Raw genomic sequence first — 118,840 nt, forward strand, 5'->3', positions numbered from 1 at the left:
CCACATGGGACACTCTCTCATCAACTACCCAGTGGCATGCCTGTGAATGAAAGCTGGGCAGCACAGCTCCTTTTTTTTATTACATTTTGTATACGTCCTTCCTGTTCATTTCGCCTCCGTCTAGACGTGAAAATAACAAACTAGAAAAGAAGAGAGACCTAAAACTTCACTCTCTCTTTCCTGTCGCAAGAGCTTCTTCGAAAACCAAACTCTGTATACAGCCCGGCTGTTGAAAAACAAAAACGAATAGCCTTGTTTTTCTCGCCCGCGCCCTGATCTTATTTCAAGGCTAACCAAATAAAAATCAAGCAAAAAAAAACAAAAGGAGGCGAGGCGACAAAGCCGGCTTTGGCCACAAAGGAGGCGCCCTCACCCACAGGTTTTTTCAGTGTATGGACCTTCCCGAGAAAAAGTCGTTACAGCCGCTAATGCCGCGACCAGCCAGCACCCTCCTCCCCATCCTCCGCCAAGTTTTCTCTTTCCCTCTCCGTGGGAAGGCACGTCCTGTGCCTGCCCGGCGGTTTCCCAGCCGGCGTCCTGTTTTTTTTTTCTTCTTGTTTTTTCTTCGGCGCGCCTTTAAGGGCCCGGCCTGATCGAATTTCCGTTCGCAGTTAGCCCCCTCGAGCCGCGGGCGCCGTGTTGTTTCGTCAACTTTCGAGGATACCGCGAGATCGGAGCGACGCCGACGCACTGGCAGGCTTGCTGACTATAGCTGGGTTGTGGCGGCCGAACCTGCTCGAGTCGTCGCGAGGGCAACGACACGCGGCAGAAAGGCAGGCGTGTATATTTTTAGTGCTGGCGCCTCGACAAGGGGTCCCCGAGACGTGACAAGGAGAAATAAAAAAAAGAAAAATATTCCTGGGGTTGTGCCCGCCACTGGTGCTGTTTCAGTGACACAAAGGTTTTTGTCGCGACTACAACCGTTCAAGTCGAGCATGCCACAGGAATGTTCTGCAAGGACAGAGTTGCGTCGTCTGCTGTCACGACGACACCACTGCTCTTTGTGTCTAGGTCTTCTGCGTTCTTCACCTATTACGCTCGTACGTTCCAGCTCTGGTTGCCAAAGCGTGAAGCGACTTCTTGTGGCTGTTTGTCACTGAAGAAAACGATGCCGACGCGAAACTTCAAGCTCTGTAGTGTTCAAGTTCCATTTTCTGTGCACGTGATGGGAGCTAGCATGGGCCGCACATGCATCTATCTATACGAGTAGCACCGTAATTGGTGAGTTGAAGTGGTCATTTTTTCTCGATTTTTTTTGTCGTCAAAAGCATGCAGATACGACATCAGCGCGAACTCGAACGAACCGCGGATGATAAAAAAAGGGGCCGCCACCGTCTGGAAGACGTTGAAATAACGAGCGTTAGCTGTTTGGTTTACTAGACGAAGAAAGCGAAGAAGAACGCGCCGCTCGTGTCGAGAAACGGAATGTAATACCCTTTGAAACGTGGTGGATTGCCACCATGCTCGATTGCGCGTGCACACACGCCGCCTAGCGGTACGATTAAAGTGGCTTTAGGAACGATCGCCGCCTAGCGCCATCAGAGAAATTACGATGCACGTCTACCCATTGTCGAGTTGCACCCCCTCAAGATACGTCCAAAACGGAATTTGCTTCGTTTGGGGGGTCAACGTGGGCCAGAATTCGGCTTGAGGTGCGATATCGTAACGCTTCAATTAGTAATTGCATGCATACAATGTTTACCTATTATTTAATTCTGGTTTTATTTCTATGCCACAACCCATAGGGTTTTATTTGCCTACCAAATTCGGTATACAACTGTCACCGGACGGGTGCCCGTTGTTCTCGGAGTGTATATATATATATATATATATATATATATATATATATATATATATATATATATATATATATATATATATATATATATATATATATATATATATATATATATATATATATATATATATATATATATATATATATATATTGGAACGAATGTATCATTGGCAGCGAATCTCCGGACCCCGTACAATATCTGTTCCTGGTCCAAGTGGACTTATTTTTGGAAATGTGGCGGAGAGTTTGAAAGTTGCTTCACTCCCGCCACCGGTTGGCCCGGTATTGCACTACCTCCGGGATCGGCCTTGTCTTTAGCGCGTCTTTACTATCCTGTCTTTCTATCCCATCTTTGAACTCTCCTTCTATCTGCACGTTGTAGCGATTGTGGCTCGGCTTGAGACAGTGAGCAGGCCTGTGAACTTTCCTTTCTTCCTGGCAACAACAGACAGACAGACATGTATGGCGGTCCCGTAACGAGACAATTTTCCGACCCGTGTTAGGATATTTGTTGGTGAGGGGGAAAAGGATGAGAGGGCACAACCAATTTTAATGGTCGCCATCTTGAATTCGACAAATCGAAACTATGCCGAAATTTCGGCCCCTGACGTCATACTTACATATTCCACCTCTATCCGCCATATTAGACCGTGACGTAATCATTGGCACGCGGCAGGTGGTTGTTTCTACAATGCTACAATGTTCTACAATGTAGATGGCGCTACAAGTCCCAATGCGAGATGCGCTGTTTTCTAGTTGCAGCCACAGGGCGGTAGGAGACCTTACGAAATCTCGAAACGTGATGAGTAGTTATTGCCATAGATGGCGCTGTGATCAATGGTGGTAGCAGACCCCACGAAATCTTGAAGCATGATGAGTAAGAGCTAACGCTATTCAAACCTCGGTGGGTTTTGTGTGTCCCCTTCGCTGCTTATGGTGCCGAGTATGCACTGCGCGTTGTTTCAGTGATTGTTCGTAAACGCAGCCACCACCGGTGCGACAACTGGCTGGCTTTAGAGCGTACTCTTTTTTCATTGGCTTGCCATTGGCCCGCAAGTTTCCCACTCACGCGCTGATTGGCTGGCTAGATAAAGCGCACCCGTTTTCACTGTACCGGTTGCTGGCCGCTCAGTGTTGTGACAGCCTCGCTGGCGCACACGTTTCTTTCCGTTCGTGGTCGCATGGCCATCAACAAGAAAGTGGTTGCATCTGATTTGATGACGTCACATGGTTGTGACGTCATGTGCGTGCATCACGTAATATTGTGCCGTCCAGGAACCGTTGCATAATTTTCTGCTCTGGCCACACCCTCAGCATTTTGAAACCTACCTGAACCGCTACCGTCGTAAAATAATATATGAAGCCTCTCACATAAACGATGCAGAACTAAGCATGAAATTGATTGAAGCGTCTTTCATGAGGGCTCACTGTGGTTTATCGCCGCCGCCTTCATCTTTATCGCTGCGGTGTCTGAAAATAAAAAAAAATTAAAGAGGATTAAGACTGTACTTACGTGCTTAGAATGTGAAAGCGTGGTCTCATCTCCATTTCTGTTGCAGATTTATTAAAGATTCTGTCCTCTATAACGACACACCTTCTCATTAGTATACAGTCGTAAGGAAACGTATGCACTAATGTTCACCTTTATTCGCCAACAAGCAACGCGACTTTGTGGCCAATGGATTGCGTGCTCGCTTCGTAGTCTTGTGGGTCCTTGGTTCAGTTCGTCGCACCTTTGGGAAAAAATTTTATTTCTCTTTGCTGAAGACGTCACCGGGTCTCTGGGCGGCACTTTATCGTATGGTCTACTGCTGACGTTATGCGAGACCATGGCGACGTCATTGGGGCTTCCGGACCGCTGTTTCTCGACTACAATGCCGCGTTTCTTGCATTAAAATCGAGAGAAACAATCGTGCACAAGTAGCATGCAGGCGCGTTAAGCCTGAGCCTCCTTTTTCTACGCTTTCTTTTCTCCAGCCTCTGTTTTTACTGCCCCTCCTTTCATTTGATGTCCGACTGCACCACTCATCAATCGTGCTTTCTTTCTTTTTCCTTGTTTTATATCATTTACTTGCTAATTACCCTTTGTTCGCCACTCGATTAACACAGTCGATCGCAGCAGACGACGACTCGAAGACGCACCGCACAATATGGCTGCCGCTGCACATTTTTAGGCCTAGCTTGGCTTTGGGAGCCGGCCTGTATTTGGTATTTTCCGAGTTGATGCCGCTGCGCCTTAAAGAGCTCGTAAAAAGCGGAGCCGGTCTGCTCGATCCCAGGCCTCACCCGGCTGCTGCTGCGACCGGACGAGTGGCGGGAAAAAGGTAACGTGCTCGGCCTGCTAACCACCGCCGCTGGAAGTCCTTCTCGTCTGCTTTCTTCTGTCGTCTGCCCCACGGCTCATTGGCTCCGGTTATGGCTTTGGTTGGCTTCTAACGCTGTATATTACGCTACACCTGCGACCTCGTTTCTTACGACGCGGATTTCTTTTGTACTTGCACGGCTCCAGAGACGGCATGGGAAACAAAAGACGAAGAGTGTGCGAAAGAGATTTAAGGAGAAGAGAGAAAGCGAACAAAGATAAAGACCTGTTTGCGCACACAGGAATCTTTTCTTCTGTGGCCATTGTTTGTAACTGGATACAAAGAAATGTTCTTGTGAAGAAACACAAGAAGGGCAAGAAAATAATAGAAGACCTAACGTTTCAGGTTTGTATGAAACTCGAGGAAAGAGGGGTGTTTCGAGCGTGAAACTAGCGTTCAATACACTGTCTCGAGCCACGAAAGAGAGAAAGGCGGAAGAGAGAGGAAACTAAAGCGAGAGTAAACCATGAAATGAAATGAAGGACACGTACACTGCTGTCTTCTCGAGAGAAGAGGCGGCAAGACGTTTTGAATGCGCTGCCCTGCTTGATTTCGATTGAAATATATAGCACTGACTTTTTCCCGGCTGAAATTTCTCACAATAATATTGCCGCGAATATTTGCAATGTTTGTTCGTTTTTCAAATCTGCCGCCACACCACTTTATGCTTTGTTTGCGACGCAAGACGCGACTAGATTTATCTCGATTGATCACAGCCAGGCAGAGCTGATTCTACGTTGTTCCGGAATGTTCTAGTAACTTTGCACGCTTTATCTCGAAAGTTCGCTATCAGCTTTAAATTGAGCACGGCCGACAGCGGCGGGCATTCTGTTCAACGACCACCGAGCACGCTTGTCGCTTCGCCGCCGCCGAGTGATTCAGTCCATTTTGGGTGCAAGTCAGCCCAATAAACAGTTTTCTTTTAGAAGACCCTTTCGTCCGTCTTCATCGCTGCTTCGACTGCCGTCACCACTACGTGACAATATATAGTGATTAAGAAGCATGATATTAGCAGGTAATCAAAAATTTCACGGCTCACTCCAACGAAAAGTTGTTAGCGCCAAGGACGTTACGATGTTGTCCACGTCGCCATGTTCAGCGTTTACTGTGGTGTTCGCGGGTATCCGCAAGGAAGAAGCCATACTGAACTCCACCATAAAACAGTCTACGCATTTGAATAAACGGGGAAAGGTAATCTAAAGTTAAGTCAAGCTGTTCGCTGGCGGCAAATGGGGCGGTTTCGTCGGATACACGTATCTGTTGGAAGTGGGCCTGTTAGCGCTTAGCGGGAGGCATTGGCTATGATGCTCCATCATTGGCTACTTAGCCGGTCGAGAGAACGGTCATGTGATTACGGGTGAACGCGCGGCACACACAAGATGACCAAGGTACAGCGCGAGGCGTGTGCAGGGGGTGCAGCGCATGCGTGTGCAGGGCTTACTGAAGGACATTTTGGTTGAGCTCCCTAGGCTACAGCAACTTTTCACTGTAAAAGTGCTTCTCGTTACGACAAACACCAGGACTAACGAAAGACATAAAAAGTTATCAAGCGTTCATAATACCATGTTTATGCAGCACAGCCCTTTTGTGTAAAAAATTATGAAAAGTAATTTCTCTGTTTTGTTCTTTTTCGTTTTCCGTAATGTTTGACTCATTGCTTCTCTCTCTCTCTCTCACTGAAGTGAACGTGATGTGCGGCTATATAGTCGGGTACACAACTTACAGGGGCTTTGAAACACTGCGTCAAGTGATGCCGGCAATACTTTAGCTGACTTCTTTATGTCACACAGGTGCTGACTCAAAAAGAATTACAGGAATCGGCGCTTAGAAACGGGAGTTATTCAATGACCAAATTTCAAAATACAATCAAACCAAAAGTTGTCCTCGACTTGATTTTCGCGGTGGTTCCCATTCTCATTTCACTTTCCCAATGACGCCACTGGTTGGGACCAATCAAAACAGCCTATCTGAGCACGTCGCAGAAGTTTGCAAAACCATGGTTGCCTGTTCACTGCAACTCGTTCTTGACAAGGCAAGGCTGTCAGCGTCGTTTCCATGGTTACAACTATGACGTGGACGCCCAGCTGGCCCAGCGATGCTTCATCGTCACGTCGACGGCGCAGAAGGGAACATTGATCAATAGCCTTCCGAACTCGAGCGCGAGATATTGCGGCCGAGTGACGACCTGCGCGAGATACTATAACAGATAATTTTATCATAGCGCGTACCGCTGCTGCGTAAGGTGGCCCACCACTACGAACGCGTTGATTGGTCATGGCGAGCAAGGCGCGCGCGGTTTTGACGGGGCCGTGGCGCCATCTGGCGCCGCCGCCCGGTGATCCTTCACAAGCTGACGATGTGCGCTGGCCAATGTCAGCTTGTGAAGGATCACTGGGCGGCGGCGCCAGATGGCGCCACGGCCCCGTCAAAACCGCGCGCGCCTTGCTCGCCATGACCAATCAACGCGTTCGTAGTGGTGGGCCACCTTACGCAGCAGCGGTACGCGCTATGATAAAATTATCTGTTATAGTATCTCGCGCAGGTCGTCACTCGGCCGCAATATCTCGCGCTCGAGTTCGGAAGGCTATTGATCAATGTTCCCTTCTGCGCCGTCGACGTGACGATGTGCGCTGGCCAATGTGCCCCGCCGCGGTGGCTCAGTGGTTAGGGCGCTCGACTACTGATCCGGAGTTCCCGGGTTCGAACCCGACCGCGGCGGCTGCGTTTTTGTGGAGGAAAAACGGTAAGGCGCCCGTGTGCTGTGCGATGTCAGCGCACGTTAAAGATCCCCAGGTGGTCGAAATTATTCCGGAGCCCTCCACTACGGCACCTCTCTCTTCCTTTCTTCTTTCACTCCCGCCTTTATCCCTTCCCTTACGGCGCAATTCAGGTGTCCAACGATATATGAGACAGATACTGCGCCATTTCCTTTCCCCCCAAAACCAATTATGGCCAATGTGAAACGAATGGCTTTTTTTTTTCGTCCTTCCTTGGAACCGAAATGAAAGCTAGTAGAGTTCAACGGCTCGATCAGATCGATTCCGCTAAGCCGTTCTCAGATACATGAGAAGTTCACTATAATGAAAGTAGCCATAAGTGCTGTGTGCTAGGCCATAGATGTGTACCGAGAGGTGCAGTCCTTCGATGCAAAACAATAGCCAGAGCCACTCGTGGTGTTTTTTTTTTGTTTTACTTGATTTGTAATGCTTTTACGTAAGGCAAACGTGTTGGTTTCGTTGATCTAATATAAAACGCAGAAACATTAAAAAACGTATCTTCATTTATTAACACAATTTGCAGTATATTTACTGTTTGTCCAGTCATCAAATTCTTACCCAATGGTGTCATATCCACTGCTAAAAACCACTACTGTGTGGTGACACCCACCGTGGTGACACCATCAGCGCCATGAGTTCGTTTTTGAAGGTAAAAACCAGTATATGCGCCATAATATTAAAGCAGCGCTAAGCAACAAGGAGGAAGAAAGAAGGGAACACACACACAGGCGCTGTGTGTGTGTTCCCTTCTTTCTTCGTCCTTGTTGCTTAGCGCTGCTTTAATATTATGGAGCATTTCCAGCTCGCCAAATCTGCCGTTCTTCTACAGTATATGCGCGGTTCGACAGATGCTAATGGCGTCACTATAACCTAACTCTCTACGCAACCAACAGGCAGAAAGATGTTCTGAAATTGTGTTTACGGCCCATTTAAGTCTGCAGTGAAGCTCCGGCTCACATTCAGGACCGCCGCACAGAATTCATCCACGACGAAAAAGTAGCCCGCTGTTAAAAGTTTTCTTGTTACCTAAACCGGAAGCTAATCACAAGAAAAAATTATAAGCTCTATATCTTCGATACCTGGCTTGTTAATAAAGCCAAACACTAAAAATCTTATTTCATTTACCGTTGCGATAGGACGCCGCGGACCGTAGCCTCGTGTTAGCAACTGCTGTTTTTTTTTTTTTTAAGATGCTCGGCGTACGAAGGGACTACGCGAAATCAAGAAGAAAAACAGCATCCCGCTTGGCTCCCTGGCTGCGTTCCAATAGTCCCAAGTAGACGGCTACTTAGACGTCTAGCCGGACAGCCGCCATCTTGGGACGCGTTCCATTTCTCGGCGAAGCAGTCTCATGAGACTGCTTCGCCGAAGTCCACATCGATGCAGGCTAACTTGCTGTCTAAAGATGGCGGAGCTGATGTACGCGGATGAGCGAGTCGTACTCTTGCGGGCGTCGGAGTGTACACGGAGTATAGGAAAGGAAAAATGTGAGTCATTTCATTATGTTATTTGGCACGCAAACTAGTGGCTAATTAATCTTCGTGGACGTGCGATTCCTAGCAGTGAATCACGCAGGAGAAAATCGTGCAGTTGAGAGCTTTGCTGCAGCAGCGGACGCTGTAGGTCTGTTTACGTGATCCGGCATCTGACGATGCCGGATCTTAATTAGCACTGATTTTAGAGAATACTCGTCGCTGTCGTTGGTTTCCTCGACGGGCGTTAAGACGGCTGGCGTGACGGTTAACAAATGTGTTCTTCTGTTGCTGTATTAGTTGCATCAACTCTTTCGCCTGCATTCTTTATCTCTACACTCTCAGAATAAATACACCGGCATGTTGCGAATTGATTTTAGTATTTGCAGGATTAAAGATCGCTGCTGTATTTAGGTCTCTCGCTGTCTCCGAGTGCCACGTACGGCAGACAGCAGGTTTAATGTCACGTATGTGTTTTCCTGTTGCAGTGTATATTAGCCGTATCGCATTTCGCGCAAATTGATTACAGTCTTTCGTATTCTTTCTTATGTTTACAGGACCGTCTGGACGAGCACGTTCGAGGAGCATGTACAGCTTAGCATCAATAATAAAAGAATAATCTCATATCTCTTTAGCGTCGTCTTCGGGGAGCGGTCCCGTCTGCTACAAGTAGACTGACCGATAGGCACATCCACCAGTCCGGTTTACGCGCAAAGTCATTGCAGAAGAAATGTGTAAACTTGTTGAAAACACGTTTTTAATTATCGTTATTTCTCAGTTTCTGAAAAATAGTAGTACAATTGTTCATAAGCTTTAGTTACATTATTATGCCGCGAGGCGGCGTGAGCAGTAGACAAGTTCCAATACATGGACATGTAGACTGCTTCCTAGACGTCACACTAGACGTCTTGTTAGACGTCTAGAGTATTGGAACGCAGCCCCTATGGCTCCCTCTGATGATGATGATGATGATGATGATGATGATGGCCTCTGGCTCCCTCTTCAAGCGCATGTCCTCCTCATCCTCAGCGGCGTGTGGCTCGCGCCAGCACGTGCTGGAAGATTAGCCGCCCGACTGAGTAGCCTTTCTTCTCTAGATGCGTTGAGAACGCCAGAGATAGCAGCCCCTTGTTACAGCGTACTACAAGAAACAGTGCAGCGCGCAGAAAGGGATAGCCTAGTGGCACTTGACCTCGCCACTGGCGAACGAAGCGGCAGTGCTGGAATCGCCAACTTTTGAAAGTGTTTATATGCCTTGCCGATCTCGTCTGCAAACAGAATTGGCAACTGTTGCGTATGCGGTGCATAAAAAGACGAAATGTTTGTGTTCAATTACGCAGCCAGTGAATCGACAGTGATTTAGGCGAAAATGTCATAGCTCGCGATCATTCGAACGACGTGAGGACACCGTCAGCTTCCTGCGGCGTTGCGATCGATCTGTGGTCACGAACAGACCCCCGCCCGTTACACTGTCCATTTTAGTTCACTGCACGCTTGCGCTGCCCAAGCTTTGACAAAGTGATGCGGCGTAAAGACCCTGTTACGCCAAAAGCACACTTTGTATCCAACCTACAGCTTATAGCACACAAGTCGAACTAAGTAGGCATGGCAGGCAAGCGAAAGCCGAAGGAGCCACGAAGGCATTTCACATGTAGTAAGTGGATTTATTGAAATAATAATAATAAAAAGGAAGGATAAGATTTTTGCTAAACCCGGCATCTGCCATCGATACTGAAGCACCTGAGCTGGAGCAGCGGAAACAAAGGATAGCAGGCAGAATGGAGAAATGAAATGAAAGAGGTGAGGGGACAGGAAGAGAGGATAGGGAGAGAGGTAATATACACAAACTACTTACACAATAAGAAATGTGTCGAGGGTGTGCGCGTGATTAGTTCATGATGGAGCACTCCACGTGCATTTTCGGGACTTTTGTCAAAGTTGTCTGTGGTCCGCAACGACCTCACGGCCTTACTATCGGTTTGCCAATCGTAGATGCAAGAGGTACTTCCGACTGCCGACCATATTAACGCCAGCTCTTGCTCAACAAATTTGTATGCTAGGGTAGTTGGCAGAGCATACTGAATTTTGAAAGCGCAGGTAAAGGCAAAGAACAAGAGAACCATAGAGTTTCTTACTGTTAACTAGAGGGAAAGCCGGCGCCCGCGTATGGGAGTTTGCATGGAGCTTCCTCGAGACGACCTGAGCCACCATGGACGCTCTGAGCATCATGGGGCGGAGAGCTACCGACTGCAGAACCACAACTTTAGGCCAAAAATAATGAAAAAAACAAACGTTGTTTGATAATCCAGAATGTCCTAACATTCAATATCCTGTCTATAAATTGCAACAAACGAGCATAAAAGCAGTAAATGTTAACTTTGCCCAAAATAAGCGATGGCTTGCTCTCCTATTGGCCAAGTAATGCAGACAACAAAAGCCATTATTTTGTGCTTAACCGGCGGTTTTTTTTTTTAAAGAAATATGTTTTTGAAAAACATTTTCTTGCTTCAACACTTTAAGAGGTTTTTTAATGGCACTTTGGAAACCAAAAACCTTTTATTGAAGTATCGGGCCGTTGCATTTTCGCTACTATAGCTTTTGCACACTACGTTTGCGCCAAAGTCCTCTGTGCCGTGGACGGAACGGGACATCTCAGTAACGCCACTATGTGTTCCTGAAAAAAACCGACTGTCCCGCACCAAGTAGCTCATCGCACCATGATTCTTTGAGCGCCCATGGTGGCTCAGGTGCAGCGCCGCCAGCTTTCCCTCTAGTTAATAGTAAGAAACTCTATGAAGAGAACGGAACGAGATAGGCAATTGCCCCGCCCTGTTCTCTTGTCCTTTGTCTTTACCTGCGTTTTCAAAAATCAAATAGCTATCGCTCCGTTTGTCGTCACAATCCCGAAACCGTGCTGCCAATTTTTACGCGTACAAATTTTTTTTTTTAAATTACCGCTCATGCGCATGAATTTGCCTGGCGGAGAAACAAGTAATCTTGAATAAAAAGTTTTCAAATTCAATACGTAAGTTTACAAAATTTAAACTTATATAACTATTTATAAAAATTATTCTAAAAATTGCATAAAATGATGAATAAAATAAAATTTTTATGAATAAATATGTTTAATGTGAAGGTCTTGGTTTGCACCACAGCAGTAACGATATCGAGGCCAGCGAGGACCGGGACAAGATGGCTGGCGGATCTGCAGTTTGATGGAATTTTGTGGCCAAAACTTGGCGTATTTTCTTGCTCTCGGGCGTAGCCATCAGCCCGTTATTGAAAAAGTCAGGCTTTTACGTGCTTCTAGCGTACGTTCGTTTTACTTCTTGTGCCTGAATCGCCGGTACTGCCGTGGTAAGTCGCCGTTGCTACCTCAGACCGATCGTGTGTACAAACAGTCTAGCTGCAACTCTCCTAAGTTGATCGCAGCTTTTCCAAGAGGCACAAATTTACAGTAGCTTGCGGTAACTGTTCGTATGCATGTAGATTGGAGCGAAGTCTATTACTTGGCTTGAATCTATTTTGTTTCTGCAAAGTTTCTGACGTGGTACCGTGTCCGCGGAGATCGCGCACTATCGCGCAGAGACGTTTTAAACAGACTTTTAGGCTTGCACTGTGTTTCGGCGCCGTGTCTGCAACTTAGAGTTATCCTCGAGTTGTTTTCGATTATCCAAACGTGTACATTCATGCTTCGAGCGTTTCAATCGCTCGCTACTGCCGAATCAAGCCTCGTACACTTGTCACGTTGCCGTGTGATCGCATTGTTTTACCAAGCGAACGTTATCATGCGCGCTTTGTGTTCGTCGCTACAGTTCTTGGTTTTGCTAACGCCGAAGTTTTGCACTTTCTTCCAGCAGGAGTTGCCCTAGCACCTTGATCCAAGCATGCAGACCAAAGAAAATAAGAAAGGTGAGATTTCCCGATGGCCTGTTGCTATAAATCGGCAATAGGATCGTGTACGGGTTGGATTGATACTTGGTACTAGTGTTGCAGCGCGCACGTGGGTGGAACAAAGAGTGGGCACAGCACAAGCGCTGCTTTATCTTTGTATATGTGTTCACTGAAGTCATCATGAGCCCCTTTACTATATTGGTTAAAAGAAACATGCGAAATTTAACTTGGAACTGTTGCTCGTTTGCCCCGCCGCGGTGGCTCAGTGGTTAGGGCGCTCGACTACTGATCCGGAGTTCCCGGGTTCGAACCCGACCGCGGCGGCTGCGTTTTTATGGAGGAAAAACGCGCCCGTGTGCTGTGCGATGTCAGTGCACGTTAAAGATCTCCAGGTGGTCGAAATTATTCCGGAGCACTCCACTACGGCACTTCTTCTTCCTTTCTTCTTTCACTCCCTCCTTTATCCCTTCCCTTACGGCGCGGTTCAGGTGTCCAACGATATACGAGACAGATACTGCGCCATTTCCTTTCCCCCATAAACCAATAATTATTATTAACTGTTGCTCGTTAGGCCTTTGGTTTCCGATAACAATCTTTTTTATATCATGGGAGTTCCACATGTATGCAGAGTGCTTGAGGTAATATTTTGCTTTCGAACTTGAGTCGCAATACGTAGAACAGCTGCATTGAGAGTAAATGTCAAGGGTAAGGGGCAATTGCACTGCTAGGTTCTTGTTTACAGCACCCTCTTTTTTTCAGTGCTATGTTAATGTCTGCTCGTTTGGGGTACCACATCAAATACGAATCTTGAGAAGATACCTATACTGCAGTAAAAATTGTTCGACCACTGTTTTAACTTGGCTTATAATGCCCTTACATCAGACTTATTTCCGAAAATAAATGTAATACCCATGTTTAACCTTTATAATTACAATTTAAGTCAAGCTTTCAAGTGGGAGGTAAAAGAAAATTTAAAGTTCCTTCATGAATATTTAGTCTTACCATGAACACAACAATCTTGCACCACAACAGTGGAAGGTGGTCACTCCATGAACCAATTATTCTACACAAAAACTATCATACACACTATCAACACTTTTAAATACTTTTCAAAAATCAGGTCTTGATATATATACTTCTTGCAGCAATAGAATTACACTTGCAACTTAAAATGCTGATGCATTTTATATTTGTCAGATCCAGGTCATCTTATCCTTTTTTTCTTTGTCGTGGTCTTAGATTGCTCAAAATTTTGCCCGCATTTCGTGTAACTCACTTTGATGACGTAGAACTCCTCAGTTTCACCAAAGCCCCTACTCCAGTTCACAATAATACCACATGATTTTCTTTGCAGTCAAATCATTTCCTTGGTGTGGGTGAAGAATTTTTTTGAGCCATACTTGTTAAATGGCACTCATTACTTGGGTATTGATCCTAACTTTGCCATTTCTTTTTTTGTACAGTTTTTGCATGTCTGCATCATAATTGATGCTATATTCAGCCGGATTTTCGTTCTTTGTTGCTTTGAAACGCATGCTGTGCTATTTTACATCTAATTTTTCATTGCTCTGCTTTATTCGGTCGTGATTTAGTATTTTGTTGTGTTTCAAGCTACTGCTTGTTGGCATTGCTGGTATATTTCCAACGAAAAAACAATGTCATTGCTTTACATTTGACCTGAAATGCTGAGGGTTCAAAATCAGTGTGTTTAGGATTAGGCAGGTACTGTCTCATGCATTACACATCATCCATGTTACTATATTTTGCATTGCTAATAGGAAGACATAATTCCTATCATGAAAAAATGTTTACAGACTGAGAAAACTGGTTGAGCACTAGACAAGTTTTCTCTGTTGCTATTCTTGGTGTTCCACTCCAGCGGTTATGTCTCTAGTGCCGTCAGCATTTTAGATAAGGTAAAAGTTTTGGCATGGCATATTTCAGTGTAAAGCAGTGTTCAAGAGTTGATTGTTAATGTTTAAGATGAAATCCTTGTATTGAATATTGCATAGGATTGCTGTTGATATCAGGTGCTTGTTATCTAGAGATGAGGATTAGTGAGATTGTGTACAGTAATCTGCCTTCATTGAAAGCATGAACTTCCCTTGTCCCTTCAAGGTGATGTATGCCTTTCAGGGAACAGCAGTTTTGATCTAATCGCTGTTTTCCTGAACATTTAGAACTTTAATATATATCAGGTATGATATTGTGATGCTGCTTGTTTTGCAGAAGATCACTACCTGATCGTTACCAGTGCCTTTCAGCACATTCAGAAGCTGCCAAGTCCAGATAAGATATCATTGTTCCGGGTAACAAGGCAGTACGGCGTGTTGTCTTTATAGGGGACCGCAGCCTGCTTCCCATCGGAGTCTTCTGGGACATTGAGAACTGCCAGGTGCCGCGGGGAAAGTCGGCCACTTCTCTGGTGGGCCGCATCCGGCAGCTGTTCTTCTCGGGCCATGCGGAGGCCGAGTTCCTGTGCGTCTGTGACATCCGCAAGGAGCGGCCCGAGGTGGTGCATGAGCTCAACCTGGCCCAAGTCACGGTGGTCCACATCAATGCCACCAGCAAGAATGCGGCCGACGACAAGCTCAAGCAGTGCATGCGGCGGTACGTCGACATCCATGGAAGCCCCGCAACGCTCATGCTTATATCAGGTCTGTCTAGTTTCAAACTTTTTGATATTTTTTTTTACACAACACTTGCCTAGAATGCATGGTTAGAAACTTACTGGAATAGTTGCCACAGTAAGCCCTAGCAAGGTCTCTTATCAAAAATGCAAACTAAATTGAAGCAGTCACGCACAAAACGACAAACTTTCAGGTGATATAATGAACCTCATTTTAACGTAATTCGTGAAGTAACGGAATTTTTTTTTTTTTCATTTCCCAATGTCTGTCGCATTGAAAACCATATATTTTTTTCCGTGATTTAACGAAGTAATTTTATGACGCACTACCAATTTAACGAAGGCCTCGCGCATCACATGGGCATGCCAGGCACCTCCTTGACAAACGGATGGAAATGAAATGAAATTTGCTGCAGGCATGCTCCACTACCAGCCACTTGTGTAGTGCGGCGAAACTTGCCACTTGTCGTTGTCACGGGCACTGCTTGGTGCTAGGGGTTTAGTATGTCCGTTTTTCCGGCTCGGTTATTTTTGGTTGGGAAAGCCCTTAATGCTCGTTTGGACCTTTTTTCGCTTGATATGTCGCCAATTAGTCCTTTTAAACGACATCATCATAGCTGGGCGCTCACTGCCAGGCATTCGGGGGTTTGCGTGTTCGTATCATCCACTGCGGCTTGAGAAATTGTTCTCATCATCCCGAACCATAACATATTGTATATAAAGCACTGTGGCAAAATTTATGTTGTCGTGAAATTCAAATCATCTGTAATCATATCGTCGAGATTCTTCTTTATTTACATGGTGCCATCTACCAGGAGCGCTCTTAAAACCTATGCCTTTATTTGGACTGCTGAAATGTAGGAGCCTCGAGTTATCGAAATTCACGATTAGCTCTTATTAAAGAGGGAAGCTAAATAAAAGCAGTCGGGCAAAAACAACACATGTTCAGACTATTAATTGTGCAGAATTGGGTATAGTAGTATTTAGTGTCATTATTAATTATACAGAACACATGATTAGAAACGTGCACGAAGAGGTCCCATAGTAAATACTGCAATGGGATCTTTTATCAAAATACACAAATTTAATAAAGGTATTGTAGGAATCAAAAAGTGCTGGAAAAGATGAGGACACAAAGTCACTTGGTCCTTCCGAATCCTTGTCTTTTTGTGAACTCTTTTTATCCCTAGCCTAACCACTGCTGCATCTGAAGTAAAAGTAGTCGAGCAAGAAAAAGAGGAAATGTTCGAATTAATTGTGACATCAAGTAAGCAAAGTCCAGTACAAATTTCAGTGTATAGTATACGAAGGTCACAGCTTACAACTAGGAGAGGGGCATTCAGAGCAACCAGTGTGCCTATTTTATGTGGTTCATATAACATTTAGGTTTGTGCAAAACAGATTTCTGGTGGGAAAAAAAATGGGAAGCAATCAAACTGTGGCAGCCAGGGTAGCTGCGGTATCTCCTAACTTGAATGTAAATTAATGCAAACATGACATAAATATGTACAGTGTGGATACCAAATACAAATTGCCATGTATCAGGAAGTCAGTCAGTGGGCACAGTACTTCATCTCTCTGGCTATGTGAACACCTTTTATCAATATTGCTTCCACATACAGCATTTAAGGGAATACATCTGTGATTTTTTGCTTTCAATAAAAGTCTGAAGCACCTATTAGACAACGTGAACAGAATGTGAGAGCAACTCATTACACTTTGTGCGACCTTAGTCAGTCCCGCTGACTGTTCTCTGCTGTTGCATGTGAAAATAAAGGCACGAAAAGTTGCATTGGCGCCTGTTTTGCCGAAAGTGTAAATCTCTCTTCTTTTTTTGTGCCGGTCACATGCACAGGTGATGTGAACTTCTCGACAGAGCTGTCGGACTTCCGGCACCGCCAGCAAATCCGGGTGGTGCTGCTCCATGGAAGCTCGGCCCCCGAGGCACTGACCACCTGCGCACACGAGTGCTACAGCTTTTCCGAGGTGGCAGCGGGCGTGCCATTCCGCACCCCGCAGCCCAAGGTGAGATGAGAAACGACTGCATGTGTGACTGCCATTGTGCAAGGGCTCGAACATATGAATCTGATTGTGTGATTGCTTTGAAATTCCACTAAGATGATACAAAGGAAGCAACATGCACAAAGGAAGATGGTCACACACATGACTGGATGAGTGCAGACTACCTTGTTTGAAACGAGACTTGGTTGTTCATATTCTAAAGTTGAATTTCCTTGTCAGTCAAGCATATTGATGAGGAACTCACACATATTCCTTCCATTGTTTCTTGCCCAGTGAGTTAGGGATTGTAGGATTTCACATTTGATTGAGAGCGGATGATCCAAGTAGCATTCCAATTGGTTTTTGCTTTATTATTGTGTAAAATTTTGAAGCAGAAGCTTCACTACGCTAAGTAAAGCCAATTTCGCTGTGCGTTGCCAGTTGACCTTCAAGTGAGCCAGAAGTCAAGTGTGGCTATAGGCCTTACCATATGTGGTCTACTATGGTGTTGCACCACTTGAGTGAGCTTTGACCTTTCGATTCGCTGGCAGAAGGCGGTAGAATATGCAGCATTTATTTGGTGACCAACCTCTCGCGATGAACCATTAATTTGAACTGCCACCTACCAGGTGCAAGATTTTATTATTTGTGTTTGCTTCGGAACCAGTATTTGATATTCACACACATCTGGTAATTTTCGGTTCAACCTGAATGCCTGATGCGTGCAAGTGCATGATGGAGAAATGGTGAAATGGGGTTGGTGGCGCAGGGTCAGCCCCGGTGTTGCGAGCTGGTGGTGCAGGACCTTCCAATGGACAAGGAGTACAGCCTGGTGGACAAACGGCTCCGGCAGCTATCAGATAACTGCGGTGGCCGTGTGCTCTCCATCTCAGGCGCAAGGGCCGTCCTGCGCTTCCCCACCCCAGATGCTGCGCTGAGGCAAGTGTCTTTTGTGCCTCTATCCTCCTGCTTTGGCACCGGGTAACATGAGGCTTTGTAGCTCAAAGATGTTTGCTTCTATGCTGTGTTGTAATGCTCGTTATATAACCGGGCCATGTATCTTGAGAGTGATGTTGTCTTTCGGTGACTAATTGCACACACAGAGCAAGCAAACGCATGGATGGTGAAGACGTGTTTGGGTATACCATCTCCGTTGAACTCCACGATACACGGAGACGCCGGTCGCGGGGCCTCCGCGGAGGCTCGAAACGCAGTAGCAGCAGCAGCACCAGCAGGAGTCCAGAGTCTTCATCTGCAGAAGCAGACAGGTACCACCTTTTTTCGTCACATCGTCCTGAAAACGGGTAAGCTTGCCGCTAAAGTGAAGCTTTTGTTGAAGCACCATCTGGAGATAAAACGAGCTGCATATAATGGAGAAGCGGGAATATAATTCCAATACCACTCTATACTGCCCACAGGGTCTTAGAGGGTAACCGTATATATACTCGCGTAGTTGCGTTTTTCCTAAAATTAAGGCTTCAAAAATGGGGGTGTGCAAATTACGCTGATATTTCATGAACGCATCCTAAAAAACTTACAAAGGTTGTGACGTGGAATGCATAGGGTTTATTGCCACATACTATATGGTATATTGCCACGTATAATTTGAACCCACAACTCCCACCCGTTGTGGGACAAAAATAAGTTGACTCCAAATAGTATAAGCCGCACGCATACCCCCCCCCCCCCCCCCCCCCCTCCCCCCGCACACCCGCCCCAGACTGACTCGCAATGTGTGGTTTGATGGCATGACATCGTGTGTGCAGCCCAAATCAATAAATGTGGAACAATACAGTCGCAAAGCCAGCAGTCAGAGGCAAGTGGAGATACAAGGCAATAAAACAGACCCTCGCTTGCGGCCCGGAAGTAGCAAACTGAGCAGCCAACAGTTCAATAGCTTCGGATTCCGGCACGATGCTTGCTCCATAGGTTACTGGAAGTTTCTTCTCGCATCTGCTTGTACGGGAAAGTGACCGCCGGTGCAAGCAAGCCTGGTAAATGGCGTGCAGTTAACTTTTCTTTACCGGAAGCAATTTGCAAATGAATTCGTGACTTTTTTAACACCACTCACTCACATTGCAACAGTAAGTGGTGCAGCGGCCGCTCCGATCTCCCCAAGCCTGTCCTGCGCACACCCATGTGCATGCTGGTGTGCTTGCGCAGCAAGGAGCGCAAAATATGCGGGTGTAATGAATACGGGGTGTGCAAATTGCGCAAGTGAATACTGATGGTAATGGTAAATAAATTTGTTGCAAATTAAATAAGGCTAAAGTACTGCTTGCTATTTAATTCAGGTTTGGTTTCAGAATTAGACATTTGATATCTCCCAATTTTCTCCCCCTGGTTGTCTTCTTGAGTGCCACTAGCAGTCATATTCTCTGCTGTTTTAATGCGTAGTCAGTGTGAACCCTATAGCAGGTCATGTAGTAAGTGCAATACTGCTCTTGAATCAGTACCACAAACACATAACTATGGATTGTTTAACCACCATAATGTGCCCATATATGCTCCAGAGCCGCACTGGTACATACCACAGGGAGTGTAAAATATGCGAGTAAAAGCTTCTTTAAAAACTCGCGTGATAAATTAGGGGTGTGCAAATTACATGAGCAAATGGATTATTCTATTTGTTTTGAGGCAAATAATGCATCGTTGTTATTGCATACAGTTAACTGCAGTGGTGGCCAAGTGGTTGAGCATCTGCCTCGCATGCAGGAGGTGCGGGGTTCAGTCCCCAGTGCCGCCGGGTATCCACCGGTGATACAATGGGTACAAGCTTTCCCCTGGTCTGGTGCTCGGCTTTTTTAGGGTGAAATGCTTGGGAAATGGGTCTTTGACCCCACCTTGAGAAATGGAAAATACCTTGTGCCATGGTGCTGTTTGGCCGTAGATGTCCTTGCGCCATAAAAATCCATAATCATCATCAGCATACAGTTAAACAAAACATTTTCTTAATATTGAGGCATAACTGCATCGCAGGAAACACATTCAGTAGGAAGAAACACTCTCACATATGGACAAACGCAGCTGAGTGTTTCCTCCTGTTGTGAATGTGGCACTGTATTTGTGTCTCAGGAATGCAGCCAACTCACCCAAGAGCTTGTTTTTCTGTTCTCATTGCCAGTGGTTTTGAAATCGGCACATGGTGTCCAGAAGACCTGACAAACTCGATGCCTGGCTTGGAAGCCGAAGCCACTCCAGAAGCCAGGAAGTCGAGGAGCGTCGGCCGCGTGTCCCCCTTTTTTCGCTGCAGCAGCCAGGTAAGAGGCCTAGCTATGGTTATGGCCAAATGTCATTTTAACGCAGTAATGGTTGTAACAGAAGAACCTTTCTTTCTCTTGAAATAGAATGTAGTGTAATTGGATGTAACGAAGCAAGGGCTATAATGAAGCAGTTTCAGCACTCTCTATCTTCATTACCACAAGGTTTAAGTCCACATGATGTTCAGAATATGAAAGACCCCTATTGAGCCGTAAAAGATTTTCATTCATTTATTATGAAAGATGGTGCAGTTACAAAGTCTCAATCTTCGTGGCATTATGGCAGCTACATCTTATAGCAATGTTTGTGCAAACTCCAAATGCAAGAAAAGCTCGTTAATTCAACTTCCATTCATTTGGAAATCTGGATAATGTGAACTGTCAGCACGGTCCCAGCCAACGCCTATGTATGTGCATCTATGGCGTCGGACGCTCACTGATTTTGACGCTATGGGTCTCGCACTGGTTAATTCGAACAGGCTTCTAAAGAGAGGTCGTGTCCAGGTATGACTAGCAGTAGTCCTACTGAAACCTGAATTGCATGCTGCGGAGTTGCCCGTGCAGCTCTGACCTGCTTGACAAAAAGTGGATGGCCCCATATCCTTCAGTAGCCTGACTACTCAGTTCCGGTTTCACTGTTCTGAGCTTTGCGCCAGCACGTGGCAATGGCAGTCTTTGGCCGTGCATAGCAGCGCATCAGCCATCCAGCTGAGCCCAGCTAAGCTTGCCTGCACGCCATTTAGAACGCTGATTGGCACTGCTGCACATTTCTCTCGCTTCCTTCCTTGTGGTTCTTGCATTGATTGCGCCACAACTGCGCGCTCGTCACATGCCATTAGCTGTTTGCACAGCGAGGCCTGCTTGCACTCGATGCAGCCGCTTGTGAGAGGGCTCCACCACTATCTCACCTCACCATGGTGGGTGCCGGGGAGGCTCACCATTTTGCAGCAGTTTTGCTTCGATCCCGGCCATGGTGGCCGAATTTCGATGGAGGCGAAACTCTAGAGGCCCGTGCACTGTGTGATATCAGCGCACGTTAAAGAACCCCACGTGGTCGAAATTTTCAGAGCCCTTCACTACGGCGTCCCTCATAGCCTGAGTTGCTTTGGGATGTTAAACCCTATAAACCAAACCATCAAACACTTTTTCCAGTTCATTGAAGTTCGAATTAACGAGCTTTTACTGTACTTTTGCCGAAAACGTTGGAGTAGCCAACTTGCAGTAACCAGTCACGAGGTGTTGGGGAAGGGGTATTTGAGGTAGTCTGTAGGGTGTGTCACGCACATGTGACGTAGAGTCATGGCTCACTATGCTTCTTGCAATCAGCATCTGCCTGAAGGGCGAGAGTGGACGACGCCAACGACGACGCTGCGATTTTGCTGAACATGCTATATACAGCTCTGCCACTGTAAAAATGCTACTGCATCATATGGTAAATCAGTTTATGTTTTCGAATCAGTCCGGGTTTCTGTCCTTTGCATCCACAGCCAGAGGTCCCCACTACCCACCACGTCTCCGGTGAAGCGGCAGCCATGTCACTGCTGTCTTTGCGAACTTCAAGCGTCTCCCCAGGTCCCCGGTTGTGCACCTCAGCCAAGTCAAGCCACCTGCATGGGCGGGCCATGTCAGAGCATGGCGGCAGCAGCACTGGAGGCTTTGAGAGGCCGTGCATCCTTACCAGGCCACAGGGCTCGCCCGGAAATTTGTCCCCCAAAAGCCCTCAGGGGAAAAATTTAGCCACAAAAGCTGGGATACAGGACAGTCCGGCACAACTGGCAACTGGTCCTGTCGAAGTTCAGGTCACTAACCTCGACCGCGGCATAGAAACCCCCGAGCTCAAGAAGAAGCTGCTCGCCCTTTTCCAAGAGCACGTGACGGTAAGTATCATTAATTTCAGCATGTGGTTTAGGTGCGCAGACATCAACAGATGAAACTCTGTGATCCAAATTAGTATTCGTTATCATCATCCCTGGTTAAGTCCACTCGAGGGCAAAGTCCTCTCCGAGCGCTCTCTAATGATTCCTTTCCCGGCGAACTTCCTGCATCGGAATGTCAGTCAGCATGTCCTTTACCTTGAAATCCCCCTCCATTGTACTAACAAAGATAGTGGATTGTTTATCTGTTTACTGCTTTTCATGTTCTTGCTGGGTCCATTTTTCTTTGAGAGGCCGCACATCCGTACCAGGGCAAGGGAGGGGCTGAAAAACGCATCGGGAGAGAAAGCACTGTCACAGCTTTTATTTCAAAACTTACTATCAGCGAAAGTACCTCTGACGTGCATCACACAGCACCAAGTAGAACTTAATCTGCATACCCTATTTGCACGAATATAACGTGAGTTCTTTTTCCTTACGTCATCAGTTTTGGAGCACATCTCGCATAATGTTCAGAACCAAAGTATGAACATCACGCAATTTTTCTTTTTTTCGGGCCGATTCTCAAGAAAGCTACACTAGGCTTCACCACCATACTGGTGAGCTGCTAGGACAAGCAAACTTTTCTACGGCCTTGGGATCATGTGACGTGCAGGTTAAGGAGAGGTGAGTGGAAAGAAGGCAGCATGCCCCGATGAGAGAGAGAAGGCACCAAATGTGTCGATTAGAGTTGAGAAAGGAAAGAAGGGCAAGCAGGCACAATACTGGGCAGCACAAAACACAAGCAGTGGCGGCACAGCATTGACAACGACCATTGCTGCATAGGAGACTATGCATTAAGGCTTCGGAGGATACTCTGCACTGTATGATGTCATGTCTATCAACATATTTGTTGCTTCCGTATTTTCGTGTGTCATCTTCATTTTTTCGAAGCCCTCATCTGTACTTGGCTTGAACGTGCTTAGATTTCATTATAATTGTCTTTTTTTTTTTCATTTTCGTGAGGTCCTGCCACGGTGGCTTAGTGGTTGTGGCGCTCAGCTGCTGACCCGAACGACGTGGGTTCGATCCCGGCTGCGGCGGTTGCATTTCAATCGAGGCGAAATGTTAGCAACCCACGTACTGCGCGACGTCAGTGCACGTTAAAGGACCCCAGGTGGTCGAAATTATCCAGAGCCCTTCACTATGGCGTTTTGCAAAGCCTGAGTCGCTTTGGGGTGTCAAACCTCTTAAAACCACAAAAATGATTTTCATGACATTTTAAACTCCCCTCTTGCCTTTTATTCGTGGTCGCACATAAGTACTGTACTTTGGTATCACACTTTGTTTTTGTGAACATATGTGCATTGTATACAATCAGACAACGTAGTGTTTTGTGGTAAGCCCAAAGTGCAAGAGCAGACAAGGGGCAGCAGAAGTGCATGTCCCGTTGTACCATCCCCTGTCTTTTACGCTTTGACATTTCCAAAATGCTATGCTAACTGGCCCAAGAGCCAGAACCTTGCCGAGGGGGAAGGTAGTTACGCTTTAACTGGTCTTGCTGTCATTATACTCTGTTTATGGGCTGTAACCCCGCCCTTGTTTCCTTTCGTTTCCTCCTCCTTCTCCAGGTTTTGCACGCGTCGCTGCTTCTACAGCCAGACGGTAGTTTGCAGGCGTCTGTCAGTGTCCCCAGTGTGGCCGACGCCCGGAGAGCGGTTGAGTGCCTGCACCAGCACCGCTTGGGCCTGCATTGCCTGCACCTGAGCTTCAATGAAGATGAGCTGCTGTCATCTTCGCAGCAGCAGGTCACTTTTATTGCTGCATTAACAGTATCACTGGCAGTTAACTGCGTTAACTCTTTCGGCAAGAACACTTGTTCGTGTAAGCCTCCCCCCCCCCTAGCAGATCAGAGTGGAGGATCAAAGCACCTTCCCGGCATGGTCCAGAAAGTGCCTGCTCTGGAGCACCCATATATAAAAATGCATCTCCTACCTATGAGCCTCCACCCTACAGCTTCACCCCCACCCCCACCCTCCACAAGTCCGCAGTGAAACCAAATTTAGAAACACGATGGGAAGCTGATCAGTGTAAAAGCGAAATGTACTGAAGATGATCACTTCAGTGTTAACCTACTCCGATTAAGGAGTTCTGTCATGGTTTCTTCTCGTAAGAAGGTTGCAGTGAATACGTGAGCCTAGCTAGCCATAGGATTCCTCTATCCTGCACCGTCACGCCTGTTGGGGAATAAGCGATCGTCACACCAGGAAAAATTTGTTGCTCTGTTTTAGTCGGTACAAATGTGATAACTTTTAAATCACACTCGACTGTATAGCCAGTACTGCAGATTTGTCTCATCACATCGTATGATTGCTTGTGCATTTTTTTGAAAACATTTTTCAACAAATTTGGCATTGGATTTGTCAGGAAATATGGGGATATAAGAGATAGCTACGGGAAAAAGTGTACAGCTCAGCCCCACTACAGCGAAAGCTGCGAGAACAAAGTATAGTAGCACCTTACTGTTGCGTTTATAAAAAACAATTCTGGAAAAAAAACCATAATATCCGGGGATCCAACACGTTAAAGATTTTGAAAAATTTTAACCGGTGAATGAGGTACAGAGGCATTTTATTGGAAATTTCCATAAAAATGTTGACTGGCATTTCTTGGTGCAAGGTTTAAACAGTACCTTTTCTATTCCTCAGGGAATTCAGTCCATAGTGGCACTGTTCTTAGCATGGACTTCACCACACATCCAGTCTTTCGATGGCAAGGGAAAAAGTAGCCAGGATTTGTTCCTCGTTGACTGCTTTTAGGACATGATGGTCTTAGTTGCCTATGTGCCGTAAAACTCATCACGCCAACACACCACTATCATCGTTGGCAGCCGTAGCAGCGGCCAGCTGTCGCAGCGTTCTTGTTCTTCGTTCTACAGCCCCCATACTGGCCCTTCGGTATGCATACTACATCTCCCTAACACTTTCGAAGTAAGGTTAGGTAGGCGACCGGTTTAATCCTGCTGCACAGTTTTGTTCTGCGGCACAGCCTCAAGGCCTCTCTCCGTGCCCTTTTGTTGTATGCAGACAACAGAGCCAGTGTACTGTGCACTGCATTACAACTCAGCATCGGCCTCCGTGGTGTCATCGTCCACGTCTGCGCTGTCACCATCCAGTCCATGGGCACTGTGGGTAGCCATGCCCGCCCCACTGCCCGAGGTGTCCCTAGGCCGCACGGAATGGATCGCTCGGCTCGGAAACCTGCTGGACTCGCACATGGGATCACTGCCTCTCGACAGGTGACACAAGCACTGGAGGATACAGCGCAGTGTTTTTTGCTAGCATGAAGTGCATGCAGGCAAGAGGGAAGCACTGCGCTGAAGAGGCAGAGAGTGAGGGTTCCAGCAGCTGTGGTGTGGTACAGAACAGAGATTGAGCTTTCACTGCTGCAACACAGTGTAGTAGGAGAGGATGAGGCACAGTGAGGTAATGCAAGAGAGCACTGCACTCATGGTGCAGTGTTGGAAGGGGAAGGGTTAGTGTTGTGTAGGACAGCTACCACTGCATTCTCACGTTGCACATTGTTCACTTCAAGGTTGCAGTACAAAGTGTTTTATTTATTTACACTAAAACTCTCAGGTTAGCATAGTATGAGACAAACTGCTCATCGCTGTGTTTCGCATCTGGTGCGATCAGAGAGCTCTGCCAGTGTGGAAGACCATCACAGAGATCCGAGATCTCCACAAAGGTCATAACCAGCAATATAGGTATAGTGTATGTTGCTGCGTAGACGTCAGCACCTGTACCCACACCCCACGCTGGCCGTTCCCCGAAAAAATGTTCACCCTAAATAAAAATCCGCGCACCCCCCTCTCCCCCCTTTGCGGGATGGCATGAAGGTGTATGCACGAAGATCAATAAGACGCTAGAACAGCGCCTGGATTCCGTAAGTTTGCTTTCGTAACTTTGTCCGGGAAACCAACTGCAAATCAATAAATCAATTATCACACCACATACAGGATATGCACCCGGCCAGTTCTTTAATAGTACAGCGTGAGCGTCGACCAAACTGCTTGTCAGCGCCCTATCACGGCGCGGAGCGGCGAAGCCAGCAAGAATAGCCACATGCGTACAAGTTTTCCGACACAACAATTGTCGTCTATGGGCAAACTTGTGCACACGCGGTTATTCTCGCTGCCTTTGCCGCTCCACGCCGTGATAAGGAGCTGACAAGCAGTTTGAAACTTGCCATATAGTTGTGATATCCCATCACAGGACGCGACCGAACAACCAAACACAAGCCGTCAGAGCCACCAAGAAAGTGTAGCCGGCAGTCGAGTCACTTGCATCAGCCAAACAAACAGCAGTGTCGGCTCTTCTATCAGCTGCCGATCCTCCCTGGAAGCGCTGCCGGCTGTTCCAAGTGGCGGTGCCGCTGGTGCCGCCGCGATTGTAACAGTGGCCCCTGACACCACCATGAACACCCAGTGCACAAAAGATTCAAAAAGCCTTCAGAACAAACATGCGGAATAGCCGAATGCTACTGGGTAGCGCCCGCGTGCGTGCGTGAGCGCAGCACGATGCGTAAAATATGCGAGTAAAATTTTTTTTTATAAACCCGGGTGATAAGTTAAGGGTGCGCAAATTACGCGAGGGCGCAAATTACGCGCGTATATACGGTATGTTGTAGTCGTTAAGCCGCTGCTTACTCGTTACATCAGCGCTGTACTGGTTACGCACCGTGTGCCGGCACGCACTGCTCGCGACACGTACCACGCAACTGGTGATTCCGGCATCGGCGCTCGAGCGTGCAGTCAAGGGTCACACGTTCATATCATCCGTAGTGTGATTGTTCATGAATCAGAATTTCTGCCCATTTTCACAATGCACTCTGGCCTGGGCATTTTAATAATTTGTATCATTCATCCCAAAATTCATATCAACCAGGAATAACCTCAAGAGTTTACTGCAGTGGTATGAGGACTCGCCACGATCTATCATAGTGACACATTTTGCATAATTGGAATAGATTGGGAAATGAAAGACAGTGGACTCAGAATTGGAATAGAGTCGGAACTGGAATAGATAGTCCAGAGAAAGAAGATTGCCAACACATTTCCCCGCCACAAATCCAGCTAATTGCGTCAAAATTGTCTCTTCCTTTGGAGTCCACTCTGTTAGCCCAACAGACCATTGGATGTTCTAATGATATCTACTAATGAAGTTACCAATTATCTGCCCTACCTTGGCTTGACATGTGTCTTGTAATCTGTGCAGCTTCCAAGCATGCTACGAGGCTGAGTTTGGGCCACTACCAGTGGCAGCCCTCTCAGAGCCGTGGAAAGAAGGCAGTGTACCCCTGGAACACCTGGTGCTGTCTACACCGGGAGTGAGTGTCGTGACCACCGTGCAGGGCTACAAGCGAGCTGTGCGAAAGCCAGCTGAGAGCTTGCAGACACCAAAGCCAAAAGGTCAGCTCAGCAAGGCTGCTCCTTTTGAGATGGAGTGCTCGTTTCTTTTACTGTTGTGATTATTTATTTATTTATTTGAAATACTGCCACTCTCTTGTTGAGACCTTAGCAGGTGGGCATCATGTTGTCACACAGTAGACTCCTGTTAAGATGGATTGTTGGATAAGGTGAACAGCTTAAAAACATTCGGTTGGTTTTTGATGGACTCGATTTAAAAAAGAGAGACGAATGGCACAGTTAGGAGTCCGTAACGGAAATGTTCAGTGTTAGCTCATGCAGGGCAAGGGAGGGATTTCAGAAAGCGAGGTTTAGTTTAAGGGGACGGAAGAAAAGGAGGTGGATCGTTTGTGTGTGTGTTGCTCTTGACTAATTCTTTCGAGATAGAGAACTCTCGAGGCATGGTGAGGCAGTCCCTGCAGGGGTGGCTCTGTTCATCTGCCAGCCACCTACACCGTCGAACCGGGATAAGACCTGTTAACAGCTAACGCTGTAAAATGTGCTTAAGGTGACCCACTTCACGCGTGGCTTTTGCATTGACTGTGAACCACAGCAACTTCGCACATGGAACTTATGGTTAGCAAGAAAGAAAAATACAAAATTTAATACTTTCCTGCAACAAGACATGCACCCGGTTAAAAAACTTCTCTGTGTGTTTGCGCAGAAGTTCGGGGAAGCGTCCTTGAGGGGGCTCTTTTTTGCATGTGAGGAAGGGCAGATATTTGACATTGCCAGATCTCTAGGCGCAGGGTGCACCTGCTTGTTTACTTGGCAGTTCAGCAGTTCTTAAAGCTAAGTGATATTGCAGCACGTGTTTTTGTAGCGCAGAGATCTGACATGGCCAGATATTGGTGCCATGTGCATGTTGCCTGCTGCTGAACAGTGATATATTCTGTTTGTGGGATTTTTCCCTTTTTCAAGGAATTCGAGGAGTGAAATTTGGTTAAAAGGGAATTTTTTACAGAGTTTCAAGGTATTTAAGACCAGAAGTCTTGTCACTTTTTCTAAATTGGTGGAATTTTCAAGCCGGTTTGGGGGAAAAGGGCCCGAAATAGGGATTTTTTGGGAGGGATTTTTGCAGTTGCAATTTGGAATATAACTGCAGTGGAAAGAAAGATGCATGATGCACCTGCTCATGGTGTTGTAGTTTTAAGGAAGTGGTGAGATAAGACAGAAAAAGTTATTAAGAAGGCAGTTATACCATTTCACAGCCTGTATTTGACAGCTGGGCACCCTTGGAGCACCCGGAGTAGAGGGAACGCAAGAAACAAAAAATTAACTCGAGGTAGCTGCGAATTAGAAAAAGAGGTTGCAGGAAAAAGAAAAAAGCCAGTACAATGCTGTTCTCAAGTGAGACGACGTGAGCTTGTTTCATGGCCTGAGGCAGAAGCAGGACAGGGACAAGCAAAAGATGACGCAAATGTAGGGTTGGTCTGTCTGTTTATTTCTGGATACAAAGGCAGCCATGCTGTGTAAACAGCTCGAAGGTAGCAGTTTGTATGTGCTATCTTCTCCTCTTGACCACATCCTTGTTGCGTTACTTTTTTTGGAGTTGGACTCATTTCTGGCAGTACGGAAAGCTGAGCAAGCTGAGCAAAACAGCGCGGAAAAACACGAAGACGGAACAGCGCTCGTGTCGTCGTGTTTGTTCCGTCCTCGTGTTTTTCCGCGCTGTTTTATCATTTCTGGCATTATGACTGCTGTAGATACCTGCCATGCTATTGATAAATTTACTTATATATACTTTCAGTGCTTTAGGCACCTATCAGTAGATGTCACGCATTGTGAAGACCTGTATGTGTACCTACATGTAGGTTTTTATCAGTCAATCTATCATGAATCTTTATGTAGCATTCTTCTGTATAGGTACCTGTAGAATGCGTATTCCGTAAAGTACTATTGCTGACAACTGTGTATAGTTGTTTATGTACCATTTAAGAGGTTCAAACATCCCCAAGTTGTTCATGATCATGACCTCAGTTTGCAGCCGTCCGCAAAAATGACTTGTGACCTGTGAGTAGTGTCAGAGATGTATCATTTCTAATCCTCTCCAGGTGGCGTCAAAGGGTATCTCCGAGCCTTGGAGGAGCTGTCACGCGAGATTGTGGAGATGCTGTCGTGGCAGCCGCGGTGCAGCCTACCCCTGCACCGCTTCATTCCGGCCTACCACCGGCACTTCGGGCGCCAGTGCCGCCTGGCCGACTATGGCTTCTTAAAACTGCTCGACCTGCTGGCCGCCATTGGGCACGTTGTTGAGGTAGTTTTGGGCAGGGCCCATAGCTTGCCAGACTTGTGTTACTGGCTGCGCACCTTCTCCTTCCATTTTTAAGCTAGCGCATCACGCTGCGATGCCGAGTACCACTTCCACCTCTAAAAATTTGGTGCACATTTGGAACGCTGTTACGCCCAGTTTAATTTTAATGCAGCGAGTTTTGTCCGTATGAATCGGGCACATGATAACATGACGCCTGCTCATGCCTGGTGTGGACATTGGGAGAGGCCGTCGTTTCAAAGTGGATGTAGTCCGGCTAGTGAATATGATCATAGCCATAGACTTTGCGAATGCCACGTATACGAAGCATTGGCAACTCTTAATTGGTTGCGCCTTTTCTGTTCTTTCTCCTTTTTATTTAGTTTCAGTGCGCTAGCACTAGAGCCCCTACTTGTCGATTTTGCTGATGCTTGCTCAGTTCCTCTGCGATCTTGAGGAGTTGGGTGGCTTGGTGCCACCTCCCTGGTTGGCAAGTGGACCACCCAGGTCACATGACCTTGTGGCGTCATCACAATGTGCCCACTCTTTTGTGAGCAAACTGACCACGTGGCAGGCACCAGTGAAATTAACGATTGGTTGTGAGAGGTTGCTTGGGAAAAACAACTTTGGTTGCAAAAGCCCTATTGGTGGCAGCACCTGCCAGGGCAGTGGCACATCGCTTAACCGTGGCACCACTGCGCCAGGAGTGGTACGAGGACTCCCAGGAATCTGTGAACGTCAAGTGGAGAATGACCAATGCTAGGGAAACGAAATGCTAGCGCACCTAATTTCCATCTGCCCTAACCACACTAAATCGTCGCATCATTTTTTTTATTTCATCATCATTTCCTTTTAATAATCTTTTTATAATTTAAGCTTCTGTCATTGGAGACACCACTTTTTAATCTATGGATCCACTGATATAACATTTCTTTTATTTATTTTTTTATGGATTGTTGGTTTTCAATGATTTTTTTATGTATTGACGTGTTTCAGGTGAACCCCTTACCTTTATTATGGTCCCTTGTAGCTAAACTACCCTACAATAATGCCTCACTGGTGGTGTAAGTACACCTAATAAAAAGCTTTTGCTGTACCGCATTCCTTCTTCCCGTGCTGCTGTGATTAGAAGAAATTCTGGGGATGCTAACCTTAAGAGTGTAATGCGACACCATTGCCAGCTATGCGGCATGCCACGTAAAGCCCCTAAGCTCTGTCGCATTGAAGGAGCGTTCCTCAGTGGCCGACAGAGGCAGCGCACCCGGCTCACCACCCAAGGGGCAGCAGTTTGAGTCCTCAACTCGATCATTTTTCTTTTCACCGCAATTGCTTTTCTTTCTTCAGAGGCACTACGTGGTTTTGGTGGGATGTCGTTAATACCCTGTAGGCCACTGAGGAATCGCGTAGTGACATCATCACTGTTACACTTTGTGATCACTGTGGGCTGTTTGAATTACCCATGCTAGGTCATGTGGTTATGATGTCACGATCCTGGGGCTCTTTGCCAAATGTCTGTTGATTTAATAAATCCAATATGCATTTTATTGTCACCCTCTCGTCCTCTGCAGATCCTGGGCTATGGCCACACCCGTGTCCTGACGCTGACGCACGAGGCGCAGATGAAGCGGTTTGCTGCGGATGTCCGGTGCCTGTTTAAGCAGAAGGATGGCCCCAAGAGCCTGCTGCTGTCAAGCCTTCTCCACCATTTCCGGGAGATCCACAGGAAGCCACTGGAGGTGGCAGACTATGGAGCGTGTAGCTTGGACGACCTGCTCGAGGCACTGCCTAAATCTGTGCTTGTGGTGAGCCACATTTCTGGCAGGGCTTGTTCGTCCTTCTTTATTTGCTCCGCAGCATCACTGTTGCTTTTTGCTTGGAAAAAAAAAAAAGCTTCTTGTCTTTCACTCTGATTCAGATTGCCCAAAAGCTTGTTAAAGGGGCCAGCTGAGCTTCTGAAAATGAGCATGAGAGCTTCTGACCGACTCTATACACACGTGTCGGTAGATGAGAAACTCAAGACTATCTGTAAATTGTGAACTTATAAATTTGGGCAGGCTTAACATCATGAAGCAACACGTGGCTATGAGGGACGCTGTTAGTTGAGGGCGTCATATTATTTTAGACCACCTGGGGTGCTTTAACATGCGTTGTTGTCGCACAGCACATGGGTGTCTTATGCGTCTCGCCTGCATCGAAACTGTCGTTGGAAAAAGTCGCACGGGGGAATTAAGTGGGAGTTACAAGACGAACAAAAATTGCGATGAGAGAGATGAAATTATTGGTCGTCATTGTGCCACTTGAGTTTAATAAATGAACTGCTACAACATCCTCATTTATGAGGTAAGGGTCATTGGCAGAATTTCAGGCTGTTGTGGATGAGTGTACCAATGAATACTCACATACTGAATGCACATTGAATGCACCTACCTTTTTGTTTGTCAAAATAGAAAACTTGCTGATATGCTGCCGTCGTAACATAGCTCCCTCCCCCCTCAACAGTAAGTGCTCTGTTTGTAAATATGATGTTGTGAAAGGCTATTTTATTCGGTGTTTTCATGTAACGCATATTTGAATACACCTAGCATTCACACAATATCTTTTTTTTGGGGGGGGGGGGCAAGGCACCTTTGTTGAGATGAGCTTCTGATAAGACCATTACATCTCATGGCCCCTTCAAATTCGTCTTAATGGGAGTCTGCTATATTTATTTTTTTGCAAGATTTCGTGCATACACTACAAATCACTGAGAAGGAATGATGATTTTTTTGTAGCGATAGCTACATTACGGTAGCATTTCGATCCTTCAGCGTGGCGGCGCAGCCACCCTCTGGCTGCGCCGTCACGCTGTCACGTGATTGGTCACGTGACCAGCCATGTGGTGCAGATCAGCTCCGCCAGCGAAACCGAGCTGCCACAGCTGTGCACATGCGCCGTGTCAAGTGGGATGAAGATGAAGAAGGAACGCCGGAGCGGTGAAAGACTGACTTTGAAATTCAACTGAGCAAGTTCCACTCGGCCAGCTGTAGCTATCGTGTCACTCCAGGTTTAACCAGAGCTAAACCACCGCCAATTTTTTGTTTCATGGTCATGGTTTTTAACGAGATCATGGCGATTGAAATGCTGTAAACATTTCTGACTTCATTTGCAGGTGGAGCAGAGAGATGGCAACACGGTGCTCACGGTTCCAGAGAGGGGTAAGGCACAGAGCATCCATCACGTGTGTTGTGTCGGCAGTGCCTGCAAGAGTGAAATGTTTCATAGCACTTCTCTGCGAAACAGGGTGTAAGGATAGGCTTTTGCAATTCCTGGCTGCGTTTTCCCTCCGAGCAAAGTGTAAGCTAGCCAGGGGTGACCGACGGTCAGAAGGAGAGATCAGGTTGGCAGGTTTGCTAGGATAAGATGGCCACAGCTGATAATGATGACAATGAAATCTGCATAAAGTGCAACGCAAACAAGCGCAGCCAATGGCCTCCACATCCCTTATCTTCTGTGGGATATTCCACATCTGTTCCTGATCTTGCCCACCATCCTCAGTTACAGTCTTCGTAACAGATAACACTCTCAGCTGTGAGAACGCCCTTATTTGGCTATCGATTTGTGGTATAACTCATTTTTAAGTGCTGGAGCTACACCTGAGCAGTAAGGCTCATTATAGTGGACAGCTCCAATCCACTTGCCTTTCTTTAACATGCAGTAAAATCTGAGCTTATGGGTGTTTGTGCATTTTTGTTTTTTTACTGCCAAATCACTCACGCTGCAGCCAGGAATTTGATCGAAAACAAAAAATGTCATGACCATCATCATTAGCATATGATGGAATGATTAGAGCAGGATGGAAGGCATTTCTGAGCATTTTCTTTCTAAACCAACACTGCGTGCTTAGTAAGTTGCCAAATTACAAGTGTCCCCAATGCCATGGCCATCACCAACAACAAGGTTTTTACTGATCTGAGTGGCTTTACTATAGAGGAGTTCTATTGCACTATATTTCCCCAGATGATTACTGGCTGAAGCGATGCCGTTTTCCTGCTGTTGCTGGATTTGAGTCTATGCCAAGGACATATGTCACTTCAGCCAGTGACCATATGCGGGAAATACAAATATAGATTGGTGCCATTTGCATAATCATTGTGCCATACCAACCCAGGACGTGATATTCTTATGTCTTTCGTCTCACTTTTCTGAAAAACAAAAAAACAGTCCCAACGGCAGAGGAGGCAGAGAAGTTGCGCCAGTTTGCCAAGGAACTCGTGCTGCTCCTCGGTTCTACCAGCAACAGTGGCCTGCCACTGTCCCAGTTAAGCCTTGCCTACCTGCAGCGCTTTGGACGCAAGCTCTGTGCCGCCAAGTACGGACCGTTCCGGAAGCTTCTGTCCTTGCTCCAGGCCATTCCCGACGTCGCTCAGGTGGGGAAAATATTGGAGCTCTCAAAGCTCGGAAGTGCGTATCAGTCAGTTCAGTTCAGTACCTTAAAATTAAACAGGACAAGTCCATCCAGTTCTCACTCGCGGTAAAAATGATTTTATGGCGCTCTCTGGGCATGTTGATGTGAATACAACTGGTGACAGTGGTACAGTACAAACTCAGTGCAGCACACCTTGATTGTGTCTAGAATTTTGGTCTGCTATAAAAGAAGTCTGATGAATCCAAGCACTGTTGCAACAGGCTTCAATTCATAACTCACCTTTAAGAAGCTAGGAAGGTTAAAATAGACTTTATGGCTGACTCTTTTTCTTACGTAAATGAGCTTCCATCGTTGGAGCAATCTGAGCTGAGCCAAGGTCAAGCGTATAAGGGGATCACCGTGTATCAATGTGAGCAGAAAGCTCTCACCATAGACCCGCATAATCTCCTCTTTTCCTCTGTTTTGCAGGTACATGGAGCTGGACACCGACGAATGGTGCGTCTGGCACCGGGCTACCAGTTGCTGACGCCAGCGGACAGCGGAGACCAGGTTTCGTCGCCAGCACAACCACCCCAGTCACCAGCGGTGCGTTTCACTCAGTGGTGTATGTTTAGTGAGCAGCGAGCCCAACATACGTTTGTTCAACGCTGGTTAATTTGTATTTTTTTTTTTTGTGACTTTCACCCTGTTTGAAGCACGAGCCCTTGCCGTTCTTTGGGGAAAACACAGCATTGCGTAAACTGTGTTTAGCGACAAGGGTGACAGAAAAAAAAGGAAGCAGCGCTGAATGAAACGGCAGCTGATTCTTTTTTAGTGTGTGCACCGTTTTATGGCCTGTCAACTCGAGTTGCACAAAAGAAGAAACTATCTGGAAAGACTACCAAAATCACTAACAATAGAAATAACTACAGGGCCACGGTGTGAAAAACTTCACCCACACAGTTGCTAGTATGTGCATTAGTGTTGTCCTTCCCTTTTCTGTCGTCCTTGCCCCTTAGTACAGCATGCTTCATGTCTTGCCAGCAACTAGCCCAGTAGTTCACACTGATGAAGACAAGTGTTATTTCACTTTATTCACCTATTGGGTCATATGAGTAGGAAGAGTTCGCAGTCTTTTCAGCCTCAGGGAACCCCAGTGGCTTTCAAGAGGCGCTGAGCGGTTCTGTGCGAAAAGGGGAATGATAGGAATAAAGGGAAGGTGGGAGGCGATGACGGCGTAATAATACAGTGTGATCACCACGTGCACATGCACCACTGACAGGTGACGGAGAAGGGTAAAAAAAGAAAAAAGCACCAGTGGCATGCTGGCGGACTTCGTTAGGTAGCAGAGATGGGGAGGGGTTGCCGAGGACAGTAGAAATGTTGCTGTCTTTCTCATGAGAGGCTTTGGTCTTGGATTAGACCCTACTCTTCTAGCGATGATGATTGTAAAATTTTGCAATATTGATTGTATTATGGCAGTTTAAGGTGCCAAAAGGATATCGAAAGGAATGGCAACATTGTCATGGTCTGCAGGGAGTCTTGAGGTGGTGTGGTACGGGGATCTAGGGAAAAGGAAATGCGATTGCGAAATTTGCTCGGATATGGCTGGCATTGGGCAGAGCTGATTGGAGAGCATTACTGGGAAAGAGGCCTTTGCCCTGCAGATGGTGTACTTGGGCTCAGTCTTCTCCTGATGATGATGGTGGTGCAGGGCAATCGAGAAGTGAAGGAGGGCACGGAAGAAGAGCAGCAGAGGATGCAGGAGGAGGAGTCCATGCTGGACTTGCTGTCGGAGCAGCCCGGCGGCAGCCTGGACTTGGGGCAGCTGTGGGACGCGTTCCATGCCCGCTTCAGCTCTTACCCGAGCATGCCACTGCTGCGCCATCTGGAAGCCAAGGGCTGCATCACCCTGGACCGCAAGGCCGGCCGCATGCGGCTGTCTCCACGACATGTGGTCGCAAGACAGCTATACCGCCTGCTTCGGTCACACAGGGATTTATCGCATGAGTCTCCTTGTGCTTTTATGCCACTGGCTCGGCTAGAAAAGGCCTATCGCGAAAGGTAAGAGCATTAGTTTGAGCTCTTGGTTTAGTCAGTTCATAAAACCTTTGGTTACAGCAGAATGTGATTTGTAAATTTCTTGTACCTGGATGCAACTCAAAATGGGCATCTGCTGCTTAGTTCTTGAGTGGTATTTGACTATAGTGCAGATGAAATGCTTGGTTTCTGCATTGCATGCTAAGAATTCTATGTCAGAAGCATGCCCGGTCTGTTTGTTTTTGCCTTCGTTCATTTCACACTGTTTCCCAGATAATGGTGCGCACTTTAAAAGCAGTTGCTGCTGTGCATTTTATGAGAGGCTAATTGGTCTGAGAATCGGTTTCAAGGATGCGGAGAGGGGGGGGGGGGGGGACTCTATATGCTTAAAGAAAGCTTGATTAACAGCTTGCTTCAAGTGAGTCCCATTTTTTTCATGGCATTATCTGCTTCTCGCTGCTTGAAGTTTCCTTGAACACTGTTTGTGCTCTGCACTTTTTTGTTTGTGTCTTGCTCAGAGTACTGTGCATTTATGTTATGGTTACCATATGGAGAGTATCTAGCTTTAGAAGGTAATGCTTTATACCAGGTGTCCCAGCTAACTTGAGCCAAGGGATAAAAAATAAATCATAGAGGCAGGCGAATGAAATCAGTTGCATATCAGTGACAGCCAACTTGCGCACCACAGGCATATTTTTGTTTCACAATTAATGAATAGTTTAATTAAGTTTAATTATCTAAATTAATAAATATTGACTTTACACAACAAATTGCATTTGAAGAGTTGTCGAGCACCTTCAGAAACCCCCATTCCACCAGTTATGATAAGGAAATCCTCTTGTGCGTCTTTTTTTCCCAGCTCCAAAGAAAGCCCGCGAAATACAAAATAAACCACGTGACTAACGCACTTGCGCGCCAAGATCATGCTTCTCTGTCTAGCGTGGTTTGAGCAAACGAAATCGCTGCAGCCTTGACTCGAGGGCCCCGCAGCTACGGCAGGCCGATATGATGGTGGTGGTTTCTCGTCTGCGTCAGCCAGTGGCACACATGGCGGTGCGGGTTGTCGCCGCCAACTTGTCGCTGCGGGGCCGTCGAGTCAAGGCTGCAGAGATTTCGTTTGCTGTAACCACGCTTGAGAGCAGCATGATCGTGGTGCGCAAGTGCGTTAGCCACGTGGTTTGTTTTGTATTTCACGGGTTTTCTTTGGAGTTGGGAAAAAAAGACGGTCGTGAGGATTTCCTTATCATATCTGGTGGAATGGGGGTTTCTGAAGGTGCTCGACAACTCTTCAAATGCAATTTGTTGTGTAAAGTCAATATTTATTAATTTAGATAATTAAACATAATTAAACTATTCATTAATTGTGAAACAAAAATATGCCTGTGGTGCGCAAGTTGGCTGTCACTGATATGCAACTGGTTTCATTCGCCTGCCTCTAATAATTTATTTTTTATCCTTTCGCTCAAGTTAGCTGGGACACACGGTATACACCTTATGTAATGTGCATTCGATTCCAAATATATTGAATTATTGTTTATATGGAACAGCTTAGACTGTCCCCTTGAAGATCTCATGAAAAAGTTTAGCACTATGAGTTCGACATCGATATATCGAACATGGGCATTTAGAATTATTGGCCGAACCACACTGGCGCCTAATATTTTTAATAGATACGTGCAATTCTCACATTATATATCGAACACGGTTGGCCATGAAACAGATATGTCGAACTGCCCAACGCCAAACTGTGCCCGCTCAGATGGCAGGCAGCAGGCTTTGCCTTACTACCTAAATGTACTGTTTCCATGCTCTCCTGGTCACAACACTCGAGTTTCCTGACGCATGATCTTTTCTCTTTCATTCACTGACACAGGCATGGAGCACCTCCAGGGATAGGTCATCTGGGTTTCGCTTCCCTAGAAGGGGTTCTCCTATCACTGCCGGAGTACTTTAATGTGTTTGGGTCCGAGGAGGGGGTGCGCGTTAGCCTCGCGGACACCGACACAAAGCAGGAGGTCGGCACCCTCAGTTCGCCCGCGCATCAAGCGGGGCAAGACAAGCTCACCACTGAAGAAGGAGATGAAGCCTCATCAGAACTGGCAACAACTGCCTCCTCTTCTCCAGTGATTAGCTTGGAGCGGGACGCAAGCGTGGCCGGCAGTTCGGAAAGCGGTTCCGAGCCAGAGCTTCTGCAGCTGTGCCTGGACGACCTGCTGGACAGACCGATTCCAAGTGGCATCCCATCTCCAGTCATCCAACCGGAAGTGTCGCCGGCTGCGGGCAGTGTAACTGCGGAAACAACCGACCTCATGCAGTTTGACCAGGCCGACTGCGGTGAGCTTCCTTTCTTGTGAAACGTTTTTGCTTCAAGTGTGCACTTTCCATGCCTTATGGAGCAAGCTTCACAAAAAGCCAACGCATTGCTCTCCTGAGACTTAATATTAAAATACACTGGCTGATACTCTGTTGCCATTTCAGAAACCCGGAAGGAGTGTACTGCACTCATATACATTGTTTTATTTATTTTTTTACTGTATTTACTGTATTCTATCTCCGCGCTTACCTTCGTGGGGGGTGTTCACAGTGCCACCTCATTCGCTATAGCCGGTTGGCGCGACCAGAGTTTTTCGTTATATCTGAGGTGAGTTGCCAAGGCCCTAATGCATTTCTTTTTTTTACAGCAGCACCGCACTTGTTCGTAATAAGCAAGCATTCGTTATATCTGTTGCCATTTTAAGTTGGCTCAATAGTATTTTCAACGAACATAAAGCAATTACAGTCGATGACCGAAAATTCGGACGCCTGATTTTTCGGACATGCTTGATTATTCAGACATTTTCGCGGCACCACGACATGGCTCATAGAGCCAATGTATAAGAGTGCCTGAAATTTCGGACGTACCGCAACTGGCTGCTCGATTTTTCGGACCTCGTTCGCACTCGCCGCCAATACCCAAGCCGCCATATAATGTGTACAGTGGAACCTCATTACTTCAAACTGCAGGAGACATTTAAAACTTGATCAAATAAAACGAAATTCAAGCTTAAAGGGGGGCCTCTTGCGATACTGAAATTCTGCGCGAGTCGGCACATTGCGCCCGCGTGGTTTCGAATTCACACAGTTCTTGAACGTGTTCCGCCGCACTAACTTTCTTAAAAGCAGTTAGAGTTCGTGGAACTCATCTATGCCGAGTCTTTCGTTTCGAATACGGAAAGAGGTAGCAGCGAATCGCGTGGGAGGCATACGGCTTCACGGAGACGGCGAGCACGGGAGGAAATGGTGGTGCATTTTAAAGCGAGGTTAGCGTACTCGCGGCAAAACGCACCACAACCCTGACTTTTTCTACCATAAAACCATAAATAACTGGCATTTCGAGGACGGGCAAGACTCCCCTCATTATACGCAAGCCACCGGAGAGAACATATCGCCGAATACGATGCCGATTTTGGCTCTAGTCGCTAGACCTAATGACAGAGGCCAACACCAATGGAGCGCTTGCTTCGGCCGTTTCTCGGTTCTTATTGTTTCGCCATCTTCGCGTTCTCGTTCTGGGCCCAATGTACTGCGGGCGCAATGCAGTTCCCACAGTGGCGTGTTCACTTTCCCGTTTAGACTTTGTCCCAACCCGTGTGTTCATCGGCGACATGCCGAGGGCAGCACAGCCAGGCCGAGCTCGTGAAAGCAGTCGCCGCCCGTTGTCTGTGCATGTGTCGCGCGGCGAAATTTATTCATTAGGAGCTTTAGAATGTGTGCAACACAACTGACCTCTTCCTCCAGCATAATGGCAATAAGTTTGTGATTTTTTCGGTGAAATTTGATTTTACGGACTGCCTGATTTTTTGGTCGTTTTCGCGGTCCTTAGAGGGTCCGAAAAATCGGTCGTCAACTGTAAAACAAATGCAATACAATATGTACTATCATGCTCAGTATGAAGTACACCTCACTAGTGCCCGCCCGGGCGCTCGTGCGATATGCGGGAGTACATGCACTGTGCAACACTCATCACAGATCGCATATTTCACTGTCCTTGTCTCTCTCTTCTCTCTTACCATGAGGTACCTATTGAGGCTGGAAACCTTTTATTCCCCATTTTCTTTCAGTTGCTGAGTCAAGCTTGGCCGACGTTTCAGCCAAGCCGTTTGACTCCATGACAACTTCAGCCGCTCCACGAGCCAGGAGAAGGATAGCAGCCTTCTTCCCCGTGCCAATGGGTCAGTGATCGCCAATGTCGCCATCAAGAGGGCCATCATACATTCGTCGAGATGACTGCGCCATTGCTTTCCGCTTTTAATCGGTGCAGATCTAAAAAAAAAAATTCCACCCTCTTAACTTGTCGCACCACCTTGCAAGAAGGTGTGTGCCTATGTGTAGTAGTGTTTTATCTTTTCTCTCTCTCTCGCGCGCTTTTTCTATTGCATGATCGTAACTCTGTCATATAGGGACCATGGCACAGTGGAAGACAGAGTTTATGTTGTTGGGTAATCCGGCCAAGTTCTGAAAGCCAATCGCGCGTGGCACGATTCGTCGTACGATTCGTCGTCACGTTGTGCGTCGCATTTGCCCTGTGCGTGGGCTACAGAGAGTTTGATCTCAAGTCATTTTGTGACGTTCTAAATCACGAGAGTTTTGCAAACGGCTCTTAGAATCTTGCTTTTGTTCTAAATGACGCAAGTTCGTACCTTCCAGAGTGATGTATGGTTTTAGCTCACGGGAGTGCAGTTACACTGCAGATTTTCTTTGCTGGTAAAGCCGACGTTAATGACAGCGTAAGCTCTGTGCCTGCGTGATCTTTGGATAGACGCAGGCATTAAAAGCTGAACCTCTTTCGTCATAGCCTTTCTTTAGATCACCTCAGCACCTGCAGTTCTGATTTTTTATTGTTTCTTTTTCGCACATGATTGTGATCATTAGTTTGGTGTACATACTGTACTGTACATGTGAAGCTCTTGATATGTGCAAGTGTGCAGCTTGTAAAGCATCTGGGTGCCATCATTAAGTTTCTGTGACAACACCATTCTTGTTCATTGTACGTGGGGATTGTCGAACTCTCTCTTTAAGGTGGCTTGGAATTTTAGGAATTCCGCAATGCCTTAAAGAGTTGTGAGTGAGAAAAATCTTTGAAAAGAAATGCACTGCCTCAGAGTAGCCTCTGTGGCAACGCATTTCTTTGCAGTGATTTCTCGTGTTTCTGTCAAAAGTTTCTTGTAATGTACGTCAGTGCTTGCCCTCAATAACAGTCTGAGGAAGAGCTTCATTTTGTAATTGAAGAAGCTTCACTATTCACTTGGCATGCGTTTCCATAGCAGTGTATCATGCGGAGTGTGCATTAGCAAATATGCAGCGAGGTATGCACAATACCTCGCTCCGAATTCAGCACGCGTTCTCGCTTCTTCATGGTATTTTCTCACCTTCAGGCTGAGTACATACAGTGGATATCCGAGAAATAGGTGAATATGTTGATAAAGGAAAACCTCAGGCAATGTCAAGTAGAGGGTGTTTGCTTTGCAGAGGAAGTTATTTTATGGTGTAACATGTGCATAAATATGCGGTTTTTGGTTTTAGCTGCGGGGTTTGTGTTTGGTGACTTGGTTAGATATGCTTCAACAAAAGTTGAAACAGTGGAAAAGACGAGGACGACACACAGAGAGTGCAGTCTTTCAACTTCATTACAAGTACGAGACTGCCAGGCCCTGTATTTTTAGTTTGGCCTTTCGTCGGAGGTTCTCCCTCATATACATACAGGAACTGACAGTTGGAATCCCACATGTGTCGTCATCGTTTTTCACTGTACCAGTTGTTGTTGAATTGCATCACGTAGCACACTGAAATAGTGTGGATTGCCAGTGCAGTGTCCACATGTGATGCGTCGGCATTGTATATTGACAACAATCGCACGTGCCTGCACTGTATCTCATTTTTAGCGTCGCGCTCGGATCGTACACTTGTAAAAATGACATGCGGACACATCTGTGTGCTGACTGTGTTTTTGTTGCATGGAGTAGCGTGTGAATGGCGTGCCTCTGCGGACTCTAAAAAAAAAGTGAAAAACAGCTCAGTGATGCAGACCATGTTGCTTTCAGCACCCATGTCATTCTCTTTTCCTTGTTGCATCTTTGGGCTGTTTTTTGCTCTTTTTTTAGTTGAACCAACTTGCCTGCCAAGAACCCATCTTATTGTAATTTTATTTTTTTAGTTCATCTTTCATTGTCATTGTATATAGTTTTTTTTCTCTGTCTCTCTATACGATGGCTTATGCATTCAGATGTTGTAAGGTTTAAATACTTGCAGTGTATATAGCTTTTGGCATGTGCATTGCAGGCAGTAGGGTGGCTTTAATTTTTGAAGAGCCTTCTTTGAAATGGAATTTGGTTTGTTGTTGCATATACAGACATTTCTGTTTAATCAGTGACAAGAGAAAAAGTTTTTTGCTGCTGTTTCAGCACGTAACAGTGCAGTAGTACCTAAGGAAGTCAAAGTACTGCAGCCACGTTACATTTCATATGTGTTTGATTCATGTGGAAGCAACTTGTCGTGCAATGCATTGGAGGTCATTTCATATGCCCGAAATGAGTCCTGTCATGGTATGTGTTTTGTTTTGTTATCCTGTTTTCTTTTTGTTGGTTTTTCATGCAGCACATATATCTGGTTTAGATCTGGCTTCAAGTGCAGCTGTTAGTGAACTAGCCCAGCTGAAAACCCAGATGCATAACTAAACTGTTTTATTTTTTATTTTTTCTCAGCTAGTGCTGTGTACATTTTGTGACTGGACTGTGGCATCGACACCACATAGAGAGAATGGACTGCTAGTTCTGGTGTGTGTGTAAGCTGACAAAAGTCTAGCAGCGTCCGGTAACAGAGTGTCCCAGTCTATTTTTGTGTGTTCTGTTTATGCCTTTTATTGGCATTTTCGGTTCATGTGATCCATTCTTGAAGCTGCACGCTCAACGAAAACACTGTACTGAAAGTTGTGTTTATCTTTGTAGGTGTGGCTGTCATGAATGAACGAAGCAACTGCACTAATGCATCCAAGCAGGGAAATTTGCTGTCTTAATCATTTTATCGAAAGTTCAGTTGTGTCGGAAATTTCGCCGATTTTTTTCTTAAGGCAATTAGCTGTAAAAGGAAGCTGGCAAAGTATGTATGAAACTAGATCTGGCCAGTTATCTGTGAATGTCTGTTTTTGGGGGACCACAATTGGCATGAAGGTAAAAAAAGAAATAAGAAGCTGTAATTAAGTGCTCACATCGGTATTGTGCTAATGGTGGCAGTTGATTTTAAGCTTCACAAAATTTCACATTAGCGGTCGTGACTTGTTCAAAAGTACAATAAAATATCTGGTCTTATCTGGCTTCTTTGTTTCTTTGTCACTTACATGCATTAGCATTACCTGCATTAATTACGCATGGAACATGTATTATGACACCATGCTGGTGTGAAAACAAAATATTCACAGATGATCAACGCAATTCATGCAGCAGAGCGCGTTAGCATAGATGTTCCCCTGGACAGAGCAGCCCCCGACATGTACCATGACTCTCCCATCCCGCCGCCAGGGGCGCCAGCGTACCTGCTGCACGCTCGCAGGCGTGATACTACAGTGCCTAGAATATACTGGCAGTATATTCTAGGCACTGTATTGATATGGTGGCTGCACAGTCTAGGATATCCGCAGCCGCGCCATTGCCATATTGCAAGCTGACCGGCGTCACTGCACGGCTGTAATTCGGCCCCATCTCGTTGCGTTGTCGCGTCATAGCGCCATCATGGATCGCGCGCTTCCCAGCATCACTCTCCAGCGCGTCTCGACTCTGGACAAAATTCCCACTGTTGACCACCGCCGGCGACATCAGTGCAGGGCTCTTCGCAGATGTTTTGCAGAGGGGGGGCGCTGTGGCAACTGCCGCCTTTTGCATAATTGGAGACGGAGCATTTCAAGCTTCCCAGTTGGTCTAATAGTGATATTGTTTCCTCTGTCACTGGCGAAACGTCATCCAATCCAAGCGATGCCGACGAAGATGAATACAGCCCGGGCTCTTGCTCTGTCATTAGCTACACTATGCGCGCGGTAGACACGCTTCGCCTGTTTGCACAAATACAGGGCCTAATGGAGAAATTGGCACCCCGGTAATTCGAGGCTGCAGTAGTCAACAGCGAGGAGTCCGCCTCGGCGGGAGACAAAAAATTGCGTGTGTGTGTGGGGGGGGGGGGCTTAATTATGCGATGACAGTGCTTTAGCATTAGGGCTTCTTGCTTGAAAGGAGAATAGGCGCCAACATTAGTTGTGTCATCGTGCTCTGGCGTTCTGATAGAATGTTTTTGAAATAATTTAAGAGGAACGCGCGAAGAGCTTCCAGCGCCCTCAGTCCAGAGTCGCTAGAAGAAATCGGATAAATCGAACGTATAGTTTCTCTCCGTTTGGATGGATTATGCCCAGCTGTCTCCTATGGTATTTGCAGGCGTTTCGTTCACTGCGCGGAAGTGAGAAACCATTAAGTTATTGAATTAACAAAAAGGGGTGCGAAAATGATTCCTGTGCTTTCAGCTCACTTGTAATAAGTACAGGAGATAATTAAGAGGTCGAGCTCCAGCACGCGCATGCATGGCGAAACTCTCGCGTCTAAGGCAATTTCTTAGTATCGCTTCATCTCGACGGGCCAGAGGCAGACAAGGAAAACAAAAAAAGAGAAAAGACTGGCAGCAGGAAACGCGACGACGCCCTGTCTGCAGCCCAAGGAAGCAGCGGCGCGGCGAAGTGCACTCTCACTATTCCCGGAGTATACGCACCCTTTCGGCTACAGTACGCATGTGCGCAAGCGGCCGACTTTTGCTAATGGAAATGCGGCAATAAAAATTCAAATGGTGCGCTTAATTGTCTCCTATACGTGCGGAAATGCGAAAGCATTTAAGCACCGCACGTGTCGGCATCCAAGCACTAACTGGCAGGGAGCGACGCAGCTTCTTAACGATACATGTTTTTTTTTTTTTTGTGACATCATCAACTCGTCGACAATTTGAAACGTGATCATATCACGTGACTAGTCCCATCACATGAACGGTTGCTGACGTCACTATCACTATTGACAGCACTATTTGATTTGATTAATGGGTGTTTAACGTCCCAAAGCGACTCAGGCTATGAGGGACGCCTTAGTGAAGGGCTCCGGAAATTTCGACCACCTGGGGTTCTTTAACGTGCACTGACATCGCACAGTACATGGGCCTCTAGAATTTCGCCTCCATCGAAATTCGACCGCCGCGGCCGGGATCAAACCCGCGTCTTTCGGGCCAGCAGCCGAGCGCCATAACCACTCAGCCACCGCGACGGCTATTACCAGCACTATTATTGTCACTAGAGTCACTAAATAAAGACTCTAATAGTGACTCTAATTGTCACTATTATTACTGTCACCAACTATTACTACCACTATTGCTGTCAATAACTGTCACTATAACTATTACTTTCACTATTACCGTCACTCACTTAACTAACACTATTACTGTCACTATCATTATGACGAACTATTACTATCACTAAACGGTCTTACCACCGTAGTATTACTGTCATTATTACTCTCGCTGCTGCCAGCTCCCTAATTTTCAGTCTCAACGATACATTTGGGCGCAACTCAGAAAATGAATTTACTGTCGTAAACACAAACGTCAAAGGCTTCGAATACAAATTTTAAGGTGCACTAAAGAGGATTCTGAGTTCGTCTTTTTTCCACGGGAACTCGGATTGCACGCTCAAAGCATTCTTAGAAACTCCGAATTATTATCCTGCGCGGCAGAAGTATTTTCTGCGCACACGTTGTTGATCAGGAGATGACTGGCTGTACCCCCCTCTCTCATTTCCCTTGTTCTTTTTGCTGTGATTCTGCATATATAAGGCACCTTCACTCAAATAAATTCAGTTGATAGTTTGCACTCTTTCCGTCTTCTTGGCTTTTTCCTGTGTTTGTCTCTTTTGAATGCGCAACGTGGTTCTTCAAAGCAATGCACCAACTAGCCCAACAAGAAGTCCTTCTAAACTACCTGATGTGCACCGAGGGCACTTTTATTAATGTTCCTCCTTCACCTTTACAAGTCAACGCCTGTGTCAACTTCATCGTCAGGGCTACATGTCAAGCCAGGTACATCGCCTTCTGCCTCCGGAAGGGAATCATTCCCGAAGAACTAAGTTCACTGTTCGGTTTCATCAAGCCGCGAACGACCATTCTAAAACGCATTTGCAGATATTTAAGATCGGAAATTTGGAGCTAAGTACGCAGGTTCCAAGACCTTTTGCGCTCACTTTGCTATGCGATTGACCCGACCTGGCTAGCAGAAATTAAGCAGCGTTCCGAAAGAAAAGTTGCCGCCCAGATGACAGAGTTTTGGTGGGCCCGGTGTATTCAGCAAACTCTGGCCCGCAGCAGAACAACGAGCAAGACTCTTGGCGCCAGCAGCCTTGTAGTCCCGAATGACGTGGTATTGCCTGAAGATGTGACCGTACTTAGCAAAGGTCCTAAATACAGTCTTGAGCCTGTAGTTCCAGCGCACAACCTGCTAGCAGTTAACCGGCGGATCTCAAGCCAGGCTGACCAAGACCAAGAAAGATGTCTACTGGAAGGTGTAGAAGCTTTGACCAAGACGTTCAACACGGCGTTTACCAAGCATGCCAAAGACCCAATCAAAAGGGTGGTCTCGTTCTTCAAGCAAAACGAGTTGCGCTTGCTTCAGGCAGACAAGAACGGAGGATTTGTCGTAATACATGATAAAGTTTTCAACGCGAAGGCGATCCAAGCCATCACAAAGAACTTCGTCTGTGTGAAACCTAGCGCTACAAGGATCAAGAGCAGAGCCGCTGCTTTGTGTAGTGACCGTGGACTGTACAGGCTCGCTAGCTCAATAACTGCATGTAAAACGAAAGCGCTGTCTGTATTCTTCGCTGCAAAAACGCACAAGGACTCAATGCCGTTTAGAACAATCGTAAGTGAGAAGGGATCATGGCAGCTTCTGATAAGCCAGTATTTACTGCGGCACCTCAATTCTTTACAACTTGAAGACCCTTTCTATACCAAGAATTCGACTGATGTAGTAGCCTTCTTCAATTCCAATGACCATATCAGCTACGCCTTTTCTGTAGATGATGAGGATTTGTTTTATTCATTGCCGCATCAAAGGTTGTTTGTAGCTGTCTGAGATTGCATTGAAAGAAGTGGGATAATAGGCTTTCAAAACTCAGCTGGGGTATCAGCAGATGGCTTCATTTCTTTGCTCGAATTTTATTCGAAAGCCACCTTCATATCTTTTAAAGGCAACTTTTACATTCAACGACAAGGAATTTGTATTGGTTCTTGCGTCGCCCCTGTTCTTAGTAGCATATTTTTAGCCGCCATTGACCGCTCCCTAAATGACGAGTTTGCTAATCTGGGAGTACTGAAGTGTTTTAGATATGTTGACGATTTTTTTATTGTTTTATCCAAACAAATGACATTGACCCACACTGACTCAGTGAGTAGAATTTTAACTGTCTTTAGAAATTATGGGCGAGGCTTGACTTTTACGCATGAACTTCCTTCTAATGGGTTGTTGCAGTTTTTAGATATTAACCTTAACGTCGGCTTACAACATGCCTGCTGACACTACGCGCCACGAGCAAAGAAAGAGCTACTGCCGTATGATTCCGCGCACTCGAAGATAGTCAAGAGAGCAATTGCAAGCTCGTGCCTGGAATCTGCTCTTACCAAGTCATGCCCGCATGCAATGCATATCAGCTTTAATAACCAAATTGAAAGGTTGCTTTCAGCCGGCTTCCCCTGCGACGTCATAACAGCTGTGGCCGAGAATCTTAGGAAGATAAATAGAAGAGATCAAGGTAGCGCGAATGAGCCGCTGCCAAAAAAGATCGTGGTGGTGCCATATCTACACAACGTGGCGCACAATGTAAAAAAAGTGGCCAAGAGGCATGGTACGTGTCCCTGTCGTATTTTCTGCCCCACAGTAACTCGCAGGCTTATGCCCGAGAATCAGCAACCAAGGAGCTAGAGGCACTGGATGGGGCATAAAACATGCTGAAGCGTTTGTCAAATGTGTCACGGGCGTGGTTTATGAAATCCCGCTCAAGTGTGGAGGCGCCTATACGTGGGACAAACAGGCCGTTGCGTGAATGAACGCGCAGGGGAACATGCCCGATCAATTCGAAATAAAGGAGCGAATCTGCCCGTTCATTGCCTTGCCTTCAGTGGATGCAAGCCTCTGCTTAAGAAGATAAGAATTCTAGGAAAAAGTAAAAACTAAACAGCGCGTGAGCTTTTGGAGGCCTACCACATTAAAAAAAAACGGCGATAAATGTATAAGCGACACTTTGGTCAAATTGTACAAGAAGTATTTTCTGCGCACATGTTGTTGATCAGATGACTGGCTGTACCCCCCCCCCCCCCTTTTCCCTCTCTCATTCCCCTTGTTCTTTTTGCTGTGATTCTGCATATATAAGGCACCTTCACTCAAATAAACTCAGTTGATAGTTTGCGCTCTTTCCGTCTTCTTGGCTTTTTCCTGTGCTTGTCTCTTTTGGATGCGCAACGTGGTTCTTCAAAGCAATGCACACAACTAGCCCAACAAGAAGTCCTAAACTACCAAATGTTTTGCATATGTTCGTCACTCTATCTAGGAGTTTTGCAGCATGGTGTGCCAATGTTAACCATCTTGTTTTTCGTTCTTTCGAGCTTTGCTTAGCTTAATTAGCCTCAAAGATAATCATAGCTTCGCTTCTTTAAAATTTGTTTTTATTGTATTAAAAGCAGTTCAAAACTGGCGCCACTTAAATGAGCTAGAACCTGCTCGACTACACGTATTTAACTGAAAAAAAAAACTACTTGGCTACAACCAACTTGTCTTAACATCGACTTTTTTGCTAACTTTCAGCATATTTGCAACAAATATTGTATGCGAGCTCACACAGCTGTAAAAACGTATGTAGCCAGCTGAAGCCGAAATTGGAGAAGTCAAGCTGGCGTTTGCTGCACCGGCGGTCTGTTCAGCTCACAATGTCGAGCGTAACTATTCCAACCGAAAAAGAATTGCGAGAGAGACCATTTGTCACATTAAATTTTGTCGTAAGTATCAACCTAAGTATGCTGGCCCTTTCACAGTTACTTTACTATTTTTCTTGTGACAGGTCGTCGGCGGGAGCCCGTCCCATAGGCATGACCTGTGTCAGCAGCTCGTTGCGCTGTCGGCCGAGTCGGAATTTCTGCACTGCACGGCGCAAGTATCTTCTCATTAGTTTTAAGCACTTCAGGCCTAACGAGATGCTTATTGTCAGCATTATTTTGCTGATTAACGTATTGCACATTTGCAGGGCTAGCTTCGGTTCGGTGGAAGAGCTTGCGAAAGGCGTTTCTGAAATCACGGAAAATGTACTCTGCGTCGTGGTCGTGGACATGACTTCTGTGCTCGAGTTGGTACCGCATTTCCTTCTTTCTTGGTACATTTTGCTGCAATTCACTAATTCGTTACGTACCCATGTTATTTTATTACTAATAAAATAATATAGGAATTAATAATAAATATTATAGTATGTATATATTTTTTAGCTATATAGTAACCTATTTGCGCATGTGCAGATTATCATTATTATTATTATTCCTCCCACATAGCTGTGAAAGCCTCGAAAAGTGGTTGGTGGGACTGCACAAACTGCAGTTCTTCGGCAAAGTCTGCATTGCCATCTATAATGGTGAGCATGGATGTTTAAGTGCATTCTGTGCAAGCTACGAGAAGGTTTCTCTTGGAAGCTGAAAAGAGCATGCCTTCAGTCCACAGGGCCAGCGAACGTATTTGCTCCACAGAATTCATCCATGCTGTACGTACCAAGCACCGGCCTACTCCAATCTTCTTTCATGGGCCTGACAAAGTATGTGACTTCAACCCAAATTCAAGCCAGAATACGTTTGAGACCTGTAAAATTAGTTCTACTCGTATCTGCAAAAAATACGGTGATCTCCCACCGCATAGGGCGAGATCTGCTGCGTTCATTACTGTCTCATAGTGCATGTTATCATGTTATTCTTAGTTCCTCGTTCTTTTTGCTGTCATTGGAACATTATAACAAAATCTGTCTGTCCTCATATGCTTAGCCTGTAAGTGTAATTGCTACCAATAATAATACTGTCAGTATCCACCATACTTATTTTTAGTGATTCATTAAGGGGTGCACTCCACATTTTTAATGTCAGCGCTACTATAGCAGCTGAAGGAACGTAAAGTGGCTCACCCAAGCGCACATGCCCCTCTGTGAACATTTATTTGCCCAGGCTTCGCGGCTCAAAGTGCATTTTGAAAAAGTGAGCTACATATGGCAGAATGCAATTCAGGTCAAATGTCGCTGTCATTAACTATGCTGCTGACATGAAAGACGCGGGTTCGATCCGGGCTGCGGTGGCTGAATTTCGATGGAGGCGAAATTCTAGAGGCCCGTGTACTGTGCGATGTCGGTGCACGTTAAAGAACCCCAGGTGATTGAAAATTCTGGAGACCTCCACTACGGTGTTCCTTATAGCCTGAGTCGCTTTGGGACGTTAAAACCCCATAAACCAAACCATTAATGATGGACTAGACTGGGAGGGACGGTCATCATCATCAAAAAGCAGATTACATACATCCACTGCAGGAGAAAGGTCTCTCTTAATGCTGTCTGGCTATCTCTGCCCGGCGCCAGCTGCAGCCACTGTATCCCAGAAAGCAAGCAAGCTTCCTCCTTAACCTCATCTGTCCAGCAGAATATTGGTTGTGCCTAGCTATGTTTCCCTTCTTGTAGAATGCGCTATGTTACCCTGACAGTATATCAGTTATCTGTTCGCTGTGTTACATATCCAACTCAGATTAATTTAGCCTCTTGATTTCCACTGTGGCATTAATAACTTGAGTTTGTTCTTGACTCCACATTGTTCTCTTCCTGTTTCTAAAGCTTGCCCCCATTATTTTTCTTTCCCTAGCACACTGTGCTGTCCTTACTTTAATTCATTTCAATAGTGTGCTCCGCTATCTACAGACAGCAACAGGAGGACGTAAAAATGAGCTTTCTGGCTTGTTTATATTGGCAAAGCCTGTTCGCATCATTTTTATGCCCTGTATTTACCCAGAGTTTGGTTTGGCTTATGGGGTTTTACGTCGCAAAGCGACTAAGTCTATGAGGGACGTCATAGCGGAGGGTTCCGGATAATTTCGACCACCTGGGGATCTTTAACTGCACTGACATCGCACAGTACACAAGCCACTAGCACTTCGCCTCCATCAAAATGCGACCGCTGCGGTCGGGATCGAACCAGTGTTTTTCGGGTCAGGAGCCGAGCCCCATAACCACTCAGCCACCGTGGCAGTTCTTACCAAAAGTAGCGCAGGGTTTTTTATGCAGGACCAACTAGCCACATTTGTAGCTTTACCAACCGCAATACAGGACCGGGTTAATTGGAAAGAAATGGGAGAGGCCTTTGCCCTACAGTGGGCGTAGTCAGGCTAATGATGATCACAACCAAATTTTTACTTCAGACCTTTTCATTAGGAATGGCTTGGTGATATAAAACATGCATTGTGGTTCTCTACTAGAATTATTTTTCCTCTTCCACTTTCAGGCAAAATGGCATGTGCTTGCCGCATCTATTCTGCGCTGGGGAGAAATAGCTGCCGGGCTTCGTGGAGAAGTTACGGTGCAGTACTTGGAAACCGTTATAAAGCAGCCTGACGATGCAGAAGACACGTAGGGATGCCATCTGCTGTTCGCAACTTGGGCATTAGATGTTCAAGTGACGGGTGTGATGTGGGGCGATGATTCTTTTCTATCGAGCGTATGCTCCTTTCTTTCCCGCACATTACGCCACTTTTGAAACCAGAGGAAACAAGATAGTAAGGGAAGTGAACAGTATCAAAATGGAAGTAGCATGTGGCATTAAAGAAATGCCTTATTTTTTCAGTGAGTGCAATTGATTTCTTTTGAGGCATTAAACTACAAAATGAAATGGAAGGGTTCTCATTAAGTATTTGCAAACCTTACGTAATCCCTTCTTAAAACCTACTCCATTGTAGTAAGAGGCAGTAAAGAAATGAGTTCAAAATTTACAGCCTTGCCCCGCCCCCTCTCCAGAAATAATCTCAAAATAAACTACTGAAGAAAGTTATATCAGTACTGTTTTGTAAATAGGGTTGAAGACTATGGGAAGTGCTCTTCATCACATCGCACTGTATATACTCTACGCCTTGATGCCAACTCACACTTGTGGTTGCATTCCATCGTTTTGTTGTAGCATTTGTCGTTTGTTTTATGATTTTCATGTTGCTCAATGCTTTTACCTCCTTTGTGGCATCCGTAAGTGGTTCTGGTTGGTGAAAAATTGTGTGCAGGGCGTGCAACTGTTTCTTGGAGAACACCTTCGCTGCACTGCACAGGGTTGAGGGAGGGGAGTTAAAGAGATAGAATAGAGGACGGGTCCGGGGATGGAAAGGGCGGCAAGAGCACGGAAAATGCGGCACGAAAAGCGCGATACACAGGCACGAGAAACAGCGGGCGGGCACACATTGCGAAGCACGCACTGGTGTGAGTCGGAAGACGCCCATGCACTCACTGATCACAGTATGTTTCTGAGTGCAGGAGGAGCCGAAGTGGAGACGCCAAAGAGTCTCTGGAAAGGGGTTTGCGGGCACACACAATGTAGCGCGCGATGGTGAAAATTCAGCACACTGGGGCACAATGCACAGAAGGTTTGCATTCACAGCACGCAGCACAAAGCACTGGGGTGACACTAGATGCGCCTGCGAAGGCCTGCCTCATCGATGAAGGAGACGAGAGCGAACAGGGCAGCTTTCCTTTTGTGTTGCGATGCCTCAGGGAAGACTAGGTCGCCGGCACTGGCAGACGGCAGGCCGAGCTTGCTGTATTCGGCGCGCATTATGGAGCGCACGTTGGCATGAGCGGGGCATTCACAGAGCAGGTGCTTAACTGTTTCTGTGTCTCCGCAGTCAATACAGTTTGTGTCGGCCTCTCCCATGAGGCGGTGGCGTCGGTCTGCCGTGAAGACACAACCAATCCTGATGCGCAGAAGTAGAGAGTATGCCGCGCGTCCGAAGGCAAGGTACGGGACAGGCCTTGGGAGCTTGCCGGATGCGACGCGGGGGTCTGGGTGGCAAAGTGCAACCTTGTGGCGCAGTATGTGACGCGCTCCGTCAAAGGCCGAGATGGCCTCACAAACTGGAGCTGCTGAGTTGGAGTGGACTGCCTTGGCGAGTCGGTCAGCAGCTTCGTTTCCTGGCACTCCCACATGGGATGGCACCCACTGCAACAAAATATCACAGCCGTGCGCACTGAGCGTACAGTTTGTGGTGGAGCCATTGTACACACATTGCACTGCGATCCGGATGAAGGAGTTGCGAGAGAGCAGCACGAGAGTCACTGAAAATAGCGACATTGGTGAGGTTAGCTTGTTCCAAGATGACGTCAGCGGCGAGATGTAGTGCGGCTATTTCGGCGGTGGTAGAAGAGGAGAAATATCGGAGTCGACATTGCTTCTAGATGCCAAGGGAGGGGACTATGCACGCAGCGGCTGCCATGTTCCCGTCCTGTGTAACGGACCCATCTGTGTAAAGGTGGGTTCTTTGCGCATACTTCTCTTGAACGAGGAGCTCTGTTTCTTGCCGTAGTGCGCATTGCGGCGTGCGGAGCTTTGAGCGGACGCCTGTAATGCTCAGGTTGATGGTGAGTGAAGGCTCCTGATGTGGCGGGCGGCATTGGTGGAGCTGCGACACCTCTGTGGCATCCTTTGTGGATGATCCGCCATAAACTGCACAACTTTATGTTCCCACAAAATGCTACAGGAATTAATAAGGGCAGTAAGTAAAAACTCAAGCTCTGTTGCAACTTCACATTTTTTTTGGTTAACTTGAGCAATGGTGTACCCTTTAAGTGGAACACTATGTTCAAATTCCTGATATTGCTGCATATTGTAAAGTATAATACTGTATTCATGTTTCTTGTCTTCTGGTGTATTTTCTGTGCCGTTTTTTGTTAATTAATGTACTTAAAGATACTATGTCCTTACAGCCAAAGTATGTTCGTTGATAAAGTGTTGCATTTGTGTTATCATTGGCTCATTGTTATCGATCGGCCGAGATCGATCCCCAGTGCCGCCGGGTACCCACCGGTGATACAATGGATACAAGCTTTCCCCTGCCTGGTGCTCGGCTTCTTAGAGTGAAATGCTTGGGAAATGGGTCTTTGACCTCACCGTGAGAAGAAGAAAATACCTTGCGCCATGGCGCTCTTTGGCCAAAGCTGCCCTTGCACCATTAAAAAAAAAAAAAAAGGAACGACCGGCCGAGATAAGCCTCTTGCAGTGTAAAGGCCCGTCCTGGTTATGTCCTTAGCTGGGATAACGTAGCGGTTCGGAAAACGATTGCTTTCCGTTTTGGTATTTCCTGCCCTTCACCATTTGCTGAAGTGATGTCCTGCTTGGCATTTGCTCAAACTCTGCAGTAGTGGACATGTGGTGTCACACGAGCTAGTAACAAAGAGCACGAAGTACGTAAACGCAGTGGAATCATTATGGAATTGTTCCGCCATACTGACCCCGATTTCCACTTACCTTTTCTCTTGTACATGTTGGAGGCATCCCACTCCTGCTGCAAAACCTCAACTGTGTAATGCTCAAGCATTGAAAACTGATAAAAGCTGTGATCTTCCAGCATTTAATCATTGCGGGCCCCTAGGTAGCAGAAACAAATTTGTTTATTAATAAAGTTTGAATTGCTGTACAACTAAAATCGGCCAACTACGATAATGTCTTATCGAATATGTTTAGGGCAATCGCCCAAGGTGGAGATTTGAAATCAAGGAACAATTACAACATCCACTCAAGTGCAGCTGTACAACCTCAAAGGAAAGCATCTAAAAAAACAATACCAAACAACAGATGTGAACATACTGAAGTGCATGCATTAAATTGCTAGCAAAATTCAAAACTATTTTGTTGCCTGCCAATGTTGGAGTACATCTGTTGAAGCTTTGTTATTTTGCTGGTAGGGTTACCTTTTGCAATGAGCGATTTTCCAGGACACCCTCTGCATCTTTGACAGCCAGCACTTTGACCTTGCTTCGAGATAGACATGTTTGGAAAGACTTTGTACAATGCTTTGAGAAACTTACCTACTTTCGCCTGAATATCCGTAAAAAAAAATCCATAAAGCTACATAAGTAAGCTATATAGCTTTCTAGAAACTTCACAGTTGTAAAAAACTCATCCTGGTCCGGGTATTGAAGCTCGGACCACTGCCCATTGTAGAGGGCAGTTGCGCTACTGAGTAAGCTAACCAGGCCAGCTGCAGATGGTGGAGCGAGGTCAAATTGATAATTAGAAGCGAGAGTCGAGTTAGTCTAAAGCGTTTATGGAACGGTATGTAGAGTTTGACGTCCCTTAGTGGTGTTTGTTATGGGGACGCCAGTGGAGGGCTCCGGATTATTTCAGCCACCTGTGGCTCTTCAATGTGCACCGACATCGCACAGTACATAGACGGACGCCTTGCGATTTGCCTCCACCGAACCATGGCCACCACTTGGCCAAAGCGTTCAGAAAAATTCTTAAAGGTGGAGTAGTATCAGTTTAAGGGAATTACTCGTTAGCATCTGCTAAAGTGGAGCCATACAGCTACAGAGGTAAGGTATACATTTTTCTCAGAATCTTTGCAGTTGAAAACTGTTCAAATTTTTACAGAGTATCTTGTGGATTGTCAGGCATTAGAATGTCAGCTAGGAATTTTAAACCAAAACAAGCAGGCGAGCAGAGAGATGGGATGCTTTATTGAATGAACTGAAAACGCGGACGTGGTGAAAACATTTTAAGGTCCCTATCGCATTCATGACATGATGACTGGTTCAAGGAGCTCTGTCCACATCAGTTGAACCTGAAATGCAACAAAGTAGATATATTTCAGTGCCCTAGACATGGTGCTAAAAAAAATTGAAGCTTGCAACAATTTTAATAACAGAGACACTGCCACAGTTGCGAACTGCTGACATTTCCTAGTAAGTGAAGCATTCTGAATTAAGATGCCAAGTTTCGAAGTTTTGCTGAAAAGAGTAATTTTTTTAGGACTTTAGGGAAAACAGAACTGCAGTAGATATGCACCAGTGTGTTTTAAATAGAATCGCAGTACTTTTTTTTTTTTTTCCCCCAGAAGTTTTGGCTTCGGTTTCCGCAGTCGCAAAAGAGTGCACAGAACTGCCAGAAGTTGCATGCACTTGCAAAGCGGACATTTGCTGCTCTTTCATCTGCAAGTTGCAGCCCATGAAAATCGAAATTCTAGGCGAAAAACAGCACTCTAATACATTAAGACACACCTGGACATCTCCTCTACAGTTTTGTCACTGCTAAAGCCCAAAAAGGGCCATTAATGGCACAAAAATAATACATAATCCCCTACCCCATTGAGGAAGGCACAAAACCCAAGTTTCTTTGACCTTCCGTTAGGCCACAGGACCAGTGCATTTAAGATCCTCCACCATCGCGGGAGCATCTTTACGTTCAAAGATATTCTTAACTACTACCGAGATACCCGGTGCATTTACGCACCGCCAGCTCGCTCCCTAATCTTAACCCAGGCCCCCCACTGGCGCCGACTCCAGACCTGAACTGCTCCCTACCCTATTCTCCTTCATGCCCGCTACCCCGATCAATTCCTTTCTTCTTGTAAGCTCTGCGGGAAACTGGGAGACTTCCTTCACGTCCTCCTCACGTGCCCTACATTCCCACATCCTCCATCCCCAACCACGGCACGGCGGAGTCGTACTGGGAGACTCTCCTGGCCAGCTCCGCTGCTGCTGACCAGAGCCAGATAATTACAGACGCCCTGAAGCGGATAGCCCTCCAGGGGCTGTCCTTTGCCCTGCAAGGGCAGCCCCCTAAGGGTTGCCTCGTGCCATGTTAGGGGGTTTGCCCCCTCTGTATTTGGCATTAAATGTTTTCACCACCACCACCATTACCCTTAATTATGCTCTCACTCGTTTTCATAAAATTTCTATTAACTGCCAGGTGGGTCTGCCTATGGCAAGCTGGGGGACTATGCCGTCGAGAATGGTGAAAAGAAATTGAACAGCTGAGCTGGGGAATGTATTTGTGAGTGGAGGTTAGTCCTGACCTCTAATCTTTTTTTCTTTTTCTGGCCCGCTTTGGGTGCAGGAGTTGAGAGAAAGAAAATGAAGACAGTCGTTTTTAATCGTGGAAATCTCTTGTGCTACATAACCTAGATCGAAAAGTTGATTCAGTACTACCTATTAGCCTTGCTTTTCTTGACCCCGGTGCAAACGATTTCAGGGGACCTTTAATAAATTGCTCAGACAAACTCCCTCAGCTCAACATGCATGAACACTTACCACTTTTTCCATCGGTGGCAAGCCTTCTTCTGGGACCTCAAGTTCAAATTTTCCGCCATATGCTGGTTAAAAGAACAAGTTTCCATTTTACAGTCAGGTTCCACTAAAGCGAAGAACATCTCAACTCTATTACAGTGCAATATCATTAATCTGAACTCGCTTAAAGGGCAACTACAGGTGTTTTCTGAACATTTCAAGTTGATAATCACATCAAATTCCTTGGGGTCCCTTCCTTCAAGCACAAAAGACCATTTCTCAAAATACTGAAGGAGTATTTTAAAACAGCGGAAACCAGGAAACAACGACATCACGACAGACCAACCTATCATACCTTGGATACTATCACGAAGTGCACTGACTGACTAGATTGGTGACTGTAAATGACAGCTTGGGTCATTATTTGTCTGAAATGACCCAAAGCAAGCTTGAGAAATTTTGTCCTTTAGCAAACTCGAAGTGAACATTGACGACCGTGCGTCCAGTGATGTCACACACTCATGGTTGCCCATAGTTCTTCCCCGACTGGGGCCACAAAATGGAGGAATTTTGAAATTCATTTGCACTGAAACCGAACACTGCCTCATTGTAAACTCTGGCATAAAGGATCAGAAAACTGCAGAGGCCATACCATGAAGGTTTCAGTAATATGCGAGAAGGTAGAAAAAAAACACTGGAGTTGACTTTTAATTGTAACTTCTGGTTTATTCAGATTGATGTTTGGGCCCTTTCAACATTAACAAAATTTTGGCTCCTTTCAAGTTTGAATTATCAAGTCAACTGTACTCTTGAGGTACCAACAGCTTTGATGCCTTGAAACATGCGTCGTGTAACTTCTCAAGAAATGTCTGGCATTTAGCACTGTAGTTTAACATCCCGAGGTGACAAATGGGCTATGAGGGATGCCGCAGTGGAAGGCTCTGGATTAATTTATGCTGCCTGGGATTGTTTTAACGTCCGCTAGTCACTGCACATGAGTGTGTTTGCATTTCGTATCCGTCAAAATCTGGCCTCCACGGCTGGGACTCGATCCCACGGTGTTGGGATCAGCAGCTGGACACCAAGGCCACTGCAGCGAGTGCCAAGAAATGCGATGGCCATGTTTAACCGGGTACGAAAGCATCCTAAATCACTGTGCAGCAACAGACACGGACAGCTGGGAACATGAAAAGTAAAATTGGTAACTGAAGACTGACTACAACACTGAACAAACAGTGTTACAGGGAAGCACCTGTACTCACTTGGCTTTGCCTCTGCATTCTTCAGCTCAATGAGTACCATGTCGCTGACAGGATTGTGGTGCATAACTTTTCCTTCCTGCAGAAGAGAAAGAGCAAGTGCTTTCTTGGTCGTCAACAGAGAGATTAGTTTTCATCTGGCGAGGCACCATAAGTAAAAAAGCGAAATTGAATTGACTGGCCAACATCAACAAAAAAAAAAAATGAAATTGGCATTTTTCGACCCATATGGGTCCCTTGATCACAATGAAATGAACAGAAGAAATGCTTTCTTGACTTAGCTGTTCACCAGCTATCCAGACAGTGAACAATTAATGCGACAGCATTAGAGTAGTCATCACACCAGAACCTCTCCGCCGCATGTCGAGAAATTCCTTGATTGGTAGAGACAGTGATGATGTCACAGGTGTCACGTGACCACCACAGACCAGTCAAAGCTTGCCACCAAATTTGAAAATCCACCACTATCGGAGGAGCTGGGGGGCTGTGACACAGTCAGGTGGGCAAAGAAATAAACAAAGAAATTAATAAACAGAACACTTTATGGCCGCGAGTGGGATTCGAGCCCATGATGCATGAATAGATCAGGCTTGCTGGCCACTGCATTAGACCACTAGGCCACTGCCACACATCCCACTTTAACTGCTAGTCTCTTGCGTTGTGCTTTGGATGTCATCTTCATCAACTTTCATCTGTGTGCAATGGATCCAGAACACGCCACTATCGCGTTGCACTCTAGAGGTGGCTTTAGCGGCCTCATAATTTTTGAAGTACTGTACTGTTCCGCAAAGCCTTGCCAGCCAAGCAGTGAATTTTGTTGCAAATTAGCCTTCATAGCCCAACAAGCTTATGTCTACTTATTTGTCAGTGTCATTGGCTGCATTACAGAAAAAGGATAAAAGGGATGCGACTCCCCTGACAGTCAACCTTCATAAAGCCTTTATAATGTTGCACAACCAGGTACCCCAAAAAGTTAGTTATTTTTAATTTATCAGAAACCACTTTTCCTCCGCAATGTTATTGACCCTGATGACGGCACAAATAAATACAACCAGCTGCACTTAAATCATGTTACAAGAATTTTCCTGACAAGCGTGGCCAGTAAAACTGCTGGATAAAAGGATGCTGTAAAATTTCTGGCTATTTACTACTGGTCTAAAGTTTGTTAAACTCATCATTAGTATGGTCAGGTGGCAAGTTTAACACTTCAAGAAATGATTTATTTTACTGCTGATATTATTGAATAAATAATGAACCAAGACGTAGTTTAACACATGGGAAGCAAGAAGAAGAATGTTTAAATATTCAGACCTTTCCTTGTTGTGCATTAGTAAAAACAAAATTTAGTTCCCTACCAAAGGAGGTACTCGCGAGATCCTGTAATTGAAAATAATCACCAAAGGCCCAATTCACCTTGTAGTCTGACACATTCGGGCAATAGGTGGAGTCAAGTTCCAACACCTGCATGAGGAGACAGAACATCATCACTTCGAATAGACACACCTAAACTATGGTGCAAAGTACTCAAATAAAAGTAAGGTTAGAGCTCCAGTCCAGCAATAAAATCTCACAACATTAATTTTTCAGGAAGACAGTCTAGGAGGGAGGCCCCAGCTGTGCATAGCTTTAGTTACATGAAATCTGTTTTTGCCATCCACAACATCAGTAATAACAACCACATGCCAAGTAACTCAACAAGCATTGTAGTTATGTTCAAAGATACAACAAGTGATGTCAACTGCTTTCTCTTTTGTTGCTGTTCTTGTACACATTTACCCTTAGAATTGCTATTCTTATTATAGCTTTCCTTATCCTTACTTTTTTTTATTTTCTTTTGTGGGAGCTGCTTTGTTATGTTCAATGGTGACTTGACTCCTTAATAGTTATTTGTTTGTCTTGCTTTCCTTACTTATTTTTACAACAAATCTTTATGTTCAAGTAATGCAGTCTTCTAGGGGCCCGAAGGCCTAAAAAAACAAATTATTACATAAATTTACTCAAGAAAAGCTCCACAGTGGCCCCAGGCAGTTCTGGTCATACTGGTAACTGATGATGAAGGCTGGCACATCAATGGCAAGTGACCTTTAGTAATGTGTGGGTCAACTTCACAACATGAAATTCAAACAAGAAACGTGTGTCAGCATTATGTGATGATTGGCTTTTAAAAATTTTTACCTGAAGCATAGTTTCTGACCATCAGCTAGTGCTCAGACTGTCAGTAAAACAGTTCCTCCGCTAGATTTTGCTGTATCACTCTTTCCTCACCTTGAAAGCTATGAGGTCTCCCACTCGGGGTGGTGTCTTGAGAGGCGGGTAAGCTGCGTAGCTCTTCTTGACTTGCTTTGGCTGGCTGTCTGCTTTTTTTTCAGGTGACTCTACTTCACTGGCTTCTTCATAACTCTGGAAATGAATGGGGCATGACATGTTAATATAAAATTATTGTGACTAGCGCCGCCTTTCTAAAAAGCAATATGCTGCCACCCGTTAAAAACTTCAGCGCATAAAAGAAATTGTGCTCATTAAATAAGATGTTATAATAATTGACAAACAAAGGTAAACAATGCTGCTTTGACTCTGTTGAATGTCTGAAACTGGCTTCAAAAAAGATTTTTCCAGGAAAGCATTAAGCAATAAATTATGCTCAACGGAAACAATGGACTCAAAATTTTTGCGAGAAATATGAAGAAGGGAGGTGCCCCAAACAGACTTTTCAGGCTTGGCGGAACACCTGCGTCTAGACAAAATAGAAGCCTGAATATAGGGGTTGGTCACATGGCTAACCTTTCTCAATCTCAATTACTCATTGGCTGAGCTTGGGTGGATGCTAATGAGTAACTGCTCCCTTATATCAAGTCTACTCAACCTTGGGGGATTCCCCTAGATACTGGACCAAACCGTTTCCAATTTGAGTTATTGATCAATTTGCTCTAGCCTGTCATCCTGGTAAGTTCATCTGGTAGCGACAGACCCGGTGAAGCAGTGGTCGTGGGTTCGAACCCCTGACCAGGACGAATTTGTTGTCCTGGGTTTGAACCACAGACCAGGACGAATTTTTCTTCAACTACAAAGTCTCTGAGGAAGCTGTGCAGCTTTCCTTTGTAGCTGTATGGCTGTGCTTGGGTGGATGCCAATGAGTAAATGCTCCCTTATTGCAAATAATGTGTTATAAAGTTATAACAATGTCGAAGTCTGGCACTTCACTTCAAAACACCAGAGATTACTAATGCCCCTTTGCACTTCATTACCTCCTGAAGCTCAGCTTTTGGCTGTGCAGTTTGTGAAGGAGGCGGGACTGCAGTGTAGCTGCCAGCTGCACAAGGTGGCCACATAGCCTGACCATTTGTGAGCGGTGGCTGTCTTTCCTGCACCACCTTGACAGGCGACGGTGTTGTGCTGGCCACATAAGGTGCAGCCTCGACAGACTTGGGCAGCACACACTGTTCCAGAACTGAACGTTGCTCCTCGTCTGACGATGAGTGTTCATCGAAACGAAGATGCTTCGCCGGTAACTCTGCCTGTGGGGCTAGATGTGGAGCACTGGATACAGGCAGAACGACAGGCGGTAATGGCTCGATTGGGCCAACCTCTGAATCGTTTGGCTTCTTTTTCTTGCGCCTTGGTCTGCGTGCCTTTTTCTTGGCGGAACCTGCCTGCGATCCAGACATACTGACGTCCGGTGTGGACAGCATCTGCTGTCCAAGAGGAGTGCTTGGCAAACTAGGGACTTGCAGTGTCGTCGAACTGGTTGTCGGCTCCTTAGGAGTTGCGGGCCAGACAGGCGTTCCGGAGACTGCAAGATGCGCCGATGCATCGTGCGACGGTGCTGACGTCGCAGGAGCGGGGTGGCTGTCTGGGAATGCATTGACAGTGTTGTTACCTGGTTCAGCTTCGTGTAAAGCGCTGCTCTCAGAGGCATCTAGCTTCCTTTTTTTGCTTTTCTTGGAGCTCGTTGCAGCTTCTTCGCTTGCTAACGTCGGTTCCGAGCCATTGTCGGAGTGATCGGCGCTATTCGATGAGTTCTTGACACTTGAGATGACTCTGGTAGAATGCATGAAAAAGAAAAGAAAAAAAGAGGCAGAAGGCTTATAACAAAACTTCACTTGGGAAATGACCCCACAGACGTGAGACACATCATACCAAGGCTAGAAAATGTAGAGGCATGGTCTACCGGAGCGCAGCATAAGCTAACGTAGCAGGAAGTAAGAGGAAGTAAAGAAAGCCTTAGGAGCAATGTAAAGAGGAAAAGCAGCTGGTAAAGATCAGGTAAAGCCTTAGGAGCAATGTAAAGAGGAAAAGCAGCTGGTAAAGATCAGGTAACAGCAGATCTGTTGAAAGACGGAGGAGAAATTGTGCTAGTAAAACTAGCCACCCTGTATATGCAATGCCTTATGACCTCGGCCGTACCAGAAGCTTGGAAGAACGCAAACATTATCTTAATTCATAAAAAAAAAAGACGCCAAGGACTTGAAAAATTACAGACCGATCAGCTTATTGTCCGTTGCCTACAAGGTATTTACTAAGGTAATCGCTAATAGAGTCAGGGCAACCTTAGAGTTTAATCAACCAAATGATCACGCAGGCTTTCGCAAAGGATATTCAACAATAGATCATATTCATACTGTCAATCAGCCGCCCCGGTGGCTGAGTGGTTATGGCGCTCGGCTGCTGGCCCGAGAGACGCGGGTTCGATCCCGGCCGCGGCGGTAGAATTTCGATGGAGGCGATTTTCTAATGTCAGTGCGCGTTAAAGAACCCCAGGTGGTCGAAATTTCCGGAGCCCTTCACTACGGAGTCTCTCATAGCCTGAGTCGCTTGGGGACGCTAACCTCCCACAAACCAAACTAAACCAAAACCAAACACTGTCAATCAGGTGATAGAGAAATACGCAGAATATGACTAACCCCTATATAAACACCCATAAACCATAAACCAAACTTGTGGGAGCTGCCACCCGGCGTCTGAAGCTGGGCAACGTTCGGCGACTTTGAAGCGCAAGCGAAGTCACAGAATGTTCAGCGACTTTGAAGCGCAAGCGAAGTCACAGAACGTTGCCCCCAAGAATAGTAACTCGCACAACTCTCCAGAATAAGTTTCCCTGGCATTACGCTGCCGATGCGAGCACGTTTTTACTAGCGAAAACAAAGTGACAGCTTTCCTGCGTAAGCGGGCCAACGATCACTACAAAACCATAATAGTTACGTTCATCTTGCTGGTTTGTGACAGGTATTAAATAGATGAATTACAGCTATATAATTTTAAATACCTCACGAGGTCTCTGTCTCTCAAGATCTGTATGGGTTCATCGGGCGGTAGCCAAGCGTCTTCGAGGTACAGTTCGTTCCTCTTGTCCACACCGTACTTGGTTCTTATCAACTTAGCAAACTGTTTTATCGTTGCCGTCGTCGACCGGTCGACTACGATCCAAAGCAGGTTATGCTCATTGCGACGTGGAATCGCGCAACTCAAATCGAGCCTCACTCTGACAGGAACGCAGACCGCCATGTTCACCGTAAGTTTTGTGTTTTCGTCGGTTTCGTTTTTAAGCACGCGCCGAGCACAAGCTACTTCACCGAGCCCTCTAGTGGAGATCAGTGGATTACTTCAATTAATCGGACACAAGTTGATTAACATCAAGATATAATTTAAAACAATGTAAACAATAAAGTTTTTGTTTTATTGTTATTTAATTTTATATTGTTATTAGTTCACTAAAGTTCACTGTTTTGCAAAGGTTGTTTGCGCAGCCAATAAACAGCGTTCCAGCCGCTGCCAAGACAATCGCAAATCGATCGAAGCCGGCCTGGTTGCCGCTTTTCGAGGTATCTTGCATGTATGTCATGTCACGGCGTGCTGTTGCGATTCGTTGTGGTTCGGAGCCGTGCGAACACAATCTTATTTCGACGAAGCGGTTCAGTAACACCTGAGAGTAGAATACTAGCCTTCAACCTTAGTGTCACTTGACACTCTAAAGTATCGCGACTGGTCCAAAGTGCCCGCGTAGTCATGTCTGCGCCTTCGATATTGAAGAAACGTGGTTCCTCGGCGGCTTCGACCACTGAGACCCGTGTTGGCTTCAAATTGCCCACCGCCGACGAGGTGGACGTACAGGGGGCTTTTAAGGGGGCCAACGCCATGGACGCCAACTACAGACAACTGGTCACTGTTCTCAAGTCTGCTGACACCGACGTGAGTTGTGCGCGTGGCGCGTTTTAATGCCCGAGGCCTTGTCTGGACGTGCTTACGGATACTAGGCTGCAGTACGGTTGCCGTGTAGCCTTGAAGCATTGCTTGTATTCTGATCTCTAGCCGTTCTAACTTGGTTCTTGTTCAGCATTCGATAATTTCCTTGAAAGACTTTTAATTAACCAGTTCCAACTTCCAAATAAACAGAGTCGAGTTTTTGCAGTTTCGTTGTTGACTGTGCTGATGTTGACACTTTTTCGCCGCGATAATTTCTTTAGAAAATATGAGAGGCTCAGGAAGCGCAAGCAACGCGCACACGTAGAATTTACACTGCTATTTCAGTCCTTCTCACTGAACACTAGGCCTGAAACAGAACACGCTGACATTTTGATGAAAACTTGCATTAACGTTGCAGCTTGTACTGGCATGCCGCCTTGCCGGCATTTCAGTGTCGTAAAACAGCGCAAAGGACGCGGACAGACACAAGGGGACACACACGGCGCTGACGTTCAGCTGTGTTCATTGCAGAAATTTATGTAAATTGTGTTGTTGCCATGTGCACTTATTTGTATTTGATGCCGATTGAGTTTCCAGTCGCATGTTCGTGTTGCAAATTGGCATGATGTGATTATCTTTGCTTAATATTACTTCACTATTGTTTTCTTTTCTTTAGGACGATGCATTGGTCAGGCTACTAAAGCGTGTCAAGAATTGTGCTTCACTGATCGAGAGGCACAACGATGAAGTGTTGGAGTGTGTCTTGGTAAGTGCTGACAAATTGGGGAATTTCATTTGAATCGGCACGTTATATAGTGCATACAAGTTGTAATCTACTCTTCTTTGTTGTTTACCCTAAACATGTTCTGTTGTCTTTTGTTTTTTCTTAGAAAATTGACCTGCTGAAGAGGAATGTTCATGTCATCGATGCATTCGCACAGTTGGCCTGTGATATGGTCTACATTCATCCTGTGTTTCTACGGAACATCTTTGTAACTCTTCTTGGCACCTTCATGTCTCCAGGTTTGTGCAAACATTCCAGGTCCTCCTTCTAATTTTTTTTAACTTATACTGTAGTTACAGCTAGCTACAGTAGTTACACTAATTACATCTCATGATTGACACCTTTGCCTGCTGCACGAAGGCAGTACAGCTTGTCAACAGTTAGGAGCAAGGTGCGAAAGCCATATTATATTGCAATGCTTATATTCATTTAAACCGATGAATATAATATTGTTACGACCAGGGGTTTATTGAAACCACGACGGGTGACTGAAACCAGCTGGGTTCACTTGCCGAGCTTGAGACGCAACCAGCGACCTCGTTCTCCTCCTCTTCTGCGTACTCAGCGATGCCGACCAAACAGACTAGGCATCGCCTCTTCATGGGCGTCACAATGTAATAATTTTGTGTATTAAGCTCTGGCTCTCAGCACCATTTTCTTCTCATTGGTAATTAGAGACATATTTACCTTGCGTATACATATTTAGGTGTATTTATATGAAGTTACATTTATATTTATGGTGGAAGAGATGGATAAGTCGCGAAAAGAAGGATAAAATGTTGATAGGGTAATAAAAGAAAATAAAGTGCTTATGTGGTCCAGTGTTTAGGGGAATCCCGTTAGTGGAGTATATTTGTAGTAAGGAAGTAATTACTCATTGACATCCACCCAAGTGCAGCCATATGGCTACAAAGGAAAGCTATACAGCTTCCACAGAAACTTTGTAGTTGAAGCAAATCTCGTCCTAGGCCTGAATTTGAACCTGGGACCACCACTTCATCAGAGCAGGATGAATTTTTGTTCAGCTACAAAGTTTCTGCATAAGCTATATAGCTTTTCTTTGTAGCTGTATGGCTATGCTTGGGTGGATGCCAATGAGTCTAATGACTGCCTTACTACAAATGCTTGTATGTTGCCTGCTTAAATTTTTAAATGTTGCTCTACATAAAAAAATGTCATTCATGCTTGTGGCTTGTAGTACTTTTTTTTAATGCATTTGTAACTCTCTGATATTCACTTGTGGTCATTCAGCTTTTCTTTTTCTTTTTGTGCATGCTTTGTACATACAACCTTTGTCCGTAAAGTTTCGAGACTGATTTATCTTCTTCTCTAGAAATGATTCCCCAAAACAAATGTTGGTGCATATGTGTAGGGCATCTTTTTGGGCTAACCTGAGCTATTTATGTTGATTGCTGTGGAAGCCGCTAGAAGGCAGTACATGTAGAAAATATGTTGTCACTAGTCTCCTGCGCATTCTACGTTGAGTGAATGTGGAGAGATGGACGTCCACCTCGAACAGCGTGTAAACGTAAAATTCTGTGTGAAGCTTGGCAAGACAGCCACACACACGCATGAGCTCCTTCGTGACGCTTACGACAACGAGACATTGTCGCGGGCGCGAGTTTTCGAGTGGCACAAGAGGTTCGTTTTGGGTAGAATGTCGGTGGAAGGCGACACAAGGCAGGGGCACTCTTAAACCTCACGGAATGAAAACAACATGGCTCGGATCAGGGAAATCGTACAGCAAAACTGCACCATTACAGTCCGCATGCTATCAGATGCTCTTGACATTAGTAAGACAACATGCCAGCAAATTTTGCGTGAGAACTTGGGGAAACGAAAGCTGAATGCCAGACTTGTGCCGCGCTCCGTCACACAGGACCAGAAGGACACGCGGACATCAGTGAGCGCTGATTTGCTCTCCGAGGCAGAGAAGGATGCTGCATTCGTCGACAGCGTCATTGCTGAAGACGAAACATGGTGTTTTCAATACGATCCTCAAACAAAGAGGCAGAGCGCCGAATGGCAGTCTACGAGCTCTCCAGCGTTGAGGAAGGTGCGGCGACAGAAGACCGAGACAAATACAATGCTGATAGTTTTTTTTCGATGCCAGAGGTGTCATACTCCACGAGTTCGTCCCACAAGGGCAGACAGTGAATCAGGAGTTTCATATCCGCGTGCTCCAACACTTGCGTGATGCACTGCGACGCCGTCGCCCTGACTTATGGGCATCTGGACAATGGAGCCTTCTCCACGATAACGCAAGTCCGCACACTGCTCTTAGCGTGAAAAAATTTCTCGCCAAGCACAGCATTACTGTACTTTCCCATCCGCCATACTCGCCTGACCTCTCCCCATGCGATTTTTTCCTGTTTCCTCTTGTGAAGAGAGCCCTAAAAGGTCGCTGGATGGGGAGCGTGGAGGCCATTCAAGATGCGACGACAAAGGAGCTGACAGCCCTGCCAAAAGAAGCGTTTTCCAACTTCAAGAAGCATTAGAAGCTGTGTGTAGACTGGAAGGAATACTATTTTGAAGGGGTGCTGCACAAATGATTTCAATGTTAAACGCATCTTTTTAAATGGACTCAGTCTCGGAACTTTGCGGACAAAGGTTGTGCTAAGGTTTTGTTCTGTTCGTTCATTTTTTGTCTATCGCAGATGCAACCTCAAAAGAAACACCACAACGAGAGGAAAAATTGGAAAGGCTTCACGAGCTGTTCAAGCAGCTTTTCAAGCTTATTCCAACGTGAGTCCCAACAAACATGACTTGTCTTTTCACTTGTACTGGCATCTAATGAGGTGTAAGGATGTAGGAAATGACTCAGTGTAATGTTTGTTCATAGCAGGCTGGCCTGAAGTCCAGTAATCATGTTTGTGTCTTGTTGTTCTGCCAGTAAATGACTTGGCAGGCAGTCTATTGCACTTGTGGCAGTTGTTTGGCTGCAATAATGCTCGCACTGAATGTGCCTACTATATCTGGCTTGTGTTATACCCCTGTCACACGGGCACTTGTAAGGCCTTAGGAATTAAGGTCCTTTGCCCCAAAGACGCGTGGCGCGCATCTACATGGCAAAGCGTCGAGACCTTTGCGAAAAAGGTCCGTAGCCGCAAAGGCAGCTGTCAGCGGCCTTAAAGTTGCTTAAAGGAGCAACCCAGACGGCAGCGCCAGCTAGCGAGCTCAAAGAATAAAAAATCGACGCAATTTTTAGTTTTGAAAACGCAAGAAATATATAATTTATCCTATTTAATGGTTAATTTTGCGTTACAGTGCACTTACCCGTAGAGGAGGCTATGAGTTAAGACATCTACACTGCTAAGAAAGGACTTGAACTTTTCAGCAGCCGCATCGACACCCATGTGCTTGCGTTTCTCGCTTTGTTGTTTTTCGTTTGCTCTTCATGGCAATTACACACTTCATTCTAGCGTCTTGCGGTTCGTCGCTCATGATTACGGCAGCACGCTAACCAGGCACAACCTAATTTCTTTGAAATACGCACAAGGACATAAGCAACAAAGCACGCTTCTCACACACAACGAGGAGCCGAGCGGAAAAGTGCGCCTACCGTGGTCGGACCGGGAACGAAAAAAAAAAAACTTGTTTCAAAATATCCGTTCCTTACTGTGAGAACGCTCATTTATTATCGTGATAGCTACTTTTTCCAACATAAGCGAAAGCACTCTTATCCTCTTAGCTGAAGTGCTACCGTCTGTTTTAATTTCATAATGTTACTAGCGCCGCTTCACACACAGTGGTGACTTTAGGCATTCACGGAGGCCGCGTTCTAGCTCCTTTCGATTTGCCGTGTAGCAGCGTCGCTGCTCCTTTTCGGTTTTCCTCCTTTAGTGCAATAAGACAATTTTACGGCAAAGGCCGTGAAGAAGTCCCGTGTGACAGGGGTATTATTTGTTTTTCTGTGCTGTTAATGACCATGCTTATCTTAGGAAACAGGCATAGGGTGAAGCAGAGTTCAGCTTCCATGGAGTTGTGATCCTTTTTACAAAAAGTCTTTCACCAGTGCATCTATTTTAATTTGGCGATCTTTTTCTCATTGTTTCTTTGTTTTGTTGTGATGGTAGAAAGTTAGCAGAAAGCTTTCTGGAACACTGAGTAAATGATTTGTGGAAATGAACAGGAACTGAGATTTCAAGAGATTACGTTATTAACTTATAATTATGATTTTCTGCTATATATAGTCAGTTTTTTTGTATTTTTGTTCATTTATTTTCCTTTTTTGTCAGTTTGTGGCAATATGGTGGATGGCTCCGGATTGATTTCAACCACCTGGAATTTTTTAACATGTGCAAAAAGCGTACGGCACGTGGTTGTTTTCGCATTTCACCTCCATCAAAATGTGGCCTCTCTGGCTGGTATTTGACCCTGTGACCTTGGGCTCAGCAGCTGAATGCCATAGCCACTGAGACCGGTTTTACAGCGACAGCTGTTAATGGCACGTCTTCCAGTTTTGTGACGTTGGACGTTGGTGTAACACCATAGATGAAGAGAAAAGGGGAGTGGTGCCTTCTGTGCACAGCAGTGCCAACTAGAGCTTGCACCATTTGCTGCATGGCATAGTCCGAGTGGTCATGCAGGTGGCTGTAGCTGAATGTGATTACGTGGTAAGACCACATCAATTTTTGTTACCGTCTACTGAGTCTCGCCCAATCATGTGGGAAAACTTATTCAGTTGCCTTGTGCTTTGGCCCTTTTGTGACGTCTTTTCTTGTGTCATCCCTTTAGCCTTTGGTGCACCTCGTAGTGTTTTAGCTGAGTATCGGTCTTGTGCGATGTGCAGAGCTCCCGCTCGTCTGGTGGAGGTTCTGGCCGAGGTGTTTCCCTACATGAAGCGTGACGGATCCCAGCAGGCCTCCCTGGTCGGACACCTTCTCCGCATGACCTCCTACATTCCAGATCACCGGCTGGAGCTGCTGCAGCTGCTGGCACACAGGGCGCTGCAAGTTGACGTAGGATGCGTTTATGTATTAATTTTTGATGTTTTTTAAAAATCACCTAAGCATAAATTGGGGGCAGTGTATTATCGCATACTTGAGGCGAAATTTTACGGAACGCAAGGTCATGTCTCAATGAAATTCAGAAACCTACATCTTAGACAGTTGAGCTCCCCCCCAACTTACCACGTCATGACTTGAAAGAAAAAAAACAACAAAAAACGGAGCAGCAGTGTTTCACATGCATATAATTTTTTCCACGTGGGATGTTTTTTAGGGAGCTGCCACATAGCAGTAGCTGCCTGCCACGAACTTTACAACTGTGCGAGCCAAGTGCCATTCCGTCCAGACTTCACCTAGGGTCACAATTGCACGGAGGTTTTGCATCTATGCAGCATTGCCCCAGCACTGCTTAACTCATCCTAAATACTAGGCTTTCGTGCCAGAAGGAGCAAAAGATTATCAAAGTGATTGCCCACTGCGCAGAAGCCAGACTGGGGTACACCCATGGTAACGGCACGGACCGTTTGCTGTTTGGTTTTGCCATCGGTTAACTGGGCCGCATGTAAGGGCACCAGTTTATCGGCTTTTATGTCCGTTCACCTATGACTGTTGGCTTTGCGATTGTATCGCTGCATGTTGACTGCTTTGAGCTGCGCACGCACTATCATGCCATTCCACGGGGAACTACGTACTGTGTGGTGGGGTGCGGCGAGAGGGGTTATGCATCTTATTTTTTGAATCGGGCTTTTTTCTGGCCTGTGAGGGGTGTGATGGCGGAGGGGAGTGTCGTCATACAGGCAGCAACATAGGGTACATATTGTGCGTGACGACCTTTGTAGAGTTTTTCAGGACGTGCTTGCGAAAGCTCCGCATAATTTGTGCACCCCTTTTTGAAGCCTTGATTTAAAAAAAAGAGTGCCGCAAATTACACAAGTAAATACGGATCTGCATTACAGTGAGACAAGCTAGTGTCTAGGCAATATGTACAATATACAAAATCTTCGTTTTTTTTTTATCTTGTTGTATCTGCTTTCTTTCTGACTTCTAATTTTTGCCGCAGTGTGAGCATTGATTTGCTATTCACTGTTTTTAAATGTCCACCTCAGCTGCATTGTCCCAAAGACGAGATCATGGATGCCGAGGACGCAGAAGGGGAGGATGATGCCATGGAGGAGGGCGAGATCTTTGAAATGGTAGGCGGAACAGTTCTGTACTTGCACAGTTGCAGGAGCTGTGGTTCACAAAAATGTGAGCAAATTGCATGATTTCATGTGCTACAATTTGGAAACCACTTTGGATATAAGTTCAGGCAAAAATGAAAATGTCTTCTTGTCATGCAGTGTTGTGTTCCATCTCTAGTTATTATTCATGTTTAATATTTACTCACAGAATAAGAGCACTTATGATCTTCAAGCTTGCGTTTTGCCCAAGGTCATTGCAGAATTAAGTGCATACTGCTAGGAAGAACTCGTGGTGATTGAGGTGCAAAGAACCTTACCTGGGCATTGGACAGGACCTCGGACAATTAAATGGACACTGAAATGATTTCATCGTCATATTCTAAAGGGCAAGAAATCTGTAGAGGTGATCTTTGCGAGTATTTGCGTCACATTTATTAAAAGCTTTGCGTGGACCCTATAAAAGTTGCAAATAATTTAAAAAATTGCTGCTCGCAACTGATTAGGGCAACGCCTCACTGCGTGTTCTTAGGAGCTCCTACACCCCTGACGTAAAGTAGGGAATGTGGGCAGGCCTTCTCATTGGGCGTGCGCAGCTGAATTCGGTGGGAGGGGGTGGATTGGGGTGCACTCCCGACCTCTTTCCTGTGTTTATTTTTTTCTGCTGCATCTTGTTGTATGGGCCTAGGGGAAGAGGAGGGGCATCGTTTTTAATTGCCAATATCTTCACTGTTAATGAAGCTCGCTTAAAAATTTCTGCAGTGCAGCAGCCTGTCATGGAATACTGATCGCTCGAGCGCTCTTCCTAACCTCAGTAAATTATCATTTTATGGTCCCTTTAAGCAAATTCCTTAATTACAGGGGGTAAAATTAAAAAATTTTTTACTGTAATCATTTTTTTTTACCTAATATAATTTGTACTCCTATTGCTGTGTCGCCACATGTATCAAGTGCTCGTTACTTAAAGCGTATAATTGTGGGGCTCGTTCTGGCTGCGTTGCAGGAGAAGATGTGTGAATCCAGTGCTGACCGCATGCAGCATGCCCTTGCTGACATTCTGGACAAGGTTCTCAACGAGTTCTACTTGTACTTCCAACGACACTGCAACGTCAGAGGTATGACGGATGGTCTGGCCAGGAAACAGTCCCTGACCCAGTACTTGTTTTTTAAATTCTTTTCCTTCGAAGGTGTGTTACTTTAGCCCACCATTAATTTTTGTTTAAAGCCGTTTCTTTATTCATTGGCTCAAAATGTAAAGTGCGACTCTGCGCCTTGAAGACTGCCTGGTGACTGCTGCAAGCTGAATTTTAATATTCCTAAATGTTCTTGTGCGTTGGCATTTGGCCTTATAAAGCGCAATTGTCTCCATTCTCTGGAGACACCTAAGCTTGGCGATAATGTCGTTTAGGTTCACTTTAGTTCAATGCAATTTATTTACCATTTATTTGAAGCTTGTGGGTGGTACACACTTCTTTTTGGTGAGCTGGAAGTGTCCGGATAGGCACCTTTATTTAAACGCGTGCCTCCCACAACACAGGTGTTGGTGAGCTTCTTCAAGGAAAAAAAAAAATTGAATATGGCAGTACTCTGTCACATGCATAACCGTCACGACAAGTGAGCAGGCAGGGAGGCAGTCTGAGGCTCGTAAACATTTTATGAGGCAAACCTGCACTGCAGAGTGAAATACAGTCACACCTCGGTATAACGAACATGCATATAATGAATTATTGAATATATCGAACTCTCACGAAATATTTTTGTCGAACACATGTTTTTTTTAACATCCTATAGCGAACACGGTTCAGCATAAAACGGATATAACGAACTTCGCAATGCCAAGCGCTACTTCAGTTTAATAGCAAGGCGGCAGGCTTCGTTGCACTACAAATTTGTTGTGCGGCGCAGCAAACGTTCAGGACTACCTCGCAGGCACTGACAGCGCCACAGATGCCACGTCGGCATCAAGAGTTGACAGCCAAAGAAATCATCCGCATCTCACAACCGCTGACAACCGCTTCAGCAGTGGCGGCAGCGGCGTAATCGAATGTTGCTTTTGCATTTTAGTGTTAGCAGCAGCGTGGCTGTCGTAACGTTCTGTGGAGGCTCTGTTGGTGGTCGTGTTGAGTGTGGTGCGCGGGTGTGCGTAGTGCTGTGATGGCGGTGAACATGAAAAAAAGAGCGGCACTGACGTTAAAGACCAAGCTCGAGATAATTCAACGCTTGGAGAGCGGCGAGAAGAAGTGCGTTCTTGCGGACTTATTTGGCATCCCAAGGAGCACTTTGGGTACCATTCTGAAGAACAAAGCTGTCATTGTCATCAAGGCACAAGCACAAGAGACCACGCGGACAAGTGCACAACGCCTTTGGCCCCCTGCGTTCAGCGACGTGGAGAAGGCGCGCTACAAATGGTTTTTGAATGTCAGGGCTCGGAACATACCAGTGTCGGGACCGATGCTTCAACAAAAAGCGAAAGACTACCTGTATCCTCGGTGCCGAAAACTTCGTCGCCAACTTCGGATGGCTGCAAAGGTTTAAGCACGCTATGACATCGTGGGCAAAACGATCTCTGGTGAAAGTGAGACGGCTAACTGCGAGAGCATCAGAAAGTGGTTGGAAGAGCAGTGGCCGCAAATCCTTGCAAAATATCAGCCCAAGGACATCTTTAATGTGGACGAAACAGGCCTATTTTTGCAGATGCTACCCAGGCATACCCTTGACGCACGTTAAGAGCCGTGCCATGGCGGGAAGCAAGGAAAGGCCCGGATCACTGTTTTGCATGCTGCCTACATGGAAGGCACTGGGAAACTGCGAACCTTCTTCATCCGGAGATTTAAAACCCCGAGATGCATGAAAGTGTCCCACATACGCCCCGTAGAGTTTCCAACAAGAAATGTTGGATGACGCGTGAACTTTTCGTTAAGTGGCTGCATGCTTGGGACTGCGAGCTTGTGTGTGAGAGTCGCAAAGTGTGCGTCCCCGTTTATAACTGTACTGCGCACAGCACAGATGTTGCACTCAATAACATTGAAGTTCGCTTTTTTTCCGCCTAACTCTACAGCCAAGCAGCAGCCTTTAGATCAGGGCGTCATCAGGGCCTTCAAGGCAGTTTACAAGAGGAGACTGATTTACACTGTTCTCGTGAAGCTTCGTATGAAGCAGGGGACCTGCTGGGAGCAATCCAGATGCTTAAAGCGGCATGGGACAGCATGAAAGGTGAAACGATTGGCAACTGCTTTCGGCACGCAGGTTTTGTTCCAGCAGAGGCCCGTGCATCAAGCGACGATGGTGACGATCCCGATGAAGCAGAAGCAGAGCTCCGCGAGCTTTGAAAATGTCGATGTGTCCAACTTCTGCTGATTAAGTGGTGGAGAGTAAATGGGGGGGGGGGGGGGGGGGGGGGGGGGGGGGTAGCCACAGGATTGTCATATTGTGAGCCACTGATTTTGATTCATCTTCGTTGATTCGAGGGTTCTGCTTTTGCGCAGCTCATTGATTACCTCTTATCTTTAAAGCTGTGGCAGTTCGTTCCTGTGCGCAATTTTTCATGTGTCATATGTCTGAAATGTCCGTCTCCCACTCAGACGGCGACCTGTCCAAGCTGGACTGGGAGAAGACAAAGGTGCTGTTCAAGGACTTCCTGACCATCTTCGACAAGATTATCCTGCCGACACACAAGTGCTGCCACCTACAGTTCCTTCTCTTCTACCTGTGCAGTTTCCGGCCGGTAAGGATTGATTATTGCACTGCATAAAATGACTGCTTTATGTCCAGGGCATTTTTTTTTTAAATTAAAGTTGTGAAACTATAATTGGAAAAGGGGGTACTTCATGCAGCCAATTTTTAAAGGTTAAGAGTGGTGTGCCGCCAGAAAGCTTACCAGTCAACTTTTAGTGTGACTTTGCAACCTTATTTTAGTTTTATTGTCCACATTTATAACAGCCCTGAGTAGTTTGTTTGAATTCCAAAAGGGGCACGACTGTCAACCAACCTCCAAATTTCGGACCAATCATTCTCGCAGGCTATGGCTAAGCCAAGCACTATTGAAAGTGTACTGGTGTGTGATGTTTCACCTTTGTTGATGCCATTGCTATTTCGAGAATTAAGAGGAACTTTGGGTGTCTTGTACTTGTCAGCACGTTCACCTTCCAAGCAAGGTCGTAATGTGAGGACAAAAACACTGTGGATGTATGTTTGTGTTTGGTGTGGTGAAGGTCTTGTATTGTTTGGCGTTAGTCGGAAACAAGATCTAAATGCATTGCTTGCTTTGTATGGCAAAATAAATAAATAATTATCACTTCCTGAGTTACCTTATTATGGCTGTTATAGCTGCATTCTTTACAAATCTTTTTCAATATCGGATTGCAACTGAACACAGGAGACAGAATAGATGCACATGAACTGCTGAATGACGGGAACTGTTCTGTAGTGGAACTAGTGACAGACTTGACTGAAAGACTTGAAGGAGCTAGCTTTTCTTTACTCATGAAAAAAGCTCAATTTTTCAACTTCGAGATGCCTGTTTGCTAGCTGGTGTGACAGGATGAACAAGTTGACAGCAAACTTCATGAACAAGTTGACAGCAAACTTCTTTTAACCGACAATCTTTCAGGCGGCTCTAGCAGTAGCCTTCCTGGACTACCTCTGGAAGAAAGTCCAGAACCCGGCCACATCAAGCGTCATTCGCCAGGCTTCTGCATTCTACGTTGGGAGTTTCCTGGCCAGAGCAAAATATGTGCCTCTCAGGTGAGTGTGTGGAAACAGAAAATTCAAGCAGTGTCGTTAGTTGTTCATTTCTTACCATCATTTTGTCTGCTGCGACATTGCATAAGGCTTGGCTTACAGTTACGGATGCCATAGATAACTGTTCTTTAATAAGCAGATAAGAACTAATGGCCTTTCTAGGCTTTTCTATTTGGCAACATTTTTGGTGCATACTTTCACAACACGTGCCTCTGTCCTTGCTGTGAGCTAAACAGTGCTATGTACTAACTGTGCATTGGAAAGAGTGGCACATATAAGAATTAAGATCACGATAGTGCAACTACTCCTTGCAGAGGTAATGTCGGGCACATTTTTCTCAAACTTGACCCAAAAGACCCGGGTTCGATCCTGGTCGTGACGGTCACGTTTCGATGAAAGCAAAATGCTAGAGACCTGCGTACTGTGCGATGTCTGTGCACTTTAGAGAACCCCAGGTGGCTGAAGTTATCCGGATCCCTTCACCACAGTGTCCCTCATAGCCTGAGTCACTTTGGGACGTTAAATTCTATAAACTATTTTTCACGAACTTTGTCTTACGTATAAGCTATTTTTATTATAGCTTTGGAAATTACAGGAGATTTCAATTTTGTGAGTGCCTTGTTGTGTGAGCTACTTTCTTGGCGCTCCATGTACAATTCTCAGTGTGCACCACAACGGCTCGGTGGCTTTGGTGTTTCGCTGCTGATCCCTAGGTCGTGTGAGCGATTCCTGGCCGTGGCAACCGTGTTTCAGTGGATGCAAAATGCGAAAATACGCCAGTCTGCCGTGTGATGTTGGTGCACATTAAGAACTCCAGGTGGTTGAAATTAATCTAGAACCCTCCTCTGCGGCGTTTCTCACAGCCCCTGTGCAAATTAAATTTGTTTTTCAGGAAAGGAAATGGCGCAGTATCTGCCTCACATCTCGGGGACACCTGAACCATGGAGGGCTCCGGAAAAATTTCCATCACCTGGGGATCTTTAAGGTGCACTGGCATTGCACAATACACGGGCATCTTTGGCATTTCACCTCCATTGAAACGCGGGTGCTGCGGCCGGGTTCGAATCTGGGAACTCCGGATCAGTAGCTGAGCACCCTAACCACTGTGAGATGTTAAATCGCACATACCATACCATACTGAAAGTCAGTCGGCATGTATTTTTGCCATATGTTAAGGAAACTGGTTAGGCGGCACCCGTTTATACCTGGATGAAGCTGGATGTTGGTGTGGAACGTGTGCCAACAGTTGTCGCTGCCTTGTTTTGCAGTACGGTGTGTGCCTCCCTGTCCCTCATGTGCCACTGGGCGCACAACTACGTGGCGTCCCTGAATGACGGTGGCTTCTGCCAGCCCCAGCATGATGTCCAGCGGCACGGCACCTTCTATGCTGTGTGCCAGACGGTCTTCTACGTGTTCGCCTTCCACCACAGGGGCATCGCAAGCGGTGACAAAGGTGGGGCTCCTTGCACTTACATCACGTTCCACACGACAGTCGGCACACCTAGTAGTAGTGCAGCGTTGCAAGCTGTTCTTTAGTGTAGGGACTCTCAAGCTGGGTTCTGCGGAGCCCTGCGGTTTCCCAAGATCATAAACATGCAGAACTTCTAAAAGAATAGGAGTACATTCTCAGCAGCTTCAATTACAGTAAAACCCTTTAATTGAGATTATACAGGACCATAGAAAATGTCCAAATTAACTGCATGTCGAATTATTGGAGGGACCAGTAAGAAAAGGTAATGAAGTGTCTCACATCAACCTACCTTTATTTCTTGCAAAGGTTTGTGATCGTCGATTGCTTTGTGCGAGAGATTTGCATGGTGGTAGCTATATTTTGCAGTTCTGCCAAATGAGGCAGTGGTGCTGTGCGCGCAAGCTGTTGGACTAACCAAAACATAAGCTCCCCAGGTCACTGAGAATATCAGTAGTCCCCCTCACCACACACACACACACTCAACAAAAAAAAAAAAATACACCCGGCGTTTTGTGCACGTGGCGTAATTGAGAACGATTTCAGGCTCCGCAACAGCACGAACACTGACAGCACACTCTGCGATGTGCACATAACGAAAACAGAAAGAAGAAAACGGCGGAACGCAGCCCAAAGCAAAAAAGTATCCAGTTGTATCATCTGGACTGATGATCGTAGTGATGTGTGTGGCACCTTTTGATAGGATGCCAGCACCACTCAAATTAAGTGGCCGCGCTTCCGAGTCGCTCACTCATCATCATCGCCAAATTTCCAGATCCTGTGTACATGTGAGCTCCGCCAACAGTCCGAAGTAACAAAAGTGCGACCAAAGTGCTCTACATTAACAAGAGTTTCGTCTGTAGAATAATGCAAAAGTTCGACGGGACCAGATAGGGTGTCTGAATTATCCAGTTTTCCAAATTAATGGGTTGTCATATTAACGAGGCTTTGCTTATTACATTTCCCAGATACTCTTGTTACCCATAGATCCAGTGTGCTGATGACAGCTGTCACTGTGCTGTGCAGGCCTTCGATATCTGCGCGACCTCAACCTGGAGGGCCTGGTGATGTGCCCGCTGAACCCCTTGAAGTCCTGCCTGCCGGCAGTGGTAAAGCAGTTTGCCTCGATAGCACGCCACTACCAGCTTGTCTACTGCTACAGTGTCATCGAGCGCAACCAGCGCCTCGCCCTGCCCACAGCCAGCTGCGATGACGACGGCGTGCACGGGGGAGACGTTGTCCTAGACGCGTTCTTCCCGTTTGACCCGTACCTGCTCAAGCGGTAAGGAGTGGTGAAACCAATGCACTCCTGATGTCTTTGTTTTGAAAAGAAAAAGCACAGAAATGGGGTGATCAGTTCTGAAATGGCGCTTTTTCTGTAAAATTACATGCAAGAGGTAGCATGAACCGCCTGCAGCCTGTCTCTCAAATTTGTAGCTTGCAGTTCTTGCCTCCGCACAGAGCCGAGGTCTCGAGTTGTAGGATTTTGAAATTAACGTGCACATTGAACTTCAACCTAAATCTGCTGGTTCAGAGAAGATTTGTAGCATTACTTTAGCCGCACGAGTTTCTTCAGGCACAAGAAAGTATATAACCACTCTTTCACTTCTTATGATCGTGCCATTCTTGACATAGAGCTTGTTGCATTTCTCCTGCGTTTATACGGGGTGGCATGGTCTGAATGAATGCTATAAGGGGCATACAGTAGACCCCATTGTTGATTGAGTGCTAGAAACCCCACTGCGATCCTCTGTGAACATTGTGCATTTGAGAATTTAGGCTTAACAAATCAAGTAAATCTTCTGTCATACAACTTTGAGTGAGGTGCTGGAAATTGAGCCATGCAGACCCTACAAGTAATATTTCTCTGCACCCTCACCCCCTCTCCTCATTTGCACCACAGGACTGGCAGGTGGATCGACCCACTGTACAGGAAGTTCGAGAAGACCGAGGAAGACCCAGCTGTCTTGGATGACGAACCTGAGGTTTGCATTCCATCATCTTGGAGCGTCTTTCATGTGTACAGGTAGATTTGGTTCACGAATAAATGCCGAGTGTGAGATTCTGCTTGGGCTGTTAAAAGAGACTGGTGGCAGGTGCATCATGAGCATCGTGGAGCCAGGAGCTGCGTAGATGATCTGATCACGTTCTCATAACATATGTGCAGGGGCACAAAGCAGTGTATAGAACTGAGCAATAGTGCCGTCATTAGTTGAGACACCAAGGACAAACTGAAGTTGGACTGTGAAAGGCCAGAAGTGAGAAGCAGCTGTCACCGCCACTTGCCATTTTCACAAGCAAACTGCTATGACACACCGTCATCGTTCACTTCCAAACAGTGGTCATGGAAAATTTTCAGCATTAACACCACAAGTTTGAATCATATGGTGGGAAGAGGAATGTTCTATATTTAGTCCGATATTCCCAGCAATTAATAACTCTTCTGGTGCCAAACAAGCATCAGCATAGCCAGAAAGAGTGAAGGAATCAGTTTTTACTAAGAACAAAAGTAAACTTGTCCCTGGTTTTGTTGGTATTTACAGCTGGGCATATATTTCTGCAAATTAGGACAAACGTAGAGAGAGAAACAGGCAAGATGCAGGCAATTGTTTCGTGCTCTCGTAGTTCTTCACGCAACATAACCATCCGCCATGGCAGCTCAGTGGTTATGGCGCTCGGCTGCTGACTCAAAAGACACGGATTAGATCCCGGCCACGGCGGTCGAATTTCGATGGAGGCGAAATTCTAGAGGCCCGTGTACTGTGCGATATCAGTACACTGTAAAGAACCCCAGGCGGTCGAAATTTCCGGACCCCTTCACTACGGCGTCCCTCATAGCCCGAGTCGCTTTGGCACGTTAAACCCCCCATAAACCAAACCATGCGACATAAATGAAATCGGCACGACAGCAACTAGCAGACCTTTGCATCACGTTAATTCTTAATGCCTTGACTTATTCGCATCAATTTTGATTTTTTGCAGGACGAGGAAGATGAGCCAATGTGCAAGTCTCCCAAGTCTCCGAGCTGTGTCGCCGAAATGTTCAGTTACGGCACATCACCGGGTTTCAAGCGCAGTTTATCGTACGGTCACCACCGGTAGTAGAGCAGTTTATTAGGACATTAAAGAATTGTAGTATTGAACAAATTTCTGACACAAGGCAGAGAGGGTGCATTGTAAGGCTTTTAAATTAAGAGTGGGTTGAAGCAATCAACCAGCAAGTCGGCTTACAATGCAACTGGAGGGGAAAAACTCCTAGGCCTGCATAGTGGAAATGCAGCCGACCAGTGAATCCTGCTGCGTTGATTTGGCACATTGTAATATATTCTTAAATATAATGTTTTAAAGTGTAATAAAAACTGTCAGTATGCTGATCTTGTTTTTATAGTCTGAACTTAATACACAAATGCTGAAACGCAATGCTCCCCACCGAAAGATTCAAATCTGGTTAAGAACACCATAGATGCTCTTGCAGCCAGTGATTTAATGGTTAAATATAGTAGTATTATTCACACATTTATGGTTTCATTGCATGCGCAAGTTTTACAGTTGACAATTTGCGACAACAGTGCTATACAATTTGAACTTTTTGTTATGTTGACATTACAGAAAGCATTGCAGTACGGCGAGTCTCACAGATTCATTCCCTGCTGAAGTATTTAGTATAGCCCAGATATAGAGGGGGTACTTTGCTTTTTCGGGGAATTTCTGCATAGCAGATCTTATTAACCTGATAGCAAAATTAACTTTGTTGGTATGTTGTGCTACGCTGTTGTGCCCCGTAGGCTTTAGCCGTATGTAGTATTTACAGTTAATTATGCACACTTGCCCCGGTGCACTTTGACAGACGGAATGGTAAATCGAACCTTCTTATCAAAAAAAGACTGCTGCCAGAATGACTGGGCTGATTCTGTTCAAAAATGCGATAGAGCTGATGGGCTCAAACCCGCTTATTGTCGATAAGCAATGCAGTAGGGAAGCCTATAGCATCCTCTGCCCACTTTGGTTGAAATAACATCGCACAAAAAAAAAAGATGAGATGGCACAAAAATGTGGTTAGCATGCAAACGTTTTAAAATACTTTTGTTGACTCCCGTGCAAGTGATACATAAAAGCAAAACATTTGGATATAATAACTGCTTATGGGCTATGCCCACTGTACCATGGCTGCATTGCGCGGAGAGGCTGTGCAATCTGCCCTTTTCATATTCCTGTGCTGCCACCTCGCGTACAAAGCTGGAAGCTCACTGGAAGGGTACTGTGCGCCCAACCCGGCCGGACAGAGTGCCGCTGCGGAGCACGTTTTGTTGGAATCTGTCAACGATGGCGTGTCCTGGGCAGCTCCTGGTACCTGGAGGATTTCTAGGATTGACTGATGGCTGGGTGCGAAGTCCGAAGCAGGCTGCTGTGCCCACCGAAGAGCAAATTCTTCAGTATCTCCGATCAACTGCCATGCGATGTGAACGCCAGCTGAGCAAGGGCCGCCGCTTCAGAGATGAAGGCTACATTGGGAACATAATGTTCAATGAAATATCCCCGATCAGCGAGATTGGCGTTTTCCGCTGTGTATGCCTGCCATCCATTAGAAGGTGGATACTACATCGTGCACGCTGTAGCACAGAAAACGACTGGGGACAACAGTTTTCGCAAGCAATCGTTGTGCTCAAGCACTGCCGAATAGCTACACGAACTACAAAAGCACAAGTGTACTCGCAACATGGCAGCTCTGCTAGAATTTCACTTTATTTTCCCACGGCACACCGCTGCATAGGTTAAACAAGCATGCGCGCCCATAAAGACGAGTGCAAGGGGCGCACATTGAGTCATTCCGGCGATACCACACAGCGCTCTTCATCATGGATATGATGCGAAAACACGCATAACGCACCTTCTTCTGCCTCTTAATACATGGCACATGCCCACACCGGGGGATTGTCGAGGGTGTAGTGGCATAAACAAGGAAATTTAAATAGGAGATTATGACAAAAACTAGCACCATGCGTGAATGCTCTCGTAGCTTCTTTTTCGTTGTCCTCTCCATCGCACGTTGAAAGCGGCTCGCAGCACTTGGCCATTCGGCCTTCTTGCTTGAGAAAGCAAAAAACGTCGGAACGAAGTCTAAACGCCGCGGTGACATTCGAGGCCTTCCTGGCCATGAATAAAACCTTTCGTGATGGACTGCACATGCATTGCAGTACCTCGTCCGTACCTGTCACAAAGTGATTCTCGCACAGTCTTGACGTGCTTGACGGTGCCCAAGGGCGGCCACGATCGTCGAGCCGGCGAACTGCTTTTATCCACGCTTCGCGTCGAAGGCGGTCCCGGGAAGCGTTCGGAAAGCGAAAAATCCGAGTTTGCTTCCCTTTACATATTGGGCATTGCAGCCGTATGTAACACATGTCGTATGCATCGCCAAATGCGTCGCGCTAAACGCCCGACGCTGCACCTCGCGTAAGGAGCCGGTTTGTTTACACTTCCACGGCCGGTCTCGAGTGGAGCGCGCGACCCTTCCAATATGTTTCGCGACACCGCCGCCAGGGGATGGGTGCATGCGCAGTCGCGTCATGAAAAAGGCGGATTAGAATGCTGTCACTTTAGCTGTCCAGGCGTCGCGACTGTGCTACTGTAAGCTGGAAGTGTACTTTTAGCACTTTCCCTTCCACATTTCATCGACATTTGACCAAATTCTGCTTTACTGAGCTTCCGAACGTAGAAGCCGCGCGTTACTATGTGGCACAATACTAAAAACTATGTGCACTTAGGACAGTGAAACCGTGCATGGCAGCTTGGGCTGTACCTGTGGCAATAATACAAGAGCTCGTGGCCTGCATTTCTAGTTGTCTCCATAATAGTTTTGCTGTCAGGCACGATGTCACAGTAGCAACTATAAATGATAGGAGTGAGCACAACTGCAGATATTGTGCAATAGCAGTGATCTTCAAGGTGTTGCAACTGCGGAAAGGACCCAATTTTGGCACAACGGCTGTCTAAGCTGCTGGATTCAGCAATGTTTTGTTGGAAACGCTGTACAAAATTTCTACCAAGTCTGAGATCAGTGCAATGCGCCAATTTTTATTCATCCCGATGGTGGAAACCACGATCAGCGAGCGCGATTATTTGTCGGCAAAAGTGCTGTACCAAAAACGAAATCTACTATGTCACCTGCTAGAGACTAATAAGGTACCTTTAGTATACAAGCTAAAAGCACATGGTCAGCAATGTGAAGGGAGGATTTTCATCGAAGGGTGCACTGGAGGCAGAGTAAACTACCATAAACCATGACGTACACTCCTGAAACACTGCGCTTAAAACAAGTAAAATATTTTAGAGGTGTGGTCACATGGTGGGCTACTCTGATAATGGCTGGTTTCACCACAGGATGGCTTTTTACGCGAGATTCAGTGCCAAATTAAAATTATAAATCCTTGTTTCTTTGACATTACAATGCTCCATTCTTACAGTATGAGGCACAGCCTTTTCATTTCCGCTATGACATGTTTTGGTCAGCGGTCGGTCCCTTTAAGGGGGGAAGCTGGTCTTAGAAAAAAAATTATTAATGAAGTCACAATTATGAAATCTTCAGGGAACATGTATTTTTGCGTGCTGATTCCAAATATGGAATTTAATTTAATGTACAACAAGTCCTTGTGGACTTGATGCAATATGTTATGTAACTTTTTGTGGAGAGCTTCAACGAAATTTTGCTGCAGGGAACTTGCTAGAACGTATGCCGTCCGCTTGTCTTGACAACAAGCTATGCGATAAGGGTAAAATTATTATCCTGCCTATCACAGCTGAGTTACAAGGTTTTAAACTTCATACTTCACAAACAGGAAGAAAAATTGTTTTCCTGTTTCTGTAGTGACAACTTCAAAATTCTATAACTCAACTTCTATTACAGGCAGGATGATAATTTGTTTTATTGCATAGCTCAATGTCAGGAGAAACCATTGGCATGCATTCTAGCAAGTTCCCTGCAGCAGGATTTCTTGAAAGCTCTCCACAAAAAGTTACAATATTATTGCATAAGTGCTCAAGAAATTGTTGCACATGAAATTAAATTCCATATTTCGAATCAGCTCGCAAAAATACATGTTCCCCGAAGGTTTCATAATTGTGATTTCATTAACAAAGATTTTTTTCTAAGACCCTCTTCCCCTCTTAAGCATAGCGTGATCCCCTAATGCGGGAACCCAAGTACACATACGCAGTGGCAGATGTGCACCCCTTTGGGCCATCTGTGCATGTGTACTTGGCACCTCCCATTGGCGGATCATGGATCGCACCAAACTAGAGCACAAATGTGCAACAGAAGGACATCTCTTCCACCTAACATCTGAAAAAATCGGCAATGCTGAAGGAAACTGTTCACAATTGCTTTGGAACAATTCAAACTAGGAGTAACCAGAAGATGGTGCAATAGAAAATGTGTATGAATTCTTTTATTTCTATGCTATACAGGCACAAGATTAAGGAACAAGAAAAATGTGTGTGAAAATGCCCAGCTTCTCTGACGACAATGGTACACCTGGACAATGAATAGTCACGGCACTTCTTCCTTAAAAAAAAAAAAAAACTGTACAGTTCCTACGCAGCACTTGTGACGTGTCTTAGACGACTTCGCATGTTCCACCGGCCATTTCAATGCTTGCTTTTAGCTTTTCAGCTTCGTCTTTTGCCAAGTCCGCTTTCACTATCTGGGGCAGACTTTCCACAAACTTTTTGGCCTGGAAAACAGTAGAAGCATTTTCTGTTTTAAGCAACACATTTCAAGACAAGTGGCACAGAAAACCAAACTGACAACACAAATTTGGAATGAAATGCATAAACTGGGAGACCATCGCTGTGTAGCAAGCAGTGTTGACCAGTGGTTGGTTACAATAAGGATAATTAGGGACGAAGTCATTATCAATTACAAACTGCAGCCACTGAAACGAAATCTCAGACACATTAAATACAGGAACATGAATTATACTTCAATTCAAAACACTTTAATGATCTGCAGTGTTCTTTTATTGGTCAGTGCATGCATAATTTTCTTTACGAAGTTAATTTTTCATCTATGCTTCACATAGCCTAAAAAAGAAACCGAACTGACAAAGAAAGTGAATGGTATATATAAAAAGACACTGCTCAGTAAATAAAACACGAGAAAGAACTGTGCATAACACACTAAACAGAGAAAAGCAAACGACACATGTGGGTGGCCTTCCAGCACTTGTGTGCAGTCTGCAAGGCAGCATGACATGAGTGCGTGTGTTAGGTTTGACAAAGCAGTCACCAGCAGGTTCTCCGACTCTTAAGACTACACTCATTTGAGCTGGTTTCAGCAAGAAATCTTGTTCCTGGTGCAGATGGCTTGACAGCTAACAGCAAAATCCACAGTAAAACAAACACAACCAGGCTGCAACAGGAAAACAGTACAGCTTGCCGCTTTTCTGCAAGGATGCTGTTGCGAACCAGAGCTCTCTATATTCTTGACACTCCTCCTAAACCTTACTCCTTTCCAAACATTCCACCTTTCATGCTAGGCATCTGGAAGGGGCCATCATGCAGGCGACCGTACCACAACGCAGTAATGTAGCTAAAAGCTACGAAGTACAAGTGGTGGCAGCTTGTAGGAGTGGAACCAAAATACGCGAAATTCTTACCGAAGTGCGAAACTTTTCTCCACAGGATGAACGCAGAAGTGAATGCACGAAGATTATCTCGGCAAAAGGGCATTCATTCTCGGAGGCTATAGGACTGCAACGCAGCTGCTCACAATAGTTCTACACCGTGTTTATCACAAACCTCACAAGCTGGCACCACCGCTTTCTGGTGCAGCCTACTGAAATCATCATCAGTCTTTTGGATGTATATCAGTATGTTGAGCATTCAGTGACATTGATATATGGGCATCAGCTGAAACTTGCACTGCAGTCATTGCAATTAAAGACACTTCCATTCTTAAAGGAAAGAATGCACCATGTACTACATCCACAGATGTACCAGAGTGACGTACCTGCACCAGGTTCATGCCTTCCATGAGGTTCTTCATCTCCTTGATGAGCTGGATCTTCTTGGCCTCGTCAAACTTCAACAGCTTGACGGTGAATGATGTCTGTACCTTAGCTACCTTCTCGCCTTCATCCTCCTGCAGGTTACAGGCACATTTTTTTTTTAATCAAATAAAAATACATCGGTCGTCGCCTCAGTTTAAACCTGGTGAGCCTTAGTTCAAGACTCTTTTGAATAAGCCCGCTTCATGTGGTTTTGAAACTAGAACCCAGAGCAAGAGATGCAATGCATGACAATACATGCACTTGAGTTGTAACCCTGCCACACGAGGAAGGCTGATCTTTAAACTCCCTTCAAACAATGTAGTCTTCACTTACAGGGAGATTCACTCTGTATCACACGGCAGTTCTTAATGGAAGGAAGTTTAAAGAAGCTCCTAGCAAAGGAGATTAATCATCTCCCTCTAAGAATGACATAGTATTCTCGTTTCCAATGTGCATGACTACTGACTAAGTAAATGACATTTTTCTGCAATAATTTTATCTTTACTAAAAATTATATGAGCTTTTGTTGCATAAATTAAGTATTCCGGCTCGGTTAGTTATGACTAATTCTGACGACTGCACTATATTCTCAAACTACGCACTTGGTGGTCTGCCTTGACTATGCCATTTTTGTTTGTTCTGATCTGACACAAGCATGCTCGCACGTATAGCTGCGTAGTGCTACAATGGAAGACGCGTTCACACAGCTTCTGCTAGTGAAGTGTAAGAGTAGAGTTGCAATTCATTGCACAGGCATTGCACGCCACACATGATGTGCAGCAGAAAGGACGAAAGCGCTATGCTTCTCTGAGAACACGTTCGTTTCTCCAAAAATGCTAGTTATTTTTAAGTCTAGATAATTACATTTTATGAGAAAACAAAAAAGTATAAAAACATTTCAGTTTTTAGAACTACTTCGGTGTGTTTGTACTATGTGAACAGTGCCTAATGAGCACTTGGCGGCTCCTCTGAGAGCCCCTCTGAGATACTCGTTGCAAGCCGTGTGACACTGCAACAACTTTTTTTGCGAACAAAATTCCCTAGCGTTCCTTTAGGTTAAGGAAGTTCAAGGGAGCTCCGAGTCCCTGTCACAGGGGTATTACTCTAATTTTTGTTCCCCCTTTTCACTGTACTTCTTAGTTACATAGTTGTAACGGTTCAAGTTCACGTTGCCCAGCCTCGGCTTGCCATTTTACTAAACTCGGGTGCAGCGTACCTCTTAATCCATAGTCACAAACTGTTGACAGACTACTACAGGAGGGAATCACCTCTCCTCCTTGAAACACTGTGACCAAGCAAGGAGAGGGTTCCTAGCGAAAGTAGATGCGCCTTTCCTTTGCTCATAACCTCCTCTCCCTCAGAGAGCTCAGCCAATGAGCGTTTTTCACGGTCGGGCGGACAGACCTGGTAGCCGCGGAATGCAGATAGCAAATGCAGCCCTCTATAAATGATTGCCTCGCTCTATATCTGAAACGATGCATTTGCCCAAGGCCACACTAACCTCCTGCGACGCAGCAGGTGCTGGTGCTGCCCAGGCTCCAGCCATCATGGGTGTCTCTTGAATGTTCAGAGTTTTCTGCAGGAAACGAAATATGAGCAGCAGTTAACATCTTGATTCAATCATTAGCAAATCGCCGGGCTCGAAGCTTGCAAGCCGACACGGCATTCGACACGATGCGCACTAAACGAAAGTTGAAAGTATTTAGGCGTTCACGAACACATGACACAACAAAACAGAACTGTTTCCGCCAGTGCGTTTGGGAGAAAATGCCACCAGTAATGCGAGAACGTAACGCACGTTGCGGGTTTCAAATGCGCCGCACTAACCACCCACCATTGAAATGCACCACGTCTAGCGCAGTGCGTCGCAGAAGTCCACGAATGCGATTATCGAGCTACGCTCGATTGGAGAAGTTTCGAAGGGACGCGGGTACGCGTCATTACCTTGAGAAGGTCGTTCAAGTCGGCGACTTCCATCAGCGTTAGCTTTGAGATGTCGTTCACTATCCTAGCGATTTTCTCGGGGTACTGCCTTTCCTCGTTGCTGGGTGCTGGTTGCGCTAACGCTTCCGTGCTGTACTTCAAAGCAGCCAAAGGAGCTGCAGGGGACCTAAAATTGGAAAGTGAAGCGGGATATGATTTCGTGACCAACCTAAATCACGCTTTGGTAAATGTACAGTACGCGTGTGATGATGAGCGGCGGGACATGTGCTTGGAGAAGATCGTGTGTGGTGCTGGGCGTTTAGATGAGCCTACCTTTTGTGGATCGCTCGCATGCAATGCTTTCCTGTCGACAGGAACGACCCACACCTCCGGGCCATGGTCAGCGAATAGGACATGTTTTAAAGTTGTCAGTAACGGTATTTACTCGCCCGAAAGATTAACCCTCAGCAGCCTCACGCCGCGAAACACATGCTCGGCAGGCCGTAAAGCAGCTCCGCAGCTACGGAAGCCATTCAGCACAAAACACAAACTGAAACGTCAAGCTACTCTTTTACAAGTCAACATAAACTTTGTACAAGAAAACATGATATATTTGGTTTGACAAATAAGTTTTATAAACGTTTTTGGTCTGCTTTTTGGATAAGCGATATTGAGTGCGATCCTGCTATGCGTCTGCTTGTCTGCTGCAGTTTGTGCGCAGCCATGTCTGTTGACGAGCTGAACGGGAGCGCTTTGAAAAAAAAGTAAGCGAGTGCCGCGCGCAAAATACGGAATGCGCGTTTACGGAAGCGTTCACGCCGCCCTAGCAGCAGTTTAGAAGCAGTGCGGCTTACGGCAAGCTCCGTTCGACGCGTCGAGGCGATGTCGAGCGGCGAATTCGTCAACATCATGAACACCGAGCGATGCGCGCCGACGGGGGAGGTCCCAGCCCCCACGGCGTCACCGTAGCAGATGTGAGTGCATCTCTAGCGTAACGCGCAACTTTTCCGACGACTTTTGGTTTCTGTTCGTCGCTCTAACGTGCACTGATTGCGCGAAAGTTGTCCGCGTGCAGATTCTAAGCGAGCTGGTTGTGTTTCCGGCGGCGACCAACTGTTGAAGCCCCGACTGGATTCCGTGCGCGAACAAGCGCGCAGCTGTAGTTTCGCTGCTTGATGCAAGGCCGCCTGTGAAACGGGCAGCCCGACGCCTCACGCTTTTGTGCGCCGGTCATCGGTGATTGCTGCCAATGAAGTTGAGACTGCGTGCAACCTTGTCCGAAATTACTAAAGTACGTAGTGCGCCATGAACTGCTTCGTATTCGTCATAGCTTTCAGTCTGGCGTTTAGCAGTGTCCAGTCAATCTGAAATAAAAGTTCAGCTCACGGCTGCTTTCAATCATAGACTCTTTTCAGAGATTTGATTGCATAATTTCGTTCGCAATTATGTCACGTATTGATGCCGGCGTCCGTAACTTGTGCTAAAAGAGGACCGTGTATTGTCCAGACCAGGCAGCGGAGTACTGTTTCGTAATGGGCGACATTTGCGGACCTATTTCATGCAGAGTTTAGTTCGACCGTCAGGGACCAAATGTCATCTAGGCTGAACCATATGCGCGGCTTGCGTTTGCAAATGGCCCCCTGTGCTTTTATACCTGTATTGATTTATCGAAATTATTGATCAGAAGCTGAGGTTGCTGCTGTGCACTCATACTGGCGTAAACAAAAGTTTGTGCTTCAAGTTCTCTGAATTACTCTTTGTGGCACCCATAAATTTTTTGTATCTCATTCGGTCACATTGAAATGTGTAGTGCACTGTGGATGCTTTACTATGTTGAGGCTCATTTTAGGCAGTCATGATGTAGAGCTTAGGCTGAGAAAGGGTTAGTAGCTACAATACCCAGGGGTTAAATGTGCGTTCACAGGTTCCATCCATGGCTGCAATGGCCATATCTTGACAGACGTAAATGTAAAAATATTCTGAGCTAGCGTCGCATGTGAATGAACTTCTGATGATGGTTGAAATTAATTTGTACGTCCCCTTAACCTTGTGCAGCCTTTTCACGTAAAACTGCGTAACTTATTTCAAGAAAGTAGTGCCAGCTTAGTAGGCGTCTGCTGTTGCTCAGGCATACTGTGAGGCAGTGTAGTCGCTTCATATCTAAACGTTGCTGTAAGTGCTGGCAGGCAGGTGTTCCACAGCTGTGGCTTCAGGCCTTCTCAAATGCCATTAAGTTTCCGTACATCCCTTTTTCTTTTTTTAAACATTCTGCACTGTCTCTCGTTCCAGCTGTGCTATGAACAGTAAACCTGAACCACGTGCTGCTTCTCATGGAAGCTAACGAAAGGATAGAGGAAGTGGAAAAGCTCTGAATTGAATCTGTTTCCATTATACAAGCACAGCATGTGTACGAACTAATTGTTTTTCTTTTTTTGCTCACTGTAGTAACTGAACAAAAAGCCTTGTTGTGTCTTTCAGAAAGAATGAAATTATCTTGCTTTGTGTTATCTAATCAGTTATCTGCTGCCAAAGCATGTCAGTGTGCAGAGGAACAAAGGGAGGTACTGAAGCTAGAAACGGATGTTTACAGCAGCACAATACAAAAAACACTGAAGTCCAGGAAGTGTTGGGCTTTTATTGGTATGTGAGGACAAAAAAAGGAACAGTAATATGAAATGCAGCAATAGATAGCTTGTGGATGCCTATTAATACACTAGAGGGGATAAAGTGGTTGGATGACATGTGCAACTGATCTGCGAAAGCAGTGTGTATAATAATCAGCACCTAATGGTACCTATAACAATCAGCCAGAAATAGCAAAATGTTTTGTTTTTTTAAAGGGTAAAGAAGTCAGCAGAAACGCCTTACATTTGACTGGCATTGGAATAATTTGAAAGTGGGGGGGGGGGGTAAGCAGTGTTTGTTTGGTCATTTGGTGAATGGAAGTTTTTCAATCGCATTTATGGGTTGACCTTGTTTGGGCACAGTTGTAGGTTGGTACTCCTAGTTCAAGACACACCTTAATTTCCAGTATAAAGTCTGCTCCTGGTGTATGGTCCGCAGGGCCCGGTTTTTGCAGAAAAATAATTTTTTTGCTGGATTGTTTGCATCTAATACATGGCCTGCACGAGCAAGGTGTGCAACTAGCACATAAAGATATATGAGCAGGCACACTACAAGTATTGCAAAAAAACTTTGCTATAGAATAAGCTTTGGGAATTTCGTGCCATGTTTGGAGAAATTGTAAAAAAATGCATTGGCGATCAATGTCAGTGGTGCGGCAGAGTGTGCATTAACATCAGCGTTTCTCTTGGATGGAGCAGCCGCTGGCGCTGACAGGTTCAGATCATGCAAGTGGGTGGCGTGATCCAGTCTGTCAATCAATGTGTGACCTGCCGCACCCCCGCTCCCCAACCTGCCACCCATTGCCTCTCGCCCTTTCTTCGTCTTCCTCCTCTACTTTTTAGTGCGGTAGCACTACTAGGCACATTTTCACATTTTTGTCATATATACATGCATAGTGCATGAAGCCTCTTTGTGGCAGGCTGCTCACCTGCTCATCGGGTGGTTAGCAACTTGCCATTTGTAACATGGCAGGGGGGTGAAGGGTACACCTGTGGGAAGGTCTTCAAGATAAATGCCTTCAGGGCAAAGGCCTTTAGGTCAAACATCTTTGAGATGAAGACCATGTGGTAAAGGCCTTTAAGGTGATTGCCTTCATGATATATGACTTCCAGGTAAAGGCCTTTAAGGTAAAGGTTGTTTGGTGAAGTACCTTTAGCACATAAGGACCTTAAAGGCCCGTCGTAACGAGTGCTACTGCACGATATTCTGTACTTAGCCATGCTAAACCGTCTTCTCTTTTTTTTTTTTAACCACCACCCATTGCCTTCCACTCTCTTTGCACCTTCCCACTCCCCTCCTCCACTTTCAAAGGAGAGGGATGTTTCCATCTCTCCACTTTACCACCTGCCAACTGAGGCTGCAGACAGACAGATGGACAAACTTTTCTGATATGGAGGCTATAATGCTGACTCATTGAAAACACTGCAGAGCAAAGATTTTCAACTTTCAACCTGTACGGTTGCAGGCTGTATGCCAAAAAAACAGTATTTGTGTATAAAAATACAGAAACTGACATTTAAATAAATACAAGCTAGTTAGGAAGTTATTGACTTGCTGTATAGGAATCGAATATGTGGTGTTTTAAACACCACATTTATTGAAATACAAGACCAAATGAATGAAATAGTGACATTGTTAATGCTTTTTAATTAAAGTTCATGATGTGACACTGATGTGTGAACAATTGCTTAATGTGCACTTTGGATGGTGCTGCATCTGATACTGTTCATTCTATTTAGTTAAAATTAAAAGTTTGTTTGAAAACATCTTCATGCACTATAGGAAGGAGGCTGAGGCTGAAAGGCCTAGCGCCTCACAAAGGCTTTCTTCCTCTTGATATGTCTAAAGCATTCAAACAGCAGGAAAAAAAAAGAAGCGCAAAGCAGCATTTGTAGCACAGGTGACTCAACGCTTGTTGTCAAAAAATGTTGACAAAAGATTATGCAGTCTGGGAAGAATGCGTGAATAAAATGAAAGATTGGCCAAAGAGTACAGTAATGTTCAGGCAGCTGAAAATCGAAACATGTTTCGTGCTGTAGCTTTTTTTTATCATGTGGCTTTCATTAGCCAACTTACTGTGTGCCTAACAAGTAGCCTTAATTTTCTGGGCAGGTGTCGACGCAGAGACTAGTTTGGAACGCGCCTTTGGGCCAAATTCTGCGGTACAAGAATGGCTGCACTACACAGCCTCATCCGCCGTGCGTCCGACCTGTTCCGGTCGACCTCGACGACGCCGCAGCAACTAAAACCACCCGCTGCTGATGGAGAGGTGGTCTTCTGCAAGAACAACGTGTGCGTCCACCCCCCGGTGTCCTCCAAGAATGGCGTGACCCATCACCCCGGTTATCTCACCATTAAAGTTCACCACGATGAGGTGCGTTCACTGAGCTTCGTATCACTCGCAGTATCCATCATTATTATCCCGCTTACGTCCATGGCGGGACAGAGGCCTCTTCCATTTGTCCAGTACTAGCGACGGCCACAGTATCCATCCAAAGGTAAAAGGGAGCTTTGTTGCACAAATGATCAAAGCGGAAGAAACAAAAGACGGGTGGCTGCTGTTGCTTTACTGCACGTCCAATTCAGGGAGTACTGCTTTGTGCACTGTGCATTACATTTATTGTGCATAGGGAATCTGCATGAACGTAAAGAATGATGCCCCGCTGCGAAAACAGTGCATCTGCTACTCTTACGAGCTTGTGAATGCAAATGTGTGAATTACGTTTCGAAAATACTGTGGTGTGTGCCTGCAGGTTCTTGGCCTTAGCCTGCGCCTGAGCTGGATTCCCAACGCGTCACTCAAGAGAAACCCTCGCAGCCTCGAGAACCGCACACCATGCAGCTCACCCTGCCGAAGCCCCAGCGTCTGCACCAGCGTCTGCCCCAGCCCGACGGTCCATCACCGGTTCAGGCTCAGCTCTAACGATTCAGAAATCCAGCCAGCAACAGATGACGGCTCCACGTGCTATCTGTGAGTGCCGATATCTTGGTGAAATTTACATGCAGCAGTTGTGCGGTTTGATGAGCACCTTTCAGTCACCTCCTGCAAAATATATGCATTACTGTGTGGGGAATTTTGTCAGAATTGCGATTTTGGCAGTGCAGGCAACGTAAGAAAAAAAGTGCACACATGCTTATCACCTAGCATGGCATGTGATAACATATTCTATGTTTTATTAGTATGTGTGCTATCTTTTACTTTCGAATTTGCCTCAGAGACGTGGTGTTATTGTCACAGTGTTTTGTTTCATCACCGAGTACACAACTGGTACCAGATTAGTACTTGCAAAGAGTGAACGTTTAAGCCTGTTCATGATATGTTGTGCCTGTTGGTAATTTTGCTGGAGCCTGATGCAGTCATAAATAGGGATCAGTCAAAATCCCTGCTTTCTGATTTGCGAATAATTTATTGTTGTTGTCGAGGCTGAATTTGTTTGGGGAGCACAGCTTTTGCTGTTGAACAGTTTGTTCTCAGATTCATCTCACTGTACTTTGTTTTGACTGCCATAAGCTGTGTCTGATGGTATCACTGATGCACACCACAGATTAAATTTACAATGTGCACAGTTGAATTTAGCTACTGCTTGGAAGTTGAGAAACAGTCAGGCATCACTGTACGTTGCATGTCGACATTATCCTTCTGAATAATAGTGGCTGCTGATGGGCTATTTCAGTAAAGTTTTTTGAAACTGGTACAGTCGAAACCCGCAATAACGAAATCGCCGGGGACAGCAAAAAAATTCGCTTTCGCGAGAATTTCGTTGCCGCGAAAATGAGACAGAAAAGATAGAAAACAGCCCGCAAAAAGAAAATTTATTGCCAAAAGTCAGTCAGCTTAGTTTGCCGAGCCTTGCCTTGCAGCAACTTCATGGTTCTATTCTCACACTGCAAGAAGTGATCCATTGCCACGTCGTCGTCGTGTGCGCCTAAGAACGACCGGATCGTGTCAAAGGCGTCCAACACATTCCTCGGGTTCGGGTTTACCGTCTCTCCATGTTGTGGACCTTGGTCCTCGGTGTCGTCAGTTTCGCACACGTTTTTTGGCTGGCGGAGACATCTCAAACGCAAACGTGCGGACTGCTGCTCATACACACCGCCACCACACACAACGTACACATGTGCACCGCTCGCAGGCCTAAAAGTGCAGCGCTGATGATCTAGTGTCGCCCCCTGATGGTGTCGCTGCGAGGCTGCCTTCCCTGAACATAGCCTCCGAGATAAACAACCACGCGGAACCGATCACAGAGGACACGCGCTGCGCCGGTATGGTGGCTAGCACCGGCTCAAGGTGGCTAAAGTTTTTAAAGTTGTTCCGGCTGCAAGGTTGCCAGGCGCCAATGCTCTCGCTGTAGCCACGCAAGCGCGCTATTGCAGTTTGCTCAATTTGAGTGCTTTTTTGACGCTGTTATTCATAATATGGGAGACAGTATGCGGACCGACGCTGCAGCAAATTTCGTTATCGTGGGATTGCGGTACAAAATTGTTTCGTTACCGAGAGATACGAAATACATTGGCCCCTATGGGCATTTGCCGGGATCTCGGAAATATTTCGTTGCGGCGAGAATTTCGTATTCTCGAGATTTCGCTATCGCGGGTTTCGACTGTACATTCATTTTGGCAAACGCAGGCCGTTATCGTTCACCTTCAGCTGTCGTTCTGGGGAGTCATACATACTGTGCACACTTCGCAGTAATAGCTGTGAAAAATAGCTTCGACTCCGAGTCAGTTCAGAAGCTTTGAAAAGCCCAGTGTAACTTTCATGACTGTGTTGGAATCGTAGGTTCGTAAGAGAGCTACCAGTTGTCTTACATAACACGAGAAATACAGAGGAGAAGCAAAAAGGTTTTTTTTTGTTTGTTGTTTGCTTTTAAAGTACACATCCTCGGTCTTATCCCCCTGCAGTCATGAATCATTATTCATTGAAAGGAAAGTTTTCAAAATTTCAAATTTTTGTTAAGAACAGGCCTAGATTTATTTATTTATTTATTTCACAATACTGCAATAGGCAGGAAAGGGTACAAGAGGAGCGTCTTTACTGAGCGCTCAAACATAGCGACATCAGCTCATTCGACAACGGATGATGGCAGACACAGTTCCATTGCTCGACTGTGTGTGGAAAGAATAATTTTTGAATTAGTTCGGTCCTTGCAAGAGACAGGAGCACTGCTTTGGAATGGTTGAGGCGTGATGGTCTTTTCGGTGAGGGAAGCAAATGTTTACCTCTTTGAAAACATGTTTCTGAGGATAGATTAAAGTATAGGAATTTTAATTTTGCTGCATCTCGTCGAGCTTGGAGTGGCTCCAGTCCAAGCTACTTCAGCATGTTAGAAACTGATGACATAGGCCTTTAATCTGACAAGATAAACCTTGCTGCAATTTGCTGGATCAGCTCCAGCCCTGAAAGATTTGCACAGAAGGAAATTTTACCATCACCGATAATTAATTGTGCAGTTTTCGTTAGGACTTTGCATATCCACTTTGCGACCCCTCACTGCTCTCAGAAAGGGACTCAGGAACAGCGGGGCCAAGGAGGGTGGTTGCACCCCCCCACCCCCTTCATAAAAAAAAAGAAAAATTCTGCACAGGGGGTGGTATCCCCCTAGTCTCCGACTGTTTGTGTTAAATGTAAAGCATAGTGTGGCCGAGCTAGTTGGCTTAGTTTCATGTAGTAGTTAGTCTTAAAGGTTTTTGTTTGAGTAAGTTTAACCAGTCATGTTCCAACAGAAGTCATTGATTGGCTGAATCCTATTTGTGGGCACAAATTTGAAACAGACTGTGTGCAAATTTTTAAAATGTAATCATCACTTCTCGTGCATGCATGTTTATAAAGGTGGCCATGTCAATATAAGTTTTATATGCATTAAACAAATATAGCTTTGAACAGTACAGATAAGAAAAATATAAATAATTTTCAATAAATATTTAACCCTTTGAAACGCCATTTCTTGCTTCATTGAAAAGAAACATTTTCCTGCCTAAATAATGTATTCAGGAATTAAAAAAGACCATTTTTTAGTTTTCCAGTGCTAAATACTAGTAGATATTTTCTTGCAGGGATGTGCAAAATTTCATACAAAGTGTCATGTTTGATGAAAATAGTGACATCGAAATGCTGTGACCTATCAAGTAAACACCCGAAGGATTGTGGCAATAATTTCTATTTCAAATGTGCACATTATGCTTGAAATAGTGAAAAAAAAAAATGATGTTACTATTGGCAGAAAATTATGTCTTCACCAAAATGGCGTATGACGTGCTACCGGGCTCACTGTTTGCAAAATTTTTTTTACTGCATTCCCTGTTATAGCATAAAAAACCACCCTATTTACCACATGAAAGATGCAAAATTCATCTGAAATAAAGAAATCACTGCTAGGGGCAATCACTCTCAAGAAAAGCTGCAAGTTTGCTTTGTACACAATTGTGTACATAGCGTGTCAAAGGGTTAAATATATAACAACGAATAAATAAACTAAAAAAAGTTGCTCATCTTGCCCCCCACCCCATCACATGCACTAAATAAAAAAGTTCCTGGGCCCCTGCTTTCAGGGCCTCGGTTGTGCTGCTTTCGAATTGTTTCTGTGAGAAAAAGCCATTATGTAAATGATTCGGCATATTTGAGGCCCTTCAGAACAGTGATGCTAGATAGACAAGCAAAGAAAAACATGGTGTCTCTGAACAACACAGGTGCGTATATAAAATGCAAATTAGTCCATCATAAAAGCAGTTTTATGCATTCAGTTTACTTGCCTGTCTTGAGTTAGTTCTGTAAAGCTTGTCAAAAAGGGTTCTATATGTAAGCTCCAACCATTACATCTTATTGTAACATTACCAAAACCAACACAGGGCAAGTTACGCATGCATGTAATGACAGCAGGAGATATCTGACGAGGCCCCTGGCTACACTCGATGGTGTCAGGTGCTCCTGAACGCCAGACACCGTTTTTCTTTCTCCGCCACCAGCACGCTTGGCATTACAGGAGCTGTGACCAGCAGAGCGTCAGCTCAGCCGTCTCAGACATGGGGAGCCCCCAGGAAGAACAGGGCAGCCTGGATTCATGGACGGCTAGTGACCAGGCCGAGATGACAGCCTCGACTGCAGGCTCCCCTCCGGGATTGCCGCTCGATCCCAGCAATGGTGACCTCTGCTGTTCTGGTACTGCGAGTGCTGTCTTGTCTAAGCTTCCCAGCTGTGAGGACAATGGCAGTGCTTCGGGTGTGGACTGCAATGGATCGTCCTTCTCGGCCATTGGACCGGAGGAAGTGACGGCAGCTCTGGAGTCCATGATAAGCGGGCTAAACCAGATGGATGCAGGCAGCAGCAAAGGTGAGTGATGGTTAAGGCACCTAACTTTCCGTGGGGGAAAATTCCAAATTCGGCGGATGCAGAATAAAAAATCTGCGAAATTCCATGGGAAGCACAAGACACATGAAGGAAATGTGCAAGTTTATTTTTTTGAGCACATGCCTGGCATGCTGCAGAGGTCCATTTTATAAGATTGAAGGTGGCTGTTATAACTCAGCATCAAGTAATGTTTCATGCTATCTTCACTTAAAGATTAATGCTTGTTTGATAAAAGATCTGCATAATGACTGCAATGAAAGAGAGTGTTGGGTCACTTTTTCCATTCCTTTCCTGCAAAATGGACGCAGCATCGAAATCTTCACTTCGGCGTCCTACTTAGAAAGAAACAATGTGAGGTGTGCATCACTGGATTTCAGTTCTCGAGCAGATTTCAGGTACACTTGCCACTCAGCAGCTATACTGGCAATTCTTGGCTAAATACAGACGCGCTTGCAAACTCCAAACTTTTTTTTTGTTGTTCTGTAGTTCCTACTGTTGTGCTAACAACAGTTGTATGAAAAAAATGAGAAGTTGCCTGCCAACACAAAATTCCACAAAAAAATGCTTAAATCATTAAATCCGTGATATTTCGCAGATGCATGCAATCACGGGAAAATATGTTGCCTTAGTGATGGTGCTGCCATGGTTGGTCTCTTTTATGTACTTTTTTAAGCTCCTGCTTTCTTGAGGGCATATGCTCCATCATTATAAGATGTTAAAAATAATATTCACAGGTTAGTCAAGCCAGTGAAACATTATGGTGCATTTGATGTGTCAAGCTGATTCTAGTCACTTACACATCGACTGTAGCTGCACATCAGCATCTAACAGGCTATTAGCATTACCTATTCCTAACCAAGTACACGAAGCAGATGACAAGTATAGGTGCATTTGATGTGTTTGTTAGCTTTGACCACACTTGTTGACGTGATGTTCTCAGCATTTTAGTGGCCTTATAAGCATCAGTAATCACTGCTTCTGGAAGCCAATCATCCAAGTGTAAATATTTATTCTACAAATAAAGTGATCACTCAATCAGTTTATCTTCAAATAATTTGAAATTAACTGTGGCAGACTCCTATTTGTATATAAATTACTGGCTGTTGTGACTTTAGTAATATGTAGTAACAACAATAATTGGTTGCGCCTAAAAGAAAGATGCAGTAACAGTCGCACTTCTCGGTGGACACAAACGCGGCCGCACGGTCGGGTTCGAACCTGGGAACTCCGGATCAGTAGCCGAGCGCCGTAGTGGAGGTCTCCCGAATAATTTTTTACCACATGGGGATCTTTAACATGCACTGACGTTGCACACCACATGGGCACCTTTTGCACTTCGCCTTCATACATGAACTTAGCTAACCACTTGGTTCCTCTATCCTGCACCATATTTTTATTGGAGAGTATGTGGCCAGCACACCATGAGAAGTTTAACAATGCAAACTAATGGTACCGATGCTCTGTTTTTCCTTAACATAAAAAGTTTATTGCTGTTGTTTGGCCACAACTGCAGTGATAGCGGTCGTATTGTTTTATACGTTCTCGGTGGCAGGGGCTGAGAGTTCTACCGACCGTGGCACAGCGAACACAAAGGAGGAAGCTGTGTCGCCCACAGAGAACGGGGACATCATGCCAGCCGGCACCGAGAAAGACAGGGCAGCCATGTCTGATGCACCTTGGAAGGATGCGGGGGATGTCAGGGGTGGAGGCGACACGCTCTACAGCCAGCCGTGGCATTCGGAATGGAATGGGAGTGTCGAAGAGGTAAACTTTCCGGAAGCCCGATTTTCTTTTCTGTTTGTTTAGTCACATTTTTAGATTTCCTGACTGCTTTTTTGTTGATTTCTGTTTCTTCTTTGTCACCTGGCATGTGGGAGATGGAGGGCGGCATGTAAAGAAAATGGGGGTTGGTAATACCCTAGCTAAGCCTGGGCTGTACGCATGATGCGAAGAACCGATAACTGGTGGTGGAATTGGCAGGGACAGAGCGGTTATCTCCGGAGCAAGGCTCAGATAATGACAGTGACTGAGAGGCGATATTGACGGGCGGTGGGCTTAATAATTACCGTCATAAATTACCTTTGTATGGATGATATTTTTCGATGGCTTATTAAGGTTTTATCACCATTTTATGGTAGTATACTCCAAAGTTTCACTCTGTGTTTGCTAACCTACAAGACAAGGCTTGTTTTTATTTTCTCTTGGTTGCTTGCACCCCCATTGTAGCAGCCCTTTTTCTTGCACTGTTCGTGAAGGGTACCAACTAGAAGTGAGTGGTAGTAGCTTAGCAACACGAAATGTGGAGTGTTTTTGAGAAGCTCCAAAAAGGTAGGGTAGGACAGAGAGACTGCATTCAATGGCACATTCATGTATGCTCAGAAGCTGTGCAGTATCAAAAGCTGCTCAATTTCTACTTGGTCAAGAACTTGGTGAGATGAAAAAGGTGGTAAACGGTGCTAGGCGAAGTGTAATATCAATACACGCTGTTATCGCACTCTTGTCCCTGTCAATATGAATGGCCTAAGGCATTTTTTTTTTAAATATGCCATTGGGTAGAAGTTTGGGTCCACTTTTTCATTCTGTAATTTTCATAGCATTTAGCATTTCATAGCCTTTGCACGATAACCTATAGTTGCCAATTCTACACAGCATAGCATAGAACAGTGTCTTGAATGATGCCTTTTCTAATATATGCTTACATGGCATGAGTGTCACACATCTCAGTTGAGCTGAAATTTCATAAAGTGCTACTGTTAGAATCATTTTCGGGAGGAGTAAAATATATAAGTACTCTTTTGCATTGGTTGCTACTGGCAGTGATTACTTTTTCTCTGGATTTGATTTTTGTCTTTCACCTCATTTTTACTTTCTTTCATTGCCACTGCGATTGGAACAACGGCCCTTCCATCAACTATCGATGCTCCCTTAAGTGTCGAGTGTGTGGTTGAAAGTAAACAAAAAAATTTGGATGACACCTATTAAGAGTTGAATGCAAATGCGTTATCTGGCAGCCGCTGCTTATCAGCAGATCCAATCTGCGGCCACGTATGGGGTGTGGGCTGGTGCCAGTTTGCTGCTTATCGACAGCCACCATCGGCTGCCTCGCGCAGGGTGGGGATGCCGGTTCTGCGCGTTGACATTGCAGGCACCAAGAGTGATGCGACGGAGCCGCGCAGCAAAACTGCAACCACGCTGTAGCATGCCTGATATCTTGTTTGTTTTGCCTTTATTTATGGTGTGATGCATTGGTTTCAATTTTAAGTCGACCCTCCACTTCGGATTTTCAAATTTTGAAAAATAGGTTGACTTACAATTGTGTAAATACGGTAACTCGCATTATACCATCAAGTGAAACCTGTGTTTTGCTCGGCATCTTTATTTCTTCAGATGTATAGAGTTGTGAAACCGGTGGGTTTTCAGCGTTCAACTGATGGATGGAATGTCAACAGTGCTTATTCGTTGACTATTTTTCTGTTGTCACATGTGCAGCTGCCATCAAGCAGCCAAGCCAAGCTGCAGCCAGAGTCACTTCGGAGCATGACCGACTCCGGCATTGCTTCCGGCCCTGCCATCATGGTGAGCCGGCACAGTGGCTGCTCTAGTGCCGACCTGGCCACCTGTGAGTCCGGCCGTAGCAGTGGACTCGCTTCGTCGGGCTCCTCCGAGGGGCCGGACTCCGGCCAGCAGAGTCCTTTGCCTGGTACACACTTCTGCCTTGCTGATCTATCTAAGATTGGTTGTTCCTGCTTTCGTTGCAACTTACAGTGTGAATCCGTCTCGAGGTATTTTATGATATCCCCTTCAGGTGCTGATTATTATCTGATTTTGGGGGGGGGGGGGGGGGGGGGGGGGGGGGGGGGGGGGGCAGGTGAATTTTTAAGTTTTCAGGCTTGTGTAAGGATAAAGCCAAGAATCTGCAAAAGAAATTCTCACCTTTTTTCGATGATTAATTATACATTTTTGATGCTCTTGCAGATCCTCATACATCCATCTTGAGACGTAGATCTCTTTTTCAAAATGGCATTCCTCTGGGCCAGTTGGTATGATTCCATCTTTGGGCCATCGTGAACTTTGGGATGCACGAACATAGAGAGACACATTGCCTTTCTATGTCAGTGCGTCCCAAAGTTCACGCTAGCCTAAAGATGGACTCTCTTTCAAAGTATCAATCATAGCATACATACTTCTTCTGATTGATTCCTTTCATTATATATAAACAAGCCAGCACATTTTAGGCATATTATATAGCTCATGCTTGCAAAAAAAAGCTAATGAAAACATGCACTCGCTGGAAGGACTTTGGTGTAGGCCAGTTGGTATGACATCGTGAAGAGCAAAACCGCAAAACAGGACGGGACTGAGGCAGGCGACAAGGCAGGCTGTTATGCTCTTCATGATGTCACTCGCTGGAGCTGTACCAAAACTACTGTGAAATATGGAGCCAACTATTTTCTGAAAACAGTTTATGGCTGGCTTTGTTTGTTTCTACACATGATTTTTCAGGTCTCAGTACATTTTATTTCACCCTGATTTGAGGATGTTGCACTTCGTATAATGCAAGGAATTTGATAGTGTTCATGTTGTGTCTGCAAATGTGGACAGCAGTGGCTGAAGGAGATATTGCAAGTCTAAAAAGCAGTATTGTGAAATACAGGAACACGTGAAATGACAATCTTCTATAACATTTTGTTTGGCCTGTAATATTTGGCAGTACAAAATTTAGGCATTGCAGTATTACATACTAACGGCACCGAGAAAAGCAAGCTAAATCACCAGTGGGATGAAAAAGCTACATAAGAATCTCCAATTTCTTGCATGCAATTATTGTAACATAATGTACTCACATTCTGCACTGTGTCCATGAAACTGTCTCCTCCAGAGAGTTTTTGGGGAAAATGCTGTTGACAATGCAGCTACATGCAGCTATCGGAGTCCTCGACTGAGGACCCCGCCCACGAGGACCGGTCTCCCAGTCACCCATCCTAAATAAACTTTTTCATTGCCACCACTGGCCGAGTAGAACTATTGTATGACCATGAAATTTTGCTACTCTTAGACTTTAGCACCCTTCCCACCTTATAAACAATGACAACCATAATTATTGCAGTTCTTTCTACTTAAATCACTCTATATTAATTTTGTCCTTCAGTTCACCATTCCATTTTCGCCACTGAAATTTTTTAGTGCGTTTTCTACTCTTCATGGAACAAGTGGTCATTGGAACTCCTGAAGCAGGGACCCCATTTAAACATCCTCTTCAAAGCAGTTTATTTTGTACTTTGCTGCTATAGTTTAGCAAATTATGCAGTGTGTATGTTTCAGTTTGGTGCTGTGGCACAGCACGAGAGCACTGCAATGGCAGCGCAGTGTGTAAACAGGGAGGGATGGGGATGTTATGTAGCACACTGTAACAGCTATCACTGCTTTTTTCCATTTTTTCCATTTTTCCATTTTTGACAGCAGGATTTTAAGCAGATTTCATGCATTCATCTCGTGCAGGAGAAGATGGCTCAAGTCGGCTTCTTGGGCGGCTACGATCTGGCTCACGGTTCTTACTGGAAGAAGGCACACCCGAGCAGCTGGCACACGCCCGCAACCTGAGCTTTCCGGAAAGCGGCTCCCTGAGTGGGCGGGGCCCCTCACGGCTGTCCATGTCGAAGGAGAACCCGTGCGGACTGTTCTCCGTTGACCTTGGTCAGTACTGCAACATGGGGAAAGGGTGCTGGGGTTTTGCCTCTGGACTAAACTGTCTGCTGTGGAGTGTTGCCCACTCCTACCTGAGTCACTGGTAGTCACTGAGCAGTGTTCTAAAATAAAATAAGTAAATAAATGAACAAAGGCTCAGATTTGCATTTTCGTGTACAGAAAACTTTCTCATAGGAATGTTGAATGTCATACGTCAATGCACACTGTGGCATCATTCAGCAGCGAGGTTTGTGGATGCAAACAACACTCTGTGCTTGGCTCACCCATGAACAGGCCAGATGCGCTCCCTTAGGCTGCTATTCAGCAACCGCGAGTGCACGTGTGGCCAGCTCGTGATTGCCAGCCGGGAGAGCCAGTACAAGATCTTCCACTTCCACCACGGAGGCCTGGAGAGGCTGGCGCCCGTACTTGGAGACTTCGACTTCCTCACGCGGGGCAAGAAGACCAAGGTGGGCAAGTCTTCCGTTCTTTCTGGGGAAAGTGTGGGTGAACACCGCGTGCATGCAACCTGGCCGAGATCAGGGCCAGTATAATGCACATTCTAAAACCGATTCCATTTCATTCATTTTTGTATTTCCTGATCTTTGTCATTGGCTGAAGCAACGCCATGTCCTTGCTATTACTGGGTTTGAGCCAGTCCCGAAAAGTGAAAAAGTGGCATGGCACTGATTCAGCTGATGACAAAGGACAGGATATATAAAAGGGCGAGCGTAGCAGGGGGCGGCAGAGTGTTAGGTGGGTGGACGAGATTAACAAGCTTGCGGGGATACAATGGCCGATGGCCGCAGCTGGCAAAGAACAGAGTTAATTGGAGAGGCATGGGAGAGGCTTTTGTCCTGCTGTGGGCATAGTCAGGCTGATGATGATGATGTAATATAAACACGAATGAAATGAAATCAGTTTCAGAATCATTATAGCATATATGACACATTCTAGCAACATCTGCATCACGTCTTGGAAACATCTGTGACATGTCCCAGAATATGCTGTAGTGCTCTGTCAAGCATGTCTTGCTGTCACCTATCTTCGGTGGCTACATAGACTGAATATTCTTTTTTCTTGAACTCTAGGCTTGCACAAATATATGGTAGCTTTTTGGTTTGAAGCAAGTTCGAAGTGACTGTTTAGGCAAAATGCTAGAGACCCCATGTACTCTGCGTTGTCAGTGCATGTTAAAAGAACCCCAGGTGGTCGAAATTACCCAGAGCCTTCCACTACGGCACCCCTCATAGCCTGAGTCGTTTTGGGATGTTAAACCCCATGAACCATGAAAATACTTCTGGATTTTCTTTTTGCCCGCTGCTTATCCCATTCACCACCATTCCATCTGTGGTGTCTCTTTGCAGAACGAGCACTGCCCGTATGACCACTTCTCGGTGTCTAAGCCCCAGGTGTCAGCCGAGGAATGCCACCCAGAGGAAGGCCTGTACACCACACCGGTCGATGAAGAGGTCTGGCGACAGTACATGAATGACGATGGAAGCATCGACGACGATTTTCAGCTGCGCAAGGTGGACAGTGCTTCTCTCTTGGGCTTCCCTTTGCCATTTATGAAACACTCAAGTTTCCGAGTGCGGAACGCTTTTAGCCAGCATTGTTCTTTTAACTTTTCATTGAGACATTGTGCCCCCTTCAATCTATGTTAATGTTAGAACCTGTCTGTTCATGTCCAACTGGTTCGAAGCAAGCCTTGCACTCAGTATTTGCAAAACTCTCTCTGTGAGTTCTTGAACGCTGCTAGCAAACATCATTTCTTTGTTGGAAGCCATATAAGAGAAAAGAAGGTTGTCATATAATGACCACAGTGTACAAGCAGAGTGACTGAGAATGTTGTTCGGAGCATTCACCATGGTTGCTCAGTGGCTATGGCATTCCGCCCGCTGAGTTCGATGTTGTGGGCTCAATCTTGGAGATGAACTGCAAAAGACGCTCATGTGTTCGGCAACGTCAGCGCATGTTGAAGAACTCCAGATGCTAAAAATTGATCCGCAGTCGTCCTCTAGGGCATGCCTCTTAGCAACTCCATTGCTTCAGGCTGCTGGGATGTTGCTGTACGAAGTGAAGGACAGTTTATCTACTGAATAAATTTTTAGTGGACCGTTTAGTCTCCCGAAGCAATGTGTGAAAACTGTTCAGTTTGCACCAACGCAAAGTGACCTCCCTTTATCTGGTTATGGTTGCATGCATAGCATAGTAAATGTCACTCACACTTCTTATTGATGCATTTGTGTTGTGGGTGCAACACGTGCGACCGTTTATGATTCTGGTCAGAAACTTGCGTACTGACATTGGTACACACTGGTGAGACCCAGTAGTTGTCGTGGTAAGTAATGTTGTGGGCAGAAAAGATCTTGTTTAGTGTGTCTGCCCTCAGACGCAGAATACAGTGACAGTGCTAATACAGTACAAGCATTAGTCTTTACAGTGGATTGCTTTGCATTGTCTGACTGCAGGCAATCTTCTTCAGAGGTTTGGACCCAAGGCTTCGAAAAGAGGCGTGGCCACTCCTACTGCAGCATTATGCCTTCTCATCGACATTCGAAGAGCGGGAGCAGATCCGTAACGATCGATTTCTCGAGTACCAGGATATTCGCAAGCTAAGGTAGTAGTCACACTCATGCGAAGTTGCCACTCTGGCAATTGGTGGCTTCCTTTTTAGCCAGTGTATTTCAGCGGAGAACATTTGTCTGTGCGCAGAGAGCGGATGAGTCCGGCAGAGCGCGAGGCCTTCTGGCGGAACGTTGAGTGCACCGTGGAGAAGGACGTGGTGCGCACAGACCGGACCAATCCTTTCTATGCAGGCGACGACAATCCCAACATCGAGATCATGAAGTGCGTGATGCTTCTTTATTATTATTTTTTGTAAACTTTGTTGCGCGAAGGTCTGTCGCAGCTTTTTAACCGGACCAGTTCTGAACTTCCACCCCTTGTATTGAAAACCGTTGATCCAGAAGTTGATCAACTCGACACAGGATTGCATGATTAGGCAAAACGTGCCTACATACAGCATCAATCTGCCATTTTTGCTTGCATGTTAAGTGTATTGACAGTGTTCTCAAAATCAGTTTCAATGCAGTGTGATGTGTTTCTGCTTGCACAAGAACATATAGAAGATGGCTTGTATCGATGGGTACGGTGCTCTAGTCACAAAGAGGCCACTCTAGCCAAAAACAGAGCTTTTATAAGCTAGAAAAGAGCAAGAAATGTAATAAAAGTGTTGAAATCTATTTTTGGGGCGTGGACCGTAGAGTACAGTGCACTGCCATTCACTTCAAAACGGGGGTAACCCACCCTTTTTTAAGGATGTCACACGTTTGAATCAACTGGTGGGAAGATTTTTAAATCCAAATTTGTCGGCGATAAATACCTCTTTTGGTGCCGGACAGATGTCAGCATACCCAAGAGTAGCCGTGAAATGAATATTTACTGAGAACAGTAATTGATTGGAGTTTTGTTTATAATGCTGTGCAAGGCATTAGTAAGTGTAAATCGTCATGTGGAATCTGTGCACATGTGGTAAATAATTTAAAGTTTAGTTTCTTCTCTCATGTTGTTTCGGTTTTGGGTTTGGTTTCAAAGTTAAAAGGTGGCTGTGATGTCAAAGTTAGGTCGTGTGAAGCAAGCAAAAAGCAGTCGTATGATAGTTTGTTCATTAATCGTCATTCTGGATCTTGGAGTGGGCTGGCACAAGAGTTGTAGTGACTGAAAGTGTCAAAGTAGCAAGTATGTGTGTGACCTGAAGTAAACTTTAACGTTGAAGCCACCAGTTGGCTGTTGAAACTTAAACCAAAGTGATGTGAGAGGAAATTGAAATACCTGTTAATTATTTAACCAGGCGTAGATGAATTCGGCATCGTGAACAATGTACACTAATGTCTTACGCAGAGATGACTCAGTGGTTAAGTGCTCGGCTTCTGACCTGAAGGACGCGGGATCGATCTCGGCCATGGTCATCGCATTTCGATTGAGGCGAAATGCTGGAGACCTGTGTACTGTGTGATGTCAGTGCACGTTAAAGAACCCTAGGTGGTTGAAATTATCCCGAGCCTTCCACTATGGCATCCCTCATAGCCTGAGTCTTTCTGGGACATTAAACTCCACAAACCAACCAACCATCATTTTAAATAACAAAACGCGCTACCAAAAATTAATAAAGAACATCACCATATTTTGAGTAGGGGCTACATGTACTTGAAGAATGGCATTATTTTTCAAAAAATAATGCCACACTGTTTCGGTAGTAGTAACAGTTTAAAACAGTTTGTTTGCAGTGCCAGGGAGATTGACCGTGTACTCTTTTGTGCTATCTCCTGGGTATCAGGAACATCCTCCTCAACTATGCGGCTTGCAACCCGACTCTTGGCTACACCCAAGGCATGTCGGACCTCCTGGCTCCCGTTCTGGCGGAAATCCAAGACGAATCTGAAGCCTTCTGGTGCTTTGTGGGACTCATGCAGAGGACCATCTTCGTCAGCTCCCCCAAGGATGGTGACATGGACTTGAATCTGGTCTGCATGCCTTCTGTCTGTGTTGTCGTGTCTCCCGCACACCACGGTTGCCCAGTGGCTCAAAAGTTGTGGTGCTCTGGGGACCTGTTAGCTTTTCTGGCTTCTGGCCTAGTTGCTGTATATGAGGAATGCAGAGAGTAACGAGATCAGGGGACTGACATATTTACGCATATTGAAGGACAGTTAGGTGGCTGAAATACCTGTGATGAGTTTTACTATACTGCGTCCCGTAGCCTGGGGTTAACTTGTGCACTTAAGAGTACAATGATTCTATTTGATGAGCAACTCCAGGGAGTTTCTTGAGGTTCACATATTTTCCTGAAACTTGTGCTTAAACGTATCCTTTCCATCTTGATAATGTTTGCCATTTCTGGTAGTTGTGTGGTGCTTGATTTCTGGGCAAATCAGTTTTAAAATTTCCTGTTTTCGTGATCACGGTTAAGGTGATTTCTACAGACAACACTGCATTTGTGATGTTGCAAACATTACCTGTATGTTGATACTTGCACCTAACTTGTTGAATAAATTTATTAGTACATTGTTAGCTGTTACTGGTTCTTAACTCAATTTAGTGCCATCATCATCGGCATTTGTGTCTACACTACAAACACCCACAACGATTGGTGAACACAATGTGATGTCATTATAATGAAGTGATTTCATGTGTGACAGTGTTATAGTGGAGATGCAACATAAATTCTTCCCTTTCATGCCAGCCAAATGGGAAAACATTCATGTTGCTAACTCGTAACTGCCCTGTGAATTTTTTAACTTTATAGTTGGTTATTTCACAAATTTCATGACTCAAGTCATCGTTAGAACTCACTTTATAGCCTGTCAATGTCCGCATGAAATCTTTTTCAGTAATGTTTATACAACTGAGTTTTGGGCTGATGTTTTTTGCACTTTTAAAATTGTTTTTACTTGGCATTCTGAAAAATGGATTGTTGCAGTGAAAACATGGGACTCTTAAGAAATGTAATAGGATCGTGAACTCAAAATGAAAAAAAAAAAAAAAAGCTGACTGCCTGGTTACCAGTGTGTAATGCGAGATTCAGCAACAGCAGTTTATTGGTGATTAATGTGTCATGTGCCTGTCTCCTTTGCTCTTCTTTTCTCCTTCATGTTGCACCAACGGCGCAGAAACAGGAGATGTGCCTTTGACAGCTCTCGCTGTAAAATGTTGGTGTTGCCCTTGAAATGCCTTAACGTCTTCCACCTGCTCTTGGCACAGGAGTACATGCGGGAGCTGCTGCGATTGATGACTCCGCGCTTTTACGCACACCTGGACGAGCAGCGGGCGCACTACCCAGACGCCCTGGAGCTTCTGTTTGTGCACCGCTGGTTGGTGCTGTGCTTCAAGCGAGAGTTTGCCGAACCTGAGGCCCTACAGATGTGGGAGGCTTGCTGGGCGCGTTACCAGACTGATTGGTTCCATCTTTTCCTGGGCGTGGCCATTGTGGCCCTGTACGGGGCCGATGTGGTCGACCAAGGCATGCGCCCTGATGAGATGCTGCTCCACTTCAGCTCCCTGGCGGGGCACATGGACGGAGACCTGGTGCTGAGGAAGGTGAGTCACAACGTTATTCTACATACAGCGTTTTCTGTCCACGCAGCCTTCGAAAGAAAAAGCACGTTGCTCTACTACTCGGCTTTAAAGGGACACTGAGGAGAACTCTATCAATTTTTTTGTTAGCAAAATCTGATAGTTCGCCATTTCATGGCTTTGTTGCCGCTTGTCCGGGTGCGAAAGATGCATTTATTTCAAAGAAATTTGGATTCGAAGTTGAAAAAGTTTTTCCCGCCCCTCTGATTCAAACTCGGGAACTCTTATGATGCCACGGCAACTCTTACGACGTCACAAAACGGAGTGACATGAATCGTGACGTAAACGCAGACTCCGTGATTTCTGACGGCTAGCGGTGCGGTGCGCAACCTTCCTTTGCAAGCCTCAGAGATTCGTGACTTCCATGAAGTAAGGAAAATTCCTCCAAGGTGGCGCCTCTTGTCCAAGGAAGTCACCACGCTTGTACTTGCGAGATTGGCCTGTGGCGGCGATACCTGTATTTTGGTTCTTGCTATTTTCTACATTACAAGAGCTTTGTTTTCAGGAAGAGTGGCATTTTTGTGATCAGGAGCTGCTATTCTATGGACACAAGCCAACTTGAATTTCTCCTCAGTGTCCCTTTAATAGCAGGCACAAGTCACTTGGTGTGAATCAGTGACTTAATGCTCTCAATAAAAATTTGAACATGGCCTTGGGGCAATTTCTTGAAGGTAGTGGATAAGGCCTTCTTGTCAACTGGGCAGTCAGCCAATGGTGATGCCCCTCCAACTTTTCTTTCACCACCATATCATTGTCTCGAACAAGTCTGGGCAATTTGCCTTAATGCTGCAAGTGGTGTGACATTCAAGCGAACTCCGGTCTCAGACCAGCCATAGTCCCAGGTTTTGATACCTGCCCCTGTATAAGCCCTGTACAAGCCCCATATTGACCGTATATGAGCACCGTGTGTGATATGGGAGGGAGAGCTCAGATTTGCATTTCTAGTGAACGAATCGGCTCATAGCACTAATCCACATTGAATCTGTGATCGCTAACGTTGCACGCAGGCCCGCGGCCTCCTGCACCAGTTCCGGCTGCTGCCGCGCATACCTTGCTCGCTGGCCGGCCTGTGCGAGCTATGCGGGTCGGGCATGTGGGACAGCGGTCACGTGCCGGTCGTCGAGTGCCGTGGCGGCCATGGCAACCAGTCCTGTCCACACGGGGGCCACGACCCTGTACTGCTGTCTGGCGAAAGCGCTGCAAGCGACAACCATGTTCCCTGATCTTCGGCCAACGCAGCGCCGCCTGGCAGCTGCATGTTTCCTTTCCTCCGCTTTGGTGACGAAAAGGAGTGGGAGGAAAGTAGTAGCGATATTTTCTCATCATCGAGAACCCCGGTGTTCTGGTGGGCTAGAGATTTTCTTTCGTAAGGGAGCACACTGAGTGCTCTAGCCGATTCGTGCTCCGTAGGGAGCAAGCCTATACGGGGTGTGGCATCACTATGAAGACAGGTGTAAATACGCATGCTGCCTGAACTGCTAGCTTGTTTGTGCTCCAGCTTTTCACAGATGTAGCAGCCAGCATTCATCTTTGACGACGAACAAGTTTTATGACAGTGTTTTGACGTAACATTCAAAATTCATTGAAACGTGTGCCAATGCTTGTTTAAATTTTAACTGCCAAGCACTGCTCTGTATGGGATAGATGTAGTGCTATTTGTTACAGAGAAAGTCAGTTATCTGCCAAAAAGGACTGTCAATGTGCATTTGGTCTATTTCTTTAGCAACGTTTTACTTGATAAGCTTCGAACCTCTGCATTTCCATTCTGTCATAGCCGATGAAGATTAATCTTTTTATTCTAATAAGGAAGTAAATACTCACTGACGTCCACCCAAGTGCAGCTGTACAGCTACGAAAAAGCTATACAGCTTCCACAGAAACTTGAGTCAAAAGAAAAATTAATCCTGGTTAGGGGTTCGAACCTGGGACGTTTCACCGGAGCAGTTGCTCTACTAACTGAGCTAACCGGGACTGCTAGCATATGGTAGGGCGAGAGCGAATTGATCAATAACCCGAAGTGGGAACAGTGTTGGTCAAGTGTCGTATGTTTGAGCAACATTTTTTTTTTTATGTTAGCTAATAGCTGCCAAATAAGAAAACATAATGCAATTTTATGCCATCTCTACCACCAATCATCACATCTGTGCGAAATGCGAGCACCAATGAGCCTGCTGTTTTAGAATGCATATAGTGTTTGCACCTGTCTTTGTTAGGAGCCCCACATTCTGTACAGGTCAATATGTTTGTCCATAACAGCTGTTTGGTTTTAGGTGACACATACATGGTTGTAAAGCAAGTTCCTTGCGAATTGTCAAGACTCATTGGTCTTGGACACTAATCATTAAGGCTCAAAAGATCTGCTCTTTAATTTCTCTTGTCAAGTTTCGCTTTAGCCAAGGCTTCTTGCCTACCTCTGTGAAGATAGTTAATGCTTTGGTGTATCTTCAAAACTTTGCGCTAGCATGGATATCTCAAAAGGTTCTTTCAGATGGAGTTGCGTCATGCCATTTTTTGTACTCTTTGTTGGATATCATGTTTTGGTTCAAGCCCCTGCATGTGCAGCAAGTGATGGTTATGTGCCAGCGGTAGACTTAAGGGTAGGGGCCTTCCTCACCTCTAAACGTGAAATTTTACTCAGGAAAATCATGCTGAAGCCCATGTTTTCAACAAAGCCAGTCCTGTTGTGCACATAAGACCAACACTGACTTGATAGTTGCTTTGTTCCTTTCTGCATTTGAATTCTTTGTCAAGATTGCCTTATGCACTCTATTAAGAAGGCACACCTGTGGCTGTATCCATGTGACTAGAACACTGCATGTGCAGGGCATGTTGTTGTCGTAAAGTTCATATAATTCCACCTTTTTTTTTGTACCCATATCACAAGGGCTTTCATTTTAAGCAAGGGTGAAGTTCCTCACACCTACCAAGTGTACCAAGCAAATCGCATTGTTCTTCATCGCCGCTTCACAGACAACAGGCGGAAGTGTTCTTTCCAATATCCTGGCGCACTTAAAAAGTACTAACAGCTGGTGACCCTACCAATACTATATATATCACTGAGTCAGTCCAGTAGCCCATTGGATATTTTTGAAAAAGGTGTCACGACTCGTATTGTGGACCAGCGCAAAATGGACTACGGACTTAGGAAAGAGAATACGACACGGGTGCTTTGTCGTCTTCTCTTTCCTAGGTCCATTGTCCGCTTTGCACTGGTCCACAATATGAATTACTTCCAACTTGCCCAACACAATGTGTCACGACTGCTTTGCAGATCCTTCAGATGCTGTCAGTTTTCATCTGTTGCAGCAACGAAGTGCCACACTGAGTATTTCTGGCAGTTTGGAGTATAATGTGAACAGACTAGATACACAGTCATTGATTAATAAGCCTATTTATCAATTAGTGATGACATTGCTTATGTTTGACACTAATTTTCCTCTAGGTATGCCATTCTAGCCGAGCTGAAAAAAACAGGTTGTGGTTTCCAGCATGCTAATGTGCATCATGCCGTCTAGTGGAAATCCTGCATTGCTATAGAGAGGTCGCCATTAAATGGAGATCTATAATGCAATTAGCATGTTTTGGTACCTCGTGTGGTGGTATTTAGTTAGGTTAGGTCTTCGTAATTATCAGCGGCAGGAATTTTTTTCAGCAAGAGGGTGTACTGCCTCCCTCGGCCAAACCACTAGCTGGTCAACGGTATTATTTTACCATTCAGTGAAAGCAAAAAATTTTACTGAGTGAAAGGCACCATGGCATAGTCTGTTGCTAGTTGCTAGAAAGGTGAAATGCTCATCATGGAAACCTGGAAGGCCTTTTTTTTTTCACTGGTGCCTCACTGTTTGGTTGAGATGTGAAGAACTGTTTTCTTGGCCTAGTATTTCTGCAGACAGTATACTTTAATTAGCTTTGGGCCAAGCAGACAAGTATTGCTAGATTGTTTAGTATTGCACAAAAAATTTTCGAGCTTGGTTGTGCTTAGTGATGCAGGGAGGAGGAGGGTATTAAGAAGGAAATGACACGGTTACTGTCATGTGAATACCCCTGCTTCTCCTTGCTCAGTGCTTCATCAAGTGATCGCTAGGAGTGTCGCGGTGATCCTTCTTCGCTGCTACTTTGGGACAAGCCGCTTGTCTTCTCCTCCGCTCAATTAGTCAGCGGCACTACCGCTAGGGGCGCTGCAGTTTTACGTGGACTTTGACCATCCAAAATCACTAGAGTGTAGGTCACACAGCTCTTGCTGTGAAACCAACCGTACACGACATGCCACGTTACAGTGAAATTTGAGTGGAGGCTGGCCGACGACCTGGCTGTACTCGGCGACAACTTTTTTTTTGGCAATGAAGAGAAAGCTACAGGGGCAGAGCGTGTGTAATTGTGTCACTTTGACAATAGTTTGGCCGTCTCAGGATGGCCGCTTGGCACGTTGCTCGCCACGCGATTTGTTCGCTCCATCACTGGTGTAGCTGGCACCATTTATAGAAACTTCATGCCTAAATTATTTGTTGTAGTCAAAGAAATTGTTTTTGGCATAAATTTATCATTTACACTCTGCTGTTTATGGTGCAAATAGTGAGTATTATCAAATTGGTTGTTGTTTGTTGGGGAAAGGAAATGGCGCAGTATCTGTCTCACAGCTCAGTGGACACCTGGACTGCACCGTAAGGGAAAGGGATAAAGGAGGTAGTGAAAGAAGAAAGGAAGAAAGAGGTGTCGTAGTGAAGGTCTCCGGAATAATTTCGACCACCTGTGGATCTTTAAAGTGCTCTGGCATCGCACAGCACACGGGCGCCTTTTGCGTTTCGCCTCCATCGAAACGCGGCCGCCGAGGTCGGGTTCGAACCCGGGTACTCCGGACTAGTAGTTGGGCGCCTTAACCACTGAGCCACCGCGGCGGGTAGTATTATCAATGTACTGTGTTTTAGGAGCAAACTATTAATTGTAACCAGCCGTTTGTTCGCTCAGTGGTTATGGTGCTTGGTTTCTGATGCGGATTCGATCTTGGCCACGGCATTCGCATTTCAATGGAGGCAAAATGCTAAAGGCCTATATGCTGTACGATGTCAGTGCACGTTAAAGAACCTTACAGGATCCGAATTAATCCGGAGCCCTCCAGTACGACATCCCTCATAGCCTGAGTAGCTTTGGATTGTTAAACCCCGTAAACCAAACCAAACCATTAAATGTTACCGGGTGCTATAGTGTGCTGCATAGAAAGAGAGGGCGTGCCTGTGCTCTGCAGCATTGCCAATAAAAGTTGTCGCGGAGAATAAGATAATCATTCACCCATTGGCTGACAGAAGTGAAAACAAACCTAGCTACATACGGTCATGCTTGTTTTGAAAAATTGTGCAACATTTTATCTTTTTATCTAGCAGAACATTTGCTGGCTAAGACGAGAGTGGGAGAAATTTCTAAAGGGCATTTTTACTTTTGAGACTAATTTTGTGCCGCAGCACCTTTTATTATTGAGATTACATGCTAGTAGCATGCACTTTCGTGATGTTTTAAAATTTTAACTCACAAATGGAACCATGTTTTGTGAGGGCCATACATTTAAAAATGCCATGAAGTACCAGCTCAGCAAGACAGGGCAGCTGCTGAAAGCATGCAAGCAGCATTGTTGTTCAAAGCACATAGCAATGCAAACCGTGTCAGCTGTTAGCATTCAGGTTTTATATCTAGTATTCAAAAGTGAAGCAAATTTTTTACTCATGTTTTTGGACGAATTGGTGTTTTCACTCTTGACTGAAATTCAGATCACTTTCTACACGTTAGTTTAGAAATTTGTGTGCTTTACACGTTCTCTGACTCTCCAGTGAGACTTTGCCAGTCATGGCAGAACTTTTGAAAGTGGTTTACATAAGCTCTTGAAGTTGCATAAATCCGCGATGAAAATCAGTAGCGTAAAAGCTTGGCTTCTGTAGCAAAAAGCTTTCCTCAATAGAAAGCTAATAGAAGACTGAATAGAACACTACCAGAAAACTTCATAGAAAGCTACCAGAAAGCCTAATAGAAAGATGCCAAAAAGTGTTTTATTGAGAGGCATAGAAAATAAGTGCTCTGATCCTGTAGTGTTTCAGGAAAAAGTACTGCTCAATTCTGTACTAATTCAGCGCCGTGTTTATCATGAAGGTTTAAATTGGATGCTGGCCACGCTTTTTTTCGTGTAGGCCAATGCCTCAGCCATATTTCAGTGGAATGTAGAAAGTTAATTTCTCGTTGGTTTAAACATGACCTAAAAGTTGTTTTCAGCATTATAACATGAGAAGAAAATCCATGTCCCGATATGATTTTATCATTCTTTCTATTCAGTTTTGTCAGGAGCCTTTTTTGTTCTTTATTTTGAGAACTGCACCTTTTTTTTTTTTCATTGTGTGCTTTGACATTAGAGGGATATCTTGCTAAAATGAATAACTGTGTTATTTCACATTATTTCAGCTCACCTGTTATGTCTCTTTAGTGCTGTTTTTATTCCTTGAGATGTTTCAGCTCATTTTGAAACAAAACCTGTCAAGAACGGGGACCCCTTCAGCCCAACCAGGCTTTTCTGTTTGGTTTGGAGGAATTTGCACCCACCTATGTCAAACATGCAGGATTTTCGCGCGGCTACTTGGCCTGCAATGCAACCATGGGCTTTACATGGAACATATGCTGGTCGCTATGGGCAAGAGATTGAATGCTGTATGAACTTGTTACAATGTGCCGAACGTAAACAGGGCAAAGTTCTCATAACATATTTTACGCAGCCCTGTTGTCATTTGGGATCCTGGTTTTTTCTGTGAACTTCATTCCATCTTTGTCACGTTTTTGCTTGTTTCGCTTCTGATACAATCAAATGTGATACCGAGAGTACAAGAAGAAGAAGAAATGAATGACAGCTTTGTAAATCATTCCCTGTTTAGCTTGTTCCTTTTTCGCAACTCTTAGTGTAGGTAATGTAGCACGTCATACTTCAGGTTCGAGCTCATTTAGGGCTGCAAAAGAGCTGAGTACAATTGTACAACATTTTTAGAGGTTGCAGTTAAATTTTGTTTCTAAAGGGCTCAAGTGTAGTCATTTATGTATATAGAGTTTTATTAGGACTTGGCATATGTACAAAAAAAAAAGAATTTAGGTGGATAGCGGCTGCAGAAAAATATCTGGGCAATCTTGGTGGGAGTGTAAGTGTTGAGATGCTTTACTGAAGTTTACAGTGAAAAGATTTTTTTTTCTCGGTGTACATACAATCTCTATGTAGTTGTATAGTGGGCTTGTGTACCTCTTTGTGATCTAGTATTTGTCTCATGTTGTTTGCATTGTGATATGCATAGCTATGTAAGAAGTTATGTTTTCTTCTTTTACTATGAGACTGTGCAATTGTGTGTTTTATATACGTTGCATCGACATGAACTTTCCACAAATCAGTCTTGGTGGACAGGGGATTACGCGCAAAATGAACTCTAGTCAAGGTGCATCGGCTTTTCGCACAAGTGTTCCTTCACATGACTGTGCGGCAAAACAAAATGGCGTCTTAAGGAAATTGCTCCGAGGTGCCAAACTGGGTGTTATTGCGTGCACAATCTATAGCACCACTAGTCCGACTTTGTGATGGAGCTAAGAAGTAGCACGTGAAACTGTTTGAATGCTTTGGATGGACTTTTGCAACAGTTCTCTGCTTCTGGTGTAACAAGGCTCTTGGCGCAGGCTTCACCAGTGCTGTCATTGATGGGGAAAATTGCACAAACTGTGTGTTGAGGCAGGTGCACTTTGTAGAATTGCATGAATCTTGATGAAGCGGTAACATGCTGGTTAGTTAGTGGTTCGCATTGTGTGTTTGCAGTGACTTCGTTTTTTCCATTTCTGGCATCAGTAGTTTGACACAGGGGAAACTGCTTCTCCTGTTCCAGCCACTGGCTCATTTCAGAGCAAATTTCAAAATCATGGTTGGCACTCACTTGTGGACATTGAAAGCTTGTGTATA

General features: G+C 45.5%; 6 protein-coding genes and 1 long non-coding RNA gene across 11 annotated transcripts; 5 read left to right on the forward strand and 2 right to left on the reverse strand.

Moving 5' to 3' along the window:
- The first annotated feature begins 8,200 nt into the window (after positions 1-8,200).
- LOC144100027 (uncharacterized) lies at positions 8,201-9,034 on the forward strand. Its single transcript, XR_013307499.1, has 2 exons — positions 8,201-8,425; positions 8,968-9,034. It is a non-coding gene; the product is annotated as an uncharacterized LOC144100027 (long non-coding RNA).
- A 2,544-nt stretch (positions 9,035-11,578) lies between these two features.
- Marf1 (meiosis regulator and mRNA stability factor 1-like protein) lies at positions 11,579-43,537 on the forward strand. 2 transcript variants are annotated; one of them, XM_077633784.1, is made up of 19 exons: positions 11,579-11,767; positions 12,271-12,322; positions 14,647-14,961; positions 16,789-16,958; positions 17,704-17,873; positions 18,038-18,202; positions 20,059-20,194; positions 21,682-22,071; positions 23,679-23,855; positions 25,134-25,345; positions 27,324-27,517; positions 29,569-29,771; positions 31,334-31,567; positions 32,914-32,959; positions 33,966-34,171; positions 34,639-34,755; positions 35,864-36,213; positions 38,063-38,523; positions 40,290-43,537. In XM_077633784.1, the coding sequence occupies exons 2-19, from the start codon at positions 12,298-12,300 to the stop codon at positions 40,406-40,408; spliced, it is 3,690 nt and encodes a 1,229-aa protein (XP_077489910.1). In that variant the 5' UTR covers positions 11,579-11,767; positions 12,271-12,297; the 3' UTR covers positions 40,409-43,537. The 2 variants fall into 2 exon arrangements, with proteins under 2 accessions (XP_077489910.1, XP_077489911.1); XM_077633785.1 differs by having other exon boundaries at positions 11,628-11,767; positions 12,268-12,322.
- Positions 43,538-49,155: 5,618 nt separating this feature from the next.
- Positions 49,156-52,141, forward strand: LOC144100882 (uncharacterized). 2 transcript variants are annotated; one of them, XM_077633789.1, is made up of 6 exons: positions 49,156-49,286; positions 49,349-49,437; positions 49,532-49,630; positions 49,830-49,909; positions 49,989-50,086; positions 51,804-52,141. In XM_077633789.1, exons 1-6 carry the CDS (start codon positions 49,218-49,220, stop codon positions 51,930-51,932), a joined length of 564 nt encoding a protein of 187 aa, XP_077489915.1. In that variant the 5' UTR covers positions 49,156-49,217; the 3' UTR covers positions 51,933-52,141. The 2 variants fall into 2 exon arrangements, with proteins under 2 accessions (XP_077489915.1, XP_077489916.1); XM_077633790.1 differs by having other exon boundaries at positions 49,996-50,086; positions 51,804-51,986.
- A 3,852-nt stretch (positions 52,142-55,993) lies between these two features.
- Positions 55,994-64,368, reverse strand: LOC144100876 (uncharacterized). The gene is made up of 7 exons (XM_077633781.1): positions 64,085-64,368; positions 62,067-62,859; positions 61,087-61,221; positions 60,235-60,282; positions 58,825-58,900; positions 57,587-57,648; positions 55,994-56,118 (listed from the first exon to the last, which is right to left on the reverse strand). The coding sequence occupies exons 1-7, from the start codon at positions 64,321-64,323 to the stop codon at positions 56,071-56,073; spliced, it is 1,401 nt and encodes a 466-aa protein (XP_077489907.1). The 5' UTR covers positions 64,324-64,368; the 3' UTR covers positions 55,994-56,070.
- Positions 64,369-64,618: 250 nt separating this feature from the next.
- On the forward strand, positions 64,619-81,494 carry Tif-IA (RNA polymerase I-specific transcription initiation factor RRN3 homolog Tif-IA). Its single transcript, XM_077633782.1, has 13 exons — positions 64,619-65,007; positions 65,678-65,767; positions 65,892-66,024; positions 68,443-68,530; positions 70,578-70,746; positions 71,841-71,927; positions 72,916-73,027; positions 75,494-75,636; positions 76,522-76,655; positions 77,921-78,105; positions 79,147-79,402; positions 80,024-80,105; positions 81,103-81,494. The coding sequence occupies exons 1-13, from the start codon at positions 64,825-64,827 to the stop codon at positions 81,220-81,222; spliced, it is 1,782 nt and encodes a 593-aa protein (XP_077489908.1). The 5' UTR covers positions 64,619-64,824; the 3' UTR covers positions 81,223-81,494.
- A 4,050-nt stretch (positions 81,495-85,544) lies between these two features.
- mRpL12 (mitochondrial ribosomal protein L12) lies at positions 85,545-89,610 on the reverse strand. The gene is made up of 5 exons (XM_077633783.1): positions 89,421-89,610; positions 89,109-89,274; positions 88,666-88,740; positions 87,125-87,256; positions 85,545-85,847 (listed from the first exon to the last, which is right to left on the reverse strand). Exons 1-5 carry the CDS (start codon positions 89,501-89,503, stop codon positions 85,731-85,733), a joined length of 573 nt encoding a protein of 190 aa, XP_077489909.1. The 5' UTR covers positions 89,504-89,610; the 3' UTR covers positions 85,545-85,730.
- Positions 89,611-89,786: 176 nt separating this feature from the next.
- On the forward strand, positions 89,787-112,762 carry TBC1D16 (TBC1 domain family member 16). Of its 3 annotated transcripts, none has more exons than XM_077633786.1 (14): positions 89,787-90,061; positions 93,825-94,086; positions 94,466-94,683; positions 98,693-99,039; positions 100,610-100,821; positions 102,547-102,757; positions 104,557-104,751; positions 105,037-105,212; positions 106,110-106,274; positions 107,217-107,365; positions 107,461-107,595; positions 109,085-109,271; positions 110,506-110,841; positions 111,885-112,762. In XM_077633786.1, the coding sequence occupies exons 2-14, from the start codon at positions 93,883-93,885 to the stop codon at positions 112,098-112,100; spliced, it is 2,751 nt and encodes a 916-aa protein (XP_077489912.1). In that variant the 5' UTR covers positions 89,787-90,061; positions 93,825-93,882; the 3' UTR covers positions 112,101-112,762. The 3 variants fall into 3 exon arrangements, with proteins under 3 accessions (XP_077489912.1, XP_077489913.1, XP_077489914.1); XM_077633787.1 differs by lacking the exon at positions 89,787-90,061 and adding an exon at positions 90,301-90,378 and having other exon boundaries at positions 111,885-112,238; XM_077633788.1 differs by lacking the exons at positions 89,787-90,061; positions 93,825-94,086 and having other exon boundaries at positions 94,549-94,683; positions 98,676-99,039; positions 111,885-112,238.
- The last annotated feature ends 6,078 nt before the right edge of the window (positions 112,763-118,840 follow it).

The sequence above is a fragment of the Amblyomma americanum genome, chromosome 8 (assembly GCF_052857255.1).
Source record: "Amblyomma americanum isolate KBUSLIRL-KWMA chromosome 8, ASM5285725v1, whole genome shotgun sequence".
In the NCBI taxonomy this organism is placed as follows: Eukaryota; Metazoa; Arthropoda; class Arachnida; order Ixodida; family Ixodidae; genus Amblyomma; species Amblyomma americanum.

What these genes read in the sequence shown, in the direction of transcription:
- Marf1 (XM_077633784.1), top strand. Translation starts at nt 12,298, where the DNA reads ATGCAGACCAAAGAAAATAAGAAAG. An exon ending in GACCAAAGAAAATAAGAAAG is followed by an intron (nt 12,323 to 14,646) that starts GTGAGATTTCCC and finishes TTGTCTTTATAG; the next exon opens with GGGACCGCAGCCTGCTTCCC. An exon ending in TGTCATCTTCGCAGCAGCAG is followed by an intron (nt 23,856 to 25,133) that starts GTCACTTTTATT and finishes TGTTGTATGCAG; the next exon opens with ACAACAGAGCCAGTGTACTG.
- LOC144100882 (XM_077633789.1), top strand. Translation starts at nt 49,218, where the DNA reads ATGTCGAGCGTAACTATTCCAACCGAAAAAGAATTGCGAGAGAGACCA. An exon ending in TTGTCACATTAAATTTTGTC is followed by an intron (nt 49,287 to 49,348) that starts GTAAGTATCAAC and finishes TTCTTGTGACAG; the next exon opens with GTCGTCGGCGGGAGCCCGTC. An exon ending in GACATGACTTCTGTGCTCGA is followed by an intron (nt 49,631 to 49,829) that starts GTTGGTACCGCA and finishes CCTCCCACATAG; the next exon opens with CTGTGAAAGCCTCGAAAAGT.
- LOC144100876 (XM_077633781.1), bottom strand. Translation starts at nt 64,323, where the DNA reads ATGGCGGTCTGCGTTCCTGTCAGAGTGAGGCTCGATTTGAGTTGCGCG. An exon ending in CGAATGTGTCAGACTACAAG is followed by an intron (nt 58,901 to 60,234) that starts GTGAATTGGGCC and finishes TCTCTTCTGCAG; the next exon opens with GAAGGAAAAGTTATGCACCA. An exon ending in GAATGCAGAGGCAAAGCCAA is followed by an intron (nt 57,649 to 58,824) that starts GTGAGTACAGGT and finishes TCTTTTAACCAG; the next exon opens with CATATGGCGGAAAATTTGAA.
- Tif-IA (XM_077633782.1), top strand. Translation starts at nt 64,825, where the DNA reads ATGTCTGCGCCTTCGATATTGAAGAAACGTGGTTCCTCGGCGGCTTCG. An exon ending in ACAGGGCGCTGCAAGTTGAC is followed by an intron (nt 70,747 to 71,840) that starts GTAGGATGCGTT and finishes TGTCCACCTCAG; the next exon opens with CTGCATTGTCCCAAAGACGA. An exon ending in CATCGCAAGCGGTGACAAAG is followed by an intron (nt 78,106 to 79,146) that starts GTGGGGCTCCTT and finishes TGTGCTGTGCAG; the next exon opens with GCCTTCGATATCTGCGCGAC.
- mRpL12 (XM_077633783.1), bottom strand. Translation starts at nt 89,503, where the DNA reads ATGTCCTATTCGCTGACCATGGCCCGGAGGTGTGGGTCGTTCCTGTCG. An exon ending in ACTTGAACGACCTTCTCAAG is followed by an intron (nt 88,741 to 89,108) that starts GTAATGACGCGT and finishes CGTTTCCTGCAG; the next exon opens with AAAACTCTGAACATTCAAGA. An exon ending in CACCTGCTGCGTCGCAGGAG is followed by an intron (nt 87,257 to 88,665) that starts GTTAGTGTGGCC and finishes TGTAACCTGCAG; the next exon opens with GAGGATGAAGGCGAGAAGGT.
- TBC1D16 (XM_077633786.1), top strand. Translation starts at nt 93,883, where the DNA reads ATGGCTGCACTACACAGCCTCATCCGCCGTGCGTCCGACCTGTTCCGG. An exon ending in CCCAACATCGAGATCATGAA is followed by an intron (nt 107,596 to 109,084) that starts GTGCGTGATGCT and finishes CCTGGGTATCAG; the next exon opens with GAACATCCTCCTCAACTATG. An exon ending in GAGACCTGGTGCTGAGGAAG is followed by an intron (nt 110,842 to 111,884) that starts GTGAGTCACAAC and finishes CGTTGCACGCAG; the next exon opens with GCCCGCGGCCTCCTGCACCA.